Source organism: Coregonus lavaretus (genome assembly GCF_964263955.1).
Source record: "Coregonus lavaretus genome assembly, chromosome: 14".
In the NCBI taxonomy this organism is placed as follows: domain Eukaryota; kingdom Metazoa; phylum Chordata; class Actinopteri; order Salmoniformes; family Salmonidae; genus Coregonus; species Coregonus lavaretus.
This window is the reverse complement of record NC_140001.1, coordinates 22999584-23143762: the sequence shown is the minus strand read 5'-3', so window position 1 is coordinate 23143762 and position 144179 is coordinate 22999584. Positions and strand designations below refer to the sequence as shown.

The following is a 144179-nucleotide window of genomic DNA, read 5'->3' as shown; positions in this document are numbered from 1 at the left end:
TGTGAAGCTCCTGGCACTGATGGAGCGCTGCCGATCAGTTAAGCTGCGCCTTGGCCTGAAGAAGCTGCAATTCAAGCTGAAAGGCGTCCACTTCCATGGCCACATTCTCTTGGCCAAAGGCCTGAAGCCGGACCCAGACAAAGTCAGAGCGATCCTCGTCATGCCAAACCCGTCTGATGCAAAAGGAGTACAGCGTCTCATCGGCTTTGCAAACTATCTTGCAAAGCTCATGCCACACCTATCAGCAGTCTGTGAGCCTCTGCGCCGATTGCTGGACAAAGACACACCATGGCATTGGCTACCCAAACGAGGCTGCAGTGTAGGAAATTAAATCTCTGGCTTCATCCATGCCAGTGTTGCGCTACTACGACGTCACGAAGCCTGCCACAATCCAGAGAGCTCACCCCCACCGAACAAAACTATGCACAAATTGAGAAAGAGTGTCTCAGCATCGTCTTCTACTGCCAGCGCATCCATCACTACTTATATGGTCGAGAGCTGGTCACCACTGAAACTGACCACAAACCACTCATTGTCATATTCAGTAAACCTTTCCTCAACGCGCCCAAGAGGCTTCAAAGCATGCTCTTGACTCTGCAAAACTACAGCCTGAAGGTCGTCTACAAGCCAGGATCAGAGATGTACAGTTGAAGTCGGAAGTTTACATACACCTTAGCCAAATACATTTAAACTCAGTTTTTCACAATTCCTGACATTTAATCCTAGTACAAATCCCCTGTCTTAGGTCAGTTAGGATCACCACTTTATTTTAAGAATGTGAAATGTCAGAATAATAGCAGAGAGAATTATTTATTTCTGCTTTTATTTATTTCATCACATTCCCAGTGGGTCAGAAGTTTACATACACTCAATTAGTATTTGGTAGCATCGCCTTTAAATTGTTTAACTTGGGTCAAACATTTCGGGTAGCCTTCCACAAGCTTCTCACAATAAGTTGGGTGAATTTTGACCCATTCCTCCTGACAGAGCTGATGAAACTGAGTCAGGTTTGTAGGCCTCCTTGCTCGCACATGCTTTTTCAGTTCTGCCCACACATTTTCTATAGGATTGAGGTCAGGGCTTTGTGATGGCCACTCCAATAACTTGACTTTGTTGTCCTTAGCCAATTTGCCACAACTTTGGAAGTATGCTTGGGGTCATTGTCCATTTGGAAGACCCATTTGCGACCAAGCTTTAACATCCTGACTGATGTCTTGAGATGTTGCTTCAATATATCCACATAATTTTCCTTCCTCATGATGCCATCTATTTTGTGAAGTGCACCAGTCCCTCCTGCAGCAAAGCACCTCCACAGCATGATGCTGCCACCCCTGTGCTTCACGGTTGGGATGGTGTTCTTCGGCTTGCAAGCAACCCCCTTTTTCCTCCAAACATAACGATGGTCATTATTCCCAAACAGTTATATTTTTGTTTCATCAGACCAGAGGACATTTCTCCAAAAAGTACGATCTTTGTCCCCATGTGCAGTTGCAAACCGTAGTCTGGCTTTTTTATGGCGATCTTGGAGCAGTGGCTTCTTCCTTGCTGAGTGGCCTTTCAGGTTATATCGATATAGGACTCGTTTTACTGTGGATATGGATACTTTTGTACCTGTTTCCTCCAGCATCTTCACAAGGTCCTTTGCTGTTGTTCTGGGATTGATTTGCACTTTTCGCACCAAAGTACTTTCAACTCTACGAGACAGAACGCGTCTCCTTCCTGAGCGGTATGACGGCTGCGTGGTCCCATGGTGTTTATACTCGCATACTATTGTTTATACAGATGAACGTGGTACCTTCAGGCATTTGGAAATTGCTCCCAAGGATGAACCAGTCTTGTGGAGGTCTACAATTGTTTTTCTGAGGTCTTGGCTAATTTCTTTTGATTTTCCCATGATGTCAAGCAAAGAGGCACTGAGTTTGAAGGTAGGCCTTGAAATACATCCACAGGTACACCTCCAATTAACTCAAATGATGATGTCAATTAGCCTATCAGAAGCTTCGAAAGCCATGACATAATTTTCTGGAATTTTCCAAGCTGTTTAAAGGCACAGTCAACTTAGTGTATGTAAACTTCAGTCCCACTGGAATTGTGATACATTGAAGTGAGTGAAATAATCTGTCTGTAAACAATTGTTGGAAAAATTACTTGTGTCATGCACAAAGTACAGTGGAGAAAATAAGTATTTAGTCAGCCACCAATTGTGCAAGTTCTCCCACTTAGAAATATGAGAGAGGCCTGTAATTTTCATCATAGGTACACGTCAACTCTGACAGGCAAAATCCAGAAAATCCAAAAAAAATCCAGAAAATCACATTGTAGGATTTTTAATGAATTTATTTGCAAATTATGGTGGAAAATAAGTATTTGGTCAATAACAAAAGTTTCTCAATACTTTGTTATATACCCTTGGTTGGCAATGACACAGGTCAAACGTTTTCTGTAAGTCTTCACAAGGTTTTCACACACTGTTGCTGGTATTTTGGCCCATTCCTCCATGCATATCTCCTCTAGAGCAGTGATGTTTTGGGGCTGTCGCTGGGCAACACGGACTTTCAACTCCCTCCAAAGATTTTCTATGGGGTTGAGATCTGGAGACTGGCTAGGCCACTCCAGGACCTTGAAATGCTTCTTACGAAGCCACTCCTTCGTTGCCCGGGCGGTGTGTTTGGGATCATTGTCATGCTGAAAGACCCAGCCACGTTTCATCTTCAATGCCCTTGCTGATGGAAGGAGGTTTTCACTCAAAATCTCACGATATATGGCCCCATTCATTCTTTCCTTTACACGGATCAGTCGTCCTGGTCCCTTTGCAGAAAAACAGCACCAAAGCATGATGTTTCCACCCCCATGCTTCACAGTAGGTATGGTGTTCTTTGGATGCAACTCAGCATTCCTTGTCCTCCAAACACGACGAGTTGAGTTTTTACCAAAAAGTTATATTTTGGTTTCATCTGACCATATGACATTCTCCCAATCCTCTTCTGGATCATCCAAATGCACTCTAGCAAATGTCAGATGGGCCTGGACATGTACTGGCTTAAGCAGGGGGACACGTCTGCCACTGCAGGATTTGAGTCCCTGGCGGCGTAGTGTGTTACTGATGGTAGGCTTTGTTACTTTGGTCCCAGCTCTCTGCAGGTCATTCACTAGGTCCCCCCGTGTGGTTCTGGGATTTTTGCTCACCGTTCTTGTGATCATTTTGACCCCACGGGGTGAGATCTTGCTTGGAGCCCCAGATCGAGGGAGATTATCAGTGGTCTTGTATGTCTTCCATTTCCTAATAATTGCTCCCACAGTTGATTTCTTCAAACCAAGCTGCTTACCTATTGCAGATTCAGGCTTCCCAGCCTGGTGCAGGTCTACAATTTTGTTTCTGGTGTCCTTTGACAGCTCTTTGGTCTTGGCCATAGTGGAGTTTGGAGTGTGACTGTTTGAGGTTGTGGACAGGTGTCTTTTATACTGATAACAAGTTCAAACAGGTGCCATTAATACAGGTAACGAGTGGAGGACAGAGGAGCCTCTTAAAGAAGAAGTTACAGGTCTGTGAGAGCCAGAAATCTTGCTTGTTTGTAGGTGACCAAATACTTATTTTCCACCATAATTTGCAAATAAATTCATTAAAAATCCTACAATGTGATTTTCTGGATTTTTTTCCCTCAATTTGTCTGTCATAGTTGACGTGTACATATGATGAAAATTACAGGCCTCTCTCATCTTTTTAAGTGGGAGAACTTGCACAATTGGTGGCTGACTAAATCCTTTTTTCCCCACTGTAGATGTCCTAACCGACTTGCCAAAATTATAGTTTGTTAACAAGAAATGTGTGGTGGTTGGAAAAACAAGTTTTAATGACTCCAACCTAAGTGTATGTAAACTTCCGTCTTCAACTGTACATCAGCGACACACTGAGCAGGGCATTAGGCAGTGCCTCTGCCTGTACATTGTGCTATCAGCGCCATGCCATCTGTTCGCTACAGCAGGAACAACAAGATGTTCAACAGATCAATCAAGCAGACTCCTTAAACGTCACAGATTACCACCTAGCACAGATCAGGCAACACACTGACAAGGACGAACACCTACAGTCACTGAAGTCCATGGTTCTCACAGGTTGGCCATACCTGAAAGAGAAGACACCTTTCACAGTGAGAGAATACTGGACCTTTCGAGATGAGATCAGCGTGCAAAATGGCATCTTGTTCAGAGGTCAGAAGGTCATTATCCCCAAATCACTACATCCAGAGATGCTTACTCGCATACACTCCAGTCACGTGGGAGGTGACGTATGCTGCCGCCAGGCACGTGAAACATCATACTGGCCAAACATGCAATCAGAAATGAAAGACTTTGTCAGCAGCTGTACCACATGCAACAAGTACACTCATGAACAGCAAAAAGAAACCATGATGTCACACGAACTGCCCACAAGGACCTGGCAAATCGTCAGCATGGACTTATTCAGCCACAGACAAAAGGACCATCTTCTTATTGTTGATCACTACTCTGACTTTTGGGAAATTGAACTGCTCCGTGACTTGTCTGCAGAGACGGTCATAAAGCGCTCCAAGGTGCAGTTTGCAAGGTCATCACGGACAATGGCCCACAATTCACTGCACAGTTCAAGCGTTTCGCCTCAGAATGGGAGTTCGACCACGTGACCTCCTCTCCAAGACACCCAAAGGCAAATGGCAAGGCAGAGTCAGCTGTCAAGATTGCAAAAAACCTGTTAAGCAGGGCATTGCGTGACAGCAACGACCCCTGGAAAGCCATTTTACAGTGGAGGAACACACCCACCAAAAACATGGACAGCAGCTCAGCACAACGCCTTCTGTCCAGATGTCTGAAGACTACCATCCCCGTAGCTAACAAGCTACTTGAGCCCTGCGTCATGGTTGGCATCTTACAGACAAACTGCACCACAGAAAGCAGCTCGCTAAGTGCTTCTACGACCAGACTGCTCGAGACCTACCTGAGCTGGAGGTGGGTGAAACGATTAGGATGAAACCGCTGCTGGGAGACCACACAGGACTTTGGAGGCTGGGCACGTGTCTACAGAGAGTTGCACCACAATCCTACTTGCTCCCTCTATTGTCGCAATCGGGTGGATCTGCTCGTAGCAGAGCAGCCAACAAACCAGAACACGCCATACACTCACCTAGATGAGCTGGATCACAGTCCAGGCCTAAGGGCAAGGGGCGCAGAATTGAGACATGAGCCAACTGAAGGTGAGGCTTCTACCCCACCAAGCTCTCCAGCTCGTGGCCCTAGTCCTACCCCTGTCAGAGCCCATACTTACTCATGGGTGGGTCGGCTGTGCAAGCCACCGGACAGGCTTACTCTGTAAGCAAGGGACTGTGTTAACTTGTCCTCTGTTTATAAAAAAAAAAAGATGACTTGTTATGACTTGACTGTTAAGAACTTAATGTTGTGCCATTATGTTTGCACTTTCTTTTGAAAAGGATGTTGTTACGGAATCTAGTTGATAGGTAATCGACTAGCTGGGCTGTTCCCCGGACTCCATGTGTAGGGACTTGTACAATGCTTGAACAAGGCTATTGAACTTGACATTAGTGTCTGTCTTTATTCTGTTATCCAACATATCATACTGAAACATACAATGGGGAAAAAATGTATTTAGTCAGACACCAATTGTGCAACTTTTCCCACTTAAAAAGATGAGAGAGGCCTGCAATTTTCATCATAGGTACACGTCAAATATGACAGACAAATTGAGAAAAAATAATCCAGAAATTCACATTGTAGGATTTTTTGTGACACTCTGGCTCTAGGACTTGTGTATGTGAGCTAGAGTGTATGTTGTTTTGGTGGTGTTGGGTATGGGTGAGTTTCATTTGTTTGTGTTTTTGGTAATTGGTTAATGACTCCCAATCTGAGGTAACGAGTGTCAGCTGTCGGCTCGTTATCTCTGATTGGGAGCCATATATATTCTGTGTGTTTTTCACCTTGTGTTTGTGGGTTTTTGTTTCCTTGTGCTATGTTCAGTCGGTGTCATAGAGAACTTCACGTATCGTCTTTTGTTGTTTTTTCGTGGTCGCTTTGATAAATAAAGTCATCATGTTCACTCACAACGCTGCGCATTGGTCTCCTCCTTCAGACGATCGTGACAGAAAAACCCACCATAAGAAGACCAAGCAGCGTGTCCAGGAGCAAAGAGACTGGACATGGGTGGAGGCGCCGGGTAAGGAGATCGAGAGGCTGGCGATGGCCCAGGTGGGCAAATCGTGGTCCTGGGAGGACATGCTCGGGGGCAAGGGACCTTGGGGGAAGATCAAGGCCCTGGCGAGAGAGGAGCATCGGCGGCAGCAGGTTTTTCGTCGGAGGGACGAGAGGCAACCCCAAGAAATTTTTTGGGGGGGGCACATGGCTTGGGCGGCTGGGCAGCAGGAGGCTGCCACAGGGAGAAAAGGAGAGAAGGCTAACGGAGTACGGGAGCCATTGGCGAGTAGAGGAAGGGAAGTGTGTGTGGCACGGCGTGAAGGACTGATGTGTGTTGCCAGTCCGGTCCGGCCCGTTCCTGATCCTCGGTTGAGGCCAGTGGTGTGTGTTCCCGGTACGGACCGGCCTGTTCCTACTCCAAGCACCAGGTCCACGGTGTGCTACGCCAGCCCGGTCCGGCCTATTCCGGCCACTCGCACCAGGGATACGGTGCGCGTCGCCAGCTCAGCCCGGCCTGTTCCTACTCCACGCACCAGGGATACGGTGCGCTTCGCCAGCCCGGCCCGGCCTGTTCCGGCCACTCGCACCAGGGATACGGTGCGCGTCGCCAGCCCAGCCCGGCCTGTTCCTACTCCACGCACCAGGGATACGGTGCGCTTCGCCAGCCCGGCCCGGCCTGTTCCGGCCACTCGCACCAGGGATACGGTGCGCGTCGCCAGCCCAGCCCGGCCTGTTCCTACTCCACGCACCAGGGATACGGTGCGCTACGCCAGCCCGGCCCGGCCTGTTCCGGCCACTCGCACCAGGGATACGGTGCGCGTCGCCAGCCCAGCCCGGCCTGTTCCTGCTCTCCGCACTAGGGGTGAGGTGAGTCCCCAGGGTCCAGCATGCCCTGTTCCGGCTCCCCGCACTAGGCGTTATGGGAGTCCCCAGGGTCCAGCATGCCCTGTTCCGACTCCCCGCACTAGCCCGGAGATGCGTGTCCTCAGCCCGGTACCTCCAGTTCCGGCACCACGCATCAGGCCTACGGTGCGTCCCCAGGGCCAAGCATGCCCTGTTGCTGCTTCCCGCACTAGCCCTGAGATGCGTGTCCTCAGCCCGGTACCTCCAGTTCCGGCACCACGCACCAGGCCTACGATGCGCCTCAGACGGCCAGAGTCTGCCGTCTGCCCAACGGGGCCTGAACTGCCCGTCTGCCCAAAGCCTGCAAAGCCGCCCGTCTGCCATGAGCCATCAGAGCCGTCCGCCAGACCGGAGCCGCTAGAGCCTTCCGCCAGACAGGATCAGCCAGAGCCTTCCGCCAGACAGGATCAACCAGAGCCTTCTGCCAGACAGGATCAGCCAGAGCCTTCTGCCAGACAGGATCAGCCAGAGCCTTCTGCCAGACAGGATCAGCCAGAGCCTTCCGCCAGACAGGATCAGCCAGATCCGTCAGTCGGCCATGAGCAGCCAGATCCGTCAGCCAGCCATGAGCAGCCAGATCCGTCAGCCAGCCATGAGCAGCCAGATCCGTCAGCCAGCCATGAGCAGCCAGATCCGTCAGCCAGCCATGAGCAGCCAGATCCGTCAGCCAGCCATGAGCAGCCAGATCCGTCAGCCAGCCATGAGCAGCCAGATCCGTCAGCCAGCCATGAGCCGTCCAGCCAGGATCCGCCAGCCAGCCAGGATCCGCCAGAGCCAGCCAGCCAGGATCCGCCATTTAGTCAGGTGCTGCCCCTTAGCTCGGTGTTGCTCCTTATCCTGGTGCTGTCCCTTAACCTGGTACTGCCCCTTAGTCCGGTACTGCCCCGTAGTCCGGTACTGCCCCGTAGTCCGGTGCTGCCCCTTAGTCCGGTGCCGCCCCTTAAACCAGTGGGGTGTAGTTGGGGGGTGGTAATGTGTAGGAGGCTACTTAAGCAGGTTGTGACTGTGGTGGGGTGGGGATCACGACCGGGGCCAGAACCGCCACCGTGGACAGACGCCCACCCAGACCCTCCCCTAGACTGTGGGCTGGTGCGCCCGGAGTTCGCACCTTTAGGGGGGGGTACTGTGACACTCTGGCTCTAGGACTTGTGTATGTGAGCTAGAGTGTATGTTGTTTTGGTGGTGTTGGGTATGGGTGAGTTTCATTTGTTTGTGTTTTTGGTAATTGGTTAATGACTCCCAATCTGAGGTAACGAGTGTCAGCTGTCGGCTCGTTATCTCTGATTGGGAGCCATATATATTCTGTGTGTTTTTCACCTTGTGTTTGTGGGTTTTTGTTTCCTTGTGCTATGTTCAGTCGGTGTCATAGAGAACTTCACGTATCGTCTTTTGTTGTTTTTTCGTGGTCGCTTTGATAAATAAAGTCATCATGTTCACTCACAACGCTGCGCATTGGTCTCCTCCTTCAGACGATCGTGACATTTTTAATGAATTTATTTGCAAATTATGGTGGAAAATAAGTATTTGGTCACCTACAAACAAGCAAGATTTCTGGCTCTCACAGACCTGTAACTTCTTCTTTAAGAGGCTCCTCTGTCCTCCACTCGTTACCTGTATTAATGGCACCTGTTTGAACTTGTTATCAGTATAAAAGACACCTGTCCACAACCTCAAACAGTCACACTCCAAACTCCACTATGGCCAAGACCAAAGAGCTGTCAAAGGACACCAGAAACAAAATTGTAGACCTGCACCAGGCTGGGAAGCCTGAATCTGCAATAGGTAAGCAGCTTGGTTTGAAGAAATCAACTGTGGGAGCAATTATTAGGAAATGGAAGACATACAAGACCACTGATAATCGCCTCGATCTGGGGCTCCACGCAAGATCTCACCCTGTGGGGTCAAAATGATCACAAGAACGGTGAGCAAAAATTCCAGAACCACACGGGGGGACCTAGTGAATGACTACGCCGCCAGGGACTCAAATCCTGCAGTGCCAGACGTGTCCCCCTGCTTAAGCCAGTACATGTTCAGGCCCGTCTGAAGTTTGTTAGTGTGCATTTGGATGATCCAAAAGAGGATTGGAAGAATGTCATATGGTCAGATGAAACCAAAATATAACTTTTTGGTAAAAACTCAACTCGTCGTGTTTGGAGGAACAGACGCCTCAACTGGCAGCTTAATTAAATAGTACAGCGTTGTACGAGATCTTCAGTTTCTTGGCAATTCCTTGCATGGAATAGCCTTCATTTCTCAGGACAAGAATAGACTGATGAGTTTCAGAAGAAAGTTATTTGTTTCTGGCCATTTTGAGCCTGTAAGCGAACCCACAATTGCTGATGCACCAGATACTCAACTAGTCTCAAGAAGGCCAGTTTTATTGCTTCTTTAATCAGCACAACAGTTTTCAGTTGTGCTAACATGATTGCAAAAGGGTTTTCTAATGATCAATTAGCCTTTTAAAATGATAAACTTGGATTAGCAAACACAACGTGCCATTGGAACACAGGACTGATGGTTGCTGATAATGGACCTCTGTACGCCTATGTTGATATTCCATTACAAATCAGCCGTTTCCAGCTACAATATCCATTTACAACATTAACAATGTCTACACTGTATTTCTGATCAATTTGATGTTATTTTAATGGACAAAAAAAATTGCTTTTCTTTCGAAAACAAGGAAATGTATTAGTGACCCCAAACTTTTGAACAGTAGTGTATATGTTACAAATTTGCAAAATGTAAAATATGTTACGAATTCTAGCTAGGGGCTAACATTAGGGTTACGCTAGGCTAGGGATTAGGGTTAGGGTTAAGGTTAGGGTTAAGTTTAGGAGTTAGGTTAAAGGAATAGGCTTAGGGTTATGGGAAGGGTTAGCTAAAAGGGTTAAGGTTAGAGTTAGGTGAAGGGTTAGCTAAAAGGGTTAGGGGAAGGGTTAGCTAACATGCTAAGTAGTTAGAAAGTAGCTAAAAAGTAGTAAGTAGTTGAAAAGTTGCTAATTAGCTAAAATGCTAAAGTTGTCCGTGATGAGATTAAAACGTGCAACTTTTGGGTTGCTAGACTAAATGGGGTGTCTCTGATTTGCCTACAGAATAATATGAAATGCTCTGAGACCAGGTTGTTAAGAGAGTGAAGTGTTTAATTTCCTCCTAGTGGCAGAATGAGAAATGATTATTTCCTTTCTAACGTCTTCTGACAGATGTACCTGTAAACATCACATTTCATTTCTGTGGACTTGACATTAAGACATAAAAACATAGCTGAGAGATCAAAAGTTGCATTCATCCAGTACCAATGTCTAATGAAACATTTCATTGGTTTTACTCAGCCAACCTGGCAGCTTGTTCCCCTTTGGAACAATAGGGGGTCTGTTGATTTAATTCACAAGTAGGTAGACTTCATAATATAGGCTGCTACTCTGAAGCCAACCAACAGAGTGACTGCTTTTCCAGGCAGGATGTTCCTGAACCCCTGGAGATGTTTAAAGCTGTAATTACCAAAGCTCCCACTCAAAAGCATTATTGTTCTGCACATGGGCAGTGTGCTTCTCTAGTCACACATCTAATCAAAACAAAGCCCTGGGATGTAATTTAATCGCTATATTTAGGCTTCTAATTCAACCATATTAGAAGTAACGCTTAAGGAATGTAAACATTTATTTAATGTGGATTAATATGAAAGTCCTGGAGAATATAATTTTGTACCCATACAGTAACTTAACTCATGATTGCCAATGCATGCTCATGATCGTTCCAGAATTTGTCATCCCCAAAATATTTCCTTCATGAGAATAGTGTGTACTGTACTTATGTCTCATTGCTCTCTTCACCACTTGAAAGTAAAAAGAAAAGCACAGTTACCTAATATTTGTTACTCATACCTTCCATGCGGTGGCAGCCAATGTTTAGCTTCCACGGATATGTCAGCTCTTTCCACTGGCTTTCTCTTGGCAGTGTCCTTAAAACCCCTCTCTCCAAAGGGGAAGAACTCTGCAGATAGAAACACCCTGGCAGTGTACTCTCACTTTCATTCAGTGGCATCAATCGTTTATTTATATTTCTGCTTGTGTGCCTGTTATCCGTCACTTATTACATAATGATTCATGTTCAATCAGGACTTTGCTACTGTTTTATAAGAGAACCCAGTGTGAAGTGGTCCTCACAGTACATGTACTGTAACATTGAACCACTTAGCCCAGAGCCTGCGGTTGCATCGCACAGACTCTCTCTCACACCCTCATAGACGGTCCTTGAGGGTGGAGACGAGAGCGCGGATGGAAAAGCCATCTCCACGAAGGTAGTTGCCGTGGCGTTTACTACCCTCCGGCCCTGTTGCCTCATATGAGGTCATGACAGTGGAATGCTCCTGTGAGTGGTGATAAAGTCAGGGCAAAGCATTTGACCTGTTTGTTTGGAGTTTAGAACATATTACTATGGTTTCCTTTGCTGAGGTAGAAGCTGACCTTGAAAGAAACAGTCAGGTAAAAGAAAGGTTTTCACATTGCCTATAGCCATACTGTTACTCACTCTATATTTACTGGATTTGTCCCCTCCTCACTCTCTCTCCCACACACATTTAGAAATAGAAATATTATTGGGACTGGGATCTTATGTAACAAGCAGTTCTTGTAACTCCTGCCTAGAATAAAGGCCTAAAATACTTTTGTGTAAAGATGATTGGAACATGTCTGCAATGACAGGAACACCACTTTTCATGTTAACAAGATGTATTCATAGCAGGTGAACAGTTCATCTATTGTTAGTTTAAAAGACTGCTGCGGATTTATGAGCCAATGACTTTCAAAACTGTAAATCTTCCATTCCACTCAGTGAGCAAAATATCAAGACCCTTTAAAGTGATCACGGGTCTTTAAAAATCAAGACAAAAAAGCGAATTATGACATCTTGACGACCAGAGCCATATCTCTATGGCTCTGTATATGACGACACAAATTATTTCCATTGGTCCCAATTAATGGTAATTCTCTCTTAAAGCACCTTGAAACCTGCATATCCTGCTTTAGGCCCACAAGAGGGATGCCATTGTGGGACTGTCTCAGCAGACTTGTGAAAGCTGTTTTAAAACAGCTGCCTCCTGTAACACCTGTCTGGTCTCTGCTGTGGGAGGCTCTAATTACCGGCTATCAACACAGTGCCATTTACCCTGAAGAGCACAACTGGCTGTTTGTGGAATCATCCGTCTATTATTGACTCAACCTTGCAATGATCCCTTGAATGGTTTCAAGCATCAGGCTTGATCCATTGAGAATGTACACCACAAGTCCTCTCTCTCATTCCCAAGAGTTATTCTTGTGAATCTGTATCTGACTGACCTTGGTATATTTAGATGAATGGTTATGGCTCTGTCTTCTTAAAATGCCTGTGCTCCACACACCCTGCAAGATAGAGTACTACTGCACAGTGCAAACACCCCAGATGGCATATTGAATACACAGCGGTACAAATCACCTCAAGATAAAAACACAATATTCAATATCAGTAAGTTAGACTAAATATTAGCACTTCACATATTCGAGGGTAATAACATTACATCTGGATAATAACACAAAACAAATTATAAGGCTAGAGAAATGTACTGACAAATATTACAACAACACGCAACACCCTAACTTGACAGAAGATAAACGAGGAGAATCAAGAGAAAACGCGACTCCTTGACTGATACAGATGATTTATGCTTTTCACCACTGGGACTGGTAAGTGTGGAAAGCGACCTGTTGAAATCGATAAATGACAAACTGGGCATACTAGAGGTCAGTAATGATGTAAAAGAGTTGAAGGCGAGTCTTGAAATGAGTGACAGAAAAGCTGCGATAATGGAGAGCGATACAAAAAAACTAAAAGGGACAGTCACTAGGATGGAAACAGACGTTAAGGATCTTAAAAAGGAGAACAACTTTCTGAGAGAAGCCTTACTAGACATACAAACTAGATCGATGAGAGAAAAAGAGGGAGAGGTTACAGAAAAAATTGTGAAGGACTTCTTTCTTACAGCGCTTCAAATCCCACTCGAGGCTGTCGACAAAATCCAACTCGAACGTGTACACCGTTTCGGACAAAGAGGACAGAGATATGAGCGTCCAATCGTTGCCAAATTTGCTTTTTTTAAGGATAAAGTAATGGTTAAAAGCCTAGGTAAAAGACTTGCTGGCACAAAAATAGGCATGAATGATCATTTCCCGAGGGAGATTGCAGAACGGCGCAAAGTTCTGTACCCAATCTTCAAGGAAAATAGATTAAAAGGGAAGCGTGTTGCTCTTGTTGTCGATAAACTGTATATTGACAACCAAATGCTCCGCGACACAAAGACTACTCCATGGCTATTCTGAAAGTTCTAATAGAGGAGTCGAATAATGGAACACCCAATACTAGCCATGGTAGGGATTGTAATAATAAAGCACATTTATAGTATGTATAGTATTTTATAAAAAAGGATAAGACGGTATTACAAGAAAAGATAACAAGCAAAATAATACATCTTCAAATACAACTAAATTAGAACACAAGTACTCAATCAACATAGTGGAGATAAAAACATAGTAAACAGAAGACATAGAAGGCACAGTATGTGGGTGTTATGTGGGCAGCTTGTCTCTCCCTTTTCTGTTTCCCTTCCTCCTTGTTTTGTCCCCTCTTTGTCTGTTGTATCTGTATGTGTGTTTGTCCCCTTTATGTGGGTGTGTCTGGAGTGGATCAGGGGGCGTGCTCAGGATCTGCCTCTCCTGTGCAGCTGCGGGTTGTTTCCAGTGATTCCTGCCTACGCAGCTGCATCCTATTCTCTCATCAACCTGCACTACTTATTCCTGGGCATGGCTCTCCACCGGCGCCAGAACGTTGTTCTTACTAGAGCGGTAACTTGGCTCACCAGTAAAGTTATATTATCTTAGTCTTCAGCCTGGCTTTTTACTCTCCTTAACCTGTCGTTTGTTTTTTCTTCAGTTCAGACATACCTCCCTGCCTGCCTGCCTTCGTGCCTGCCTGCCTGCCTGCCTCAGCCTCTCCTTCCTCCGGAGCCGACTAGCCCACTCTGTTCCTTTTCTTCAGTTGTTTTTTGGACTATGACAAATTGAACTTTTATAAAAAATATTTTTGTTTCCTCCACTCCCTTAGTCGTGTTTGTTTCTCTGAGTGCTGGGTTGAACCATAGCGTAACAGTGGGTATGTGTGGATGAATTGTGATGGAAGGTGTGGTGTGCGTTTTTGTGTTTGAAAAAGTGTGGCGTTAAGTGAGTGAGAAAGGAAATGGTTGTATATCCCAGAACCAACGTGTGTCTGTGAGCAGGGGTTGTGAGAAAGAGCTTTCAATTTTGTGCAGATGAAGGATATACATTTTAAAATATAGTACACATCTAATCTATTTTTTTATTGTCCTATCATGATGGAACGATCCCCAACCCTATACCCTAGACACCCACCTGAGCGAACCATACACCAAAGAGAAGGCCCCATCTGTTTTATGGACCTGCTGTGAGTTGCCTATAGGCAGCCAAAACAGACAAATAAATGCAGTCAGAGACCTACTTGAGAAGCACCGCCCCCTCAAGATTCTGAGCCTGCCTGGCAGGGTTGGTCTTACAAAGCCAGAGCCCCTTGATGGGAGAGCGTAATATACAAGGAAATTCTCAAAGCTGCTAATGAGAACCTTGACGACCTTGTACCTAGCCAGTGGGGATTCCGGTGGGGTACCCCCAACTAGGTAGTGGCAGTGCTGGCAAAACTGGCTGCAGTAACCCATGGGGAGGGGGTCACACTCGGACAATCAGAGAGGGGGCTTATTATTGTGGCCCAGGGGGCACAAAATAATCAAAGGTCTGACTGCACGGAGATGCTTGGGGAAAATGGTTACAACGGGGGACCAGTGTGTTTGTGTCTCAGGTGAAGAGGGTGGATCTGATCTCCATCACCTAGGACTTGACATAGATTAAATAGATTAATCAAATCTCACATTGTTGTCAATTGTTGCTCAATCTTGCATGCTTTCTCAAACAGCTGTAACTGTATAAGCATTCGTAAATCAGGGCCTTTCTTAGCAGATAATAACAAAAGAAGAACAATATTTACATGGCTCAAAGAGAAGGAATATAATATCTATTGTTTACAGGAAACTCATTCAACAATTATAGATGAAATTGTGTGGAAAAAGGAATGGGAGGGGCGAAATATACTTCTCCCATGGGCAAAGAAACTCAAAAGGGGTGATGATATTAATTAACAAGTAATTTCGATCCGAATGTGCAAATTGTCCAAACAGATACGCAAGGTAGATGGATTATTTTAAATATGTTATTGGACCATAAACAGATATGGCTCATTAACCTTTACGGACCAAATAATGATGATCCACTCTTCTTTGACAATATATATAATAAATTATCAACCCTGCAAGCAATTCAAGACTCTATTATTATGGTGGGAGATTATAATACCGTTTTAAATAGCTCAATGGACCGTAAAGGAAACCACACTACAAACAATCACCCTCATGCTCTTAAAGAATTGGTGAATGTCATGGATACATTAGAACTAGTAGATATATGGAGGCTTAAATATCCTGATCTATTGAGATATACAGTGGGGAAAAAAAGTATTTAGTCAGCCACCAATTGTGCAAGTTCTCCCACTTAAAATGATGAGAGAGGCCTGTAATTTTCATCATAGGTACACGTCAACTGTCGATTTTAGTATTATCCCAGTTTACCTATTTGCTTATGGTCTTGCCTACGCCTAGCGAATAGTTTTTTTAATTATATGAGAAAAAAATATTCCATTTTATTTGGAACGGCAAGCCAGACAAAATTAAACGGGCCTATTTATATAATGAATATGAATTCGGAGGACAGAAATGGTTAAATATTAAAGCATTAGACCTATCACTAAAAGCTTAAGTCATACAAAAGTTGTACTTAAATCTGAACTGGTTCTCTAGCAAATTAGTAAGATTGTCTCACCCAATGTTCAAGAATGGCCTTTTTCGCTTTATTCAGATTACAACCTCTCACTTTCAGTTATTTGAAAAGGAAATAATCTCCCAAATATCACTATTTCTAAAACAAGCCATAGAAAGTTGGTTGCAATTTCAATTTAATCCTCCAGAAACTACAGAACAAATAATGCAACAAATATTGTGGTTAAATAATCTTCGTAAATGATATCATCGGTAGGACTGGTGGAGTTATGTCGCACATGCAGCTAACAGAAACATATGGAAATGTCTGCTCTACCTAAAATTACAACCAAATAATTGCAGCATTACTGCAAAAATGGAAGAGGAACGTGGATGGGGGAAAAGTAAGGAACTTGTCTGTCGGCCTTGCATTAAATAACATAAATTGGTTAAAGAAAACTGTGATAAATAAAAAAGTATACCAGTTTCATTTAAGGACCAAAGGATTGACAGCCGTCCCATATAGATTGCAAAATAGTTGGGAAGAGATTTTTGACGTACCTATCCCATGGCATAGTGTTTATGAACTGATACGCAAAACGACGCCGGAATCAAAACTTAGAATTTTTCAATTTAAATTATTATATAAAATTCTTGCTACCAATAGAATGTTATTTATATGGGGGATACAATCTTCTCAGCTCTGCAGATTTTGCTGCGAAGAGACAGAATCATTAGATAATTTGTTTTGGTACTTTCCATTTGTAGCTTGTTTTTGGACACAGGTTCAGGAATATAAAGATCCAGTCCATTTAAACAATTGGAGGCCCCTTCAATGTTGTGATGCAAAAATTAATGTAATGGCTAAAGAACTGCAATATTTACCTGGAGCTAACTTTGCAGATAGCATTACTGGGTGATCTGAAAATTCATAGTCAACCAATCAATAATATCATGTCTCCTGAGTGGCGCAGTGGTCTAAGGCACTGCATCGCAGTGCTCACTGTGCCACTAGAGATCCTGGTTCGAATCCAGGCTCTGTCACAGCCGGCCTCGACCGGGAGACTCATGGGCGGCACACAATTGGCCCAGCGTCGTCCAGGGTAGGGGAGGGAATGGCCGGCAGGGATGTAGCTCAGTTGATAGAGCATGGCGTTTGCAATGCCAGGGTTGTGGGTTCGATTCCCACGGGGGGACAGTATAAAAAAATATATGTAATCACTAACTGTAAGTCGCTCTGGATAAGAGCGTCTGCTAAATGACTAAAATGTAATATAATAATACTTTTAGCAAAAAAAAATATTTTCAATTTACAATCTGTAGAAACAATGAGAATAGAAAGGTTCAGAACTTTTGTAAAACATCACAGTAAAGTTGAAGAATATATGGCAAATAGAAATCCAATATGGTTGGTGTTAAGAGATAGATAGGTGGTGTTGAATGGAGTTGAAGGATGGGACTAATAACAACTAACAACAACTAATAACAACAAGATAACTAACAATGTAAGCATACTGTGTCCATAATAAGTATCTAGGTTATAGGTTGAGAGCTTTTGTGAAAGAGCACAGTTAGAAAGATATGGCATATAGAAGCAAACCGGATGGACATCATGAAAATGATCGGAGAGGTTGAGGGTAGAGGAAGTTCAGGAGTAAAAACAAACAAAATTGAATTATTGTCAAATTGACTGTGTCCATAAAATGTATATAGTATGTATAAGCTGGAAGTAGAGGCCTAAACATTGTTGTTCACTAGTTTACTCCAATTAGGGAAGGGGTGGTGGGGTTGGAAAGTAATAGGGAAATATATATTTTTTAAGGATATGTGTATGTACAGTGAGGGAATTCTTTTTTGGATCCCCTGCTGATTTTGTACGTTTGCCCACTGACAAAGAAATGATCAGTCTATAATTTTAATGGTAGGTTTATTTGAACAGTGAGAGCCAGAATAACAACAACACAAATCCAGAAAAACGAATGTAAAAAATGTTATGAATTGATTTGCATTTTAATGAGGGAAATAAGTATTTGACCCCCTCTCAATCAGAAAGATTTCTACCTCCCAGGTGTCTTTTATACAGGTAACGAGCTGAGATTAGGAGCACACTCTTAAAGGGAGTGCTCCTAATCTCAGTTTGTTACCTGTATGAAAGACACCTGTCCACAGAAGCAATCAATCAATCAGATTCCAAACTCTCCACCATGGCCAAGAACAAAGAGCTCTCCAAGGATGTCAGGGACAAGATTGTACCCCTCACAAGGCTGGAATGGGCTACAAGACCATCGCCAAGCAGCTTGGTGAGAAGGTGACAACAGTTGGTGCGATTATTCGCAAATGGAAGAAACACAAAATAACTGTCAATCTCCCTCGGCCTGGGGCTCCATGCAAGCTCTCACCTCGTGGAGTTGCAATGATCATGAGAACGGTGAGGAATCAGCCCAGAACTACACAGGAGGATCTTGTCAATGATCTTAAGGCAGCTGGGACCATAGTCACCAAGAAAATAATTGGTAACACACTACGCCGTGAAGGACTGAAATCCTGCAGCGTCCGCAAGGTCCCCCTGCTCAAGAAAGCACATATACAGTGGGGAAAAAAAGTATTTAGTCAGCCACCAATTGTGCAAGTTCTCCCACTTAAAAAGATGAGAGAGGCCTGTAATTTTCATCATAGGTACACGTCAACTATGACAGACAAAATGAGAAAAAAAAATCCAGAAAATCACATTGTAGGATTTTTAATGAATTTATTTGCAATATATGGTGGGAAAATAAGTATTTGGTCAATAACAAAAGTTTCTCAATACTTTGTTATATACCCTTTTTTGGCAATGACACAGGTCAAACGTTTTCTGTAAGTCTTCACAAACTGTTGCTGGTATTTTGGCCCATTCCTTCATGCAGATCTCCTCTAGAGCAGTGATGTTTTGGGGCTGTCGCTGGGCAACACGGACTTTCAACTCCCTCCAAAGATGTTCTATGGGGTTGAGATCTGGAGACTGGCTAGGCCACTCCAGGACCTTGAAATGCTTCTTACGAAGCCACTCCTTCGTTGCCCGGGCGGTGTGTTTGGGATCATTGTCATGCTGAAAGACCCAGCCACGTTTCATCTTCAATGCCCTTGCTGATGGAAGGAGGTTTTCACTCAAAATCTCACGATACATGGCCCCATTCATTCTTTCCTTTACACGGATCAGTCGTCCTGGTCCCTTTGCAGAAAAACAGCCCCAAAGCATGATGTTTCCACCCTCATGCTTCACAGCAGGTATGGTGTTCTTTGGATGCAATTCAGCATTCTTTGTCCTCCAAACACGACGAGTTGATTTCTTACCAAAAAGTTCTATTTTGGTTTCATCTGACCATATGACATTCTCCCAATCCTCTTCTGGATCATCCAAATGCACTCTAGCAAACCTCAGACGGGCCTGGACATGTACTTGCTTAAGCAGGGGGACACGTCTCGCACTGCAGGATTTGAGTCCCTGGCGGCGTAGTGTGTTACTGATGGTAGGCTTTGTTACTTTGGTCCCAGCTCTCTGCAGGTCATTCACTAGGTCCCCCCGTGTGGTTCTGGGATTTTTGCTCACCGTTCTTGTGATCATTTTGACCCCACGGGGTGAGATCTTGCGTGGAGCCCCAGATCGAGGGAGATTATCAGTGGTCTTGTATGTCTTCCATTTCCTAATAATTGCTCCCACAGTTGATTTCTTCAAACCAAGCTGCTTACCTATTGCAGATTCAGTCTTCCCAGCCTGGTGCAGGTCTACAATGTTGTTTCTGGTGTCCTTTGACAGCTCTTTGGTCTTGGCCATAGTGGAGTTTGGAGTGTGACTGTTTGAGGTTGTGGACAGGTGTCTTTTATACTGATAACAAGTTCAAACATGTGCCATTAATACAGGTAACGAGTGTAGGACAGAGGAGCCTCTTAAAGAAGAAGTTACAGGTCTGTGAGAGCCAGAAATCTTGCTTGTTTGTAGGTGACCAAATACTTATTTTCCACCATAATTTGCAAATAAATTCATAAAAAATCCTACAATGTGATTTTCTGGAAAAAAATATCTAAATTTGTCTGTCATAGTTGACGTGTACCTATGATGAAAATTACAGGCCTCTTTCATCTTTTTAAGTGGGAGAACTTGCACAATTGGTGGCTGACTAAATCCTTTTTTCCCCACTGTACATGCCCGTCTGAAATTTGCCAATGAACATCTGAATGATTCAGAGGAGAACTGGGTGAAAGTCTTGTGGTCAGATGAGACCAAATTGGAGCTCTTTAGCATCAACTCAACTTGCCGTGTTTGGAGGAGGAGGAATGCTGCCTATGACCCCAAGAACACCATCCCCACCGTCAAACATGGAAATATTATGCTTTGGGAGTGTTTTTCTGCTAAGGGGACAGGACAACTTCACCGCATCAAAGGGACGATGGACGGGGCCATGTACCGTCAAATCTTGGGTGAGAACCTCCTTCCCTCAGCCAGGGCATTGAAAATGGGTCGTGGTTGGGTATTCCAGCATGACAATGATCCAAAACACACGGCCAAGGCAACAAAGGCGTGGCTCAAGAAGAAGCAGATTAAGGTCCTGGAGTGGCCTAGCCAGTCTCCAGACCTTAATCCCATAGAAAATCTGTGGAGGGAGCTGAAGGTTCGAGTTGCCAAACGTCAGCCTCGAAACCTTAATGACTTGGAGAAGATCTGCAAAGAGGAGTGGGACAAAATCCCTCCTGAGATGTGTGCAAACCTGGTGGCCAACTACAAGAAACGTCTGACCTCTGTGATTGCCAACAAGGGTTTTGCCACCAAGTACTAAGTCATGTTTTGCAGAGGGGTCAAATACTTATTTCCCTCATTAAAATGCAAATTTGATATATAACATTTTTGACATGCGTTTTTCTGGATTTTGTTGTTGTTATTCTGTCTCTCACTGTTCAAATAAACCTACCATTAAAATGATACACTGATCATTTATTTGTCAGTGGGCAAACGTACAAAATCAGCAGGGGATCAAATACTTTTTTCCCTCACTGTATATGTATGTGTATGTATGTATGTATGTCTGTGTGTATGTAAGTATATATGTGTGTACGTATGTGTATATATGAATATATATATATATATATGCGAGAAAAAATTAACATATGGGGGATAGGAAGTGATGCAGACAATTACATTGATGGAAGTTACAATCTATCTGCAATATTAAAGCAAATCTACCCCCTAAAATAAAAAATTATAAAATAACCTCACATTTCCCTAATCACCTTTATTAATACACTGTAGTCCACCACAGCTCATAGCAATATATTATACAGTCCATATTGTCATTAGACTATAGCCTGTCTACAGTATACGGTAAGTCCAAAATAGCCACAGTGAAGATGCAGAGCGTTCGTTTGCTACATTTTACAACCATCCACAGCAGTATTTAATGCACCAGTCAGGAGAGGTTTGCAGGACTAATTTGTGTTGTAAAAGTAAAAAAGGGAGAGGCTAAATATAAGTGTGCATTACATTTCAAGCTGCATAAACCTTGAAGTCTGTAAATGTATATGGCTGCAATGGTCAATGGTTTCAGGCAGGCCATGCCAGTGAGAGCACACTCCAGGCTTGCTCCTCAGTCTGTTCCAGGGCACTGGCAGTGATGGATGGTTGTCAGGCCCCCACCACCAGCCCCCTCCCTGGGGTCATGCTGCTGGAGGCACTGACCCTCTGGAGCCCAGCCACCAGCACTCTCATTTCCATGAAGCTCAGCTCTTATCCCATACATCTTAGACACTCGTAAAGTCTCAAATCCCTCAAATGGAGCCAAATACGGGAGAAAATCATAGAGGATTGCTGATTATTACTGAATGACTGCTCTGCCAAGACAAGCAGTCCTTTACTGTGTTATGCTGGCTCTTACTTTTCTCCAAGTTTTTGGTGCATATAAGACATTGGCCTACTTTTAGTTGTGGTAAAGACTTCAATTTATTGGACTCCTTTTTGATGTGCCATTCTACATTGAAACAATACTTAAGTAATAAAACCCAACTCTTTCTATTTTGAGACTAAGTATATTTAATTGAGCCTGACCACATCACTATAAGTATATACTATATTTTTACAATCTCAATGATGATATTGATCAAAGATGGTTTTCACAAACCTTAGCTACATGTGTGTATCCACTTAAATCAAGCTAGAGATCTGCATCGAGGGAAGTCTGGTCAAGTATCCATTTCCTAATTTAAAACGTGTTGTGACTGTGTACGTTGTAGGTGTAAACACTTGCTTGCTATTGTTGACTCTCTACATGGTGCAGTTAGGCTGTCAGGGGTGAGCAGTAGGTCATTCAAGGTCACCCCCCCCCCCCATGCTGATTGGCTGAAAGCTGTGGTATATCAGCCCATATACTACCAGCCTGGTCTCATAGACTAGACGTAACATAGTAAATGTAAATCCGGGACACTCAAATTAGTATGATATGTTACGTTTGGTATGGTTACATAAGACAGATGGTTAATTAAGTAAAAGAAGGGTGGTTGGTTGGGGTGGATGGGTGAGCGCATAACGCGAACGTCTAGCAACCTAAAGGTTGCGAGTTTGAATCTCATCATGGACAACTTTAGATTGTTAGCTACTTTGCAACTACTTAGCATGTTAGCTAACTCTAACTCTAACCTTAACCCTTTTAGCTAACCCTAACCTTAATCCTTTTAGCTAATCCTTCCCCTAACCCTAAACTTAACCCTTTAACCTAACTCCTAAACTTAACCCTAATCTTAAACCTAACTCCTAACGCTAACCCCTAGCTAACGTTAGTCACCTAGCCACCTAGGTAGAATTCGTAACATATCATATGTTTTACAAATTGGTAAAAGATTGTACATTAATTCGTAAAATATTGTACATTTTGCAAATTCGTAACATATAACACAAATGAATACATACCATATGAAACGTAACATATTGTATCATACTAAATGGAGTCCCGGATTTACGTACAGAATAATATGCAATGCTCTGAGACCAGGTTGATACCATGGGTATTACACAAATTACTTGTTTACTGTTCAAATTATGTTGGTAACCAGTTTATAATAGCAATAAGGCACCTTGGGGGTTTGTGGTATATGGCCAATATACCATGGCTAATGGCTGTATCCAGGCACTCCACGTTGCATTGTGCATAAGAACAGCCCTTAGCCGTGGTATATTGGCCATATACCACACCTCCTCTGGCCTTATTGCTTAAATATAGCCTGTCTAGATGTGTACAATGTCATTGAGTCCTTGGCTATTTGGGCCCAGTAGTCTGGCAGAGTATAGAGGAACAGCTGTCCAAACATGAACATTTGGTGAAAAAGTTCATTTACAAGTGTCAGGTTACAGGCGTGGTTAGCATGGCATCTGGTTCAGCAGCAATGGGAAGGAAGAGTGGCTGAGCACTCCTGCTGTTTCTGAGCCTGAAATAACCAAATTCAGTGGGGTTTCTACTTTTATCATCACATTTCTGCTACATATTATGCATATGTTGTGGTAGAATCCACCTGCCACATTCTTTGTATACAAATGCCCACTGGTTAACTGTCGCTCACAACTGGCACTCTGAGGGTTATCATGCAGAGGCCCAGAGTGATCAACTAGACACCACAACATGGTCCTATTTTCACATTATGTGACCTGTGTCATGTGTCTCCCGTGATATTTTAACGTAGACCAAGGTGTTCTCGTTGCTGGTAGACTTAGTCTTGGCGTGAGAAAGCAGACACTGTTCCAGCAGTGAACAGCATGGGGCTTGCCTGATCATAATCACTGGTGCAGGATTGACAATGACCTGCCCAACGGGGCTGTAAATCTCAGCCTACTGATTACTGGACAACTGTGGGACTGGAGAATGGAAACTTAACTCCTGCTAACGGGGCAGAAGGCTGCAGTATAACCCTAAGGGGGTGGTAAAGTTCCACTGATTATCACTACATGCAGGCTGTGTGGCAGTGTGTTGTTGAGGATGTAAGTACGCCTCTTATGCAATATTTTTGCCACACATTACATAAAGAATTGATTAAACAATCTTAATGCTGCTGGGTTAGTAAAGATACCTGAAAGGTTTTGACAATCACTGGAAAAATTACTCATTCTATCTTCTTTGTTCTGTTTCTTTCAACTTGGTGTAATTGTTTTTCCTACTTTTTCATATTTCTCGCTGAGGAGAAAACAGGAATTGCGCACCTCTTTTGAGTGGTTATATATGTTGAGTTAGAGTTTTGTGTAAAACTCTCATGTGTAAGAGGGCAGATTATTTCTCTATCACTTGATTTATTTTGCTGAATTTTGTGATAGCTAAGTCCTGGGTGGAAAATTGATGAGCAACAACATCTGACCTGGCATGGTTACCATCTTTATCAAATGTCTGTGCTATTATAGCAGAAATGAACTAGAATCAGACCCAAAACAGTAGCGGAGCATGGTTTAAATGAAATAAAACGGGATAAATATGGTTCTAATTCCTTGTGGTGTTTTCACCTACTTCTACCATTTTGGGGATTTGTAGTGAGTCGCTTTTTCCCCGAACTGCAGTCCCTGAGTGTAATGTTAGGAAGCAGTGCTGGCTGGATGGGACGAGGGGACAGGATGGATGGGGCTCATGTGGTCTTTTGTACAAAAGAAAGAGAACAGATCCCTTAGTGTGATCCGACCTCACGCGTTTTTAAATGTACATTTCAGAAAATGTTTCTCGGGCAATACTCAATAGCCTTGTTTATACCTGCCGCTTACAACTGGCGTGTCCTTTGTCCTGATCTTGTCCACATTATGATTGTGCCCACATTTTCAGCCAGGTGTAGACAATTAGAAGAACCCTTGTGATCTGATTGAGATCAGATCTTCCTGACCACCTCCGGAGGTAGTCAGTCAGGCACGCATTGTGTCTGGATGGCTTACAAGTGTAGAAGGATCTGGACAGTGAAACGATTTAAATAATTATACCGCCCTCTAAAATTATTGACAGGTGGCAACATTGACTTAGGACATCAATATGTGTCTTAAAATAAATAAATATAATTTGGAAAGAATAGCAGTGAAATCATTAGCATAAAGGGGGGGACCAGGATATCAGAGTGGTATCCTACAAAGCAGGTTCGAGGCCTTAGCGAGGTAACTTTGGTCAACTCGGAGTTCAATTTGGGATAACCGGTCATACGAAAGTGGCTCACCTTTTAGCCAGGTACATTTCTATGGCAAAGAATCCTTCAGAACTAACCTGCTTGGGGCAGGCTAACTCAGGGCTAACTCCACTTACCCTGAATGAAATGACTAAGGCGTGAGTTAAGAACCAATGAAATCAGATTCCATCTCTCTTGCAACGATTGTGTCATAATCCCCTTCATTTTATTAAATATTTTATTAAATAAATGTTTTTTTTGTATATATATTATTTAAATGTTAAAATATATAACATTACACAGTAATACTTTTGTATGACTAAATGTGCATGTACACCCGGGCCCATCTACTGTTGCTAGCCCCAATTCTGACTTGTGCTCTGATATCTGCTTCACTGATTTCTGCTCTCGTAAAAGCCTGGGTTTTCTGCACGTTAACACTAGAAGCTTCCTACCTAAAATGTATCAATTGAAAGTGTGGGTTCACAGCTCCAATCCAGATGTGTTGGTCATTACTGAGACGTGGTTAAGAAAGAGTGTTTTGAACACTGATGTTAACCTTTCTGGTTATAACCTTTTTCGGCAAGACAGATCTTCCAAAGGTGGTGGAGTGGCAATCTTTACCAAGGAACACCTTCAGTGCTCGGTTGTCTCCACCAAGTCTGTCCCCAAACTATTTGATTTGCTGGTTTTAAGCATTAAACTTTCAAATAGCTCTTTGTTGACTGTTGCTGGGTGTTATCATCCACCACCATCAGAAACGGCCTGTACCCTAAATGCCGTAAACTCTCTCCTGGCCCCTTACACTAAGTCTGAATTTGTCCTGCTAGGTGACCTAAACTGGGACATGCTTAAACCAACTGACCAAGTCCTAAAGCAATGGGACTCCCTAAATCTTTCTCAGATTATTACCAATCCCACAAGGTATGACTCCAAACACCCAGAAAAGGCTACTCTCCTTGATGTTATCCTCACAAATAATCCTGATAGGTATCAGTCTGGTGTTTTCAGCCTGTGTTCATAATGGCGGCTCAGTGAAACGACATGTCCTGATTTGTCATAGACGCTTGCTAAAAAACTTTAATGAGCAAGCCTTCCTTCATGACCTGGCCTCTGTAAATTGGTATAGAATCAGCTTGATCCCCTCTGTCGAAGACGCTTGGACCTTCTTTTTTGATATTTTCAGTGGTATTGTTAACAAACACGCCCCCATAAAGAAAATGATAATTAAAAACAGGTTCAGGCCCTGGTTCGACCTGATCTGACAGAGTTACTCCACCTCAAGAATTCCATTTGGCGAAAGGCTCGGCACACGCATACTCAGGCTGGCTGGCTCTCGTTCAGGCAAATGAGAAATAAGTGCACTCAGGCTACCCGGAAGGCCAATGTTAGTTACTTTAAGGAGCAGTTCTCTCTCTGTGGGTCTAACCCCAAGAAGTTCTGGAAAACAGTTAAAGACCTGGAGAATAAACCCTCCTCCTCACAGCTCCCCATGTCCCTTAATGTTGATGATGTGGTTGTTACTGACAAAGAGCACATGGCTGAGCTCTTTAATCACCACTTCATTAAGTCAGGATTCCTATTTGACTCAGCCATGCCTCCTTGCCCACCCCTTCTAATGCGACTAGCCCCGATGCTCCTCCCTCCTTTTCCCCTGCCCCACTATAAAGTTTCTTCCTGCATGCGGTCACTGAGTCTGAGGTGCTAAAGGAGCCCCTTAAACTTGACACCCAAAAAACATCTTAGTCAGAAGGTTTAGACCCGGTCTTCTTTAAGCCTATCTCTGACCTTTTTAACCTGTCTCTCCTCTCTGGGGAGGTTCCCATTGCTTGGAAGGCAGCCACAGTGCGTCCTTTATCTAAAGGGGGAGATCAAGCTGATCCTAACTGTTATAGACCAATTTCTATTTTGCCCTGTTTATCAAAAGTGTTGGAAAAACGTGTCAATAATCAACTGATTGGCTTTCTTGTATGCTCTCTGGTATGCAATCTGGTTTCCGCTCAGGTTATGGATGTTTCACTGCAACCTTAAAGGTCCTAAATGATGTCACCATTGTCCTTGATTCTAAGCAATGTTGTGCTGCTATTTTTATTGACTTGGCCAAAGCTTTTGATACGGTAGACCATTCCATTCTTGTGGGCCGGCTAAGGAGTATTGGTGTCTCTGAGGGACCTTTGGCCTGGTTTGCTAACTACCTCTCTCAAAGAGTGCAGTGTATAAAGTCAGAACATCTGCTGTCTCAGCCACTGCCTGTCCCCAAGGGAGTACCCAAGGCTCAATCCTAGGCCCCACGCTCTTCTCAATTTACATCAATAACATACAGTGTGGGAAAAAAGTATTTGATCCCCTGCTGATTTTGTACGTTTGCCCACTGACAAAGAAATTATCAGTCTATAATTTTAATGGTAGGTTTATTTGAACAGTGAGAGACAGAATAACAACAAAGAAATCCAGAAAAACGCATGTCAAAAATGTTATACATTTATTTGCATTTTAATGAGGGAAATAAGTATTTGACCCCCTCTCAATCAGAAAGATTTCTGCAAACCTGGTGGCCAACTACAAGAAACGTCTGACCTCTGTGATTGCCAACAAGGGTTTTGCCACCAAGTACTAAGTCATGTTTTGCAGAGGGGTCAAATACTTATTTCCCTCATTAAAATGCAAATCAATTTATATAATTTTTGGATTTTTTTGTTGTTATTCTGTCTCTCACTGTTCAAATAAACCTACCATTAAAATTATAGACTGATCATGTCTTTGTCAGTGGGCAAACGTACAAAATCAGCAGGGGATCAAATACTTTTTTCCCTCACTGTAGCTCAGGCAGTATGAAGCTCTCTCATCCATTTATATGCAGATGATACAGTCTTCTAATCAGCTGGCCCCTCCCCAGATTTTGTGTTAAATGCTCTTCAACAAAGCTTTCTTAGTGTCCAACAAGCTTTCTCTGCCCTTATCCTTGTTCTGAACACCTCCAAAACAAAGGTCATGTGGTTTGATAAGAAGAATGCCCCTCTCCCCACCAGTGTGATTACTACCTCTGAGGGTTTAGGTAGTCACCTCAAACAAGTACTTGGAAGTATGGCTAGACGGTACATTGTCCTTCTCTCAGCACATATCAAAGCTGCAGAGGTTAAATCTAGACTTGGTTTCCTCTATCAAATCAAATCAAATGTATTGGTCACATACATATGGTTAGCAGATGTTATTGCGAGTGTAGCAAAATGCTTGTGCTTCTAGTTCTAACAGTGCAGCAATATCTAGCAAGTAATATCTAACAGTTCCACAACAAAAACCTAATACACACAAATCTAAGTAAAGGAATGGAAAAAGAATATATAAATATATGGATGAGCGATGTCATTATCAGAGTGGCATAGTCTAAGATGCAATAGATAGTATAGAATACAGTATATACATATGAGATGGGTAATGCAAGATATGTAAACATTAAAGTGGCATTATTAAAGTGACTAGTGTTCCATTTATTAAAGTGGCCAGTGATTTTCAAGTCTGTATGTAAGCAGCAGCCTCTCTGTGCTAGTGATGGCTGTTTAACAGTCTGATGGCCTTGAGATAGAAGCTGTTTTTCAGTCTCTCGGTCCCAGCTTTGATGCACCTGTACTGTCCTCGCCTTCTGGATGATAGCGGGGTGAACAGGCAGTGGCTCGGGTGGTAGTTGTCCTTGATTATCTTTTTGGCCTTCCTGTGACATCGGGTGTTGTAGGTGTCCTGGAGGGCAGGTAGTTTGCCCCCGGTGATGCGTTGTGCAGACCGCACCACCCTCTGGAGAGCCCTGCGGTTGTGGGTGGTGCAGTTGCCGTATCAGGCGGTGATACAGCCCGACAGGATGCTCTCAATTGTGCATCTGTAAAAGTTTGTGAGGGTTTTAGGTGACAGGCCAAATTTCTTCAGTCTCCCGAGGTTGAAGAGTTGCTGTTGCGCCTTCTTCACCACACTGTCTGTGTGGGTGGACCATTTCAGTTTGTCAGTGATATGTACGCCTCTGCTGTTTCCTGAAGTCCACAATCATCTCCTTAGTTTTTTTACATTGAGTGAGAGGTTATTTTCCTGACACCACACTCCGAGAGCCCTCACCTCCTCCCTGTAGGCTGTCTCATCGTTGTTAGTAATCAAGCCTACTACTGTTGTGTCATCTGTAAATTGATGATTGAGTTGGAGGCGTGCATGGCTGGGCATGGGTGAACAGGGAGTACAGGAGGGGGCTGAGCACACACCCCTGTGGGGCTCCAGTGCTGAGGATCAGCGAAGTGGAGATGTTGTTTCCTACCTTCACCACCTGGGGGTGGCCCGTCAGGAAGTCCAGGACCCAATTGCACAAGGCAGGGTTGAGACCCAGGGCCTCAAGCTTGATGATGAGCTTGGAGGGTACTATGGTGTTGAATGCTGAGCTATAGTCAATGAACAGCATTCTTACATAGGTATTCCTCTTGTCCAGATGGGATAGGGCAGTGTGCAGTGTGATGGCGATTGCATCGTCTGTGGAATTATTGGGGCAGTATTTTATCGATAGGAGTGGGAAAAAAGGTGCTTGTGGTTGTGCATTGATAAGCACACCAAAGTCGGCATTAACGTTAAGTAATAAAATAAAGACGGCACTTCTAAAAGCCTATTTCATACCATAGCTTGCTGAATTTGCAAGATAACTTTTCTTTCATTTTGATTTTGTCACAAATGAAAATGTGGCACTGACTCACCCATGGATTGATGTTTCAGCATTGTCTCAAGAGTTTGGCGTTCAACTAGCCATGTTCGACAATGCACAGGCAGTTACAAGCCTGCTAAAGTTAGCGGCAGGCGTACGAGCAATGTCCACCATCGTAGTACGGATGAAGCCTGAGCTGCAATGTGAAGCTAACCGAGGCTGGTTAGCTTTAGAAAACCCTGAGTAGATCTAGCTTGCTTCGTAGGATACCCCTCTGGACACCATTTGGACATAGTGGACAAAAATTTGAAAATGTAGGGACAATCAGAATGTGGACAAGATCAGAAGACAGGACCCATGTTAGCGCCTGGTATAAACAGGGCTTTTGACATCACCTCTTCTGGTCACCCACACCTCTAAATCCTTGTACGGTGAGTTTTTTAAGGTGATGATGCCAGTAAATAGCTCTATTATGCCAAAAAGTTGAATAATTAATTTCCAATACTTTATAATCTGTCTGTACCAGCAGCAGTGGCGATTTTAGATGCATGCCAGCAAAGGCACTACACAACACTAAACAATACATTAATTGCACTATAACGGTGACAAACTGTTAGGGCCTACACAAAGCTGTCCCAACAGCAGGCCCAACAGCAGTCCCAACACCTTACCACTGCTACACCTGGCTATCAGCGGAGCCTTGTCTGGCAGCGAAACAGTTCATTCAGCCTCATTACTCCCTTTTTAAACAAATGTGGTTTCTACTGACAATTGAGATGTACAAACTATGGCATAAGGGGACGACGAGCGGATAAGAGGCAATCCGTAATTTCGTCTAAGACATTAATGAGCGAGCTAGGACGGACGTAGTCAATATAACTATTTGTTCAGAACTTTTGAAATGTACAGCGACAGAATTCAGAACATGGGCTTACAGTATTCTCCCTGTACACCAAGTCAGAACCATAGGATAAATAAAGGGGCATAAGCAGACAATGAAAGCTCTTACAATATTAAATGATTACATTTCTCTAAAACATGCTATAGGCTACATGTGCACCACCAACTCAGAACAGTAAGCTAAATTATGAGGGGAAAAGGGACCATATTATTAGGGTGAGGCACATGGGCTACTAACAGCTTACTACACAACATACACTTAGTATAACTTTCTTAGCTACAGTATACATATCTCCCTGGCATATTACATCATTTATGCAGCAGCATACAATACATTTTTGGACCTTGTTCAGGAAGGTGGGGCGGCAGTCCTTCTTGAGCACATTTTGTCATTAAACTTTGTCATCAAAGTCTGGCATTCTCTGGATTGATGGTTCTTTCAAGACAACTGAGAACTCTGGAAAAAAAACAAAGTCGAATCATGATGACGTCAGTGATTTCCAGGTCGGAGCACTAGAAAGAGGCCCGAGTTCCCAACTTACAATTCCGAGTTGGATGACCATTTAAAACGTATTTTCCCAGTCAGAGCTAATTTTTTTCAGAGTTCCCAGTTGTCTTGAACTCACTGAAGTCTGAGATTTCCCAGTTCCCAGTTGTTTTGAGCGCGGCAGAAGTCATGCTGGATTGACAGCATGGCCAATGTTGAATGTTTATCCTTTTAAGCTTGGAAAAGAGACCCTTAAACCCAGACTTGGACCACACATCCACTCCACTGAATAGCAGGCTAGGGATTGCTTTGCAATGCTTGCAGTTTTCCACTGATTCCTTCCAAACCAGTCATTGTTGAATTTGTGATTTCCAACTTGTTGTGTAATGTTTGTCCCATGAACAATGAGCACCGATACGTTTTATCTGTAATTTCTCCTCATTATTTCTCTTCATATGACAAGGATTGAAAAGGATTTGCCAGTAAATTGTCAACTTGATTCATGATGTTGACTACTAGCTTGCTAGCTAAGATTTTGAAAGTATGATGTTGACATGATCAGTCCAATCAAAGCTACTGTATATATAACGTGATTTGACGTCATTTTATCTGTGGCCAATGACCTTGAGCCTTCTTGGATGGGCACTTCTAATGTAACTCTATGGCAGCACCCAAGGGGCTTGAATTTTCGAGCTCTACCCGTAGATTTTGCTGTGACATAGTGTCCCCATGAGTGACAGAACACTGAGCCAATCACGGCGCAACTAGAGAACATTACCAACCCCTACGCTCCGTATTTTCCACTGGCTGCCCCACCACAGAAAGCACTGAGCTAGGCTGGAACACCTGCATTTTGGAGCTGCCTTACTCAAGTTAGCAAAAAAGAGACCAAGTTTGTATGCGGCTTTATTAACTCAATTAATTATTCATTTTACATTGTTTGCAAACTGATCTGTGACACGTATTAATGCCAAAATAACATGCAAAACAGGTACACACCTGCCCTGAATGACGGGTCACCATTGACCAGCAGTTGTTGCTCAGCATCCGGGAAGTCTTGTCCCTACAGATAGGTAAAGGGTGAGAGGGATGGTAAGGTGGAAAGTGATGCGCTCTGAAACAGATGGGGATGGAATGGGATGGGGGCAACTTAGATATGGGTGGGATCGGGGGAGTTAATGGGAACATGGTGGGTGGTTTTTAAGCCAAGTTGTGGGCCCCCTCTCAACAGTGGAATATGATGTCATCGGCTACATATTCTATAAGCAGACATATGAAGTCTTAATACAGGCCAATGAAAATAGATGCTGACCTGAAACTCATTTATAATGTACAGTACATACTTCCATATGTTGGAAGGGAACATTGTCTCGCTCTGTCAAGGAAACTGAAATTAAATGATTTACCAGTACCACACAGGGGGCATGTTTGAGTAATGAAGAAGACTATATGCTTTGTTACATAGTAGTTTCAATTAAATGTATTACACAATTACATTTATTTTTATTTTAGTCATTTAGCAGACGCTCTTATCCAGAGCGACTTACAGGAGCAATTAGGGTTAAGTGCCTTGCTCAAGGGCTCAACGACAGATGTAAGAACAATAATATGTTAATCAACACATTCACTAATGTCTTAGTAACTGGGCTGTGGGAAATTATTGTCATTTAGAAATATATGGCTTCATAAATGTGGCTTCTCGTTTGAGCATAACTTTGACAAAACACTTCTAAAAACATGTTTCCAACAGCTTTGCATTTATTCACCCTCTTATATAGTCTGAGAGCATGTTTTACTTTAAGCAGTAGGACAGGAGTCATGGTGCAGGAATGCACTTGGACTGATTAGTGGAAATTACTCAAGATTGTCATAAGCGTCAGTGAATGCGGTGGGCGAAGTCAAACGCAGGACACAGACCTTACTGGAAACGTACTTTACTGAAGAGTAAACTGAGTACATACAATCTCCAAACAGGGAGGAAAATAACCTGTTCACTAACGACTGCCGATGACGAAATACAAATCACACACAACACACAATGAAAGCCAGAGGGTTAAATAGGGAAGACAATACAACATAATGAGAAACAGGTGTAGACAATCAAGACTAAACAAGTCAAACACAGAAATGTAGATCGGTAGCAGATAGTACTCCGGGGACGACGAACGCCGAAGCCTGCCCGAGCAAGGAGGAGGGGCAGCCTCAGCTGAATCCGTGACAGTACCCACCCCTTGACGCGCGGCTCCAGCCGTGCGCCGACCCTGGCCTCGGGGACGGCCAGGAGGACGCGGAGCAGGGCGAGTCGGATGATTCAGATGGAAATCCCTCAACATGGAGGGATCTAGGATGTCCCTCCTAGGGACCCAGCACCGTTCCTCCGGACCGTACCCCTCCCACTCCACGAGATACTGCAGGCACCCCCACCCGACGCCTCAAGTCCAAGATGGAACGGACTGAGTACGCCGGAGCCCCCTCGATGTCCAGTGGGGGCGGAGGAACCTCTCGTACCTCAGACTCCTGGAGTGGACCAGCTATGTCCACCGATAGATGAGACCACGGCCGTTGTGGAACGGGTAGGGGTTGTAATTTCCCTCTGGGCAGGTGTCTAGGCGCCTTACACTGGGCGCACACCGAGCAGGAGGAAACATAAACCCTCACGTCCTTAGCTAAAGTGGGCCACCAGTACTTCCCACTAAGGCAGTGCACTGTCCGACCGATACCGGGATGACCAGAGGAGGGTGACGTGTGAGCCCAATATATCAATCGATCACGAACCTCGAGCGGCACGTACCTCCGACCCTCTGGACACTGGGGGGGGGGGAGTAGGATTGGTACGTAACGCCTGCTCGATGTCCGCATCAACCTCCCACACCACCGGTGCCACCAGACAAGACTCCGGAAGTATGGGAGTGGGCTCAATGGACCTCTCCTCTGTGTCATATCGTCGGGACAAGGCGTCTGCCTTAGCGTTCTGGGAACCTGGTCTGTAGGTGAGCGTAAACACAAATCGAGTGAAAAACATAGCCCACCTTGCTGATCGAATCCCGTCCTGAAGCGGCGGGTGAACTCCGCATAGTTGACAGTAGCGGCGTCTATTCCCCCCCACTCGGCATTGGCCCACTCCAGTGCCTTGCCGGACAGACAGCAGATGAGGGCGGACACGCTCTCGTGTCCCGAGGGGACCGGGTGGATGGTTGCCAGGTAGAGTTCGACCTGGAGCAGGAAACCCTGACACCCGGCAGCTGTGCCATCATAAACCCTCGGGAGTGAGAGCCGAATCCCACTGGACCCCGGAGGTGAAGCGATGGGTATTGATGATGGTGGTGGTGTAATCGGAGGAGGTGTAGGCAGACCCCCTCTCTCCCATCGCTCCATGGTGTTCACTACACGTTCCATGGCGGTGCCGAGAGCCTGGATCATGGCCGCTTGTTGTTGTACGCGTTCTTCCATTGATCCTGCTGGCACCGCTGCTCCTGCTGACTCCATGTCAGTGGTGTGTGATTCTGTCATAAGCGTCAGTGAATGCGGTGGGCGAAGTCAAACGCAGGACACAGAGCTTACTGGAAACGTACTTTACTAAAGAGTAAACTGAGTACATACAACCTCCAAACAGGGAGGAAAATAACCTGCACACTAACGACTGCCGATGACGAAATACAATCACACACAACACACAATGAAAGCCAGAGGGTTAAATAGGGAAGACAATACAACATAATGGGAAACAGGTGTAGACAATCAAGACTAAACAAGTCAAACACAGAAAAGTAGATCGGTAGCAGCTAGTACTCCGGGGACGACGAACGCCGAAGCCTGCCCGAGCAAGGAGGAGGGGCAGCCTCGGCTGAATCCGTGACAAAGATTTACACAGGCACGTCATTGACAAAGTGTGTTTCAAAAATTGTCAAAGACTAATTATTTTAACCTAAAGCATTTAATAAAGACATTTATAGTACAATATTATGGGGAATGGAAATTACAGGGCTACTTACACAGTGATGGAAAGGGATCACAACAGTGATTGAATGAGGGTATGAGGCATGAGTTGAGGTGTTCAGAAGCTTGACCAGTGCAGGACAGGATTTGACTGGGAAGACAAAAAACAATAACACAACACACTACACAGTAAGACAAAAGAGCTAAGAATGAGTTAGTCCAAGCAAGAAGCAAAATCATTGATGTGTAATAATGTGATTGTGTATGTGATTGACTCTACATACAGTAATGAGAGAAAATTGATAGGGGTACTCACAGTGCTTGGAGGGGAAACATTCAATGTGCCAGTGGATGAGCAGGCACATGAGACATGGCTTCAGTTCATGTCAGGAGAAAGTTGACAATGGTAGTGGAGTGGAGTGGTCATCACCTCTTACATCAGGGAACAGGAGGGGACTTGGCTGTAAACACATAGCAGATACATTCCATTACAGCTGCGCCATCGTACGTTTGGACAACGACTTTCTCTATGAAGTTAAACTCAGACATCTCAAAATTCTTAAAGTCAAACACAGACTGCGCATCTCACCCACTTGACACATCAAAGTAGCCCAAGAAACATTCCTGAATAAAGCCCTGATCATCCACATACCTGACGATAACTGACAACTGCAAGCAGACTGGTGGCACCATAGGTCCCAGAGCGGTGGGGCAATTTTCACCCCCTGGGGCCCAGAGTTTTTCTTATATAATAACCTAACTAGGAAAACTCTGGACCCTATAAGGTATGACAGTGATTAATCAGTTGTAAAAAGGTTTTATATGGGCTATGATGGGACCAGTTTTTCCTAATCAGATCACATGGTTTTAAAAAACTCCTGAAAAAAACTCCTGGCCTGGGGGGGTGAAAACCCTGTCAAACTGCAGCTACCTTATATTTGTTCATATAAATTATATTTAGACTAGATTAAGAGGGGGATTTCCTCTACCCACACACATTGACAACAACTGATAGACAATATAACTCACAGGGCTGAGCTTGCTTTATGCATGTTTGCAACTGTAGGCCTTACAAAAAATCTGTCATCACTATTATGTTGATTGATTAATTCCAGTTAATAATTTGGGATTAAAAACATATAGGCTGCCTAGCCAGCCCAATTTTGAATATAAACTAAATGTCATCACATTTTCTCCTGACACACAAATGGACTATAAATACGTAAAGTTACCAATTAGTTGACACTGACCAGATGGACATGACGCATAGGCTGTATGCAGCGGCGCTTATTAGTAGCCGACAGTTGATCAGACTGAAAAATGGTCTCGTTTTCATCCCATACAGCATGTCAGATTTCTAATGTTTAGGTGTAGCCTAGGCTGCTGCAACATTTATGTAATTAGTTTTTGCTTGTGTCTGTCCGGAGTGATTATGTGTTATCATCTTTGCTAAATAAATACCGGAAGAAAGTGGAAAGCCTAAAAGCGCACGCAAAATAAATTGCCGTATCAACCTTTCTCTTTAATCTAACGTTTAATGGATGATGCGACGGAAGCTATCAAATCATTCGGAATTGTTTTCGACATCCCATAAAAGACAGTCGAAAGTTCGGTATGTTCAGCAAGTAAAGCATCGTAACGTGCAATTACCTCTGCAAGCTCCTTGTAGTTGCCCTTGTAGGCGGAACTGTCCCTCTCGTCGTGTCCTCTAAAAGCAAATTATTGCATGCCCAAAAACGCAGTGGTGTTGATAGGCCACTTGAGAACATCTGTTTTATCTTACTTTCTCGTTGTGTTCCGCGGTATTAATCCGCAGACCTTCGTCATAATCGATGCAGCTTTTTCCCAGAAGCATGAATCTGATGTGGGCATTTATATGCTCCCTGCTTTTGTTTAGCTGAACGGTCGATGTTCTTCAGGTCACTGTACCCACCTTTTGACCAAGGCTCAGACTTTCCAAAAAGCAGGCAAGGCCAGAAATACAGGCGGCTTGATGAAAGGCTCCCTGTTAACCAGCTATACTTTTGATACCAATTGGTATTGAACGCCCTCACCTTTTCATCCTTCTTCATGAAACTGATCGCACCTTTTCAGTGTACCTCAGAGAATTAAAGGGGTTCTTCAACAAAAAATCCACAACATTTTCGGCAGTGTTGGCCATTCTACCATTCTGGCGAAGAAATCTGCACACTGCACAAAATTAATTTGATTGAATAATATCCCCAAAAATGCTAAACTATCACTCTTCACTCTTTATCTCTATGCACAATCCAACGCACTAGGTTCATTCTCTGATCCTAATTCTATGATTGGATGGATGACATGTCAGTTTATACTGCAAAAGCTTTGATTGGTTGGAGGACGTACTCCAGAAGTGGTCATAATTACCATGTATGTCTATGGAAGGGGGTGAGGCCTACAAGCCTCCTAGCTGTCCCCCGGCTACACAATGGTGCTACCCCAGACAGTGCTGTTGAAGTTACTGTAGACCTTAATTGCAAAACAGTGTATTTGAATCAATTATTTGGTGACATATGAATATATTTAGTATAGTTTTATCTAAAAAGGATAACTTTTTTAATGTTTCACTATTTTTATTTTTATTAAATTTCACTGAAGAGGATGGTCCTCCCCTTCCTTCTCTGAGGAGCCTCCACTGGTATAGTGGTCATCTCAAACTTTTGAGAAGTGCAGCGTCACATACAGTCAGTATTCTCAATGTGTACAGTAACAGTATTGCTGGGCGATGTATTTAAAAGGATTGCTCATTCTGTGGCTAAAGCACCGACCCTTGGCTGAAGTCTTCTACCACATCATGTCATGATGGTTGAGAGAGTATTACTCAATCTGACCATACCATGAAGGCAAAATACTGATGAGTTATTATGATGGTCTGAAGCAGACGACATTACTCATGCTGCTATTTTTGAGGATTCCAATGACTGAATGTACATGGTTTTGTTATTTCATTTCTGACCTGTGAAAATATGTACATGTGTTGAGTCTCTACAATGGTTGTTAGACTTTTTGTGCCATGATTTAACTAACAGTAGGTGAATTGGGGGAATTGTCTCAGAGTCGATAACTAAATAAAGATATTGTGACCATATGACCCTATAAAGTGATGAAACAGCAAACAGATATACTGTACTTACATCATACATTCTATCAGTTTACAGTGCATTCGGAAAGTATTCAGACCCCTTGACTTTTTCCACATTTTGTTATGTTACAGCCTTATTCTAAAATTGATTAAATTGTTTTTTCCCCTCATCAATCTACACACAATACCCCATAATGACAAAGTGAAAAACAGGTTTTTAGAAATGTTTGCAAATTTATTTAAAATAAATAACAGAAATACCTTATTTACATAAGTATTCAGACCCTTTGCTATGATACTCGAAATTGAGCTCAGGTGCATCCTGTTTCCATTGATCATCCTTGAGATGTTTCTACAACTTGATTGGAGTCCACCTGTGGTAAATTCAATTGATTGGACATGATTTGGAAAGGCACACACCTGTCTACATAAGGTACCACAGTTGACAGTTCTTGTCAGAGCAAAAACCAAGCCATGAGGTCGAAGGAATTGTCCGTAGAGCTCCGAGACAGGATTCTGTCGAGGCACATCTCTGCAGCACTCCACCAATCAGGCCTTTATGGTAGAGTGGCCAGGCAGAAGCCACTCCTCTGTAAAAAGCACATGACAGCCCACTTGGAGTTTGCCAAAAGGCACCTAAAGAACTCTCGGACCATAAGAAACAAGATTCTCTGGTCTGATGAAACCAAGATTGAACTCTTTGGCCTGAATGCCAAGCATCAAGTCTGGAGGAAACCTGGCACCATCCCTATGGTTAAGCATGGTGGCGGCAGCATCATGCTGTGGGGATGTTTTTCAGCAGCAGGGACTAAGAGACTAGCAGGATCGAGGGAAAGATGAAAGGAGCAAAGTACAGAGAGATCCTTTATGAAAACCTGCTCCAGAGCGCTCAGGACCTCAGACTGGGCGACGGTTCACATTCCAACAGGACAATGACCCTAAGCACATAGCCAAGACAATGCAGGATTGGCTTCGCGACAAGTCTCTGAATGTCCTTGAGTGGCCCAGCCAGAGCCCGGACTTGAACCCGATCAAACATCTCTGGAGAGATGCTCCCCATCCAACCTGACAGAGCTTGAGAGGATCTGCAGAGAAGAATGGGAGAAACTCCCCAAATACAGGTGTGCCAAGCTTGTAGCGTCATACCCAAGAAGACTCAAGGCTGTAATCAATGCCAAAAGGTGCTTTAACAAAGTACTGAGTAAAGGGTCTGAATACTTATGTAAATGTGATATTTAAGTTTTCTGTTTTTTATAAATGTGAAAAAAATTATAAAAACCTGTTTTTGCTTTGTCATTATGGGGTATTGTGTATAGATTGATGAGGGGGGGGAAACTATTTAATCCATTTTAGAATAAGGCTGTAATGTAACAAAATGTGGAAAAAGTCAAGGGGTCTGAATACTTTTCGAATGCACTGTATGTTTAATATTTTGATATTTTGATACCGGTATTTGGGATACAGTAGATAAGACCTAGTAGCCTCACTTTGCTCCCAAACCCCTATTTTGCTGGAAGGCTTAAAGTTGTAATGACAATGGTTGCGGTCAGAGTTCCATAGCTTCCACACACTAATTGGGTAAAATGTTGTGCTCATTAGAGTGTAGCCCATAGTGTGGCCATATGTCCTGACATCCTGACTGTTAAAAGCAGTAGGGGAGATGAGGTTAGAAGCCATCCTCAGCAGGAACACACCAACGCTGCTTCAGTTCCACGAATACTCTACTTTTTATAGCACTGTGAAAAAAGACCCCAAGACCGCTGCGAGTGCATGTGTTAGTAGAAATGTGTAAACGTAAAAACTTTATAAGAGGCTCACATTTATTTTATTCAACCCAAATTGAGGTGTAGTCATGCTGCTTTTCCCAGACAATAATGTTGATTTCCCTTTGATGCTACTTTTACTTGATTTGTGTGATTGCCTGTTTCATTCAGACATAGCTGTTTAAGTCCTAATGATGTCACTGCATAATGACTTGGTACTAGGTATACATGTTCTACTTGGTAACTAACTACACATGTTCTATAGGTTTTATAAATGTTTGTCTAGAAGCAGAAGGTGGAATAAGTAAGGCCCTAATGTGTCCTTATCACAGAAGATATACTGTACAACAGTGCTTGGAGATGTTGGACCAACCAGTTGGACCAATCAGTTTGTCCCAGTGGCTGAGATATTGTTTAATCACACCCTAATTTATTGCGTTGGATGAATAGCAACCTGTTTGAAAAGGTTTGATTTACTGTACATTATCTTCTAAAACACAAGAGGGCACTCTTTCTCCAAGTATCACTGGGCAAAAACTGGTTGAATCAACTAGTGTTGTCATGATACTGAAATGTTACTAATGATAAGATACCAGGCCAAGTATCGATACTGAGTTGGATCGTGAAACCAAGGGGGAAAGATTCAGTGGCCTAGTGTCCTGTTTGTCCACCGTCCCCCGTCCCCGTCCCCTGTCCCCCGCCCCCCGTCCCCGTCCCCCGTCCTCCCTCATCTTAAATGTCACCGACCTCCACTGCATAAGATGGTCATGTCTTCTTCCATCCTGACTGTGATGTAAGATACCTGCCTTTTAATCTTCTCTCCCATCTTCTCTACATAATAGAGGTTAGGTTAGTCATATAAATCAGTGGTGCGACTGAGGGGGAGTAGAAATTATTGACCTTGTCTGAAATATTTTCCCTGAGGGGCAAGAAGGTATGGAAACACGGAGGAGGAGAAGGACATAATGTTATGTGCCCATTGATTATTGACGAATATAACTATAAATGCCTCATGAGCTTAGTTCAACTGTTGTACCCCAACAGAACCCAAAATATAAGCTTTTTTTTACCCCAATGTTTGTAAACAAAGTAAATGTAAACAAACACCGTATATTGATATCATGGATGGTCAGTCCTTGCATCCATAGCTCTGTCTATGAATTTGAGAGTGATTACATTTTTCCAGCCCCAACCCTCAGCTTTTTACCGTAACTGTGTGGGTTTCTCGGCCCGCCTCTCTAGGCCCTCATCACGCCGGAACCTGTCCGTCACTCCTGGATCCCTGACCTCCTATTGGACAGCAGCCTGCTGTTTGTGTTCCTGCTCTTCCTCTACCTGCTGGTGGCGCTGTTCGTTCAATACATCAACACCTAAAGGACCGTGTGGCAGTCATCCTGCCGCCTCCATGTCACTGGTAAGTTGTAGTACAGACACACACACACAGTACATTAATACAGTGAGGGGAAAAAAGTATTTGATCCCCTGCTGATTTTGTACGTTTGCCCACTGACAAAGAAATGATCAGTCTATAATTTTAATGGTAGGTTTATTTGAACAGTGAGAGACAGAATAACAACAACAAAATCAGGAAAAAAGCATGTCAAAAATGTTATAAATTGATTTGCATTTTAATGAGGGAAATAAGTATTTGACCCCCTCTCAATCAGAAAGATTTCTGGCTCCCAGGTGTCTTTTATACAGGTAACGAGCTGAGATTAGGAGCACACTCTTAAAGGGAGTGCTCCTAATCTCAGCTTGTTACCTGTATAAAAGACACCTGTCCACAGAAGCAATCAATCAATCAGATTCCAAACTCTCCACCATGGCCAAGAACAAAGAGCTCTCCAAGGATGTCAGGGACAAGATTGTAGACCTACACAAGGCTGGAATGGGCTACAAGACCATCGCCAAGCAGCTTGGTGAGAAGGTGACAACAGTTGGTGCGATTATTCGCAAATGGAAGAAACACAAAAGAACTGTCAATCTCCCTCGGCCTGGGGCTCCATGCAAGATCTCACCTTGTGGAGTTGCAATGATCATGAGAACGGTGAGGAATCAGCCCAGAACTACACAGGAGGATCTTGTCAATGATCTCAAGGCAGCTGGGACCATAGTCACCAAGAAAACAATTGGTAACACACTACGCTGTGAAGGACTGAAATCCTGCAGCGCCCGCAAGGTCCCCCTGCTCAAGAAAGCACATATACAGGCCCATCTGAAGTTTGCCAATGAACATCTGAATGATTCAGAGGAGAACTGGGTGAAAGTGTTGTGGTCAGATGAGAACAAAATCGAGCTCTTTAGCATCAACTCAACTCGCCGTGTTTGGAGGAGGAGGAATGCTGCCTATGACCCCAAGAACACCATCCCATTAAAACATTATGCTTTGGGGGTGTTTTTCTGCTAAGGGGACAGGACAACATCACCGCATCAAAGGGACGATGGACGGGGCCATGTACCGTCAAATCTTGGGTGAGAACCTCCTTCCCTCAGCCAGGGCATTAAAAATGGGTCGTGGATGGGTATTCCAGCATGACAATGACCCAAAACACACGGCCAAGGCAACAAAGGAATGGCTCAAGAAGAAGCACATTAAGGCCCTGGAGTTGGCTAGCCAGTCTCCAGACCTTATTCCCATAGAAAATCTGTGGAGGGAGCTGAAGGTTTGAGTTGCCAAACGTCAGCCTCGAAACCTTAATGACTTGGAGAAGATCTGCAAAGAGGAGTGGGACAAAATCCCTCCTGAGATGTGTGCAAACCTGGTGGCCAACTACAAGAAACGTCTGACCTCTGTGATTGCCAACAAGGGTTTTGCCACCAAGTACTAAGTAATGTTTTGCAGAGGGGTCAAATACTTATTTACCTCATTAAAATGCAAAACAATTTATAACATTTTTGACATGCGTTTTTCTGGATTTTTTTGTTGTTATTCTGTCTCTCACTGTTCAAATAAACCTACCATTAAAATTATAGACTGATCATTTCTTTGTCAGTGGGCAAACGTACAAAATCAGCAGGGGATCAAATACTTTTTTTCCTCACTGTATCTACAGGACCGTGTGGTGGTAACCCTATAGTCATCCAGCAGCCTCAACATCTCTGGTTAGTAGTATTACAGACACACACACCAGCACACAGTCACACACACACACACACACACACACACACACACACACACACACACACACACACACACACACACACACACACACACACACACACAGCCACCTGCTGCCTCTAACTCTCTGGTGAGCAAACACTCACACACACTCAATTCTTCAGTCTGTTTATGTTGTCTCATCTCTGCAGAACTTCCATCTGATGCACTATCACCTGGCTATCTTCATCACTGATGCTGGCCAGGAAACTGGTGCGGACAATAGTTTCAGAGGTACTACACCATCTATCTGTCTCTATCACTCTCTCTCTCATTCTCTATCTATCGCTATGGGCAAGGAGGCTGGTTATTACATTAGAAATTACAAAAAAGCTATTACATTATTGGCAGTTATTATTGTCAGTCTGCCGACAGACCCTTCTCTGCTGCGCATAATGAGTGACGTGTTTTCCGTCAGTGAGGAGGCGGTGCCACAGCTCTAACAGCGGTATGATACTTGGCTAGCGGAGATAGCTAGCTGACAGACATGGCAGATGTGAGGGGCAAACGACAGCAGCTACTCCTCCATCTAAGCCAAAGAAACAGAGACCTTTGGAAAGCAGACAGGCGAAAAGGGAAAGCGATAGAGCCCGGGCCAAGACGAGGGTAAACCTTAGATCCCTTTCAGTCAGTCAACTTCGGTACAACATACTATGGGGAGTCGCAGTCTTGCGACTTTGGTTGAAGGATCTATAATCACGCCTGACAAGGCCAATGAAATCCGTGCCCGCCCTGGAAGCCCCGCCTTCAAGTGATAAGCGTGAAGCTCGGATTCATTTCTTCAATTATTCCGCTCTTCAGCTCGGTGTGAAGAGGAACGATTCATGCTACTTAAAAAAACAATTGGAAAACAAGACTATCTTATGTTGCGCCAACTAAACTGTCCTATAGTGGTGGAGAGTGCTCACCCCCTGGATGTTGTGTGCTTAAGTTTGTACTTTGTTCTCATAACTAGTTATTCCTCAATTTGCTAGCGCAATGAGTAAGATGCCTAAGAATGCAACCCGAGATGACAATGGCTAAGTCGAGATCATGCCCGCAGTCATGCAGGCATACTATTTCTCTGAAAGATACTCATGATTTATGTATAGTTTGTCTCGGCTTGGAACACGCTCAGGCGGCCCTCGCTCGAACAAGTCTGTGTGTGCATTGCCACGTACTGTGTGCAAACTCCCTGGGAGGCGTGTAACATTGTTGAGGAAGCTTGGAGTTACTGATGGCGACTTTCCTTTCCCGGATGCCGGTACCTCGGCTGGGACCGAGGGGCAGCAAGCGGAGAGGGACGTGGGGCTTTGGTCGGAACATGTGGAACTAGCACCCCAACAGGAGATAGTGAGATGGCTGGTTACATACAGGGCCCAGGTTCTGATGACGACTTGGTGTCTCTGGACGGCTCCGGGGGTTTCTCGGGTGACGAAGAATACTTAGTTCTGGGACATCCACCTCTTCACGCTATGGGAGTAGCAGGGGAATCACTGGTATCCAATGCATCGTTCATAGAACTGTGCCGTAGGGTGGCAATGTGTTTGGAGGTGAGGTGGCCGTGTTCACCCCCAAGGTAGTCATTAAGGTTTGGTGGAATGTACCTGCCCCCTGTTTCCGGATTTCGTCAACGAATTGACAACAACCTGGTCCAACCCGCATTCAACTAAACTGATGCTACATGGGTGTGCCCCCTTCATGGATCTGGAGTGGATGGAGGGGGCAGGGCTGGTGCACACACCTCTGGTGGATGGCAAGCTAGCTGGCTACCTAGCCTCGTTGGCTAACAACGCCGTGGAAAATGCGAATCCTAAGAAGCAATGTTGCTTTTCGGCTGCTCAGCTGGAGATGGTGCATTGTGCAGAGGGGCTGGCTGCCGATCCCTGTCGTCTGTCACTATGCCGAGTTGCTTGAGGAGCTGGGCACGGCTTTGGCCGCAGGAGAGCCCCACGCAGAGCCCCTGGATAAAGATCAGTTTTACGGCCGACTTCATTCTGCGCAAGTCCCAGTGCACTGTTCTGGCGCTTGGGAAGAGCATGGGAGCTACTGTGTTGGCACAGCATCATCTTTGGCTGATGCTTTCGAAGGTGCCGGAGAGGGACAGACAGATGTACCTCGATGAGCCGATATCTCCCATGGGGTTGTTCAGTTCGGCCCTCGAGGCTATGCAGGCTTGGTTCGAGGCCAAAAAGAGGCAAGAAGAGGCACTGCGTGCTTTTCTCTCTAGAAGGTCCTTTGGGGATGCCAAGGGGTGCACCTTCCAAAAGGCCGACAGGCGGAGCTACGCCGGCTAAGCGGGCTGTCCTGGGCAGGCCCAGCACCAGGTGACAACAGTACCCCCAAGTGTCACAGCCAATCGGGGTATGTCACGGATGGCCGAAGCCCCCAAACCCAGAGTGGACCGGGCTTCAGGAAAATGTTTGCATCTAAACACATTGTTTCAACCCAATTGTTTTTCAGATTTCAAGAGTGTTGTGTATTCCACATGTGAGTTCAATAAAATACAGTGCATTTGGAAAGTATTCTGACCCCTTCCCTTTGTCCACATTTTGTGACATTACAGCCTTATTCTAAAATGGATTAAATAAATAAAAATCCTCATCAATCTACACACAGTACCCCATAATGACAAAGCGAAAACAGGTTTTTAGAAATGTTTGCAAATGTATTAAATATAAAAACAGAAATACATTATTTACATAAGTATTCAGACCCTTTGATATGAGGGGGAGAAGGGCCTTGATCAGGGAGGTGACCAAGAACTTGATGGCCACTCTGACAGAGCTCCAGAGTTCCTCTGTGGAGATGGGAGAAACTTCCAGAAGGACAACCATCTCTGCAGCACTCCACCAATCAGGCCTTTGTGGAAGAGTGGCCAGACGGAAGCCACTCCTCAGTAGAAGACACATGACAGCCCGCTTGGAGTTTGCCAAATGGCACCTAAAGCACTCTCAGATCATGAGAAACAAGATTCTCTGGTCTGATGAAACTAAGATTGAACTCTTTGGCCTGAATGCCAAGTGTCACATCTGGAGGAAACCTGGCACCATCCCTACAGTGAAGCAAGGTGGTGGCAGCATCATGCTGTGGGGATGTTTTTTAGCGGAAGGGACTGGGAGACTAGTCAGGATCGAGGGAACAATGAACGGAGTAAAGTACTGCGAGATCCTTGACGAAAACCTGCTCCAGAGCACTCGGGACCTCAGACTGGAGAATGCGTCCTCAGATTATCCTTTACAGAAAACTCGACGCCTGTTCCGACCAATGGTGCACATGCGCAGTGCCGCCCTGGGTAATGCGAACAGTGACGTTGGGGTACAGGCTACAATTCATTGTATGCCCCCCATGTTTTTGCGGCATCATCCTGTCGACTGTTCCCCTGGCCTCAGCGCCAGTACTACAGGAGGAAATATCCTCCCTTTTCCAGAAACAGGCAGTACGAGTGGTTCCTATGGCTGAAGCCCAGGACGGCTGGTGCAGTCGGTATTTCCTGGTTCCAAAAAGGTACGGGGGTTTACACCACATTCTAGACATGCGTACCCTGAACAAACATCTTAGAGTTCGCAAGTTCAAGATGCTCACAAACCAGCGGCTGTTACGGTCCGTGCGTCCCGGCGATTGGTTCACCACTATCATGTACCCCAGTCACAGAAAGTTCCAGAGATTCCATTACGAGGTGGTAGCCTACAAGTTTTTGGTACTCCCGTTCGGTTTGTCCCTCTCGCCTCACGTCTTTTCAAATGTGGTGGAGGTGACACTGGCACCCATGAGGGGAGTCAAGGGAACAACTAGTGTTACACACATCCAGGCTGGTATCCAATGTTCAGTTTGGACACACCTACTCTTTCAAGGGTTTTTCTTTATTTTTAATATTTTCTACATTGTAGAATAATAGTGAAGACATCAAAACTATGAAATAACACATATGGAATGATGTAGTAACCAAAAAATGTTAAACAAATCAAAATATATTTTAGATGTTAGATTCTTCAAAGTAGCCACCCTTTGCCTTAATGACAGCTTTGCACACTCTTGGCATTCTCTCAACCAGCTTCATCTGGAATGCTTTTCCAACAGTCTTGAAGGAGTTCCCACATATGCTGAGCACTTGTTGGCTGCTTTTCCTTCACTCTGCGGTCCAACTCATCCCAAATCATCTCAATTGGGTTGAGGTCGTGTGATAGTGGTGGCCAGGTCATCTGATGCAGCACTCCATCAGTCTCCTTCTTGGTCAAATGGCCCTTACACATCCTGGAGGAGTGTTTTGGGTCATTGTCCTGTTGGAAAACAAATGATAGTCCCACTAAACCCAAACCAGATGGGATGGCGTATCGCTGCAGAATGCTGTGGTAGCCATGCTGGTTAAGTGTGCCTTGAATTCTAAATAAATCACAGACAGTTACATTTTAGTCATTTAGCAGATGCTCTTATCCAGAGCAACTTACAGTTAGTGAATACATTTTTTTTTATACTGGCCCCCCGTGGGAATCGAACCCACAACCCTGGCGTTGCAAACACCATGCTCTATCAACTGAGCTACATCCTGGCCGGCCATTCCCTCCCCTACCCTGGACAACGCTGGGCCAATTGTGCGCCGCCCATGAGTCTCCCGGTCGCGGCCGGCTGCGACAGAGCCTGGATTCAAACCAGGATCTCTAGTGGCACAGTTAGCAGCAGTGCCTTAGACCACTGCGCCACTCAGGAGCTTGTGTCACCAGCAAAGAACCCCCACACCATCACACTTCCTCCTCCATTCTTCACGGTGGGAACCACACATGCGGAGATCATTTGTTCACCTACTCTGCGTCTCACAAAGACACAGCAGTTGGAACCAAAAATCTCAAATTTGGACTCATCAGACCAACGGACAGATTTCAACCGGTCTAATGTCCTTTGCTCGTGTTTCTTGGCCCAAGCAAGTCTCTTCTTATTGGTGTCCTTTAGCAGTGGTTTCTTTGCAGCAATTCGACCATGAAGGCCTGATTCACGCAGTCTCCTCTGAACAGTTAATATTGAGATGTGTCTGTTACTTGAACTCTGTGAGGTGCAATCTGAGGTGCAGTTAATTGCCTATTTCTGAGGCTGGTATCTCTAATGAACTTATCCTCTGCAGCAGAGGTAACTCTGGGTCTTCCTTTCCTGTGGCGGTCCTCATGAGAGCCAGTTTCATCATAGCGCTTGATGGTTTTTGCGACTGCACTTGAAGAAACTCAAAGTTCTTGAAATGTTCTGGATTGACTGATCTTCATGTCTTAAAGTAATGATGGACTGTCGTTTCTCTTTGCTTATTTGAGCTGTTCTTGCCATTATATGGACTTGGTCTTCTACCAAATAGGGCTATATTCTGTATACCAACCCTACTTTGTCACAACACAACTGATTGGCTCAAACGCATTAAGAAGGAAAAAAATTCCACAAATTAACTTTTAACAAGGCACACCTGTTAGTTGAAATGCATCCGAGGTGACTACCTCATGAAGCTGGTTGAGAGAATGCCAAAAGTGTGCAAAGCTGTCATCAAGGCAAAGGGTGGCTACTTTGAAGAATCTTAAATATAAAATATATTTTGATTTGTTTAACACTTTTTTGGTTACTACATCATTCCATATGTGTTATTTCATAGTTTTGATGTCACTATTATTCTACAATGTAGAAAATAGTAAAAATAAAGAAAAACCCTTGAATAAGTAGTTGTGTCCAAACCTTTGACTGGTACTGTATGTAAATTGTAAAGTATTTTGTCTGTAATGTCTTTTTTGTTATGCGTCAGACCCCAGTAAGACTAGCTGTCGACATTGGCGTCGGCTAATGAGGATCCTAATAAATAAAATAAAATAAAATAAAACGAATTGCATTCTAAATTGAAGATCATGATTAGTTGATTATTGGAGTCGTGTGTTAACTGGGTCTTGGGCAAATGTCTGTCACCAATCAGGCCCCCGAGGACTGGAATAGACCAAGCCTGATCTAGGTATACTGTACATCTGAGCTGGAGTCCTTCCAGAATCACATACTCATGTACGCGGTCTGCTTTCCCTCCTCCCTCCAGTCTATAGCCTTATTCGCACGGGACTAGTATTACTATAGAACGTCTGCTATGTAATTATTACCCCAGACTAGTTTTACCAAACTGCCCCTATAATTATTTTGTTTCGTCATTCAAAATTGACCGTTATGACGGAAGCCTGGGGGCTCTTCTAGGTGTGAAGATATTTCAAATGTCTTTGAATGTTTTTGTACCTGTAACAAAATGAAACAAAAAGTTGGTCAACAAAAAAATATTGTTTTATTAGGGAGATAAACAAGAATACAAGTTAGGCTTTGTAACCTTCTAAAAATATTAAAAACAAAGTGTAAGGGAAACATTCTGATAAAGTACTGAACTGGTAAATTACTGAACTGATATCACCACGACCAAGGTAAAATTCACAAAAAAACTTTTTCTTTACTGGGATCTAAATGAAGAATAAACTACAGTGTATTTGTTAATAGTGTTCACCTGTTATGTAAACATACTTGGTAATAAATAAATGGGTAACACTTTACTTGACACCCATGTCATAATGTCATAACATCTGACATAACTTGTCATAACCTGTCATAATATGGTCATAACACTGGCATGACACATATATTTGTGTCATGCCAGTGACCTATTGTAAACAAATATTGCATTATTTTATGGCTGGTTATGACACCTACATAAGAGTTTCAAAACCCACAAAATCTATCACACAAGGCAAAACATTCCACTACACCATAGCCCACTTGTCAAAAGTATGTCTATGTAATATAACATTTTCTGAAATTGACCATATTAAATTAGCATTGTAATTTAGCATAAATTGATGTCAGATGCACCTACCCTAATGCTCTGCATCATGCTGATGACTGGGATGAATGCAGGGGCAGATTTCAGGGCCAGGACAAGACACCCTCTTTTTGACTGATGACTGACATAAGGGCATGTATGTGATATGCCTATCTGGCTTATATGATTATGATGGTCATAATGCTTCTTGACAGTGTCATAAATTGTATTTTCTTAGTCCAAGTAAAGTGCCATAGGATGGTCATAATGCTTCATGACAGTGTCATAAAGTATATTTTCTGCAAATTATTTACAATATGATTTTTTTTTAAAACATGACTGTAAAGAATTCATTACTGTCACGGATTCTGCCGAGGCTGCCCCTCCTCCTTGCTTGGACAGGCTTCGGCGTTCGTCGTCACCGGAGTACTAGCTGCTACCGATCCATGTACAGTGGGGAAAAAAAGTATTTAGTCAGCCACCAATTGTGCAAGTTCTCCCACTTAAAAAGATGAGAGAGGCCTGTAATTTTCATCATAGGTACACGTCAACTATGACAGACAAAATGAGAAAAAAAAATCCAGAAAATCACATTGTAGGATTTTTAATGAATTTATTTGCAAATTATGGTGGAAAATAAGTATTTGGTCAATATCAAAAGTTTCTCAATACTTTCTTATATACCCTTTGTTGGCAATGACACAGGTCAAACGTTTTCTGTAAGTCTTCACAAGGTTTTCACACACTGTTGCTGGTATTTTGGCCCATTCCTCCATGCAGATCTCCTCTAGAGCAGTGATGTTTTGGGGCTGTCGCTGGGCAACACGGACTTTCAACTCCCTCCAAAGATTTTCTATGGGGTTGAGATCTGGAGACTCCAGGACCTTGAAATGCTTCTTACGAAGCCACTCCTTCGTTGCCCGGGCGGTGTGTTTGGGATCATTGTCATGCTGAAAGACCCAGCCACGTTTCATCTTCAATGCCCTTGCTGATGGAAGGAGGTTTTCACTCAAAATCTCACGATACATGGCCCCATTCATTTTTCCTTTACACGGATCAGTCGTCCTGGTCCCTTTGCAGAAAAACAGCCCCAAAGGATGATGTTTTCACTCCCATGCTTCACAGTAGGTATGGTGTTCTTTGGATGCAACTCAGCATTCTTTGTCCTCCAAACACGACAAGTTGAGTTTTTGCCAAAAAGTTATATTTTGGTTTCATCTGACCATATGACTTTCTCCCAATCCTCTTCTGGATCCACTCTAGCAAACTTCAGACGGGCCTGGACATGTACTGGCTTAAGCAGGGGGACACGTCTACCACTGCAGGATTTGAGTCCCTGGTGGCGTAGTGTGTTACTGATGGTAGGCTTTGTTACTTTGGTCCCAGCTCTCTGCAGGTCATTCACTAGGTCCCCCCGTGTGGTTCTGGGATTTTTGCTCACTGTTCTTGTGATCATTTTGACCCCACGGGGTGAGATCTTGCGTGGAGCCCCAGATCGAGGGAGATTATCAGTGGTCTTGTATGTCTTCCATTTCCTAATAATTGCTCCCACAGTTGATTTCTTCAAACCAAGCTGCTTACCTGTTGCAGATTCAGTCTTCCCAGCCTGGTGCAGGTCTACAATTTTGTTTCTGGTGTCCTTTGACAGCTCTTTGGTCTTGGCCATAGTGGAGTTTGGAGTGTGACTGTTTGAGGTTGTGGACAGGTGTCTTTTATACTGATAACAAGTTCAAACAGGTGCCATTAATACAGGTAACGAGTGGAGGACAGAGGAGCCTCTTAAAGAAGAAGTTACTGGTCTGTGAGAGCCAAAAATCTTGCTTGTTTGTAGGTGACCAAATACTTATTTTCCACCATAATTTGCAAATAAATTCATTAAAAATCCTACAATGTGATTTTCTGGATTTTCTTTTCTCAATTTGTCTGTCATAGTTGACGTGTACCTATGATGAAAATGACAGGCCTCTCTCATCTTTTTAAGTGGGAGAACGTGCACAATTGGTGGCTGACTAAATTCTTTTTTTCCCCACTGTATCTATGTTCGACTTGTTTTGTCTTAATTGGTCACACCTGTTTGCCATCATGTAGTTTGTCTTCCCTATTTAACCCTCTGTCTCACACTGTGTGTTGTGCGTGTTTGTTCATGTTTTGGTTGTCGTTAGTGTGTGGGTTTGTTCCCTCCCTGCGTGGAGGTTGTTGTTCATTCTTTTACCTTCGAGTAAAGTACGCCTTTTGATTAGCTCTGTGTCCTGCGCCTGACTTCGCCTACCGCATTACACTGACGCCTTGACAATTACAACAACAAAGGACTTAATAAGTGAACTTTCAAACGAAAGGAAACTTCTTGGCAGGGAAAAAACACATTTGAATAAATGTGTGTTTTTACACTCTTATGTAGGTGTCATAACCAGCCATAAAATAACGCAATATATGTAACAACAAGTGTAAATATATGGTTAAAGACAGTGTTATGACCATATTATGACAGGTTATGACAAGTTATGCCAGCTCTTATGACATATTATGACATGGTTATGACCAAGTAAAGTGTTACCAATAAATGTAATATTGCAGTGGTGAAATGGCAGCAGTTGTGTGTTGTAAGGTGCAGGAGTCTCCCTGCAATTCAGGCAGGTGCACCAGCGAGGTTGTCCGTGGTCTGGGGCCATCCCATTAATGTTATTAGCTAGCTAGCTAGTATAGGAGTCAGAAGGGCAAAGGACTGAATGCATGCCAAAGGCAAGTTTTTTTTCCATGAATGCAGCGCTACGATAGTCAAAATTCATTATTTGACACTGCTTTTTTATGCAAGTGTGATAGCTAATGTACTAAGTTAGTTTGCTAGTACATTTTTAGTACTTGTTTTGAAGACATTGTTGCAAAAATGGAATCGAGTTATCTTCAATCTTGTCCCATAACTGTTATTGTATCTGCATCCATAGTCTAAAATTTCCAGACTCTGTTGCTCTGGGTTTCCACTAGATAAAACTGCCACTACAGTGTTGCCAACTCCTCAGTAAGGAAAGTAGCTATTAGCTGTCCTAAAAGTCGCTAAATGACGTAATCACCTAATTTGCATAATTGGCCATGTGCATGTAATTGTGATGGACGCTGTAGGAGAGAGGAATAACATTGTGGGAGAGACAAAAAGTGAGTAAAAAACACCCTAAATATGTTAAGAACTACAAATGAACTTTCTTCTGTCGATTCTTGTTTTTTTTTTGTCACAATTTATGTCACAAAGAGACACTTTGGCGGAGTGACTTATTTTTTATTTATTTATTTTTTATTTAATTTTTTCTTAAGTTTGGTTTGGTTTTTAACCTTATGGTCCACTTAGGAGCCTACAACAAGTCACAGTAAAACCAAACCAACCATAACATAACATAAAACATTTTTTGTATACAGTCGTGGTCAAAGGTTTTGTGAATGATACAAGTATTGGTCTTCACAAAGTTTGCTGCTTCAGTGTTTTTAGATATTTTTGTCAGATGTTACTATGGTATACTGAAGTATAATTACAAGCATTCCATAAGTGTCAAAGGCTTTTATTGACAATTACATTAAGTTTATGCAAAGAGTCAATATTTGCAGTGTTGACCCTTCTTTTTCAAGACATCTGCAATCCGTCCTGGCATGATCTCATTCCGTCAGTAGAGGATGCCTGGTTGTTCTTTAAAAGTGCCTTCCTCTCAATCTTAAATAAGCATGCCCCATTCAAAAAATTCAGAACTAAGAACAGATATAGCCCCTGGTTCTCCTCAGACTTGACTGCCCTTGACCAGCACAAAAACATCCTGTGGCGTACTGCATTAGCATCGAATAGCCCCCGCGATATGCAACTTTTCAGGAAAGTTAGGAACCAATATACACAAGCAGTTAGGAAAGCAAAGGCTAGCTTTTTCAAACAGAAATTTGCATCCTGTAGCATTAACTCCAAAAAGTTTTGGGACACTGTAAAGTCCATGGAGAATAAGAGCACCTCCTCCCAGCTGCCCACTGCACTGAGGCTAGGAAACACTATCACCACCAATAAATCTACAATAATCGAGAATTTCAATAAGCATTTTGCCACGGCTGGCCATGCTTTCCACCTGGCTACCACGACCCCGGTTACCAGCTCTGCACCCTCCGCTGCAACTTGCCCTTGCCCCCACCAGTGTTAGTTCACTATAGGGTAGAGGGCATACTGGGGCTTTGGTTTTTCACCAAAGCCCCATATACTACCCACCACTGTGACCTGTACGCTCTTGTTGGCTGGTCCTCACTACATATTCGTCGCCAAATCCACTGGCTCCAGGTCATCTATAAATCACTTCTAGGCAAATCCCCGCCTTATCTTAGCTCATTGGTCACCATAGCAACACCCACCCGTAGTATGCGCTCCAGCAGGTATATCTCACTGGTCATCCCCAAAGCCAACACCTCCTTTGGCCGCCATTCCTTCCAGTTCTCTGCTGCCAATGACTGGAACGAACTGCAAAAATCTCTGAAGCTGGAGACTCTTATCTCCCTCACTAACTTTAAGCATCAGTTGTCAGAGCACCTTACCGATCACTGCACCTGTACACAGCCCATCTGAAATTAGCCCACCCAACTACCTCATCCCCATATTGTTATTTATTTTGCTCATTTGCACCCCAGTATCTCTATTTGCACATCATCTCTTGCACATCTATCATTCCAGTGTTAATACTAATTGTAATTATTTTGCACTATGGCCTTTTTATTGCCTTACCTCCATAACTTACTACATTTGCACACACTGTATATATATTTTCTGTTGTATTTTTGACTTTATGTTTTGTTTACCCCATATGTAACTCTGTGTTGTTGTTTTTATCACACTGCTTTGCTTTATCTTGGCCAGGTCGCAGTTGTAAATGAGAACTTGTTCTCAACTGGCTTACCTGGTTAAATAAAGGTTAAATAAAAAATAAAAAAAGTAGAATGGCCGATTGACCAGTTCCTCAACCCTTCCCAAGGCTGGAGGTTTGAGGAGGACAAAGGGGATCTCCACTACTGTGGGCAGCTGACCACTCTGAATGAATGCATCGATAGATACATGTACCAGTTGATGTATGTACTTCTTCATGACATTGATGAGATCGTCATGCCTTACCAACATGCCAATCTGCAGCTACTGATGGAGGACCTTCAGCACCAGCACCCCAGAGTAGGAGTCTTCCTCATCGAGAACCACATCTTCCCCAAAAACCAACACGAAAACAGTGGCAAGTTCAAACTACCACAATGGAGGGAAATTCCAGGGATCAATATCCTGGAGCATATTTACAGAGAACCCTCGAGAGAAGCTGTTATCAACCCTACCAAGCTGATTGTCAACCCTAGACGTGTAGTACAGACGTCTGTTCACTCTGTGCTGAAGACATTAGGGGAGACCTTCTGGGTACCTCCTGATGTGTGTCGGCTAGTGCACGTCAGAGTTCCCCTACAAGGGAGCCTCACTAAAGATCAACTGCTTGTGGACAAAAAGCTGTGGGAATTTGAAAAGGACCTGGTTCAAAATGTTGACAACACTTTAAGAAAATCAGGACTATTGATTTGATGATGGAAATCTGATTTTGACATTCTTTTGTAATTTTTGTTTCTTGGCCTATTTCATATGAACAACCGTCTGTTTTCCCCTAGCCAAGTCCACATCCCAACTCAGAACAAAATTACTGTGTGGTAAAATTGAATGGAGTTTTTCTACATAGAATATCATACACAATTATTGTATTATGATCGTCCCTGATGTTTTCCTGAGCTTTCCAATACCTCACTGATGCATTTCAGACACTTCATACCATGTTTCCTTCTGAATTATTTTTGTCCTCTCTTTTTTTTGCCATGTATTTGGTGTGTTATTCAGTGTGTTTCTATGGGCTAATAGCAGTAAAGACAAATTCAATGTTACATCAAAACAAAATTAAATATTTGTTTCTGATATCCCCAGGGGTCTTAAAATACTACATGGTCCATGTTATAACTATCTTAAAACAATTACATATGTAGTAAATACAAAAGTGGCTTAGACCCTATGTTTTTAAAGGATGTAAAGTTTTCTGCCAATTATTCAGCAATTATCAATTTACTGAACATTAATTTCCATTTGACATTCATGTGTACGATTACTGTTTGTGAATGTGTATCATTATTTAGATTACATATTAGTTCCAGGTCCTGTGGGTGTTGTAGATGGTGCAATCAACTTTCCGGGCACAATCCCGGACACAATCGCTGACACAATCGCAGAATACTATATTAATATAATGAGTAATCCAGGAATGTCACGAGTTAAGAAGTTTCTTCTCAATGTCCCCTCCCCTGCGTGACATCTTGACCATTTCTATTCTAATGTATCTCAGAGAACTAATAGGATGTCCAGCTTGTACAAAATTAACAGCAACCAGGATTTTTGTCTCACCTGTCCGTATATTGCTGCGGTGCTCACTGATCCGGGTCTTAAGGCTTCTACAGGTTTTCGATATGTAAGACAGACCACAGGGACATTTCAACATGTTAACAACATTGGTGGACATGCAGGTAATCAGGCCTTTTATCTTAAATCTTTGTCCTGTGCTGGGGTGGATAAATGAGTCACAATTGTACGTGAAACTGTATGTAGAAATGGTCAATAGTCAAAATGATTGTATGAACCGTGTAGGAATTACAATCATTTGTATACATAGCACCTCAATTTTAGGGTCTCAACAGTAATTGGACAAACTAACATAATCATAAATTAAATTGTGAGTTTATTTTTATTTTTTTAATACTTGGTTGCAAATCCTTTGCAGTCAATGACTGCCTGAAGTCTGGAACCCATAGACATCACCAGATGCTGGGTTTCTTCCCTGGTGATGCTCTGCCAGGCCTTTACTGCAGCTGTCTTCAGTCCCTGCTTGTTCTTTGGGGCATTTTGCCTTCAGTTTTGCCTTCAGCAAATGAAATGCATGCTCAATTGGATTCAGGTCAGGTGATTGACTTGGCCATTGCAGAACATTCCACTTCTTTGCCTTAAAAAAGTATTGGGTTGCTTTCGCAGTATGGGCAGCCATACATGCCCATGCCATAACACTACCTCCACCATGCTTCACAGATGAGGTTGTATGCTTTGGATCATGAGCAGTTCCTTCCCTTCTCCATACTCTTCTCTTCCCATCATTCTGGTACAAGTTGAGCTTTGTCTCATCTGTCCATAGGATGATGTTCCAGAACTGTACAGGCTTTTTTAAATGTTTTTTGGCAAACTCTAATCTGGTCTTCCAGTTTTTGAGGCTTACCAATGGTTTATATCTTGTGGTAAATCCTCTGTATTTACTCTGGTGAAGTCTTCTCTTTATTGTTGACCTTGACACAGATACTGTGTAAGTAACCTCCCGAGTGGCGCAGTGGTCTAAGGCAGTGCTAGCTATGCCACTAGAGATCCTGGTTCGAATCCAGGCTCTGCTGTAGCCGGCTGCAACCGGGAGACCAATGGGGCGGCGCACAATTGGCCCAGGGTAGGGGAGGGAATGGCCGGCAGGGAGGTAGCTTAGTTGGTAGAGCATGGCGTTTGCAACGCCAGGGTTGTGGGTTCGATTCCCACGGGGGGCCAGTATGAAAAGAAAAAAGAATAATGTATGCACTAACTGTATGTCGCTCTGGATAAGAGCGTCTGCTAAAATGACATAAATGTAAAAAAATACGCCTTTCTTCACCAGGGAAATAATTATTCTGTCATCCACCACAGTTTTTTTCCGTGGTCTTCCGGGCCTTTTGGTCTTCCTGAGCTCACCAGTGCATTCTTTCTTTTTAAGAATGTACCAAATAGTTGATTTGGCCACACCTAATGTTTTTGCTATCTCTCTGATGGGTTTGTTTTGATTTTTCAGCCTAATGATGGCTTGCATCACTGGCAATGACAGCTCTTTGGACTTCATATTGAGGGTAAACAGCAACAGATTCCAAATGCAAATGCCACACTTGAAATCAACTCTAGACCTTTTATCTGCTTACTTGTAAATGAACTAATAATGGAATAACACACACCTGGCCATGGAACAGCTGAGCAGCCAACTGTCCAATTACTTTTGGTCCCTTAAAAGTGCTATAATTCCTACACCGTTCACCTGATTTGGATGTAAATACCCTCAAATTAAAGCTTTCAGCTCATATTCATTATTTCATTTCAACTCCAATATGCGGTGGTAGACAGCTAAAATAATAATAACTTGTTCAATGTCCAAATATTTATGGACCTGACTGTATAGGACCTTCCATCCCCACCTAGGATATGGATGCCTGAGGGTGGAAACGTTGTTATAAATACAATCACCTGGGAGCATGAGCAGCAGTGTGCGGTATTTCCCTTTTTATTTTTAAATGAATTCACCTACAACTCCAGCACCTGCGGAAAGTACCTGGATGTGGGTAGGTTCTTCAGCTTTTGTACATCAATTAAAGAAAGCCATGTAAATACACGCATATTTGTCTAATTTTCAGCACCAATTGGTAGAGTTTAAAATACTCTGATCTTGTATATTATTTAGGGTTAGGAAAGAACTTATGAATAATAATAAAAAAAACAGTTTTGGAGAGCCTTTATGCACAAAAGATATTGGTAAATCAAAAATACAGTGGTTTGAGTCATCCTTAAAGTTGCCATATTCAATATTTCAATCCATGAAATATTGAAAGGTGAAGTGTACATTAGGGGTTGAACAGTAGTCCTATAAATCTACCCTAATAATCCTCACTAATCATGGAACTGCGATGGCAACGGTCCAGTTGTCGTGAACCGTGTGCCAGGCTCCAGGTTTAAACTGCTAAATATGGTCTGCGTTCCATAATGATTCAAATAGGCTACATGTTCCAAATTATTGCACAACCTGTCCAGGAAGCCTGACCATGTGATATCCTGTGCGCAAAGACAAACAGAATTATGTTGATATACAGTACATATTGTACAAGACAAATTAGTCTTCCAGTTCAACTGAACTAAAAATGGGTTTATTTTTACTAATTTTGCAATGTAAATATTCAAGTTTATGAATATAGAGAATACTGTAATGTTGTAAGTTGTCAAGTATCTTTCAATTGCACACTTTCAAATGAAAGGGTTTGAATTTGAGGGGAACTGAAGGACTTACAAATTAAAAACCCTGAAAATATGTCTGCTTAATCTATTCCAAGAGATTGTGCACTTTTATCCTGTGAACTTTAGTACTTACATTGGCATATGGGATATACTGTAACATACATTTCCATTGTATATAATGTCAATACAGTGTATTTTCTGTCCAGAATTATGCAAAAGTTATCAGAAAAATAACTATGTAGATGATACCCCTGCCCTCTACAAGTATTTCAGTACATTCTAATCTTTTAACAAAGGAGCCTGAGTTGATAATGCCTTTGTCGATGTGTATGTAAATACATGTCACGCCCTGGCTCTGGGGACTCTTAAATGTTGAGCCAGGGTGTGGATTTGCTATGTTTAGTTTTTCTATGTTTTTGTTCTAGATCGTTTGATCTATGTTGGCCAGGGTGGTTCCCAATCAGAGGCAGCTGTAGCTCGTTGTCTCTGATCGGGGACAATACTTAGGCAGCCTGTTTTGCACTAGTCTTTGTGGGATCTTGATCCGTAAAGGTTTGTTGTGTTATAACCTCAGGACTTCACGTATCGTTTGTTTGTTGTTTTTGTCGTTAAGTACGTTAAATAAAAGTATGTACGCTTATCACACTGCGCCTTGGTCCGTGTCTTCAGTCAACGAGCGTGACAGAAGATCCCACCATAAGAGGACCAAGCAGCGTGCCCAGGAGGAGAAGATGGCGATGTCGCAGGTGGGCAAATGGTGGTCTTGGGAGGAGATATTCGCGGGGAAAGGGCCATGGGCAAAGGTGAATGCCCAGGCAGGAGAGGAGACTGTGGAGGCGCGCTACAGAGAGGAGCAGCGGCAACGCAGAGGGTACCGGCCGGGGAGGAAGCCCGAGAGACAGCCCCAATAAAAAATGTTGGGGGGGCTAAAAGGGTGGTTGGCGGAGCCACGTACTGTGCCGCGAGTGTTCCGGCACAGTCCTGTACGTCCTGTGCTAGCACCACGCACGTGTCGTGCTAAGGTGGGCATGCAGCCAGGACGGGGTGTGCCGGCTCAATGCTCGTGGCCTCCAGTACCCCTCCTCCGTCCCGTATATCCTGCGCCAGTGCCACGTGCTGTAGCGCCAGTACGAGTGCACAGCCCTGTACGTCCTGTGCTGATGCCTCACACATATTGTGTGGAAATAGGCATTCAGCCAGGACGGGTTGTGTCAGCTCTCCGCTCCAGACCTCCAGTAAGCCTCCACAGTCCGGCCCGGCCCGTTCCGGCTACCCGCACCAAGCCAATGGTGTGTGTTCCCAGTCCAGCCCGGCCTGTTCCTGCTCCCCGCACCAAGCCAATGGTGCGTGTTCCCAGTCCAGCCCGGCCTGTTCCTGCTCCCCGCACCAAGCCAGTGGTGCGTGTCGTCAGCCCGGTCCGGCCTGTTCCTGCTCCCCGCACCAAGCCAGTGGTGCGCGTCGTCAGCCCGGTCCGGCCCGTTCCTGCTCCCCGCACCAAGCCAGTGGTGCGCGTCGTCAGCCCGGTCCGGCCTGTTCCTGCTCCCCGCACCAAGCCAATGGTGCGCGTCATCAGCCCGGTCCGGCCCGTTCCTGCTCCCCGCACCAAGCCAGTGGTGCGCGTCGTCAGCCCGGTCCGGCCCGTTCCTGCTCCCCACACCAAGCCAGTGGTGCGTGTGTCCAGTCCGGCACGGCCCGTGCCTGTTCCACCGGTGCCTGGTCCGGCAACGGTCAGCTGCTCCACTCCGGAACCAGAGCAATCCGCTCCACCGGGGTCCGGTCCAACTCCAGTCAGCGGATCCACTCCGGAGCCAGAGCAATCCGCTCCACCGGTGTCCAGTCCAGCTCCGGCCAGCGGGGCCAGACCAGATCAGGGGCGCAACGGGGGGGTGGAGAGAGAGTGGTGGTCACGCCCGGAGCCGGAACCGCCTCCGAGGCGGAATGCCCACCCAGCCCCTACCCTCTTGTGTTTGTGTGGCGCGGTCGCAGTCCGCGCCTTTGGTGGGGGGGGGGGGGGGGGGGTACTGTCACGCCCTGGCTCTGGGGACTCTTAAATGTTGAGCCAGGGTGTGGATTTGCTATGTTTAGTTTTTCTATGTTTTTGTTCTAGATCGTTTGATCTATGTTGGCCAGGGTGGTTCCCAATCAGAGGCAGCTGTAGCTCGTTGTCTCTGATTGTGGACCATACTTAGGCAGCCTGTTTTGCACTAGTCTTTGTGGGATCTTGATCCGTAAAGGTTTGTTGTGTTATAACCTCAGGACTTCACGTATCGTTTGTTTGTTGTTTTTGTCGTTAAGTACGTTAAATAAAAGTATGTACGCTTATCACGCTGCGCCTTGGTCCGTGTCTTCAGTCAACGAGCGTGACAATACATTTGAATGGATTAAAATCACACATTTCCATCGAAATATTAAAATCAACATATGCCAGAGGCTGGTCTTTGCCATCAGGTAATGCTGCCTCCTTCAGCACATAATGTATCATCCACAGAGTGCATCCCAGCCCCATCAATACTCTCTATCACTACTTCTCTCTGTCTGCCCACTCATTTCAACCATATCTCTGTCTGATGTTTTAAAAAATCATATTAAAATCAACATGATTCAAGTCAACATAATAATTTAATAGTTTTATGAACTTTCTGCTTTCAAAATAAAATTGTTTGAAGTCGAACCCAAGAGGTAGTCACATATGGGCTTTTTAGGTGAGCGCTGATGCCGCCCTGTGATAAGCAGTGCCCCCTTTGTCAAAGGCAGGGGCCTCTCCAGGATGCTGTTGGAGAGAGCTGCGGCGCTCCACCAACATTCCGTCAAAAAAATAATCTAACATAAATCATGTAGCAGATATAGGATATGGTAGAAAGGGTATGTGGACTTTTCTTAAGCCAACAGGCTGGATATAAAATGTATGACAATGTAATGAGATTGACACTTTTTACACCATGCAGGTTTCTCCAATCAAATAGCCTAACGTAAATGTCGCTCAATCAAATAAAAAAAGGTTCGGACCCTGTTTTTCAATTTTCGCCTAAAATGACATATGTAAATCGAACTGCCTATAGCTCAGGACCTGAAGCAAGGATATGCATTTTCTTGATACCATTTGAAAGGAAACACTTTGAAGTTTGTGGAAATGTGAAATGAATGTCATACATGATGGATCATTAGCTTATACACTAACTTTCACACATCTAGATGGCTGGGCGGGGTGGGTGTGGAGCCAGAGACAGCAGGGGTTCAAACTGTAGAACTCAGTTGCAAATAGGCTCACGATAACTCCTGATAAAGTTCGGTAGCTGATATTCAGAGCTTAAATAGCCAAATTGATTAGTCACAGGAATCTGGACTAATAAAGCCAATGCAACGGCCTGTTTTACAAACCGTGGGCCTACAACAGGCCGACATGGCAGGCTACACCCCAGTAAGCACGAGCCAACGTCTTTTGGACATATTTTTTTTGTGTTTTACAAAACGGTAGGCTTACCACAGATGGGCATTCATAAAATTGCATTTGTAAGCACGGACCGATGCCGATGCCTTTTGGACGTCTTTTTTTGGTGCAGTATGGTCCGGCCTTGATTTCCACTGACATTGGTTTTTGGTCCAAATAAGTAATTTATAGACGGCTATGTTTGGTTCCGATTTTGTCCGGTCTGGATCAGCCTTGATTTGGCCCAAACATAGACGTCTATAAATTACTTATTTTCAACTTTCATTCAGAACCAAAAATGAGGCTGATTTCAACATCCGGAAAATACATATTTTCAATGTCTGGAAAATATGTATTTTCAACATCCGGAAAATAAGTATTTTCTACTTTCATTCAGAACCGAAAATTAACCTTATTTCAATGTCTGGAAAATACGTATTTTTCAACATCCGGAAAAGACGCCTTTTCAATGTCCTGGAAAATATGTATTTTAAACATATGGAAAATACAATTTCAGCTTTCATTCAGAACCTAAATTGAACCGAAGTTCAACCTCTGGAAAATACGTGAGGGGTGGGGGGCATTTTTTGGTCTCGACTAGGACGGCAGAATGACAAGGACCGGCCCTGGAGGTAGTGCTGCAGGTAACTGAAACAGTCCAAATATAATTGTGGCAGAAATTGCATACTTTAATTTCATTTTCTCATTGGTTGACTTACAGTTAAAACACATTTAACGTACATTACCACCAATGACCAAAGCGGACAGTAATACAAAATTGCAATAACACAAATGTTTTGATGAATTTGATGGCATTACATGTGTATACAGTGACACTGAAATGTTGGTTAATTCATCATACAGCTAATAGAAGGGAGGGAGCAGTCGAAATTCAAAATAAATGTACTGTGCACTATTGCAGCCATGATTTTGCTGTATTTGAATTTGTTCAGCATGTTTATTAATTAATTTTCTATTAATATTCGTCTGCTTCCTCTTTTCCTGTTTCACAAACACCCACTGAATGTGGTTGTTCACATTTTGGGGTGTTTGCATGCATACTACTCACTGAGTATACTTTTGGTTCAACAATAAATAGTTGTTGTTCAGCACAATGTCTTTGTTGCTTCCCTCCCTCCATAGTTTTTAACCATTCAACTTTGAAACACATTTAGAAAGATGGATGGCTAAATCAGAATACTACAGCCTATGGACTAAACATGATTAAGCAGAAAGGGACATTTTCTCTGATGTCCATGTTGTGGCCCTGCTAGTGGAGGCCAACTCCATTCAGCACAGAGTCCAATAAGAGCAATCAAACTCAAACTGTCTTCTACTTCCTGCTTAAGATGGTTTAGTCCAGGCCGGGGGAGGAAATGCTTTCTCATCTGTTTGTTCTTGCAACACAAACGCCATATGGCTCACTGCTTCGATGAAGCTAAGGCCATGAAGTTAAACACACTCAAGTACATTCAGAATAGCACCTTATAGCTGGTTCATGTGACAACAATTACTTAAAAGGATAGAAAAACACTTGAGATAAAATAATATTGGCATACGTGTAGCATTTTCACTATATAAATACCTGCACGCCATTATAATGCTATAGGACCATCTTTGGCGTGTTCATTGTAATAAATCCAACAAAACAGAACAGATTTTGACAAAACCATGTCCCTACAGTTTAAGATCCATTTCAATACAGTTTAGTTTGTACCACAGATAAGGGTCAAAATATCCATGAAATCCTTAGTGATAATATTGTTTGCCTTGTCTCATGATTAGTGCTTTCTTGGCTTGGCTGGCACGCTCATTCTCCCAGGCCTCCAGGCTGGGGGCCTGATTCTACAGAGGTTGAGGGAGGGGACAGTGGCCTCTTAGGGGAAAACACAGTCAGTTCCAGCCTCCAGCTGGGGGGGCTCAGCTCAGTAGGGGTATCTAGAGATGGAGATGTATATGATGAAGATGCTCTGGTATGTGATGCGGCCCTGTGTGGAGAGGGTGGTGGCCTGCACCCTCAGATGCACCAGTCCTGGCCTCTGCAGGGACCGTAGGGTGAAGATGATGCCCCTGCCTGCCTCATCCCTGATGCCAAACATCTGGCCCCCTGCCCCCACCCCTGCCCCCCCCTCACTGCCCTGTTCCAGGATGGTGAAGGATGTTCTCTCCTGCAACACCCCCGCCTCAGAGAAGGCAGACAGGCGCACCACGTTGTGATTGGCTGGGATGCCGAGGGGGAGGGTCAGCAGCTTGTACTGCAGTAGCAGAGGGGAACCTCCTGAGGCACAGTCCCAAGAGCAGGGTCTGTAGCACGTCCTGCCATGGAGAGAGAAGAGTCAACTGTTACACTTTCAGAGGTACTGATACTGTCGGTTATCAGCTGGCTCTAAAGTTCAGTGACACATACAATACATAACTACTGTACAGAGCAACCACTTCATGGTTTTGTGGCACCAATGGTCAGTGACTTATTACATACATAGCTAACTACACAAAAATGACCTTATGGTGGTGTGATAAGTAACTACGGTAACTACAATATTTAAAAAATACCCAGGAAACAATCTGTCTAACTAACCACATATTGCAACACACAGTGGTGTTGATTGAGGCTCCTTACCCTGGGCTCCCTCCTTTCTGATAGGATGCAGGGCAGGGCGTGTCCAGACACTGATGTCCTCCACGAGTGTTGAAGCACATCTGGTTGTGTCCACACTGGATGCCTTGTACTGTACACTCATCAATGTCTGCAAGCATCAGAAAGGAAACTCAGTACCTGTGTATGTTCTTGGCAATGCAAACCTAGTCGTGATGGGTGGTTATGTGTATTGTATGTTTTCTCCATACCTTTGCAGCTCCTGCCGTTGGGTAAGAGCTGGTAGCCTGTAGGACAGAGGCACTGGAAACTGCCTATTGTGTTTCGGCACTCATGTTGGCATGGCTTCCTCAGCAAGCACTCATCCACATCTGTACAGAGATCAATGACATGATGAGGTAGGCACCAGTGGTACCAGACTAAACTCCCTTGCTTGCGACCTTTGCTTACAGACATTCAAGGAAAATGAGAAGCTTCTTCTCCATCTTGTCCACAAACACAGATGCCAATTAGATGACAGAACCAAAGTACCCTTGGTGGTTGGGATTATTTAATAACAACATCTTTATATTGGGAAATACTTCCAAAGGGAATTCTACTTTAGGGGGAGGGACACTCACCGACACATGTGCCATCTCGGTTGGTGTAGCCTATGGGGCAGCTCTGTCTGGTAATGCGGGAAACCCCATGATGCCGTGAGAGGATGGGCCTACCGAGCGATGACACCAGCTGTGGGCGCAGTCTTTCCCTGATGCGGGTACCGTTGGAGAAGGCCTGTCCTCTCTCTAGACCAGCACAGGAGCGCCCATCCCCCAGTAACACAGTGCCTGGTGGGCAGAGGCACCGGAAGCTGCCTGGCACGTTACGGCACTTGTGGGCACAGGGGCTCGGCGTCTGTAGGCACTCATCAATGTCTAAAAGGCAAAACAAGACTCAGACACTACTTATAACGATTTTATTGAACAGTAGCATATTGTTTTGTGTAGTAAAACATGTCTATGCTAAAATGAAGCATCTTACCCAGGCATGGACGGCCCACCCCCTGGGACTGGTAACCTCTGGGGCAAACACAGCCGTACCCCCCAATGCTGTTCTGACAGATCTGGCTGTAGCGGCACATGTGGCTCCCATCCTGGCACTCGTCCACATCTGTGACACACAACGTTGGTAAACACAGGGCTTAATGGTAGGATCATCATTATCATGCCACAAAGGTGTACCTGCATGCAACAACAGTCAGAGTAATAGAGGCATGAATTATTACCCACGCAGGCCCCATTCTCTCCCATTCTCATGCCAGCTGGGCAGCTGTCAAAACACTGGTAGCCTCCCTCTGTGTTGCGGCACTGCTGGTGAGCTGGGCACACATTCCTGCTGCACTCGTTGATGTCTGTTTACAAACAAGCATAAAGGGTTAGAGATTGCATAAGTTAACGTACTGCTTCCATATGATGCTGGTGTGAAACATTTGATTCTGTTGAAAATATCATCAGTGAGCTGCAGGGGCCACTGACCCAGACAGCGGTGGCCAGAGAGCTGGTAGCCAGGGTTGCAGGCACAGCGGAAGGAGCCCAGGATGTTCAGACACTGCTGCTGGCACGGGGAGAGAGACGACTCCTGGCACTCATCCACATCTGAAACACACACCACAGCTCTAACTCTGTTACTAATACGCCTTATAGTCAGCACCCTTTTATAGGATGGACTAGCATGTATTCCATTCAATTGATGAGTGGCTGAAAGAATATCCAAAATAAACTTTTCATTTGTTGTGAATAGACTTGCCTTCACAGCTGGTTCCCATGGTGCTGGGCTTGAACCCTGGTCCACATTTAGCCTGGCATCGGTATGTGCCAACCGTGTTCACACACTGCTGGTTGTAGTGGCACATGTGGGAAGCCTGGGCACATTCATCAATATCTGCAGAGAGGTACCACAAATGTGAAGTGAAACACAAGAACACTGTCTACAACAGTGTTTATACATTCACAGCGATAATATCAGTTCAGATAATCTTGGAACCCAGAACCAGATATTGTGTGCGCTAGCTAGCTGACTATTTAAATGAATGTAAATATTTATGTTTTTCTAACTGTCACAATAGATTGCCTTCTAGATAAAGCATACAAATCAACATGATACCAGAGCCATATACAGACAGATCACCTAATGTAATGACATATCTAAATAGGAGATATAAAATGGTGTGATAAAGTGTACAGCATTCAGTGAGAGTGTTTCCTGGGGCTGACCTTGGCATGTGTTGGTCTTTGGGGAGATGGTGAAGCCGGAGGGACAGGCACAGGAGAAGCCACCCATCACATTGTTGCAGGAATGAGAGCAGGGCGACTCTGCAGCACATTCATCCTCATCTAACGATCCAACAGTTACCGATTATTAAGATTTTCTGCAAGAGTTCATTTTACCGTAATCCATTGTAATAGTATTGTTGTAATACATTATAATACACTGCAATACAAAATAATATTGGTAAATCCAAAAAGGGTATTTTGATTATTTTCATATTAATGATTTGCTCCGGTATACATTGCTTTTTTTTAGCTTTTTTATTTTATTTTAAAATCACAGAAGGCAAAAGTATACAAAAACATACCAGCACAGTAAGAGGCTGTATCCAGAACAAAACCTTTCGGGCACGTTTCTCCATCACCATCTAAACATTCAGAGCACCACCTTTAGTCCATGAACCAATTAAATCCCAACTTACATTTAAACAACTACAATGACTAAAATGTAACATGTTTGCTACAGTACATCATTTTAAAGTCAAGTGTCTGCCTGTCTGTTTTGTGTAAGTCTGTCTTATGTTAGCACTGACCTGGTAGGAGTAGTGAGGCTGTGATCTGGAAGTCCAGACTGAGAGTGAACATGCTGTAGATGCCACTCATCTGGGACACCTTGAGCAGCTGCAACAGGGGCCCTTGGCGCTCATCTCGGCCCTCATAGATGATGGAGTGGTTACAGCGCAGCACCATGGGACTGCCTGCTCTCTGGAAGGCCTGGGACGACCATGAGTACAGCTGCCCTGGTCCCGTCTGCACGTACGACTCATCAAACTCCTGCAGGACACAAAGCAATTATCATATTAGAGATATTTTATATATTTTATATATTTAATTAAGAGATAGCCTGTCATGGTTAGTCACGGTCAGGGACTTGAGCTGGCCTTAGGATGACAGTGTTGGTCATTACACACCTGCAGATTGAGATGGGAGGTTGATAATGTTGGAGGGACAAAGCCGTTGATAACGATGTCCATTAGGAGAACCCCCTCTGAGTCCAGACCTCTGGCTACATGGGTCAACCGAAGGCTCTCTCCTGGTTACACACACAAACACAACGTTCAGAAACAGCTGGGATTCATAAAATAAAAAATACAAAAACGTGTTGAACATTAACTTTCCACACCCAATATATTAACTTCTCATTATTTACACCCACTTCCTGGAGCACTAACAGAAAATACATGCCACTAGGTCAAAGTACAGAGTAGAAAATCCAGTCAAGCGTTTTCATAACGTCAGTCTACACAGTATCCCGTACAGAAATGTATCTTGGCAATCACACCCTTTTCGCTCTCAGACTCATTTACCAAACTAAGAGAATATCATTAATAGGACCACCAATGAGTACTATCAATTAATTTACCCAAAATATGTTATACCGTATACGGTAACACTTTACTTGAAACCCAGTGTCATAACACGTTATGACACGGTCATAACGTGTCATAACAGCTGACATAACCCAAATATTTACACCTGTTATGATATATATATTGCATTATTTTATGGCTGGTTATGACACCTACATAAGAGTGTTAAAACCCACATTTATTCAATTTAGTTTTTTCCCTGCCAAGAAGTTTCCTTTCGTTTGAAAGTTTGTTTCTTAAATCCTTTGTTTTTGTTGTAATTAATTCTTTACAGTCATTACATTTTAGTCATTTAGCAGATGCTCTTATCCAGAGCGACTTACAGTTAGTGAATACATATTTTTTTTATACTGGCCCCCCGTGGGAATTGAACCCACAACCCTGGCGTTGCAAACGCCATGCTCTATCAACTGAGCTACATCCCTGCCGGCCATTCCCTCCCCTACCCTGGACGACGCTGGGCCAATTGTGCGCCTCCCATGAGTCTCCCGGTCGCGGCCGGCTGCGACAGAGCCTGGATTCGAACCAGGATCTCTAGTGGCACAGTTAGCACTGCGATGCAGTGCCTTAGACCACTGCGCCACTCAGGAGTTTTTTTTCATCATATTTTAAATAACTTCTAGAAAATACACTTTATGACATTGTCAAGAAGCATTATGACCATCCTGTGTCACTTTACTTGGACTAACAAAATATACTTTATGACACTGTCAAGAAGCATTATGACCATCATAATCATATAAACCAGATAGGCCTATCTCGTACATGCCCTTCTATCAGTCATCAGTCAAAAAGAGGGCGTCTTGTCCTGCTCCGGAAATCTCCTCCTGCATTCATCCCAGTCATCAGCAACAGAGCATTGGGGTAGGTGCATATCTGACATCAATGTGTGCGCAATGACAATGATAATTTAACATGGTCCCAAAAAAAAAAAAAAAATACTTTTGACTGGTACTATATATACTACCTTTCAAAAGTTTGGTGTCACTTAGAAATTTCCTTGTTTTCAAAAGAAAAGCTATTTTTTGTCCATAAAAATAAAATCACATTGATCAGAAATACAGTGTAGACATTGTTAATGTTGTAAATGGCTATTGTAGCTGGAAACAGCTGATTTTTAATGGAATATCTACATAGGCGTACAGAGGCCCATTATTAGCAACCATCAGTCCTGTGTTCCAATGGCACGTTGTGTTTGCTAATCCAAGTTTATCATTTTAAAAGGCTAATTGATCATTAGAAAACCCTTTTTGTAATTATGTTAGCACAGCTGAAAACTGTTGTGCTGATTAAAGAAGCAATAAAACTGGCCTTCTTGAAACTAGTTGAGTATCTGGAGCATCAGCAATTGTGGGTTCGATTACAGGCTCAAAATGGCCAGAAACAAATAACTTTCCTCTGAAACTCGTCAGTCTATTCTTGTTCTGAGAAATGAAGGCTATTCCATGCGAGAAATTGCCAAGAAACTGAAGATCTCGTACAACGCTGTGTACTACTCCCTTCACAGAACAGCGTAAACTGTCTCTAACCAGAATAGAAAGAGGAGTGGGAGGGCCCTGGTGCACAACTGAGCAAGAGGACAAATACATTAGAGTGTATAGTTTGAGAAACAGACGCCTCACAGGTCCTCAACTGGCAGCTTCTTTAAATAGTACCCGCAAAACACCAGTCTAAACGTCAAATGTGGTCCTCTGTAGCTCAATTGGTAGAGCATGGCGCTTGTAATGCCAGGGTAGTGGGTTCGATCCCTGGGACCACCCATACGTAAAAATGTATGCACACATGACTGTAAGTCGCTTTGGATAAAAGCGTCTGCTAAATGGCATATTATTATTAATAGTGAAGAGGCGACTCCGGGATGCTGACCTTCTAGGCAGAGTTGCAAAGAAAAAGCCATATCTCAGACTGGCCAATAAAAAGAAAAGATTAAGATGGGCAAAAGAACACAGACACTGGACTTTTTCTTTGCATCTCTGCCTAGGTCAGCATCCCGGAGTCGCCTCTTCACTGTTGACGTTGAGACTGGTGTTTTGCGGGTACTATTTAATGAAGCTGCCAGTTTAGGACCTGTGAGGCGTCTGTTTGCATTTCTACTCTCTGTGTGCATTTCTCTTTGAAAAATCCTCCTCCACCTCTACTACATTTGACCTTTAACTAGTACACACTCAGGCTCTTGTAAGATACCCACTGTCCTCTTCTGTCTGCTTTTCACCCTGCTCTGATTTCCCACTCCTGATATGTAGTATATACTTCTACCCACTTGATAAACTTTAAGTGTGCCTTGTCCTACATGTATGGACATTTTTTACAAGCTTATCACCTTTTTGTACCACGCAAACCATTGATTCTTACAACTAATTCTTGATTTTTGGATTACTTAGTGAGACTTATCTACTGTACTGTCTGCCAATTGACTTGCTAGCTCGGATATTTCTACTACTGGGACAGTTCTGTCTAACTGAACAGGGACTGGTAAGGATAGCCTTGTAAATGCATCATGACAATTAAGGTACAATGAATGTAATACCTGTGAATTACAACATGAGGTATTTGCAGCATTTACACTATGATGTAGCACTTTGTGTAGGCCACTATAGTCTGCCCTGCAAGCTCTACGTTCTAGTCCAGTGAATATATGATATAAATAATAACACTTTTCATGATATGGAAGGAGCTCCACCAGGATAATACATTATATTTTACAATAAGCAATTTGTAAAAAAAAAAGTTCATTATACTGAACAGGTTCAGCATGAATACTTTTTCCTGTTGCTCTGTGTAACTCCAGTGATCAATTCTATAGATGGGATTAACGAGATGAAAAAGGCACTTGCTATATGCAATTTAATTTGTCTAAACCCACACAGTCCATTGTACCACCAGAACGTCAAATAAGCAGGAAGCAGCAAAATCCAAGATGCCAGTGAGTCTCGTACTCACAAAAGATGACAGTAGTTTTCACTACAATTTCTCAAGAGATCACAGAGAGATATGTACTGTATAAACTGAAATGAGAGCAATTCACAACACTGTTCAGTGAAGGCTGCTGAGGGGAGGATGGCTTATAATAATGGCTGGAACTGAGTAAATGGAATGGCATCAAACACATGGAAACCATGTATTTGATACCATTCCACTAATTCTGCTCTAGCCATTACCACAAGTCTGTCCTCCCCAATTAAGTTGCCACCAAATCAAATCAAATTATATTTGCCACACGCGCCGAATACAACAGGTGTAGACATTACAGTGAAATGCTTACTTACAAGCCCTTAACCAACAACGCAGTGTTAAGTAAAAATAGATAAGTAAAAAATAAGAAAAGAGCAGAAGTAAAATAAGATAACAGTAGGAAGGCTATATACAGGGGGTACCGGTACAGAGTCAATGTGCGGGGGCACCGGTTAGTCGAGGTAATTGAGGTAATATGTACATGTAGGTAGTGTTAAAGTGACTATGCATAAATAATAAACAGAGTAGCAGCAGCGTAAAAGAGGGGGATGGGGTGGGGTGGGGGGGACAATGCAAATAGTCCGGGTAGCCATGATTAGCTGTTCAGGAGTCTTATGGCTTGGGGGTAGAAGCTGTTAAGAAGCCTTTTGGACCTAGACTTGCCGTGATGTAGCAGAGAGAACAGTCTGACTAGGGTGGCTGGAGTCTTTGATAATTTTTAGGGCCTTCCTCTGACACCGCCTGGTATAGAGGTCCTGGATGGCAGGAAGCTTGGCCCCAGTGATGTACTGGGCCGTACGCACTACCCTCTGTAGTGCCTTGCGGTCGGAGGCTGAGCAGTTGCCATACCAGGTGGTGATGCAACCAGTCAGGATGCTCTCGATGGTGCAGCTGTAGAACTTTTTGAGATCTGAGGACCCATACCAAATCTATTCAGTCTCCTGAGGGGGAAAAGGCTTTGTCGTGCCCTCTTCACAAATGTTTTGGTGTGTTTGGACCATGATAGTTTGTTGGTGATGTGGACACCAAGGAACTTGAAGCTCTCAACCTGTTCCACTACAGCCCCGTCAATGAGAATGGGGGCGTGCTCAGTCCTCTTTTTTTTCCTGTAGTCCACAATCATCTCCTTTATCTTGATCACGTTGAGGGAGAGGTTGTTATCCTAGCACCACACGGCTCGGTCTCTGACCTCCTCCCTATAGGCTGTCTCATCGTTGTCTGTGATCAGGCCTACCACTGTTGTGTCGTCGGCACAACTGTAATCCATGGCTTCTGGTTGGGGTATGTACGTACGGTCACTGTGGGGACGACATCATCGATGCACTTATTGATGAAGCCAGTGACTGATGTGGTGTACTCCTCAATGCTATCGGAAAAATCCCGGAACATATTCCAGTCTGTGCTAGCAAAACAGTCCTGTAGCTTAGCATCTGCATCATCTGACCACTTCCTTATTAACCGTGACACTGTTATACATACAGTATGTATGAAGATTAATTATATGGTAATGAACTTGATAAGGCGTCTGTCATCTCAGATTCAGCATATCTAACAGCTTACAAAGTAGGTCAAATTACATAAACTAGCTAAGTCACTCGTAAATGAAAGATAGTCAAGCGTTTCAAATGATCAACTCATTCCCAGACGAAACAAAACAATCAGAACACAGGTGAAACGAAATACCATAATTTGTCACTTTTAAAGCCAGTTGTCTTTTTTTATTTATTTATCATCATCATTCTAGGAAAAAAACAGTACAACAAATCATTGTAAATTATGTCTAAAAACCGTCTTTGGTGAAGGGGAACCCACGGCAGTAGTGAAGCACGATGCCGCTGTTACCTCCTCCATATTTCATTTTGCCTCATGAAGTGAATATTGTTGGCACTGTCAGAGAACTCCAGGTACTGCTCCACGGAGAGGATGAAGTAGCCGTCACACCTGTCCAGTGGAGAGCAGCTGCTGCCTCTCTGATTCAGAGAGTTCAGAGGTTGGGTTAAATGCAGAAGAAATTTCAGTTGAATGCATTCAGTTGTGCAACTGACTAGGTATCCCCTTTCCCTTTCTGTCCAGAGCCTGGAGCCCTCCTCTCCTTCCTCCTCTGCTCTATGACCCATGCCTGCTTCACCGCCCTGTGCCGTTCCACCTCCAGCACATGTTCCCTCTCCTCCTCCTCTGTGGCACAGTTGCGGATGTTGAAGCACAGAGTCCTGTGCTGTATCTGGATGTCAGTGAAGCACCCACCACTGTCGTCATCTGGGACAAGGTCATGTAGGCGCCGTTGTCCAGGACGCAACCAGCTCCGGTGTGGCCGACCACACCCAGGTCCCCCTCCATCAGACCAGGCTTGATGAAGTAGTGAGTGTCCAGACCGCCCACCGTGAAGTGCAGGCCTGACAGGTAGATCACGTGGTTTAGGACTGCTGCCACACGCTGGCCTCGCTCGCAACCCCAATAATTTCGGTGATGACGACATTATCTCTGATGGCAAACTTGACGCCCTTACCAAAGATGGAGGAGATGGCAGAGAAGCGGGGCCTCTAGCCATGCCACACCCCCAGCTGACCACTCACCTTACTCATAGGCAGCAGGTCCAGAGAGATGAAGTTCTTCAGGTGTTTCTGCAACTCACACTGGATACCCAACATAACCTTACAAGGGTCCCAGTCTTGTGTCGAGCCCTCATCATTGCGTAGGTTTGCTCCATGCTCTCCACCTCCGGCTTGGGATAACCAGGGACAACATTGTGGAGCTGGAACCCAAACAGTTGCAACCAACTGCTAATATCGGTAGTGAACTTGGTGACATCCTGTAACTCTCCAACAGGGTAGCTGTTTTTGAAGGAGTAGAGGTTGAAAGGCTTGGGGTTGATGCTGAGCTCCATCCACATGTTATGGTTGGGAGTAGTCTACCTCCCAGCCACCACATCATACATAGTCCCTCCTCCCCAGGTGGACCAGCTTGGTTAGCGGGTCATAGAGACCGCCCTGGAACCCGGTGATCAGCTAAAAGGAGGGGTTTGAGTCTTGGTAATTGTCACTGTAAGGGGTGTAGAGCATCTCCTTGACAATATGTCCTCAGCTACTGAAGATGGCCAGTGGCGTACCAGAGTTATCACAGGCTACATAGCTTTCCTCCCCGCTGCTCAGCTCCATGGTGATGAGGTGTCCCTGCAGGTCATAGCAGAGGGAGGTGATCTCAAAGCTGGAGTGGTTGAACATGTGGGTCACCCTGGTCGGTTTGGTCAGGCCAGCATAGAAGAACTGGAGCTGTGGGCCGTCACGGGTCCTGCCCAGGCCGTCATAGTGGTAGTGAACACTCCGCTCCGACACTGTCAGTTGGAGTTGTAATCAAACATGACATTGCCCCGCAGGCGAAGAAAGCCATCTTCATCCATTTTGTACTGAATTGTTATGCGGTCTTGTAAGTCGTAGCACAATGGCATTAGTCTGGCACTGTTGCCATGACTCAGTATTTTAATATTGCCATTGAGGTCGTAACTATAAGCGGACTATCAGCATCATACTTGTATGAGTAGCGTGTGATGTTGTTATTCACACTGATCCTGGGTTGTGGGTTTGTTTCCCATGGGGGGGGGGCAGTATGAAAAAAGTGTATGCACTCACTAACTGTAAGTCGCTCTGGATAAGAGCGTCTGCTAAATGACTAAAATGTAAAATGTAATGAGCTATTGGAGGACGGGCTTATTGTAATGGCTGAAATTGAATAAATGGAACGGAGTCAAACGTGGTTTCCATATGTTTGATACGTTCCATTTATTCTATTTCAACCATTACAATGAGCCCGTCCTCCTATAGCTCCTCCCACCAGCCTCCACTGATTTCACAGATAATGATGCGACCCATGTTGTCATACTGCACTAGACTTCAGGATCTCATACTGGACCTCGATCACTTGTCCGTTGGCATTAAATATCTTCTTGTGCTTCATGATGTGTGTAGTGATCACTTGATTGAGGTCATAGTTTATGAAACTGAATTTCCCAAACTGTTCAATCCTTCCAGACACATCAACATAACGGTAAAGGTCAATGGGAAGAGAAGATTGATTGATCATGGCCTGCATGCTGGTGACCCGGTAGTTATTATAGCTGTAGTCAAATCTGCCATTCACTAGACCCTCCACACTAAACCTATAGATCTGTCTCCCAACCAGAGGGCCTGTCCGTCTGTAGGGGATGGTCCACATGAAGCCCTGGTTCATGAGGTGGTAGTCTTCACCCCCCTCCCCGCCGGATGCCCCTTGACTTTTTCCACATTTTGTTGTGTTACAGCCTGAATTTAAAATTGATTAAATTGAGATTGTTTGGGTCACAGGCCTACACACAATACCCCATAATGTCAAAGTGGAATTATGTTTTTCAAAATGTTTACAAATGTATTAAAAATTAAAAGCTGAAATGTCTTGAGTCAATAAGTATTCAACCCCTTTGTTATGGCAAGGCTTAATACGTTCAGAGGTAAAACTTTGCTTAACAAGTCCCGTGTAGCTCAGTTGGTTCGTTTCCCACGGGGGAGCAGTATTGAAAAAAAAATGTATGCACTCACTAACTGTAAGTCGCTCTGGATAAGAGCGTCTGCTAAATGACTAAAATGTCAATAATACGTTTTATGGACTCACTCTGTGTGCAATAATAGTGTTTAACATTATTTTTGATTGATTACCTCATCTCTGTACCCCACACATACAATTATCTGTAAGGTCCCTCAGTCAAGCAGTGAATTTCAAACACAGATTCAACCACAAAGACGAGGGAGGTTTTCCAATGCCTCGCAAAGTAGGGCACCTATTGGTAGGTGGGTAAAAAAATAATAAATAGACATTGAATATCCCTTTGCACATTGTGAAGTTATTCATTACACTTTGGATGGTGTATCAATACACCCAGTCACTGGAAAGATACAGGTGTCCTTCCTAACCCAGTTGTCGGAGAGGAAGGAAACCACTCAGGGATTTCACCATGAGGCCAATGGTGACTTTAACACAGTTACAGAGTTAAATGGCTGTGATAAGAGAAAACTGAGGATGGATCAACAACATTGTAGTTACTCCATAATACTAACCTAATTGACAGAGTGAAAAGAAGGAAGCCTGTACAGAATAAAAATATTCTAAAACATGCATCCTGTTTGCAACATGGCACTAAAGTAATACTGCAAATAATGTGGCAAAGTAATGAACTTTTTGTCCTGAATACAAAGTGTTATGTTTGAGGCAAATCCAATACAACCCATTACTTATTACCACTCTCCATAGTGGTGGCTGCATCATGTTATGGATATGCTTGTAATAGTTAAGGACTGGGGAGTTTTTCAGGATAAAAAATAAACTGAATGGAGCTAAGCACAGTTAAAATCCAAGAGGAAAACCTGGTTCAGTCTGCTTTCCACCAGACACTGGGAGATGAATTCACCTTTCAGCAGGTCAATAACCTAAAACACAAGGTCAAATCTACACTGGAGTTGCTTACCATGAAGACAGTGAATGTTCCTGAGTGGCCGAGTTACAGTTTTGACTTAAATCTACTTGAAAATCTGTGGCAAGACCTGAAAATGGTTGTCTAGCAATGAAAAACAACCAATTTGACAGAGCTTGAAGAATTTAGAAAATAATAAAATGGGCAAATGTTGCACAATCCAAGTGTGGAAAGCTCTTAGAAACGAACCCAGAAAGACTCACAGCTGTAATCACTGCCAAAGGTGATTCTACAAAGTATTGACTCTGGGGTGTGAATACTTATGTAAATTAGATATTTCTGTATTTCATTTTCAATAATTTTGCAAATATTTCTAAAAACATGTCGCTTTGTCATTATGGGGTATTGTGTGTAGATTGGTGAGAGAAAAAAATCTGTACGTTTCTTGAATTCAGGCTGTAACAACTAAATGTGGAATAAGTCAAGGGGTATGAATACTTTCTGAAGGCACTGTATGTTTTTGTGAGAACCTGTTGTTGTGTTTCACTGTTCTTGTGTATTAATGGGACAAATTTGTGGACAATAAAGGACTTTGAATCTGAATTCTCAAGTCAGCAAAAATGAAATGCAGTCATGGAGAAATATGCCCTCTGCTGGTTCTCTTACAACGTACAGATATAGGATCTTAATTTGACCACTTTCTAATGGCAAGAAAATAATCCTTCAGCAAGAGGAAATTTGAATTATTGTGTTGATTATAATTAATGGACATTTATGTAGGGGTTGATCCATTTTTAGTTTGGGCAAATTAACGGTCTATGCCCTGTCTAAGAAAGGGTTCTACTAAGATATATGGAATTGTTTTAAGAAGGTCATACAAGGGATCATTTTGCTACTTGATTTGGAATTTTAAGACCCCTTGAAGTATCAAACGCATTGAATAACAGATTTACTACATGGAACAACAGATAGATTATTTATTATGCTAATTCGATATCCGCGAGGGCACGGACTTTAGGGGGTTAAAGTGGAAATTATAAACTTGAGAAGCCTGTTTAAACCTTGAATACACTACAAGTTTGCATTTCCTGCGGTGCAGGACATTTCTTGCAACAGGGTGATCCAATTAAGATCCTACACCTGTACAGATTTTAAATGAAAATTCAGTTCAGTAGTGACAAACACTGTTGTAGGACTACATTTAAAGTAGAATAAAACAATTCAGGTTATTTTGCAGGATGTAATTGTATCTGTTCTTCAGTACTGACCTGTGTCAAACTCCAGCTGGGACTCCTGTCTGAACAGGCCCTGGGTCAGTGAGTAGCCGTTCCTGGCTGCTCCAGTCTGCAGCACTGTGGTCCAGTAGATGGGAGCAAACACAGACACGAGCGCTCGCAGCAATGGACCTGCAAAACATCAGTAGTAAGACCACAGCTTCTATGGAAATACCTCTAAGAAGAGTATGATAGGTCAGGGTACAGACATTCTCAAATGACAGTGACTGAGGGATATACACACAATGTCTACACAACTTGGCTAGGTTACTGACTTGATTGGTATTTCTAACAGAATCCTACTGGTTATTGTAAGACATATCTCCCACTCCCATACTAACCCACACTAGGGGGGATGTTGTCCAGGTGGGCCTGCAGGGTGCTGGTTCCCTCCTCTAGGTTCTCTGTGATGTTAGCCTCCAGGAACGACACCCCAAACTCCCTATCATTCACCATCCCTATCAGGCTTCCCCTGGCCTTACGAGGGGCCTCCCCTTCAGTAACCAAATATAGAGAGAGATGGGGGGGAGAACGAGAGAGGGTGAGAGAGAGAGAAAGAGAGAGAGGGGACTAAGTACACATTAATTTAACTATAGTACTACATTTTTTATTTACATAATATCATTCCATTGTTAAATTCAGCAGCATTTGTTTGGAGTGACAGGAGACCAGTTCAATCAGCCGTACCTGGACAGAGTCCAGTCTGACATCTTCTGGAGTCCATACTGGGACCGTCACATGATCGCCCCCCATTGACCGGCTCTGGATTGTTGCATAACCTGATTCGCTCCTGAACACCTCGTCCACACGTGGTGCTGCATGGGCCCCACTCCTCCCAGTTAGAGTACCCTCCCTTAACTGTGGCAGGAGAGAGAGAGAGAGAGAGAGAGAGAGAGAGAGAGAGAGAGAGAGAGAGAGAGAGAGAGAGAGAGAGAGAGAGAGAGAGAGAGAGAGAGAGAGAGAGAGAGAGAGAGAGAGAGAGAGAGAGAGAGATAGAGAGAGAGAGAGAGCAAGAATCCATTTAGAGAATGAAATAAACAATCCATTGCTTTTCTTGACCAGAGTTGAACGCGACAGAAGGTTTAATTTTCTTGTGTGGCCTTGTGTGTAATTTTAAGAATACTCCTATTTAATATTTTCACAACAGTAGAAGGATGTTGGTGTGACTGTGTTCATGGTCCACACATCACTTACTCTGTACTTTGAGAGAGACGGTTCTCTCAGCAACTCCAGCCTCACTCTCAGCCACACACTGGTACTCCCCTGCATCTCCTCTCTGACACCGATGGGGACAGATAGACATATTATGGCATAAACACATTTAACACAAACACATTATTATTGTTCGATAAGCTGTTGGGGACCCTCATCTTTTCACTCTTCCAAATAACATCATAGAATGTAGTGACATTACCCCAGTGGTAATGAAGGGTTCAGCTAAATGTGAGTGTGTAGTGTGCGTGAAGATTGTGAATTTATATACTAACAATGACCTGTATTAATTGGGCAATTATTAACTATGACATTTATAAATCAAGCTGATGTCTTAAAACATCTTTGTTTAATCCTCTGTATCAACTTTGTGTATGTCTAAAATAAAAGAAAACAGATGATCTTGACTTCCAAACTGATCATCATTACCGGTTAGCATTATATCCTTCAATGAACTAACAATCTGGTATGAGGACCGAGGGATGAGCCTTTTAGGGCCAGCCCTGTTTCAAAGTTTCTAAAAGGGTGTGTCAGCTTACTGACTGGTCAGAAATACGTTTCCATATGCTGATGTATGGTGTACTGATGAATGCTGCTGAATAAAGTATTGCCGTCCTAAGAAGCCCTGTTTGAGTATTCTTTGAGTCCGTCAGTCAACTCTACAGTAAACATATTTGTTCCATAGACTGCTTTAACTTTTTTTTCTGTTGCATATTTCTGATTTTTTAATGGAACTTACATCCCTCATTAACATATTTAACAGCTGACATTTTCTAAAAAGTAAAGCATAAGGTTTTTCCATTAGCTTGTTTGCAATAACTGTCATTATGACACCAGAAAGAGAGGAAGTATCACATTAGAGCTCTCTGTGAGAAGAAGAACCATTTGTCTTTGAGAAAGTGTCAGCTGCAGGGTGTACTATTACAGCATCAATTATAAAGGTAACAAAGTTAACGTTACAGCCGGCAGAACAGGGAGAGAGCCTGGGAACATCCATATCTGAGCTCCCTCTCACTCCCTCTCTAGCTAATACTGTTAGGCTCTGACTGAACTCACGCCAATCTGATTAAGGCCAGACTGGCACACTGCAGTTAGGTCACACAACGTTCCATGACTCAGGACTGCAGATGGAGTGCAGATTGACTGCAGTCAGTGGTCCATCCTCTCACTCTTAAGCTGACTTCAAAAATGTTCATAATTTCTTGTACAGACATTTTTTACTCAAGATATGAACTCTCAAATTCAACTAACACTGGATAAAAATATTTCTGAGGGAGGCAGATGGGACAGGTGGGGCAGGTGCAGGGCTGTGTTTACCGTGATGCTGTAGATGGCCAGGGAGCCATTATGGAGGGGTTGCAGGCGAAGGGAGCGGAGAAGGGGTCTGCCGTCATGGAGCCAGCGGAGGACAGGACTGGGGTTTCCATGGACAGGACAGTCCAGCATGGCTGTGCCACCCTGGGCCACAGTCTGAGAGGTGCGGGCCTCTCCCTTCAAAACTGGAGGTTCTAAGGAGACATGACCATAACACATCCCTTACATACAGTGTACCCCTATAAACAAATAGAACAATAGTAATACAAATAGAAACAGTCTAAACTCTGGTCATGTCTTCAAAGTGCTCACCTCTGATGCGGACAAATGAGAGCGCTCTAATGGTGCCCACACTGTTCTCTGCTAGGCACACATAGGTTCCCGCATCACTCATGGTCACATTCTCTTTGACCAAGGAGCTTCTGCCTGCCTCATCCACACTGGAACCTGAGAGAGAGAGAGAGAGACACGTTTGCAACAATCAAGATCATTATTACTACAGTGCATTCGGAAAGTATTCAGACCCCTCGACTTTTTCCACATTTTGTTGCGTTACAGCCTCATTCTAAAATGATTTTTTTTTAAGATACCCTCATCAATCTACACACAATAGCCCATAATGACAGGTAAAAAAAGAAATACCTTATTTACGTAAGTATTCAGACCCTTATCTATGATACATGAAATTGAGCTCAGGTGCATCCTGTTTCCATTGGTCATCCTTGAGATGTTTCTACAACTTGATTGGAGTCCACCTGTGGTAAATTCAATTGATGGGAAGGTCCCACAGTTGACCGTGCATGTCAGAGCAAAAACCAAGCCATGAGGTCGAAGGAATTGTCGAGGCACAGATCTGGGGAGAGGGTACCAAAAATGTCTGCAGCATTGAAGGTCCCCAAGAACACAGTGGCCCTCTATCATTCTTAAATGGAAGAAGTTTGGAACCACCAAGACTCTTCCTAGAGCTGGCCACCCAGCCAAACTGAGCAATCTGGGGAGAAGGGCCTTGGTCAGGGAGGTGACCAAGAACCCGATAGTCACTCTGACTGAGCTCCAGAGATCCTCTGTGGAGATGGGAGAACCTTCCAGACGGACAACCATCTCTGTAGCACTCCACCAATCCAACCTTTATGGTAGAGTGTCCAGACGGAAGCCACTCCTCAGTAAAAGGCACATGACAGCCCACTTGGAGTTGGCACCTAAAGGACTCTCTAAAAGGCACCTAAAGGACTCTCAGACCATGGGAAACAAGATTCTCTGGTCTGATGAAACCAAGATTGGTTTCTCAAATGACTGCCTCGCCTGGATCACCAACTACTTCTCAGATAGAGTTCAATGTGTCAAATCGGAGGGCCTGTTGTCTGGACCTCTGGCAGTCTCTATGGGGGTGCCACAGGGTTCAATTCTCGGGCCGACTCTATTCTCTGTGTATATCAATGATGTCGCTCTTGCTGCTGGTGACTCTCAGATCCACCTCTATGCAGATGACACCATTTTGTATACATCTGGCCCTTCATTGGACACTGTGTTAACAAACCTCCAAACGAGCTTCAATGCCATACAACACTCCTTCCGTGGCCTCCAACTTCTCTTAAACGCTAGTAAAACTAAATGCATGCTCTTCAATCGAACGCTGCTTGCACCCGCCCGCCTGACTAGAATCACTACTCTCGGCGGGTCTGACTTAGAATATGTGGACAACTACAAATACCTAGGTGTCTGGTTAGAGCGTAAACTCTCCTTCCAGACTCACATTAAGCATCTCCAAACCAAAGTTAAATAAAAAATTGGCTTCCTATTTCGCAACAAAGTGTCACGGTTTCGGCCGAGGCTGCTCCTCCTCCTTGTTCGGGCAGGCTTCGGCGGTCGTCGTCTCCGGAGTACTAGCTGCCACCGTTCTTTGTTTTCTATGTTTGATTGGTTTGGTCTGTTTAGTACACCTGTTCATGTTTAGTGTTGATTATGTGTCCTATAAGTTCTTGTGGTTTCTGTCTTGTGTTGTGTGTAATTGTTTTCCTGTCGCTTGGTGCAGTGCTGTTTGCTAGACTCTCTTTGTTTTACCGTCGCACTATTGTTCGTGCCCAGTTCGGTTTGGGAGTACTTTACGCACTGTGGCGTATGTTTCGCCTCCGGGTTGTTTGACCCGTGTTATCATTTTGGATTTTCTAGTAAAGTCTGGATTAATCTGAGCTCCTGTGTCCTGCTATTGATTCGCACCACATCCGCATCAGAGTTCATGACACAAAGCCTCCTTCACTCATGCTGCTAAACATGCCCTCGTAAAACTGACTATCCTACCGATCCTTGACTTCGGCGATGTCATTTAAAAATAGCTTCCAACTAAATTGGATGTAGTCTATCACAGTGCCATCCGTTTTGTCACCAAAACCCCATATACTACCCACCATTGTGACCTGTACGCTCTCGTTGGCTGGTCCTCACTACATATTCGTCGCCAAACCCACTGGCTCCAGGTCATCTATAAATCACTTCTAGGCAAATCCCCGCCTTATCTTAGATCATTGGTCACCATAGCAACACCCACCTTAAGTATGCGTTCCAGCAGGTATATCTCACTGGTCATCCCCAAAGCCAACACCTCCTTTGGCTACCATTCCTTCCAGTTCTCTGCTGCAAATGACTGGAACAAACTGCAAAAATCTGAAGCTGGAGACACTTATCTCCCTCACTAACTTTAAGCATCAGTTGTCAGAGCAGCTTACCGATCACTGCACCTGTACACAGCCCATCTGTAATTAGCCCAACAACTACCTCATCCCCATATTGTTATTTACATTGTTATTTATTTTGCTCATTTGCACCCCAGTATCTCTATTTGCACATCATCTTCTGCACATCTATCACTCCAGTGTTAATACTAAATTGTAATTATTTTGCACTATGGCCTATTTATTGCCTTACCTCCATAACTTACTACATTTGCACACACTGTATATATATTTTCTATTGTGTTATTGACTGTACGTTTTGTTTTTGTTTATTCCATATGTAATTCTGTGTTGTTGTTTTTTATCGCACTGCTTTGCTTTATAAAATAAAAAATAAAAATATTGAACTCTTTGGCCTGAATGCCAAGCGTCACGTCTGGAGGAAACCTAGCACCATCCCTACGGTGAAGCATGGTGGCAGCATCATGCTGTGGGGATGTTTTTCAGCAGCAGGGACTGGGAGACTAGTCAGGATCGAGGGGAAGATGAACAGAGAGATCCTTGATGATCCTACTCCAGAGCGCTCAGGACCTCAGACTGGAGCGAAGAACCCCAAATACAGGTCTCCCAAGCTTGTAGCGTCATACCCAAGAAGACTCGAGGCTGTAATCGCTGCCAATGGTGCTTCAACAAAGTACTGAGTAAAGGGTCTGAATACTTATGTAAATGTGATATTTTAGTTTTTTTTTTAAATACATTTGCAAATATTTCAAAAAAACAGTTTCTGCTTTGTCATTATGGGGTATTGTGTGTAGATTGCTGAGGGGAATTAGGCTGTAACGTAACAAAATGTGGAAAAAGTCAAGGGGTCTGAATACTTTCCGAATGCACTGTATATACCTATGACTACATAATATCAATCATAACAGAACATGGAGCCTGTGGAGGGCAGTGGTGTACCTGGATAGGGGCTGTTGTTAGCGGTCCAGGAGATGACAGGGATAGGGGTGCCCTGGGCGTGGCAAGACAAGCTGAGACTTTGGCCTTTGTTCAGGGTCACGTCACCAGGTAACTCTTTGAAGGCGGGCCTCATGTTGACGGACAGGCGGGTGTCCTGTCTCACTGTGCCTGCTGTATTGGTGGCCACACAGGTGAACACACCACCATCACCTGGCTACAAGGGCCAAAACATTGATCAGAACCTTCACCTAAATCACCTTGATTATACATTGTAAAGTAGAAATGTATCTCTGACCTCTGCCCTCTCAATGATCAGCTCTCCTGATCGCAGAACAGTAAATTTGCCAGGCAGGTTGGGCACGGTGTTATCGTCCTTCTCCCATGACACCCTTGGCTCTGGCGAACCCTGAGCCGCACACGGCAACAAGGCCTGGAAGCCCTGGATGACAGACAGCTCTGGCTGACCAGCAGGAATCATGGGCGGGACTAGAAGAAAGAGAGACTCAGTTTATTACCGGCAAATCAGTTACGCCATTCTATGAGACACTGTTATTCCTAATGTCAGGTTAAATTACGGTTAAATCTGTCTCATGCCCTCAGTTCCTATCCACTCACTCATTATGACAAGCCTCATGTCATGGCTGGCCCTGCCAGCGAGGTTTTTGGCAGAGCAGGTGTACAGGCCAGCATCACTGCGTTGTGAGGCCGCGATCCTCAGGGTGCCGTTGGCAAAGAGCTGTATGTGTGCCCCCTCTGTGACGGGCCTGCGTTCCCTGTGCCAGGACACCTCTGGCTGGGGCTGCCCGTCTGCCACACACTCCAGGCTCACTGGCTGGCCCAGCACGGCCGTGTACTCCACACGTGGAACACTCAGTACTGGAGGAACTGGAGCAACACCATCACACATAGTTGAACCTTTCACTATTGAGATATGCATTTCTTAATTTCTATGGGGCCCACAAGCATTCAACTAAGTATCAACAAGTGCCTCCATGCTTTTTGGACAAAATGTCTATGCTCTGTAGAGGTGTAGTGTGTTACCTTGCAGCACTAGCCGTGTCCTTCCCATTGCTGTGCCAGCTTCATTCTGTGCCAGGCACTGGTAAGTGCCCGCATCACCCAGTGTGACCCGAGAGAACTTCAGAGCTCCATTTGAGAGGAGAGCCAGTCTGTGACCTGTAGAGCCATAGAAAGAAGACATCACTATTCTGAAGCAGCAGAGTATGTGTCCATTGTGTTATATAATGGCTTGAATCCTGATTATTTTTTAAATTTAAAATGTTAGTCTTTTAGCATTTGTCCAGAGCAACTTACAGTAGTGAGTGCATACATTTTAATTTGTACTGGTCCCCCGTGGGAATCGAACCCACAACCCTGGCATTGCAAGAGCCATGCTCTACCAACTGAGCCACACAGGATCAAGCATTTAAAAGAGGACATTCTCACCAGTTAATATGGGAACACCCTCTCGTTGCCAGGTGATGGAGGGTCGAGGGAAACCTTGCACCTCGCAAGGCAGAACCGTCCCATGATGCAACACTACTTGTACTTCCTCTGTCATGGGCCTGATCTCAGGGGGCTCTGTGGGAGAGGGCAAATCCATTGACATGGTTTATCACATACAGACTAACCATTGTTAAATGGTAAAATAAAGACACTAGAGAGTTACAAAGCAAAAACATGAACCACTACTGTATAACCTCAACAACAATCCACCAGAGGACCCACCTTGCACTGTGAGAGTTATGTGTTTGTGGGCCACTCCTGCAGGGTTCCGGGCAGAGCAGGTGTACCTTCCTGCATGACTGAGGGTAGCAGCTGTAATCTCCAGCACCCCTGGGTCCAAACAGTACAGTACCACAACTATGAAGACCAAAGTACTAACATGACAGAATCACTGATGGCCACAACACAATGTTACACTCTGAGCAGCAGTTGGACCTACCTGTGGGCAGGACCCGATAACTCCCCCCTCGGGAGCCCAGCTTGGCTCCACTCTTGGTCCAGCTGACACTGGGCTCTGGGCGGCCCTGGGCATGGCATGGCAGCACCACAGGGGCCATTTTGATAGCAGTGACTGTTGTGATGTCATCTTCAATGGTGGGGGGGACTAAAGGGAAAGAGAGAAGACATCTCAGTCTGTTTTTATCTTAGATGAAATGGCTTTCTACAAATGTCGGAGTAGGAACTAAAAGCAACAATACCTTGTAGGATGACCTCAATGACACTGCGCTCCTCTCCAACCTCATTGGCTGCTGTGCATTCAAAGTATCCCTCATCCTGATTGGATGGAGAGGAAATGACCAGAGATCCAGAGGAGAGTAACCTTGAAACAAAACAAAGTTACACACAATACTTCAAAATGAATCCTTTGTATTTACGTCCATTGTGTTATAATTCACAGAGGACAGGTCATTCTGCTTCACGTACCTGTATGTGCCAGGCTGCTGGTTGAGGACTATGGGAGTGCCGTTCCTCTTCCAGGTGACTTTAGGTGCAGGCATACCTGTGGCCTCACAGCTCAGCACGGCTCTCACCCCTGTGGTCACCGTCACGTTGAAGGGACCAGGGTTGATCGAGGGACCAACTACAGGGACCCAACATGAGAAAGACAGAGAGATATGTATGGCATACAAACCAATCTGACTCTAATGCATTGGCTGAACACCTGTTCCAAAATGTTAATGTAAAAAAGTAAATCTACTGTATTATGGTGTGATTCTGTTTTTCTTTGAGTTGTATTTATTTACCAAACACGTGTAAGTCCATCCCAAGGTGATCTGATCCGGCCTGATTGGACACGGTGCAGTAGTAGCGGCCAGCATCACTCAGTTGAACAGCCTTTACATGCAGAGAGCCTTCAGACAGCATGGTGTACCTGGGACACACGACACACACAATCAGTCAGCTCACCTGACAATCTACAGTCATACAGAAGATGGCACATTCTGCTTTATGTGTAAAGACAGTATCCCAATAACCTCTATCAGCTAAGTTAGTGGAACAAAAAAGCAGGAAGCCCTTACTTGTTGTTGTCAGGACCTATAGGGATGCCATCTTTCCTCCACAGGATCGTAGGCGAGGCCTCCCCCTCTACTTCACAGGGCAAGACTGCATCCTGACTGATATGAGCAGTTACCACAGAGCTGCTCTCTCTGATGACTGGTGGCACTGGGGGGGGAAAGAGACATGAAAAGATACATTATAATTGATTGAGGTTTATACTGAAGATCTATTCCATATCACTGAATGCATGATCTCAATCTTCTGTCTAACTCATCATGTTACCAACTCACAGAGGATCTCCACAGTGAAGAAGAGGTTGGTGCTTCCAGCCATGTTGGTGACCACACAGCTGTACTGGCCACTGTCCTGAGGCCTAACGTCCTGGATCTCCAGGTACTGACCCCCGGCCAGCCTCTGGATACGACCCCCCAGCTGGGACCAGGAGAGAAAGGGAGAAAGAGGGAAACAGAAAGAGCGAGCCAATAACGTTATGTACTATATTGTGTGATTCCTGCCACCCTCTGTTTCCATGACGTCCAGTCTGACCTGTAGTTTTACGTCGTCCTTGTACCACTCTATGTCAGGTGGAGGGTCACTGTCAGCCTGGCACTCCAGAGTCAGATGTCCTTTGGCTGGGACTGACAACGTTCTGACATCATCAGAGCCAAGAAGAGTTGGGGGAACTGGAGCAGGGAGACAAGCGTTGATGATCAGGATTTGATTTATAAGTACCTTGTTATCTATTGGCAGGGTTGACAAAATATGGCTAGGAAACACATGTAACACCTTGAACACGGACCCAGTGGTTCGTTCCATCCTCGCCTGCTGCGCTGCTAGCCAGACAGGTGTAGAGACCTGCATCCTCCACCTAACAACAGAGATATATCTGGTATTATCTGGTGTTCACCATAATACAGCAGTGAGTTCTGAATATCAACTAAATGCGGTGTCATTACGTTTGTGACTTACTTTCACTTTGGTAATCCTGAGGAAGTGTCCGTCCTCCTGTACTATCTCACTATCTCCCTGTAGGGGGCGCCCATCCTTGAGCCAGCTGAGGGTAGGAGTGGGGACGCCCTCTGCAGTACACTCCAGCTCCAGAGCAGTGTTCACAGCCACCATTAACTCCTCTGGAGAGCTGATGTAGATCTTTGGAGGCTCTGTACAATAATATAAAATGACACCATTGTTAAGCAACACATATTAACATGACATCCCTTTCCTGTTGCTTCAGTGGAGCTTTAACTTTTCATCTGTGTGTAGGTGCTGTTTGGGTGAATGGAGAATGTTTGTTCTGTCTGCTCACCCAACACAGTGAGGTTGAAGCTCTTGGTGCTGCTGCCAGCCTGGTTGCTGGCCACACAGCTGTAGAGGCCTCTGTCGGAGAGCCCCACGTCAGGCAGCTGCAGCCGCGTCTCCTGGCCGTCAAGCAGGAGGTTGCGATGCAGGGACAGGGGCTGGCCGTCCTTTAGCCATTTCAGGGAGGGAGGGGGGACACCTTGCGCCTCACAGGTCAGCGTCACCAGGGACCCCCGCACCACTGTGACCGGCTTTACAGGCTCCACACGGTCCACACCTGGAGGAACTGAGATAGGCAGGCAGGCAGGCAGACAGACAGACAGACAGACAGACAGACAGACATCAGTTTACAGATATAGCACTTAGAGCTCAGTGGTGTATTCATCAAAAGGAGGTGGGGAGTATAGGTTAGTACCTTGGACCTGTACATCAAAGTTAAGCTCGGCGAGGCCAGCACGACTGCGTGCCACACACGTATAGACCCCAGAGTCTGACAGCTGCACTGGAGAGATCCTATACACACACAGAGGGCACACACATTCACTTTCACTTCACCTGAAACTCAGGCACAATTACTAAAACAATATCCTGTTTAGTCCTTCATTAAGTCAGTTTTGTGAGAGAGCAACCAAACTAGACATTTGCCATGTATATAATCTTACCTGAGTACGGTGTCTGCGGAGAGGAGGCGGGTACGGGGAGAGAGGAGCAGGGGGCGTCCATTCCTGAGCCAGCTCATCTGAGGTGGAGGGTTACCCGCTGCCTGGCACTCCAGGGTCACCACACTGTCCTGGGTGGTCTGCACCTCTCTGGGGGCACTGGTCTCACCCGAGATAGAGGGGGGCACTATGGGGAATTACACAATAATTATTACCAAGAGTCCAGATAGCCTCTGGGAAGCTCAGTAGTCATTTAGTTAGGACATATGTTGTTTAACAGGTAGATAAAAGACAACTGACCCAGTACAAGGAGGGTGTAGATCTTGCTCTCTTGGCCAGCAGGGCTGACAGCCAGACAGGTGTAAGTCCCAGAGTCCTCAGGCCTCAGACTTCGCAGGGTTAGAGTGCTCCCATCAGGGGATATGCTGTAAGACAGGACACAAACATTGGTGATTACTAAGCAGGGCTCGACATTCAGGTAAATTTGCCAGTGGCACACAGGTCCAGTGCCAACTGAAAGCTACTGGGCCGGGTAAAAAAACAACAACAAATAAACTATTTTTTATTGTCACATTCACCAGATAGGTGCAGTGAAATGTGTAGTTTTAAAGGGGTCAGCCATAGTAGTACAGCGCCCATGGAGCATATTAGAATTATTAACCCTATTCAAGGTCACATCGACAGATTTTTCACTTTGTCGGCTTGGAGATACGTTCTAGCAACCTTTCGTTTACTGGCCCAATACGCTAACCGCCCTGCAGCCCTGTCAACATCTGACAGGAAAGCAAATTTCAGCATTATTTCAATAGCAGGTGATTTTCTGATAGATGAATTTGTATTTTTAAGGTAATGACTAAAGGATTTCACCCCAATACTGTGTAAATGTGTAAACTGTGTTAGAGTTATAAGAAAATAGAACCACTAACAGGGAAGATGTTAGAAACTGTTGGGGACGAGCATTCCATAGTAAGGGAACCTGGCCTCTGATAGTAGTAAGACCTGGCCTCTGATATTGGGGGTTCATTACAGGCCGGTGGCAAACTGGTGGATGACAGAAATGGTGACGAGATCACCAAAATTGAGATTGATATCCCAGCTGCAAGGATAAGGTCAGTACTTTTTATTCATGGATTTGGGGAATTGATATCTTGAAACTGCAGTAGGAAAAAATTAACAGTTTAAATCTGCTGTAGTGAGGGTAGTAATCCGTCGATAATCCATCCGGTATAACCGTTTTTTGACGTTTATCTAGAGAAAACCATGCGCCAGTATTCTAGATAGATATAAAACGGGGGGACAGGGTGTAGATAAAAAGGAAGGAAGTGGGTACACGATTGACTCAAGGTAATAGGCTAATACCAAAATAAACTAGTTAATATTGAGATTGTACAAGATACAGTCTTTACAATATAAACAGGAAGGGAGATAATTATCATTGTGTGAGATAGATACATTAAACAAGTCAAAAGTCATAAACAACTGTACATTTGCCATAACTCTATCCGTTTCATGAAACTGGAGCCTTACAAACTCCGGGTTACAGATAGTGTTAACTAATAATCATAAGGTTGTATACGTGTGAGACCTAATGATCCATCGAAAATCGCGATAATTAATTATTTCAAGGAAGGAATATACGATAAAACGTATAAGACATTAAAGTCATCAACTAATTTGACACCTAATAATTCATTAAAAGTCGTAAAATCATTTGACACCTAATAAGTAATTAAAAGTGATAAAATAATTATTCAAGATTCTAAGTATAAGTTATCTAATTTGAATACGTGTGAGACCTAGTAATTTGTTAATAGGCATAAAATATTGTACAAAATACTCAGTAGAGAATAGCAGAGGAGTTTAGCTACCATGGGAAGCAAATCCCAAAGGAGGTCCTGGAGTTAACCGGGGATGAGAGGTATATGGAGTTCCGCAAATGGAGAAAGGGCAAGCCCAATCTTGCATTAGGAGGAGGAGAATTAATAGTACAGTGGGGGAAAAAAGTATTTAGTCAGCCACCAATTGTGCAAGTTCTCCCACTTAAAAAGATGAGAGAGGCCTGTAATTTTCATCATAGGTACACGTCAACTATGACAGACAAAATGAAAAAAGAATCCAGAAAATCACATTGTAGGATTTTTTATTAATTTATTTGCAAATGATGGTGGAAAATAAGTATTTGGTCAATAACAAAAGTTTCTCAATACTTTGTTATATACCCTTTGTTGGCAATGACACAGGTCAAAGTCTTCACAAGGTTTTCACACACTGTTGCTGGTATTTTGGCCCATTCCTCCATGCAGATCTCCTCTAGAGCAGTGATGTTTTGGGGCTGTCGCTGGGCAACACAGACTTTCAACTCCCTCCAAAGATTTTCTATGGGGTTGAGATCTGGAGACTGGCTAGGCCACTCCAGGACCTTGAAATGCTTCTTACGAAGCCACTCCTTCGTTGCCCGGGCGGTGTGTTTGGGATCATTGTCATGCTGAAAGACCCAGCCACATTTCATCTTCAATGCCCTTGCTGATGGAAGGAGGTTTTCACTCAAAATCTCATGATACATGGCCCCATTCATTCTTTCCTTTACACGGATCAGTCGTCCTGGTCCCTTTGCAGAAAAACATGCTTCACAGTAGGTATGGTGTTCTTTGGATGCAACTCAGCATTCTTTGTCCTCCAAACACGACGAGTTGAGTTTTTACCAAAAAGTTCTATTTTGGTTTCATCTGACCATATGACATTCTCCCAATCCTCTTCTGGATCATCCAAATGCACTCTAGCAAACTTCAGATGGGCCTGGACATGTACTGGCTTAAGCAGGGGGACACATCTTGCACTGCAGGATTTGAGTCCCTGGCGGCGTAGTGTGTTACTGATGGTAGGCTTTGTTACTTTGGTCCCAGCTCTCTGTAGGTCATTCACTAGGTCCCCCCGTGTGGTTCTGGGATTTTTGCTCACCGTTCTTGTGATCATTTTGACCCCACGGGGTGAGATCTTGCGTGGAGCCCCAGATCGAGGGAGATTATCAGTGGTCTTGTATGTTTTCCATTTCCTAATAATTGCTCCCACAGTTGATTTCTTCAAACCAAGCTGCTTACCTATTGCAGATTCAGTCTTCCCAGCCTGGTGCAGGTCTACAATTTTGTTTCTGGTGTCCTTTGACAGCTCTTTGGTCTTGGCCATAGTGGAGTTTGGAGTGTGACTGTTTGAGGTTGTGGACAAGTGTCTTTTATACTGATAACAAGTTCAAACAGGTGCCATTAATACAGAGGAGGACAGAGGAGCCTCTTAAAGAAGAAGTTACAGGTCTGTGAGAGCCAGAAATCTTGCTTGTTTGTAGGTGACCAAATACTTATTTTCCACCATAATTTGCAAATAAATTCATCAAAAATCCTACAATGTGATTTTCTGGATTTTTTTTCTCAATTTGTCTGTCATAGTTGACGTGTACCTATGATGAAAAGTACAGGCCTCTCTCATCTTTTTAAGTGGGAGAACTTGCACAATTGGTGGCTGACTAAATACTTTTTTTCCCCACTGTATGTGGACATTCATTTACTAACGGAGTCGTTATCAGGAGGGGTATGAGAAATCCTGTTAAAGGAACAGGTCACGTGTACGGGGGTAATCATATGACGTCAACACATTGTATTTCGGACAAGCTCTTAGGGATTATTACATTTGGGAAATTTAGAAGTAATATAGGATTATGGTAAAATTGACCATAGTGAGATATCAAACGTGCTAGGGTGAACATTCCAAAGCTGGGTACTTTAATAGAAGAAAATATTCCTGTAGGTTATTCGAATATTGATTGTGTGTTGGGAAATAGTGTGATATGTGATATGTAATGTGATATGAGAGTCGTGTGAAAATGAGAAAGAGGTTATCTGAAGTTTGGAGAATAAGCTGTTGACCAGTCTATAGGATTCTATGACTGAGGGGAGGGGTATAGGTAGTAAAGTGATAAGTGCTGGCTTGCGCGCCCAAACACGTAGACGTACGGAGGGGGGGGGGCGGACAGCACATAGAAATAGGATTAAGCATTATAAAAACAATCTATCATTTCGGAGCAGAGGTAATAAAGTAAGGGAATTTTAGTAACGACTCACTTATTCAACAAGAATAGTGGGGGGAGTAAAATTGAGTTGATAGTTTAAAAACTACTGAGAAAAGAGTTGTAATGTGGACAATTGAATTGAATATGGATATGAATTAAATGTATGCTTGTCAACTATAGCAAGTATTTATTTATTAATTAGAGCCTAATCAGAAAAGATAGTTACATAAATGTAATAGCGGAGAGCGCTGTAAGGGATACAATAATCAATGGTTGCTGTGGAGAAGGAAGTCATAGGGGGTTGAATGTTTGGTATGAAAGGGCTAGCTAGTTAGTGTTGCGAACTAGTGATGTTTAGAGTGGTGAATTAACTTGCTATGCAACATGGAAGTAGTTGTTTACCTTGCTTTGCAAGGATCGTGGATTTTGTGGAGCAACGAGTAACGGTGTTTCGATGGTGAATGTTGTGGATGTGAATAGATGTTTTGTTTGTTTTGACTATAATTTTAAAATAATTTGTAATCTGTTAAAGTACCGTTATATGGAAAGTTAGCGATAGAGAATAATAGATTTTGTAAGAGGGTGAAAGAAAGTAGTGATGGTTGGGCTATATTGAGATATGTAGGACGTATTGGGATAATGTGAAGCACATATCTAGAGGGTTGAATATGGAACGTTCTTTGATAATTGTATTATTATTATTATTAAATTCTATAGTTTGTTTAAACAACAATGAGTTATGCAGACAGTTCATTACTTCTAATAACGATAATCTGTTTATGATACATTGAACAATGGGAGATAGTTGTTACTATTAGGCTGATGGATTAAGTACAATTTTTTGTAAGTTCTGGATTTATTAAACAATAGGTTTATATTTTAAAACATCAATGCAACAGGTTGTGATGATTAAATTACTAGAAAGGGGTTATAGGTTTATAGTAGAAGGTGTAGTGAACTTAATGAAACGTAGTATTATCTAGTATCTTCTGAGTGGGAGTTTTCTTTTTTCCAGGATTGATGGAAGTCTCCTATAGTACTATGTTAAGGGGTGAGTAGGAGACAAAGTCTCAAACAAATGTTTTTAATAGATGCATGGGATAACATAGCAAGGCTTACTTGTGCGGAGTAAGTGATTATATTGGCTAATGAATGAAATATGACATTTAAAGAGGTGACATGAACAATAGAAGGGGAAACAGATATTTCCTATGTTGTTGATCAAGTAAACAATCATTTGTTTTCGTTACTTTGACCAGTGGAGTGTAGGTTGTTTTAAATATTATGCTGATGGGATAGCACCAACTTTATGTAGGTTCTAGATTTGTTAAACAACAAGTTGGTATTTGAAACTAAATTAATGCAATGGGCTGCAGTAATAACATTATCAGAAAAAGGCACAATCTAATGTGAAACAGCTATTACCTATGTCATTGATTCAGTAATGAGACCAGGATGATAGTAATAATAGAAATCTAGGTAGGAGAATTTAGTATAGGGACTAGCTGTCCAGATATAGACAAAAAAGGATGAGTTAAGGAATAAATGCCGAGACGAAATATAGAACGATACGTGTGAGGTTTTGGAATTGGCAACAATTGAAATAGCGCTGCAGAAACCATACCTCACCTTAACAGTATTGGGGGAAAAATTAAATGATTGTGTGACACAGGGGCATGTCGCACAGCGATCTGTGCAGCCGACAGGCCCGAGGGGATTATGATTAATGGGGGAAAATCCTGGTACGCTGGGCCTCAGGCCATCAATTTATAGAGCAATTATCAGCTCCTGTGACTTTAAAACATGAAAATTCAGGAGGAAAAGCATGCATACCCGTACTAATATCAAGCCTATGTCCAGTTAATCTGCTAGGAAGAGACGCTATGACTCAGTTGAACGTAGCTGAAACACCGACTGAGAGGGGTATGTGGTACGGGATAACATGATGGTGAGCGGGGAGGTAGAGCCAGACTATAACCAGGAATTTGGGAAAGTTTGAACCTCAGGAAGGAAGCCAAATGTTAATTTATGTAGATGATATTCTATTGGCTAATCCCACTCAAGAGGGATGTAAGAAAGATACACTCCAATTGTTGACCTTTCTGGCAGAACAGGGACACAAAGTAAGCAAAAGGAAACCAACTCTGGCAGGGCGAGGTGATTTACTTAGGACATACCATAACTCAGGAGGGGCGAACGTTAAACTCATCCAGGAGAACTGCTATACTTGAAGCACCAAAACCGTTAAACAAGAAACAAATGATGAGCTTTTTGGGAATGATAAACTACTGTAGAGCTTGGGTACCACATTATGCACTGCATACTGGTAAATTAAGTGATCTTATCTATGGGAAGGCAATGGCAGCCCATGATAAAATCATTTGGAACTCCAAGGCGGAGGAACAATTTATGGAGATAAAAAAGTTGCTCACTTGCCAAACAGTCATAGCTTTTCCTAGATATGATAGGCCTTTTACCCAAATGGTGGACTGTAGGGAGGGATATATGACATTGGTCTTGACTCAGAAACATTGCGATAAAAACAAACCCTTTGCATATTATTTATCTAGGTTAGACGAGGTAACACAAGCAATGCCTCTATGTTTACAATCTGTGGTAGCTGCAGCTCAGGCAGTGCAGGATTCGGCATCAATAGTTTTGTACCATTATTTAACCCTAAGAGTTCCACATGCAGTATCCATACTATTATTGGAGCATAAAATGGCCTACATGTCACCCGCTAGACATTTATCTTGTATGATAATGTTAAATATGCCTAATCTGACCATAGAACGATGTACAACTCTGAACCCCTCCACTCTGGTTCTTATTGCAATAGATGGCAGCCCACATGATTGTATAACTGAAACTGAGAAACGTGTGTTGCCAAGACCTGACTTGACAGACCTAGCCTTAGTAGATGGGGAAGTGACTATGTTTGTTGATGGCTCATCTAGAAAAAACCCTGATGGTACGAATGCTACAGGATATGCAGTTGTAACAGAGACAGACGTCTTGGAAGCTGAATCTTTACCTATAAATTATTCTGCACAACAGGCTGAGATAGAAGCTCTCACTCGCGCATGTCATTTGGGAAAGGGAAAAAGGTTACTATTTACACCGATAGTGCCTATGCATTTAATACAGTACACGTATTTGCTGCACAATGGAGAAACAGGGGAATGGTAACCACTTCTGGAAAAAACGATACACATGCCCAGTTAATTTTGAATCTTTTAGATGATGTACTCCTACCAGAGAAGTTAGCTATTTGTAAATGTGAGGCTCATACTAAAGGTACAGATAGCATAAGCAACAGCAACAGAAAGGCAGATGAGGAAGCAAAAAATGCAGGCCTCAAACTACAAGCACCCACAGGCTTACATCTAAAAGAAGAAGTGAACATTGATAAAACATTACTAATAGAGAGCCAGTTGAGAGCACCAGTGAAGGAAGTGACCAAATGGGAGAAAATAGGAGCAGTCAAGAAGGAGGGAATTTGGCATCAGGGTAATTTACCTATATTACCGAAATCTCTGTTTAGATATGCAGCCATTTTGATACATGGCCAAGCCATGTATCAACAAGGGGGATGGTGAAAATAATTAGAAAGCACTTTGTAGCGTACGGAATAACAAATTCCTTAAACATTTTTTGTTCAAGGTGTGTTATATTTGCACAAAGTAATCATCAAGGAAAGCAGAAAGCACCAAAAGGGGAATATCCCCAGGCCAGATATCCATTCCAACAGTTGGAAATTGACTTTATAGAACTTACAAGAAGTGAAGGAAAGAAATGGTGCTTGACTATAATAGACAAATATACCAAATGGGTAGAAGCATTTCCAACCTCCTCCGCTGATGCATTAACAGTAGCTAAAGCTTTATGTCAGGAAATAATCACTAGATTTGGATTGCCAGAAACTATCTACTCCGACAATGGATCTCACTTCGCCAATCAGCTGATAGATAATATTGGACAGAAGTTACATATTAACATGAAGAAACATTGTTCATTTCATCCGCAATCGTCAGGTTTGATTGAATGCACGAACTCTACGATTAATTCACGTTTGAGAAAGACACACATGAGTACAGGGAGAAATTGGGTACAATGGCTACCGATAGTATTAATGACGATTAGGATAACTCCAGATAAAGAAGGGTTATCCCCCTTTGAAAAAGTTTTTGGGAGACCATATAATATAACATGCCAATTAGCAGACGCTTTTATCCAAAGCGACTTACAGTCATGCGTGCATACATTTTTATGTATGGGTGGTCCCGGGGATCGAACCCACTACTCTGGCGTTACAAGCGCTGTGCTCTACCAGCTGAGCTACAGAGGACCACACATAGAATGCCCGAGTTAGGCAGACTAGAAGAGGCAGACATAGAAGTAGAAGACACGTTAGCAGAACATATGAGGAGACTGTTCATTAATCAAACACGTATGTCAAAGGTTTTGTGCCACACAGGAGAACTAAAGGAGAGGGTAACCCACTCTATCCAACCAGGTGACTGGGTGTGGATACAATCCCTAAAGAAGAAAGACTGGAAGCAGCCCCATTGGGAAGGCCCCTATCAGGTTCTATTGGTCACCGCCTTTGCCATTAGAATAGCAGAAAGAGCAACCTGGGTCCACGTTACCCACTGAAAAAAGGTAAGAACACATACAAGCACCCCTGAACACACGCAGAGTTAGAGAGCAGAACTGGACCACTAGGGTCCGCGGATCACCTCTGTTAATGAAGATCTCTTACCCCGACCTATCATCACTGTAGTGTATTCGTAGGGAGTGAGTATGGAGTGGTACCAAACAGAAAGACTAAGGGCAGGAGAGGGTTGGCGGTTTTGGGGAATATGGGTAACCCTGAGCTGCATCATAGTCTCGGCAATGGAGAAGAGCAGAAGTAAAATAAAATAACAGTAGGGAGGCTATATATATATATATACAGGGGGGTACCGGTTCAGAGTCAATGTGCGGGGGCACCGGCTAGTTGAGGTAGTTGAAGTAATATGTACATGTGAGTAGAGTTAAAGTGACTATGCATAAATAATTAACAGAGTAGCAGCAGCGTAAAAAGATGGGTTGGGGGGGCAGTGCAAATAGTCCGGGTAGCCATGATTAGCTGTTCAGGAGTCTTATGGCTTGGGGGTAGAAGCTGTTGAGAAGTATTTTGGACCTAGACCTGGCACTCCGGTACCGCTTGCCGTGCGGTAGCAGAGAGAACAGTCTATGACTAGGGTGGCTGGAGTCTTTGACAATTTTGAGGGCCTTCCTCTGACACCGCCTGGTATAGAGGTCCTGGATGGCAGGAAGCTTGGCCCCAGTGATGTACTGGGCCATACGCACTACCCTCTGTAGTGCCTTGCGGTCGGAGGCCAAGCAGTTGCCATACCAGGCGGTGATGCAACCAGTCAGGATGCTCTCAATGGTGCAGCTGTAGAATTTTTTGAGGATCTGAGGACCCATGCCAAATCTTTTCAGTCTCCTGAGGAGGAATAGGCTTTGTCGTGCCCTCTTCACGACTGTCTTGGTGTGTTTGAACCATGATAGTTCGTTGGTGATGTGGACACCAAGGAACTTGAAGCTCTCAACCTGTTCCACTACAGCCCCGTCGATGAGAATGGGGGCGTGCTCAGTCCTCTTTTTTTTCCTGTAGTCCACAATCATCTCCTTTGTCTTGGTCACGTTGAGGGAGAGGTTGTTATCCAGGCACCACACGGCCAGGTCTCTGACCTCCTCCCTATAGGCTGTCTCATCATTGTCGGTGATCAGGCCTACCATTGTTGTGTCGTCTGCAAACTTAATGATGGTGTTGGAGTCGTGCCTGGCCATGCAGTCATGGGTGAACAGGGAGTACAGGAGGGGACTGAGCACGCACCCCTGAAGGCCCCCGTGTTGAGGATCAGTGTGGCAGATGTGTTGTTACCTACCCTTACCACCTGGGGGCGGCCAGTCAGGAAGTCCAGTATTCAGTTGCAGAGAGAGGTGTTTAGTCCCAGGATTCTTAGCTTAGTGATGAGTTTTGAGGGCACTATGGTGTTGAATGCTGAGCTGTAGTCAATGAATAGCATTCTCACGTAGGTGTTCCTCTTGTCCAGGTGGGAAAGGGCAGTGTGGAGTGCAATAGAGATTGCATCATCTGTGGATCTGTTGGGGCGGTATGCAAATTGGAGTGGGTCTAGGGTTTCTGGGATAATGTTGTTGATGTGAGCCATGACCAGCCTTTCAAAGCACTTCATGGCTACAGACATCAGTGCTGCGGGTCGGTAGTCATTTAGGCAGGTTATCTTAGAGTCCTTGGGCATGGGGACTAGGGTGGTCTGCTTGAAACATGTTGGTATTACAGACTCAGTCAGGGAAAATGTCAGTGAAGACACTTGCCAGTTGGTCAGCACATGCTCGGAGTACACGTCCTGGTAATCAGTCTGGCCCTGCGGCCTTGTGAATGTTGACCTGCTTAAAAGTCTTACTCACATCAGCTACGGAGAGCGTGATCACATAGTCATCCGGAACAGCTGGTGCTCTCATGCATGCTTCAGTGTTGCTTGCCTCGAAGCGAGCATTGAAGTGGTTTAGCTCGTCTGGAAGTCTTGTGTCACTGGGCAGCTCGCGGCTGTGCTTCCCTTTGTAGTCTGTAATAGTTTTCAAGCCCCGCCACATCCGACGAGCGTCAGAGCCGGTGTAGTACGATTCAATCTTAGTCTTGTATTGACTCTTTGCCTGTTTGATGGTTCATCGGAGGGCATTACAGGATATCTTATAAGCATCCGGGTTAGAGTCCCGCTCCTTGAAAGCGGCAGCTCTACCCTTTAGCTCAGTGCGGATGTTTCCTGTAATCCATGGTTCTGGTTGGGGTATGTACATACGGTCACTGTGGGGACGACATCATCGATGCACTTATTGATGAAGCCAGTGACTGATGTGGTGTACTCCTCAATGCTATCTGAAGAATCCCGGAACATGTTCCAGTCTGTGCTAGCAAAACAGTCCTGTAGCTCAGCATCTGCATCATCGGACCACTTTTTTATTAACCGAGTCACTGGTGCTTCCTGCTTTAGTTTTTGCTTATAAGCAGGAATCAGGAGGATAGAGTTATGGTCAGATTTGCCAAATGGAGGGCGAGGGAGAGCTTTGTATGTGTCTCTGTGTGTGGAGTAAAGGTGGTCTAGAGTTTTTTTTCCTCTGGTTGCACATTTAACATGCTGGTAGAAATGAGGTAGAACGGATTTAAGTTTCCCTGCATTAAAGTCCCCGGCCACTAGGAGCGCTGCCTCTGGATGAACGTTTTCCTGTTGACTTATGGCCTTATACAGCTCATTCAGTGCAATCTTAATGCCAGCATTGGTTTGTGGTGGTAAATAGACAGCTATGAAAAATATAGATGAAAATTCTCTTGGTAAATAGTGTGGTCTACAGCTTATCATAAAATACTCTACCTCAGGCGAGCAAAACCTCAAGACTTCCTTAGTATTTGATTTTGTGCACCAGCTGTTGTTTACAAATATACACAGACCGCCACCCCTTGTCTTACCGGAGTCAGCCGTTCTATCCTGCTGATGTAGCGTATAGCCCTCTAGCTGTATGTTGTCCATGTCGTCGTTCAGCCACGACTCGGTGAAACATAAGATATTACAGTTTTTAATGTCCCGTTGGTAGGATAACCGTAATCTTAGGTCATCCAATTTATTCTCAAATGATTGAAGATTGGTTAATAGGATTAATGGGAGCTGCAGTTTACTCGCTCGCTGTCAGATCCTTACAAGGCACCCCAACCTATGTCCAAGATATCTCCGTCTCTTCCTCATGCGAATGACGGGGATTTGGGCCTTGTCGGGTGTCTGTAGGATATCTGTAGGAAAAAATCTTCGTCCAATATGAGGTGAGTAATCGCTGTCCTGATATCCAGAAGCTCTTTTTGGTTATAAGAGACGATGAGAGAAACATTATGTACAAAATAAATTACAAATAACGCGGAAAAACACACATAATAGTACAATTGGTTAGAGGGCTGTAAAACGGCAGCCATCTTCTCCGGCGCCACCCCGCACCAATTACGCTATGTACTTACCATTGTTAAGAAGTAAAAGAGAAGCGACCCGACATACTGACCGTCAAGGACAAGTGACCTACAAAATAGGAGTCAGAGAAGGGTAAGTCGCTCTGGATAAGAGCGTCTGCTAAATGACCAATTATTATTAATTATTAAGGGTGGACGGCAAGATTCGAAATTAAGATTAGGGATCTTATCGGCGCGGGTAAGCAAGCAATTTGGGATTATAAAATCCCATTATATTTATGTTCAGCTCCCTCTGTGGATTGTCCCTGGCCTCAGGTGTTTAGACACACTTGGGGACGGGGATATGAGACCGGGCGGGACGTCCAGATGGGGGATAATAAGGTATAAAGACATCCCCACGGAGATGGTAGTGACAATAGCAAAGGTCACTGAAGAGGACATGAAAATAACTTACTGGGCTTGCACGGATGAGTACGAACGGGATACCTGTCTGCGATTACAATCGGTAGAGAAGTCCCCAGGTCCTGTCATTAATCCATTAATAGCACCAAACCGAGTAGATCAGTCAAGGGAGGACGGAATCAATTCGACTAACCCGACCACTATGAAAGATGTTGTCCTCCAAGAAAGGATCCAAGGGGAGGTAGAGGGTATCCCTGATGAAAATCTCTGGTTAAAGTGGATGAAGTACACCGCCAGGGCCTTGTGGCAGACCAATTGTTATGCATGTTCCATTGGGCGACCGACAATGTTGACCGCCCCAATGCCACAGGCAATGTTTCCCTGTGTATTAGACCTGGGGTCTAATCAAAAAGAACCCGATTGTACAGGGATTGGGCTAGCAAAGTTGATTTACTCGGCCAACCCACCTAGGTTCACTTTAACTCCTGGCAAGTACCAGTGTTACAGACATAGAAATGGATGTAAGGAGATAATTAATGTGACTGATTTAGATAGGGAAGTACAGGAGAAAGTTATGAACCGTACCATCCCTCTGACTGATGTGTGGTGGGCCTGTACTAACAAAGGGAGCATTCGACAGACATTACCAAAAGGGTGGGGAGGTACTTGTGCCCCAGTATTGTTGGTCCAACCTGTAAGAATTAGTCATCAGGGACCAATTACAGGAGGAATAGTCAGGAGGAGAAGAAATATAGATCAAGAAGGAAATAGCCCAATTTGGATGTATGGTATAGGCGTCCCCAGGGGTGTTCCAGACGAATACAAAGCTATGAATCAAATAGGGGAGGGCTTTACCACAACGTTCTTCTGGTGGGTGACCATAAACAAAAATGTGGATTGGATTAATTATATCTATTACAACCAACAACGATTTATTAACCAGACTAGGGATGCAGTAAAGGGGATCTCTGAATAGTTATCCGCCACCTCACTCATGACTTGGGAACATAGGTTAGCTCTAGATATGTTGCTGGCAGAAAAGGGCGGTGTCTGTAGAATGGTGGGGGGCCATTGTTGCACATTTATTCCTAACAACACCGCACCGGATGGGACGGTCACCAGAGCTCTTGCAGGATTGACTGCTCTAAGTGAAGAATGGGCTGAGAACTCAGGAGTTAATACATCTTTGATAGGGTGGTTTGATTAAATGTTTGGAAAATGGAAAACCATAGCAGCCACCATCTTGGGGGCTGCTATCGCTTGTATGGGTATTCTTGTATTATGTGGTTGTTGTCTTATTCCCTGTGTCCGAGGGTTGGTGAGTAAGGAGGTGGAGAATGCAGTGTCTCAACAGATGGTGAGATATGGACGGACTCCGGACTCTGACCAGTGGAATGTGAAATACGATCCTCCAGGCTTGGTGGAGAACGAGGACCTTGACCCTAATTGGATGAAACGTTTATTGGTTCTGACGTATGAAGGTCATAGGGAAAATCTCAAAAAGAAGACCTATGATTGAAAAGTAGTTAATAGAACTATTCTCTGAGGTTAATCATGCTTGTAAATACATTTATCCTGAGTGTGAAAAATGTAGTCAAAGGGTGGATTGATAGATGAATTTGTATTTTTAAGGTAATGACTAAAGGATTTCACCCCAATACTGTATACATGTGTAAACTATGTTAGAGTTATAAGAAAATAGAACCACTAACAGGGAAGTTGTTAGAAACTATTGGAGACGAGCATTCCATAGTAAGGGGACCTAGAAACTGCTGAACTAAAACATTCCATACTGTGGAAAGTCACAGGCCGCCTAAAGGTGGGCAGAGCAAAGTTCCTTTGTGTGAAGGCATATAAAAAGCCTGTGTGTGTTTTTAGCGCCAGAGCGCTCTCTGAATAAAATAGCTGATCCATTGCAGACTGGAGAATTTTTTTTAATTCTTAATTAACTAGAGCCTTACAACCTCTGGGAATTATTCAAAGCTTAAGTATTAGAGATTCTCGTGACATTTTCTCTTTCATTTGCGAGCTAAGCAAGTAGCCTATACAGGGTTCATACATTCATTGGCAAGTCAAATTCAAGGTCATTCAATTACCTTTTTATGCACTTAATTGTAATTTTCAAGGACCGACATTTTATATTTCACTGTTGTAATAGCCTATAGAAAAAAAGTATGCAAACAAAGTATGCATTACCACTTTAAGCATAATGCATTTTTTACATTCCAAAATATGTCAGAATAATGTGGCCATTGCCTGACTAAATAGACATAATGCTTCCGACACAAACGCACAAATTAAGTCTTGTCACACCCTGGCTCTGGGACTCTATATGTTGAGCCAGGGTGTGTTCATTCTGTTGTGATTATTTCTATGTTGGCTAGAGTGACTCCCAATCAGAGGCAACGAGTGTCAGCTGTCGTTGGTTGTCTCTGATTGGGAGCCATATTTAAATTGTCTGTTTTCCCTTTGTGTTTGTGGGTTCTTGTTCCGTGTTGGTCATTGTTACCGTGGACTTCACGAGTCGTTTCTTGTTTTGTTTATTGTTGTTTCTATTATCACTAAAGATAATAAAGTTAACCATGTTCGTTCATCACGCTGCGCCTTGGTCTATTCAATACGACGATCGTGACAGAAGAACCCACCAAGTAAGGACCAAGCAGTGTGTCCCGGGGCAGAACTTGGACTGGACATGGGAGGAAGCGCCGGGAAAGGCCCTGGCGAAAGAGGAGCAGCGGCGTCAGCAGTGTCAACGTCGGACAGGCGAGAGGCAACCCCAGAAAATGTTTAGGGGGGGGCACACGGCATGGACGACGGGGCTGACGGAGGCAGAAAAGGGGCGGATTCAGAAGGCCACCAGGTTACGGGGGCCACTGGTCAAAGCAGGGAAGGAAGGTGTAGAGGCACGGCGAGAGGTACTGGGGTGTGTTACCAGTCCGGTCCGGCCCGTTCCAGATCCCGAGGTAGAGCCAGTGGTGTGTGTCCCCAGTACGGTCCGGCCTGTTCCGGCCCCTCGCACCAAGTGTACGGTGCGCGTCGCCAGCCCGGTCCGGCCTGTCCCTGCTCCACGCACCAAGCCTACGGTGTGCGTCGCCAGCCCAGTCCGGCCTGTCCCTGCTCCACGCACCAAACCTACGGTGTGCGTCGCCAGCCCGGTCCGGCCTGTCCCTGCTCCACGCACCAAACCTACGGTGTGCGTCGCCAGCCCGGTCCGGCCTGTCCCTGCTCCACGCACCAAGCCTACGGTGTGCGTCGCCAGCCCGGTCCGGCCTGTCCCTGCTCCACGCACCAAGCCTACGGTGTGCGTCGCCAGCCCAGCCCGGCCTGTCCCTGCTCTACGCACCAAGCCTACGGGGTGCGTCGCCAGCCCAGTCCGGCCTGTCCCTGCTCCACGCACCAAACCTACGGTGTGCGTCGCCAGCCCAGTCCGGCCTGTCCCTGCTCCACGCACCAAGCCTACGGTGTGCGTCGCCAGCCCGGTCCGGCCTGTCCCTGCTCCACGCACCAAGCCTACGGTGTGCGTCGCCAGCCCAGCCCGGCCTGTCCCTGCTCTACGCACCAAGCCTACGGGGTGCGTCGCCAGCCCAGTCCGGCCTGTCCCTGCTCCACGCACCAAACCTACGGTGTGCGTCGCCAGCCCGGTCCGGCCTGTCCCTGCTCCATGCACCAAACCTACGGTGTGCATCGCCAGCCTGGTCCGGCCTGTCCCTGCTCCACGCACCAAGCCTACGGTGTGCGTCGCCAGCCCAGCCCGGCCTGTTCCTGCTCCATGCACCAAGCCTACGGGGTGCGTCGCCAGCCCAGCCCGGCCTGTCCCTGCTCCACGCACCAAGCCTACGGTGTGCGTCATCAGCCTGGTAAGGCCCGTTCCTCCTCCACGCACCAAGCCAGGGGTGCGAGTCGTCAGCCTGGTAAGGCCCGTTCCTCCTCCACGCACCAAGCCAGGGGTGCGCGTCGTCAGCCTGGTAAGGCCCGTTCCTCCTCCACGCACCAAGCCAGGGGTGCGCGTCGTCAGTCCAGCACAACCCGTGCCTGGGTCACCGGTGCCTGGTAAGGTACCGGTCAACTGCTCCACTACGGAGCTGAAGCTAACCGCTCCTGCTAAGTCCAGTTCAGCTCCAGCCAGCGGGGCCAGACTGGACCAGGGGCGCTATGGGGGGTTTATTGGAGGGTGGTGGGCAAGGCCGGAGCCAGAACCGCCGCCGAGGAGGTATGCCCACCCAGCCCTCCCCTGTTTTGTTCAAGTTGAGGCGCGGTCGCAGTCCGCGCCTTTAGGGGGGGGTACTGTCACACCCTGGCTCTGGGACTCTATATGTTGAGCCAGGGTGTGTTCATTCTGTTGTGATTATTTCTATGTTGGCTAGAGTGACTCCCAATCAGAGGCAACGAGTGTCAGCTGTCGTTGGTTGTCTCTGATTGGGAGCCATATTTAAATTGTCTGTTTTCCCTTTGTGTTTGTGGGTTCTTGTTCCGTGTTGGTCATTGTTACCGTGGACTTCACGAGTCGTTTCTTGTTTTGTTTATTGTTGTTTCTATTATCACTAAAGATAATAAAGAACCATGTTCGTTCATCACGCTGCGCCTTGGTCTATTCAATACGACGATCGTGACAAGTCTATCCATGTGGTCGCTAGTCAGTCTTGCTATTTGAGTCGTTGAAGAGTTATTGGGGGTTTACTGTATCGTGTTTTAAAATAAGAAGGCGACCAAAAATCGCTTTCCATTTGTAATGGAACGCTTTTTATGGAAAACCAAGTTCAAGCCAACATTCGATGTTGTCTTGCTCATAATAACTTCACATAGTTTTACCGCAACACCCTTCAGTTGAAACAGCGGGAAACAAACGAAAGCTGATCAGAAATGTAATAATTATGTTGGAGCAATGTAACCTCTAAATCGGCTACCATAACTTCAGTGACTTTTCAAGGACCAAATACCCTAGACGAAATATCTGATTTCAAGGTAGGCTATTCCATGATGACTTAATTGCACATCGCAAATATTCAACCAAGACTTTGAACTTTTTAAATAACTGGTTTGCATACCTATTCTTGCCTTAGCATTTACTGGTAGATATCATAACTTGGAACATCTTTCCTACCCCTACAGCGGTAGGTCTTCGGTGAGCTGCTCCACGCAACAACAAGCTGTTTTTCGAGCTACACGCTCTCTCTGCCGGACAGATTATCGATGCAAGATGTGTGCCGCACGAATGTGATAAATAGTGGCGACCCGTCATTCAGGGCAGGTTCGACCCAACCTGTTTGGCTTTCTTTTTTTGTGTGCCTGTTTTGCATGTTATTTTAGCATTAATACGTGTCACATATCAGTTTGCAAACAATGGAGAAAAAATAAAAAATAATCTTTGAGTTAATAAAGCCACATACAAACATGGTCTCTTTTTTGCTTTCTTGAGTAAGGCAGCTCCAAAATGCAGGTGTTTCAGCCTAGCTCAGTGCTTTCTGTGGTGGTGGGGCAGCGAGCAGAAAATAATAATATGCCATTTAGCAGACACTTTTATCCAAAGCAACTTACAGTCATGTGTGCATACATTTTTACATATGGGTGGTCCCAGGGATCGAACCCACTACCCTGGCGTTACAAGCGCCATGCTCTACCAATTGAGCTACAGAGGACCATACAGAACATAGGGGTTGGTAATGTTCCTAGTTGCGCTGTGATTGGCTCAGTGTTCTGTCACTCATGGGGACACTATGTCACTGCAAAATCTACAGGGAGAGCTAAAAAATTCAAGCCCCTTGGGTGCTGCCATAGAGTTACATTAGAAGTGACCATCCAAGAAGGCTCAAGGTCATTGGCCACAGATAAAATGACTTCAAATCATGTTATATCTACCGTAGCTTTGATTGGACTGATCATGTCAACATCATACTTTCAAAATCTTAGCTAAAAAGCTAGCAGTCATCATCATGAATCAAGTCGACAATCTACTGGCAAATCCTTTTCCATCCTTGTCATATGAAGAGAAATTATGAAGAGAAATTATAGATAAAACTGATCGGTGCTCATCGGCCATTGGATATAAACATTACACAACAAGTTGGAAATCGCAAATTCAGCAATGAGTGGTTTGGAAGGAATCAGTGGAAAACTGCAAGCATTGCAAAGCAATCACTAGCCTGCTAGTGGAGTGGGTGTGTGGGTTTAAGGGTCTCTTTTCCAAGCTTAAAAAGGATAAACATTCAACATTGGCCATACTGTCAATCCAGCATGACTTCTGCCGCATTCAAAACAACTGGAAACTCGGAACTGGGAAATCTAAGACTTCAGTGAGTTCAAGACAACTGGGAACTCTGAAAAAAACGAGCTCCAACTGGGAAAATACGTTTTGAACGGTCATCCAACTCGGAATTCCAAGTCGGGAAGTCGGGCCTCTTTCTAGAGCTCCGACCTGAAGAGCACTGACGTCATGATTCGACGTTGCTTTTTTCAGAGTTCAAAGTTGTCTTGAAAGCATCATAAATCCAGAGAATGCCAGACTTTGATGACAAAGTTCGATGACAAAATTTGCCCACGAAGGACTGCCACGCCACCTTTCTGCACAAGTGAGCACAGCACAACAAGGTGAGTCCAAAAATGTCTTGTATGCTGCTGCATATTTTATTTTTTATTTTTGTATTTAACCTTTATTTAACCTTTATTTAACATAAATGATGTAATATGCCAGGGAGATATGTATACTGTAGTTAAGAAAGTAATACTAAGTGTATGTTGTGTAGTAAGCTGTTAGTAGCCCATGTGCCTCACTCTAATAATTTAGTCCCTTTGCCCTCATAATTTAGCCTACTTGGTGGTGCACATGTAGCCTATAGCCTGTTTTAGAGAAATGTAATCATAGAATATTGTAAGAGCTTTCATTGTCTGCTTATATGCCCCCTTTATTTATCCTACGGTTCTGACTTGGTGTACAGGGAGAATACTGTAAGAACGGCCCATGTTCTGAATTTTTTCACTGTACATTTCAAAGTGCTGAACAAATAGTTATATTGACTACGTCCATCCTAGCTTGCTCATTAATGTCTTAATCCAAATTACGGATTGCCTCTTATCCGCTCGTCGTCCCCTTATGCCATAGTTTGTACATCTCAATTGTCAGTAGAAACCACATTTGTTTTAGCAAGTCAGCCGTATCAGCGATGTTTTTTTTAAGGCAGTAAATGAGGCTAAATGAACTGTTTCGCTGCCAGACAAGGCTCCGATGACAGCCAGGTGTAGCAGTGGTAAGGATTCACTCTGTGGTGCTGAAAATAAATCTCTGCTGTTGGGACAGCTTTATGTAGGCCCTAACAGTTTGTGGGTACTGTTTGTCACCGTTATAGTGCAATTAATGTATTGTTTAGTGTTGTGTTGTGTAGTGGCTTTGCTGGCATGTATCTAAAATACTTTTGGGGAGTTTGCCCCACCAAGATTTCCATGCTAAAATCACCACTGGTGATAAATAATCGACATAAGGAACAAACAGCTAAGGGAATCCATATGTTTGTTTGTTTTTAATCAATGATATAGCCTAGTTAAAAAATATAATTATTACTATATTTATTTCACTGGCCCAAGCGGGCCACTGATGGGGATGCTCGACTGGGCCGGAGGGTTTCCAAAACCTCCCCGGGCCAGCAGGCAGCCCTGTATGTCGAACCCTGTTAAGAGAATAACACTGATACACATACCTAGGCTGGCAATTGTAAGTGAGATGGACTCACTCTATCTGTTGGGTGTCTGAGCCCTCCAGAGTGGCTCCACTCTTCAGCCAGCTGAGGTGGGGTGTGGGTGTCCCTGTCACTCTGCACTCCAGAGTCAGCTCATCGCCCACTGGGGCACTCAGGTCAGATGGATGGCCAGAGTCCAGGATTGTGGGCGACACTGAAACAAAAGATCAGCACTATGACTCACAACACTGACTCATAGTAGAAAAGAGGCCATGCAAAAGGTCTGTGATTCTCTTCACAAAATGTTATTCTCTTGGGTGTAATCTAAGTTACAGTGTGTGGGACAGTGGAGGCTCCTCGGAGGAGGAAGGGGAGGACCATCCTCCTCAGTGAATAAAAATAAAAATAGTGAAACATTAAAGTTATCCTTTTAGATAAAACTATACTAAATATATTCACGTCACCAAATAATTGATTAAAACACACTGTTTTGCACTGATGGTCTACAGTAGCCTCAACAGCACTCTGTAGGGTAGCACCATGGTGTAGCCGGAGGACAGCTAGCTTCCGTCCTCCTCTGGGTACATTGACTTCAATACAAAACCAAGAAGGCTCATGGTTCTCACCCGCGTCTATAGACTTACACAGCAATTATGACAACCTCCAACCTATCAGAGCTCTTGCAGCATGGACTGACATGTTCTCCACACAATCAAAGGATCAGAGAATGACTCTAGTACTGAATGCATAAGCTACAGCTAGCTAGCACTGCAGTGCATAAAATGTGGTGAGTAGTTGACTCAAAGAGAGAGAAAGACAATAGTTGAACAGTTTTGAACAAATTAAGCTCTTAATAAAATGGAGGTGCGAGAGAGAGAAAGAGAGAGAGAGAGAGAGAGAATGAGAGAGAGAGAGAGAGAGAGAGAGAGAGAGAGAGAGAGAGAGAGAGAGAGAGAGAGAGAGAGAGAGAGAGAGAGAGAGAGAGAGAGAGAGAGAGAGAGAGAGAGAGAGAGAGAGAGAGAGAGAGAGAGCTTGCTACAGTTGAATTCGGAAGTTTACATACACTTAGGTTGGAGTCATTAAAACTCGTTCTTCAACCACTCCACAAATGTCTTGTTAACAAACTATAGTTTTGGCAAGTCGGTTAGGACATCTACTTTGTGCATGACAAAAGTAATTTTTCCAACAATTGTTTACAGACAGATTATTTCACTTATAATTCACCGTATCACAATTCTAGTGGGTCAGAAGTTTACATACACTCAATTGACTGTGCCTTTAAACAGCTTGGAAAATTCCAGAAAATTATGTCATGGCTTTAGAAGCTTCTGATAGGCTAATTGACATCATTTGAGTCAATTGGAGGTGTACCTGTGGATGTATTTCAAGGCCTACCTTCAAACTCAGTGCCTCTTTGCTTGACATCATGGGAAAATCAAAAGAAATCAGCCAAGACCTCAGAATGTGTAGACCTCCACAAGTCTGGTTCATCCTTGGGAGCAATTTCCAAATGCCTGAAGGTACCACGTTCATCTGTACAAACAATAGTACGCAAGTATATACACCATGGGACCACGCAGCCGTCATACCGCTCAGGAAGGAGACGCGTTCTGTCTCCTAGAGATTAACGTACCTTGGTGCGAAAAGTGCAAATCAATCCTAGAACAACAGCAAAGGACCTTGTGAAGATGCTGTAGGAAACAGGTACAAAAGTATCTATATCCACAGTAAAGCGAGTCCTATATCAACATAACCTGAAAAGCCGCTCAGCAATGAAGAAGCCACTGCTCCAAAACCGCCATAAAACAGCCAGACTACGGTTTGCAACTGCACATGGGGACAAAGATCGTACTTTTTGGAGAAATGTCCTCTGGCTGTTGAAACAAAAATAGAACTGTTTGGCCATAATGACCATTGTTATGTTTGGAGGAAAAAAGGGTTGACTTGCAAGCCGAAGAACACCATCCCAACTGTGAAGCACGGGGGTGGCAGCATCATGCTGTGGGGGTGCTTTGCTGCAGGAGGGACTGGTGCACTTCACAAAATAGATGGCATCATGAGGAAGGAAGATTATGTGGATATATTGAAACAACATCTCAAGACATCAGTCAGGAAGTTAAAGCTTGGTCGCAAATGGGTCTTCCAAATGGACAATGACCCCAAGCATACTTCCAAAGTTGTGGCAAAATGGCTTAAGGACAACAAAGTCAAGGTATTGGAGTGGCCATCACAAAGCCCTGACCTCAATCCTAAAGAAAATTTGATGGCAGAACTGAAAAAGCATTTTCGAGCAAGGAGGCCTACAAACCTGACTCAGTTACACCAGCTCTGTCAGGAGGAATGGGCCAAAATTCACCCAACTTATTGTGGGAAGCTTGTGGAAGGCTACCCGAAACGTTTGACCCAAGTTAAACAATTTAAAGGCAATGCTACCAAATACTAATTGAGTGTATGTCAACTTCTGACCCACTGGGAATGTGATGAAAGAAATAAAAGCTGAAATAAATCATTCTCTCTACTATTATTCTGACATTTCACATTCTTAAAATAAAGTAGTGATCCTAACTGACCTAAAACAGGGAATTTTTACTAGGATTAAATGTCAGGAATTGTGAAAAACTGAGTTTAAATGTATTTGGCTAAGGTGTATGTAAACTTCCGACTTCAACTGTATATTTCTACATAAAAAAAAAAAAAAAACTTTCACTTTCATTTACTTAGGTAGCAAATGCAGCTAGCTAGTTTAGCCTACTCAAACACCCGGCTCAAACAGAGAGGCATACTATGTTAGCTAGCTGGCTATGTCTATCCAACACTGGAACTCTTCCAAGTCAAGGTAAGCTTTTGGTTTTACTAATTTATTGCCACCGGGGCACGCCCGTGTAACTTCTAATTGCTTACTGACTGTACTGCATGATTGTAGTGGGTTTACTAATGCGTTAGTTCTATTAGCTACAGTGGGGAAAAATAAATACTTATTTTCCACCATAATTTGCAAATAAATTCATCAAAAATCCTACAATGTGATTTTCTGGATTTTTTTTCCTCATTTTGTCTGTCATAGTTGATGTGTACCTATGATGAAAATTACAGGCCTCTCTCATCTTTTTAAGTGGGAGAACTTGCACAATTGGTGGCTGACTAAATACTTTTTTTCCCCACTGTATGTTGACTATGACGTTACTTTAGCTAATATGGTGACAACAATGTAGGCTGTGTGTATCTGTTATGATATAAAGGTTTGGCTTGAAAAGGTTTTTTCGCCTGGTCACAGACAGCTGATGTGTTGTGCATTGAAGTCTACAAGCGAAGGGAAAAGGTGAGATGAGTAGAGCGCGTAGATATGAGAAGGAATACAACAAGTTGTTTGTGTCTGGCTATGAAAGTGAACTGTCTGCGTGTCATCAGTGGTGTATTCATTCCGCCGATTCTGTTGAAAAATGTTTCTTAAACGGAAGCAAACGGAATGAAACGGGGATAAACATACCTGAATTTGTCCAATAGTAACTCTCGTTTGCAACTGTTGGACTAATGATTACAACTTAGATCAGCTAGATGCGGGCAGGAGTGTGCAAGGCATTATTGAATGTGTTACTGTCTGTCCATGTGTCACTGTCTGTCACCTCAAATCTTTCTCTCGACCTGTGTGCACCTACATTGTAAACTTTCATTCATAGGCTAGTGTCACGCCCTGACTCAGGGGACGGTTATTTGTTGAGTCAGGGTGTGTATACTTCGTGTTGTGTTTATTTCTATGTTTAGTTTCTAGATCGTTTAGATCTATGTTGGCCAGGGTGGTTCCCAATTAGAGGCAGTTGTAGCTCGTTGTCTCTGATTGGGGACCATACTTAGGCAGCCGTTTGGCACCAGTCAGTTGTGGGATCTTGTTCCGTAAAGGTATGTTATTTGTCTACCTTGGACTTCACGTTTCGTTTGTTATTTTGTCGTGTGTTCAGTACGGAAATAAATATGAATGCATATCACGCTGCGCCTTGGTCCTTCTCGTTAATGAACGATCGTGACAGCTAGGTTGTAGCAACCTCATGATGGGTATAGGGAAACTTAGAGTATCATGTTGTAGCCTAAATCTATCGATGTTACATTGAACTGGGTGAATGGAATATGAATGACAGTCATCCAATATGCTGTAATAGAAATAAGGCCATGCTCATAAATAAAAATCTACCTCCCTCATCTTAAACGGCACCGACTGCCACTGTTGTGGGAGATTCTGTAGTCTACCTTGCACTGTGAGAGCGTAGTCCTTCTGAGTCTGTCCCTCCCTGTTCTTGGCCACACAGGTATAGGTCCCAGCGTGAGAGAGGGTCAGAGGACCCAACTCCAGCGTGTTGCCTCGTACTGACCACTGCCACTGCAGACTGCTCTCTGGGAAAGAAATAACAACACAGGTCAGGCTAAACCAGCAGCTGGAGGTCTCATTCATTAAAATGCATTAATACAAGTGTCAAAATGTGATCTTGTCAAAACTGAATTTGTCACAGTTCATTTATAAAACTTCAGCCTCGTACCAATAGGGGTGCCATCCTTCAGCCAGGTAATACTGGGTACTGGGACCCCTGTAGCCTCACATAGCAAGGTGACATGGGAGCCCAGGTTTTGGGTGAGGGACTCATGAAGAGGTCCATCCAGGACAGGGGGCACTAAGGAGGAGAACAGAATAGAAAGAATGAGATGTATTATACTGTGACATCTGATATGCCAGTATAACCATATGTAAGAAACAACAAATCTATTGGCGGTTACATGGGAGGCAAGTCTCACCATGAACAGTCAAGCGGAAGGTCCTGTCCACCTGTCCAGCCACATTGGACACCTTGCAGATGTACATTCCTCCATCAGCCACCTATGGACCATGAACCATAGTCAGCATGAAACAGAACAACACTCTATAAGCACTTTGATGCTTAAAACAGGGTTAATCTCATGCCCTCAGTTATTTATCCAGAGCGACTTACAAAAAAAGTTATCAGTGCTAACGCTTCTAAAACAGTTAGGATAGCAACAACTGAAGGTGATGACAGTGTGTTTACCTGCACTCCCATGATCTCTAGCTGATGCTGCTCCACCTTCAGTCCAGTCCTAGCTGCCAGCTGCAGCCCGTTCCTGTACCATGTGACCTCAGGCGCCGGAATGCCCCGAGCTTCACAGCGTAGAGTGACAGATGACCCCACCTGAGGGGTCAGGACCTCTGACTCAGAGTCAAGGCGGGGGTTCAGCATGGGCAGGACTGTAAACCCAAGGCAGGAATAAAATAGCCAATATTTAAGTGCTAATCCAGATATTGTAGCAGGTGAAGTGTGACACTGATGAGGGCAGCACAGTACTATAATGTTTCTCACCGTAGACACTGAGCAGGATGCTCTTCTGGTCCTGGCCTGCTGAGTTGGTGGCAGTGCACACGTACTGTCCTGCATCCTCTAGTCTGGCCCGGGGCAGCTGCAGCATCTGACCTCCTACAGTACAGACAACAATACATAGTTCAGAATGCATAGTTTATGTTCAGTGAATTCATCAGAATGACAGTACAGTAAACCAGATGGCAGGTATCAGAGGAAGTCAGCAGAGAACAGCAGAAAGACAGTAGACAGTAGGCAAATCACAGACAAAATGCATTGTGAATTGCTATGTGTTTATTGTGTATGGTTGGATTGAGTACACAGTGAGTTATGGAGTGTGTTATGGGCTCTGGGCAGTGTGTTCAGGAGCCAGCTCTGACCTGGCAGGATGTGGATGCCTGTGCTGAACTGGAGGACCTGTCCGTCTCTGGTCCATGTGATCTCTGGAGGAGGGTACGCCTGGACGTCACACAGCAGGGACACCATGTGACCCTCGATCACACTCACCTCCTCCTCCCTGCCAGCTACCATCCTTGGGGGAACTGGAGAGGAACAGGAATATATCAGCTCACACTCAGCTAACACTTACACACATTCACAGGATATCTCTGTCCTTCCTGTGTGAATTGAAGGAACCTGCTTGATGTGGTATTTTAATAGATGTTTGTACTTGTGGGCTCCATCTCACCTTGCACAGTCAGACTGAAAAGCTTTTCCACTGCTCCAACCTTGTTCTCAGCCACACAAACATAGCCGGCCATGTCTGACACCTGCACACTGAGGATCTGAAAGACAGAATAATTAATAACATAACATTATAGACCTGCACCCTGAGACAGAGAGCTGTATATTGATCACATTAGTGACACCAGCGCAGGACAGGGGCCATTCTATTCCAAGTGAAGCCCTGATACTGTAATAGGCAGTGCAGTGCTTTGGTCTATGGGATTCTGACCTGTAGTTGTCTCCCGTCCTCACTGATGATGTGGTGTTGTCCGGAGGGCAGCGGTGTGCCGTCCCTCAGCCAGGAGATGGCTGGTGCTGGGTGACCTGTCACGTCACAGTGGAGAGCTACGGTACTGTTCACCACCGCTCCTATCTCCTCCATGAACTCATCCAACTGGCCCGTTATCACTGGGGGGACTGGGCAAACAGGACGCCAACAGAGAAAAACATTAGGAAATGACAACAACGTTTTCCAGGTTTAGGCATTAAGGCTTTTGACAGTATGAGGACCATAATTGAATAATAAGAATGACAGAATGACAGGGAGTAGTAACAAAGCGTGCCTACCCAGCACCTCCAGGTCAAAGTGCATGCGGTCCTCCCCTGCCTCGTTCACCGCCTGACACGTATATTTCCCAGCATCCTCCTGCTGGACCCGTGGAATCTGGAGTACCTGCCCACCTAGAGGACAACATAACAGAGCATCCTATTGGATCACAGTGGAGCTGATGCTGCAGTAATGCCATACTGGTAGTTGTACCGGTTGGATATCGTAGACCTAGACCTAGAGGGCATGGACCCCCTCTCACCTGGCAGCAGTACCACTCCATCAGCGGTGGAGAGCTTGCGTCCCTCTCTGTACCAGCTGAGACGGGGCGGGGGGATGGCGTTACTCTCACAGGACAGGCTGATGGAATGCCCCAGGACCACCTCCCTTCTCTCTGTCATCTCATCATCTCTGTCCCCTCCCTCTTCCTCCTCTCCTCCCAGACCCCAGGCTGCTGCACCGTTACTCACCCGATGGAAGATGGGAGGAACTGGAGAGAGAGAGAGAGAACGAATGTTCAGTTAGTATCACAAGAGTGCAGTGAGATTAGGTTGCATAGTGTGAATGAACTAATTTTGCCAAAGGCAGACAGTTTGAATCCCATACGTGGACACTCACCCTGAATAGTGACGTGGAAGTCTCTCTTGTCCTCTCCTGCAGTGTTGATGACCACACAGGTGTATTGTCCCTCATGGGAGAGCATGGCATTGTCTATGTGAAGAAGGCGACCACTCTCACGGATACCAGTGTGAGAGTTCCTAGTCAACAACTAGAAACAGCAACAACAACAAAAATATATATTCTAATAAGCAGAAATAGACATCTATGACGCTAAATGAACTTATGTGAAATACAGTAGCTAGATAGAAACACAAACCAACCTGTCCATCTTTGAACCACTCGGTCTTGGGTTCAGGGAAGCCTTTAGCCAGACAGGACAGGGTTAATGAGCCGTTGATCCGGACTTTCTCATCTTGGCCGCCGAAACTCAGAGATGTAGAGTCCCCTTCAATCTGCGGTGGAACTGATCAAATCAAACAGGCAGTCAAAATCCTCTCCTGTATTTACATTGAATTATAATGATGTTAGACTACTGTTAATTACATACACCAGAATCAACCCTCTCCTTGTCTGGTTCCCTTACCCAGCACACTGAGTGAGTAGTGTTTAAGAGTGGTGCCTGCAGGGTTTGAGGCTCGGCAGGTGTAGAGACCGGCACTGTCTCCCTGTGCTGCCCCCAGCCGCAGCGCCTGCCCACCCCGGGTGTAGGTGAGCTGCGCACTGGACACGATGGGCTGGTTGTCCTTCAGCCAGGTGATACTGGGCATGGGAGAACCTTCTACATCACAGGGCAGAACTGTGGGGAAACCCAACACCACAGACACCTCTGAGGTCTCACTGGGGCCCCTGATGGTGGGAGGAGCTGGAAAAACAGGAGGAGAGAGGATGAGAGTGAGAAGAGAGAAAGGTGACTTTCTCAAGTTATTCTGTAGTATAGAAGGTGAATCTGCTTCATTGATAAACATTGTGATTATTTCTGAGATGCAGAAGGAAGTTTGTGTTGTTAGTATGAGGACATTGAGAAGGAAACATGAGAGAGGGAACAGTACCTTGCACAGTGAGTCTGAACTGGCGCATCTGTGTCCCAGCGCTGTTACTGGCCAGACACTGGTACAAGCCCTGGTCCCTCAGTCTGACTGCCTTCACCTTCATCACCTGGCCTTGCTCATGGAATTCCACATGGGGGTCCCCATCCTTGGACAGCACCCTGGAGAGGAGGGAAAGGGATCAGTACTCCAAAGCCTGACAGTGTATTGACTAGGCTAATCCATAGACAAAAAGTTATATCTGACACATGATGTATGTACAGATGTAGGATCTTAATTTGAGCGACTTTGCTACAGCAGGAAAATAATCCTGCAGCAACAGGAAATGTGAATTATTATGTGGATTATAATTAATGGGCATTTTTGTTGGGTCTGATACATTTTTATTTTGGGCAAATCAAGTCTGACATTTCAAAGTGGAAATTACAAACTTTAGAAGCCTTTTAAAAACTGAAATACACTACAAGTTTGCATTTCCTCCATGCAGGAAAATTATCAGCAACAAAAGAGTGATCATATTGACATCCTACATCTGTATATGAGTGTGAATAAACAATTGAATGAGATGGGTAGTAGCTATATGGACAAGTGTCAATGTTAGGGAAGACTCACTCTCCATCCCGGCTCCATTCCACTTTGGGGGCTGGGTGCCCACTGACCCGACACTGGAACTCCACCTCCTGTCCTGACACCACTGACAGGTCCTGCACCCTGGACATCCCCGCGATCACTGGTGGGGCTGACTCACGCACACACACACACACACACACACACACACACACACAAACACACACACACATAGAGAAGTTAGGCCATGATAGGATGCAACTCAAACTTAGACCTGGAATTGCTAACATATACTTAAGTATCAAAAGTAAAAGTATAAATCATTTCAAGTTCCTTATATTAAGTAAACCAGACAGCACCATTTTATTGTTTTTAAAATTGACGGATAGCCAGAGGCACACTCCAACACTCAGACATAATTTACAAGTGAAGCATGTGTGTTTAGTGAGTCCGCCAGATCAGAGGCAGTAGGGATGACCAGGGATGTTCTCTTGATAAGTGCGTGAATTTGGCAATTTTTTTGTCCTGCTAAGCATTCAAAATGTACTTTTGGGTGTCAGGGAAAATGTATGGAGTAAAAACTACATTATTTTCTTTAGGAATGTAGTGAAGTAAAAGGAAAAGTTGTCAAAAATATACATAGTAAAGTAGAGTACAGATATAAAGAAAAACGACTTAAGTAGTACTTTAAAGTATTTTTACTTAAGTACTTTACACAACTGACTTTAAATGTAAAATCAATGGGACAGGTAGGACCCCAACTTGATTTTAAGCACTATGAAGGCTCACCTTGTACAACAATGTTGTAGTCCTTTCGGGCCTGCCCGGCTGTGTTACTAGCTGTGCAGCTGAACTGGCCACCGTGCTCTGTCTGGACCCGGTAGATTCTAAGAAGTCTCTTCCCATTCTGTAGATACACTCCAGGGGAGTCCACCACCTATACGCAGCCAGACATACATTGTAAGTGCTTGTTACTGTATGATCAATATTGGACTGTGATAATCTAAATGACCACTTGGTGACACTGTGTTGCTAGATACAAATAACATGGTTGTCATCGACAGGTATCAGTAGAAGTATGGTCACCCATACAACCTAAACGTAAAAAAAATAAAAATAAAATATAATTGTAAGACGTGTATTTGAATGTCTGGTAGGTGACTCACATTCTGCCCGTCTTTAGTCCAGGTGATTGTGGGGGAGGGGATACCAATGACATCACAGCCCAGAGTGAGGGGCTGCTTCAGGGTGACAGTCAGGTTCAGGGGCTGTCCATCATCCTGGATCTCAGGGGGAACTGGAGGAGTACGGGAGACAGACATCATCTAGAAGTCCCCTTGTTAAGACATTTTATTGTTATCTGAACTGACATCAGTTCTGGATAAAGATGGAGTTGATAAGGTCTCACCATGCACTTTCAGCCGGGTCTTCCGCTCAACAGAGCCTGCATCATTGCTGGCCACACATGTGAAGTCCCCGCTGTGACTGGCAGATGCTGAACCAATCACAAGAGAGCCGTCGTGTGCCACAGAGAGCTCTGATTGGTCAGGGTGTATCTCCAGGCCGTTCTTGAACCAGCGTACCTTGGGAGGAGGTGAGCCTGCCGGTGTAAAGATAACAGAGAGGGTGGTGACAGAAATAAAAGTTACTTCTGTCTGCGCCCCCCTACAGGAGGGCTGAATGGGAAAGTGTCCCAGACTGGAAAAAGCAGGCCCTACATTTATCTGTTGGACAGCAGGACAGATAGAGATTGACAGCCCTATCGGTGGGCTGGGATACTTCAAGGTTAGAAAGTAGCACATAAACGGCAAACACAATATATTGGTAGATGCCTGATTTAAAGTGTTAGTGTCGTGATTTACTACCAGAATCATAGCTTGAGGACCCTGGACAGTAAGAATAGTGGTTGGGCCAGAAGTTCTAAGCCTTGATGTGAAGTATAGGCATCTGAAACAGATGTGTTTGGAGCTTTACAATGGGGAAAAGGGCCGGGAGCAGGGGAAGGAGTCTGGGATGGAGTTAGAGGTGGAGCAAGGGACGGAGTGGGGTTAGGAGGGCGCACCTGTACCCGATATAACCCAGTCTGAGGTCTCTCTTAGTAAATAGGACAGGACATACATCGCAGTGTGGACATCCAGTCCAGCTTTTTGTATTAAGAGCAGAGAAGGAAGTAAATCCCTGTCCCATCTCTATTTACAGAACATATCCAAACACCAGAGAGAGAGAAGGCTGTACTGGAAACTAAACACATATTTCATCCCCCGTCCAAATACTAAGGGGACAGAGAGGAACCACAGAGAGGAACCAAAGGTAATGTTATCACCTGGTCCCACGCGGAGCACATGTTTACACGTTAGAGCACTGACTCAAATGTATAATCTCATTGCTGGGAAGAAATGCATACAGATGTTCTGTTTAGATGTAAAAATATCTAATTAAAACCTGTTTCTTGTATTTATCTGCATGAGTTAACTACGCTTCCTTCGATTATCTCTTTCATGTGTTTTTTAAACAAGTACTTCCACTATTACGGGGCATTAAGTGTTCCTGTTGGTAAAACATAATAATTTCCTGATGGCAGAATCTCCTTTCATCTTGCCATCCAACATTCACACAGACAGACACATTTCTATGATACAATGGGGGATGAAAAAGCTATTGTTTCCTAGTTTCCTTGGCCAGACTCCTAGTGCTGCTGCCTGGAGCTGTGGCTGCCAGTGAGCATCGCTGTGAGGGCCCTGTAACAGTGACAGTGTGGGCTCTACAGGGAGGCCCAGTGGAGCCAGCCTCCTCAGTGGAAGAGCACCCCAGACATCTCTGTCCATTATCTGGCAGCAGCAGCCTGTAATTAGGATTCCTCTCCCAGCAGGCCCCCTCGCAGAGTGGAGAGGAAAGCAGATGTGGCCCGCTGAGGCAGCAGGCAGAATGATGTTCCAGCTGTTGTTGTGTCCGCATTAGCCTACTCCTCACCTTCTCAAACATGCCCCGTTACCATGGCACGGCTCCATACAAACAACACCTATTTAAATGCCCTGTCAACAAGAAGCTCAATGGGCCCACGCATAAGAAAGAATGCACACACACACACACACACACACACACACACACATACACCCTTTCTCAGCCATTTTGTGTGCTACCTCCCCCTTTGCCAAGATGCTAAAATAGAGACAGAAACAGTATACAAATTAATCAAAGCACACCATTAGGATAGCAGGGGTATTTATTTTTATTTTATTATTATTTATTTTTGGTCATTTAGCAGACGCTCTTATCCAGAGCGACTTACAGGAGCAATTAGGGTTAAGTGCCTTGCTCAAGGGCACATCGACAGATATTTCACCTAGTCGGCTCGGGGATTAGAACCAGCGACCTTTCGGTTACTGGCACAACGCTCTTACCCACTAAGCTACCTGCCGCCCTGCGGTATATATTACCCACTAAGCTACCTGCCGGTATTGAAACACACATTTGTTTCCACCGACAAATGAAAGCCTCTGGAGATAGCAGAGCAATGCTTTGAAGGTAACTAGATAAGTCCACACCTTTGTCCTACATTTCATATGGAGCTAGCTTTGGGAATGATGAAACAAAACGGTTTCATCTAAACATACGTGAAAAAAGATTCACCGGATCTGTTTGCTTTGGTCAGGCTTTGTTTATTGTGTGTTTTGTCTGACACCAGACTTACACTGTATTTTTCCCTCTATCACGTATCTGTTTCCCGGAAAACTGACATACTATACATCATAAATCTTATCCTACCTTCAGCAGGGCAGGGAATGGTGACCTTGCTGTTAGCCACTTTGTCCATGATGGCATCTCCAGCCTCTGCGAAGGACGGGGCCTCTGTGGAACCGATAAAGGATATAGCATTATGACAGCACAGGGAATAAGATACACTATATGACCAAAGGTATGTGGACACCTGCTAGTCGAACATCTCATTCCAAAATCATGGGCATTAATATGGAGTTGGTGCCCCCTTTGCTGCTATAACAGCCTCCACTCTTCTGGGAAGGCTTTCCACTAGATGTTGGAACATTGCTGCGGGGACTTGCTTCCATTCAGCCGCAAGAGCATTAGTGAGGTCGAGCACTGATGTTGGGCGATTAGGACTTGCTCGCAGTCAGGGTTCCAATTCATCCCAAAGGTGTTCGATGGGGTTGAGATCAGGGCTCTGTGCAGGCCAGTCAAGTTCTTCCACACCAATCTTGACAAACCATTGCTGTATGGACCTCGCTTTGTGCACAGGGGCATTGTCATGCTGAAACAGGAAAGGGCCTTCCCCAAACTGTTGCCACAAAGTTGGAAGCACAGAATCGTCTAGAATGTAATTGGATGTTGTAGCGTTAAGATTTCCCTTCACTGGAACTAAGGGGCCTGAACCATGAAAAACAGCCCCAGACCATTATTCCTCCTCCACCAAACTTTACAGTTGGCACTATGCATTGGGGCAGGTAGCATTCTCCTGGCATCCGGCAAACCCAGATTCAAACACGTTTCCACTGCTCCAGAGTCCAATGGCGGCGAGCTTTACACCACTCCAGCCAACTCTTGGCATTGCACATGGTGATCTTAGGCTTGTGTGCGGCTGCTCGGCCATGGAAACCCATTTCATGAAGCTCCCGACGAACAGTTATTGTGCTGACATTGCTTCCAGAGGCAGTTTGGAATTTGGTAGTGAGTGTTGCAACCGAGGACAGATTATTTTTACGCGCTACGCGCTTCAGCACTCGCCGGTCCCGTTCTGTGAGCTTGTGTGGCCTACCACTTTGCAGCTGAGCCGTTGTTGCTCCTAGACGTTTCCTTTTCACAATAACAGCACTTACAGTTGACTGGGGAAGCTCTAGCAGGGCAGAAATATGAAGAACTGACTTATTGGAAAGGTGGCATCCTATGACGGTGCCACATTGAAAGTCACTGAGTTCTTCAGTTAGGCCATTCTACTGCCAAAGTTTGTCTATGGAGATTGCATGGCTGTGTGCTAGATTTTATACACCTGTCACCAACGGGTGTGGCTGAAATAGCCGAATCCACTAATTTGAAGGGTGTCCATATACTTTTGTATATATAGTGTAAAGTGTTTATTTAGCATCATGAGTTATGTAAATTCTACTGTAAATCATAAGTGTAAAAGTTAGGTTGAGATCTTTACAAGATTTAGGCTTAGTTTTCGTTTGAAGGTTCCGCTAGAGTAGCATTAGGGTAAGACACTGTGAGGGTTAATCCTAGGTGTGGGGTGAAGATGTTGTGCTATTGGCCTGTGACAATGTGGGTCATGTCTCCTATACCCTCTACTCACTCGTTAACCTCCAGTTCTGGCTTCCTCTAATCCTTCCCTCAGCTAACTTTGACCTCTAAGGTCAAAGAGCACCTCAATCAACCCCCTAACACTAACAGACTGATCCATGCACTGGTCAACTAGAATGGGGTTTATAGGGCTGCTTGCAATCTGACCATATGGTGCTGCTTCCAGAGAAAGCACCTCTAAAGACTACTGTCCTTGTCTATTCTGTCTTTAAACTGGGACAGAGTTTGCTCTCATGTAGTGCTGAGCGATTAGTGCTTTTTGAGGTCGATTCGGTTTCGGTTCCATTATATTTTCGATTTCGGTTTTGATATATTTTTTAAACATTAAGCAGTATGCATTATGTTGGTTGAATGCTGTAACAACACAGAACAAAACAATTAATACAAGTCCATGATGTTAGGTACTGCTTACCACTTAGACCTATTAACCATCATTTATTCACATTACATTACTTTACTTTATTTCAATTGTTGTGTATATTACGTTTGTTTTATTTGATGACTTTATTATTTCATTCAAAGTAATCATCTCTCTATAGAGCTGCTGTCTATACTGTCTGACAAAATCACTATTTTAGTAGTTCTTCAAAGTAAATAAGTCATACTTTTATGACTGCTGAATACCATCTATCAATCACTTAGATCATGTATTTCCAGGTAGAGATACGTCGCAAAGCAACTGTTCTCTATCTCTCTCGATCGTGCATTCTACTGTCTCTTTCTTTTATGTAGCAGGCATAAAAGAAACACAGACCTGACAAGTAGGTGCGCAATGGATTTTGGTCATTGTAGTTAATTACCACGTTTTCTGCGCTAAATTATCTAGAATATTGGCCTGTTGGAAACTACAACTCCCTACTACATCACACAGTTCGGGCTTTATTTGATTTATCTCTAGAGAAACTGTGCAATGTGTGCATTGAGCTCACAGAAAAAAAAATGTAATTCAAATAATTGAACCGAAGTCAGTCAATTAGTTGTTTAAATGTTGGTTAACATCAGTATGAAAATGTATGCACTCACTAACTGTAAGTCACTCTGGATAAGAGCGTCTGCTAAATGACTAAAATGTAAAAATGTTAATCGCTCAGCACTACTCTCACGTAAACCTTGAGGTATCTGCTCTACGTATACTATTACAGTTCTTGCTGTGTGAACTTCTTTCACCATGTAATGGTTTGGCTCAGTTAGTTTTCAGTGCTAATGGTAAGGGGTGTTATCAGTTGACGAAAGGATACATGGTTGTAAAGTATTGGGAAAGAGAAAAGCTGCATCACATTGATTAATCAGATCCCTCAAGTTAGAGACTCACCTAGCACCTCCAGTTTGACCTCCATGGTGTCCTGTCCAGCAGTGTTCTTGGCCACACAGCTGTAGGTGCCCTGGTCTGTGAGGCTGGCCCTGTGGATCCTGAGGGCTGCAGTGTCCCTGGCCCCGACAGGACGTCCGTTGTGGAACCAGCTGATCTCAGGGCTGGGCTCTCCCTGAACCACACATGGCAGAACCACTGTCTGGCCTATCAGAGCCTTCAGCAGGGACGGAGCTGTCTGGATCTTGGGCTTAGCTGGGAAACGAACAAACAAGGTTTGTTTCTCATGATATCTATTTGCCTGTTTAGCATATTGGGTCTTAGATGCATGACAGCATCTTGAACAGTGAAGTGAAACAGGTTCTCAGATTTTAAGTTCACGTAGTACCTACAAAGTGACTATCCATAAGGAGGTACCTTGTATGTGTAAATTGTAGTTGATGGACACGTTGCCTGCTGGGTTTTTTGCCGAGCATGTGTAAAGTTTACTATCAACCAGTTGGACATCAGTGATCTTCAGAGAGCCAGAAGGCAGCACGGTGAACCTGGACATGGAAAGAGGTCAGAGGTCAGGCTGGGGATAACACTGTCAGGAGTCACACTGAATATCTGCAACCCTGTTTGTGTTTTTGTGAATATATGCGAGTGTGTGTGTGTGTACACGTGTGCGTGCATGCCTGTGTAGTTCTGGCTGTTATAATACCATTGATATTGCATAATAGTAACTAAACTTCTCAACTGAACTGAAATCCCCAGCAGAATGTCATAACTATATTTGCTTTAACCTACCCAGCTGCAGAAATTGATAATATGCACAAATGTAAACAGTGCTGTGAGATTTATCTGGGATAAGTGTGTCTGCTAAGCAACTAAAATGTAGTTCGCTTAAGTGGAAAGGATCTGGAACCACAAAGACTCCTCTTCAACACTGCACATGTTGCCGTAACGCTCTGCCCCCCTACTGCTTCAAATCCAACCAGTAGCATACATCATTGAAACGGAATGACTGGCTCAGCAGTCAGTCTCTAAGTCACCTTAGCAGAGAGCAGGGAGCCGAGCACACACTGGAGACATGGACCCAACACACAGCCCCATCCATCTCCCCACATCACTCCCCACTGTGGTGTACACTCATCTGTGTCCACAGGCTGACTGGAACAAATTGGGCTAGAGAGGTCTGAGTGCAGCTCCCCAGCCTCCCTAACTGACACAGTGTGGGCTAGTGCTCCTCTCCTCTCCAGCTGTGCTAGCTCTCTCTGTCTGCAGTGTTGGGGCCTGTGGTGGAGGAGGTGGAAGAGAACAGGGCAACGGCAGCAGACACTCAGAACACCCACTGACTGAGTTATTCCAACAATCAGCTCCCCCATGCTCATACCGGCTGGGCCAGGGGATGGGGGGTAAATAGACTCCCTGATGGAGAGAATGCATCTGTCTGCTCCAGTAGCTGAAGGCAAAGGGGGTTGTTGGTGGACGTGTGTTATTCTCATCAGACAGCCAGGGCTGGTAGAGAGTAAAGAGTCAACATGCTCTTTTATGGCAAGAGATCCACAGGGGAACCAAATATCAAACAGGCTTTATTTCTGTCTCTTCTTCCGTCAGTGTTCCTCCCTTCTTCCTGTCAGCACACCCCTCCGCCTCTCCTCCCCCTCTCCTCCCTCCCTCCTTCCTGGCCCCACATGAATCATCCTCATTCTACCACAACCACAGCTTTCAACACTGTCGCTCAGTTCCTCCAGAAACATAGGGACTGGTCATTGCCAGTAAGTCTCCAGTCTGTGCCCTACAGACAGACACCACCAGACAGTGAAGTCTGTACCGAGCGACCATAGACCCAGGCATGTGTGGAACCAGATGTTATTCCTCAGAGAAGTTGTTATGCCTCAACCGTTAATGGCTGCTTTGGATAGCAGCCGGCTTCAATCAACATCCCTTGTAAAAGGAGTTGGTTAGTTAAGTCAGAGGTAAGGTAATCGCCTTGGTATGGTGAGAAACTTGCCCTTTATTGCCTATTTACCATTTTCACTGCTACATTCTTATGTGATCAGTACTTGGAGATGGGACTTCCTCTTACCAGGCAGTGACTGGAGGGATGGGCTGGCCGTTCCTGCTCCATGTGACCAGGGGAGAGGGCCTGCCCTGGACCTCACAGGGGAGGATGACCTCAGAGCCCACCTCGGCAGCCATCTTAACTGTGTTCTCCTGACTGCTCACACCTACGATCTTAGGCTTGGCTGGGGAAAAAGTAAACATTATATATTTTACACTGTACTTCCTCTATCAATGAAACACTTTGAAGAGAGACCATTAACACTGGACAGCCTTTGCAGAAAGTACATTTGCAGTTCTTACTGTTGACACTAAGCTGGATCTCACGGCTGGCGTAGCCCACTGCACTGGTGGCTGTGCAGATATATATGCCTGCATCCTCTGCAGTGGGGTTGAGGATGTGGAGGTAACCATCAGTGTCTGACTGGGCAGAGGACATGTCCCTGGGCAGGGGCTCCCTTCCCTGGGGGCAGAGCAGGCAGAGTGAGGCCCGGGCCCAGATACACACTCAACTGCACTGGGACACATATCTAGGCCAAAGGTTCAAAGCCCAACTTGCTATAATTACAGAGCCGAGCCCCCTTCCCAAACTAAACCAAATGGATGCTCTCTCTGTCTCGCTCTCTCTCTCTCTCTCTCTCTCTCACACACACACACACACACACACTTCCCTTTTGAACACAAGATGGCTTTTGCAGACTCACTTTCATCTGACAAGAATATATATTTGGTTGACTCTAGTGCACTAATCTGAGAATGTATGGAACGAGGCTGTGAAAAAACGTTCCATGACACAGGCAGCCGTATAATATATAAACAAGTGTTACATTAGTTTAAAGGTTATTAACATGATGTTAGTGGCCATTCATCTTAAGACGGATGGGCTGTGATTATAATCCCCACTAGATTCCCTTGTGCTAAATTATGCGATTTGTCACGGGCCATTTGTCATATGTGTTTCGAGAGATGGAGCCAAAACCATCATTAGAGAAAAAGTAGCTTCCGAGCAGAAAGCATAACATCCTACCTTGGACCAGACAATAGTTGGCTTGGGAACTCCACTGGATTCACATGACAGGGTGATGGCCACACCCTCATTGGCTATGTAGTGGTATGGACCAGCGCTGATCTCTGGGGGCACTGGGAAAGTAGGTCACAGCTGTCTACTGAGCATGGACAACCATGGAGGCAGAATTATCACTGGATTTAGCTCACAGCATCAGCCTTCAAGGAATTTCTTCATTACAACTTGTTGATGAACCCTAATCTGTGTGTCTGTCATTATTGTCTATGGACAAAATGACTGTTCATCAATGTATGCAGTTGATGAATCACTCTTAACTATAACACTGCAGGGTGATCAAGTTACTCAGAGGTTTTTTCCCATACTAATAGTCAGCATGTTCTTAAGATCATTAAATGACCCCATGACTATAACAGATTGGCATTTATTGGGATGACTCATGTACTGGAGGCAGCTCTGCAGAGTGGTCACTAACTGGCACAGCCACAAAGTCATGAATTTTAAACCTAACCCTAACCTTAACCCTAACCTTAACCACACTGCTAAGCCTAATGCCTAACTCTAACCTTAAATTAAGACAATTTTGACTTTGCAGCTGGCCCATCTAGCTCAGTTCTGCCTCCAGGCCAAGACTTATAACAATAAACGTCAACCTGCATGACACTAGAGGATCTGCTATAGCCCTGTATTGACCATTCTGTAAATCTTATCTCCTCTCACCATGGACTTCCAGGCTGACAGATATGTTGACCGACCCCGCTACGTTCACCGCAGTGCAAACATACATCCCAGCATCCTCTGGGAGTGCCCTCTCTATGTACAGGCTACCATCGCTCCTCAGGAACGTCCTGCCACTCAACCGCAGCTAGGGAACAGCAATGGATTCAATTAGACAATGATAAACACACATTGTAAGAGGTAGTAAGATTGTAAGATTATTTGGGACAGGTCATCCTCACTTGGTTTCCATTGTGGGTCCAGTGTCTCTCTGGCAGGGGTATTCCATCCAATAGCATGCAAGGAATGCTCAGAGACTGACCAATCCCAGTGGTGATGACTGGGGCACCATGTGCCAAAAAAGGGGGCTCTGTTGGACAGAGTGGGGGGATATCGTTACATGAGCAGACAGACAGAGATGCAAAGCAGCAGCTGAAAAAATAATGTAGGATCAAACTGAAACTATTATGGGGAGAGGCAGCAATGGATACTGGTGTTATCTATCAGTCGAGAAAGGTAAGACTGAACAAAAAAACTAGTTCATACCCAGTCCACTGACACTGACTCTGGCCTCAGTCCTGATGGTTCCAAACTGGTTCTTGGCCTCACAGACATACACGCCTTCATCATCCAACCAGACACCTGTGGACCAATGTAAAGCGGGGGGAGAATACTGTTATCATGACCAAAGATATATACAGATTTCACTCTATAGGATGGAAATATATCTCCATGCAAACCTCAGTATGAGAAAGGTAACATGTGGAAGTGCTGTATTTAGAGTTGATAAGTGCATACTAACAAGAAATAATTTTCATCAACTTTGTTTCAACCGTCTACTGGCATTGTCTTGGTTTAATTATAATGTCATTAGGGTTAATTGAAAACTGATAAATACAATTAGGTGCAAAGTAGTACAGCTGCCTATACAACATGTCTTACACAGTATATTCTACTTAGACGACATGATGACAGATGAAAACATGATTCAAATGCCAGTGTCTACATGGCTGATGTTAACCCATGTGAAGAGTAAACAGTGAAAGTGATGTGGTTCATGCATGTACAATATTTAGCCTACATGCAGTATCTGACCCATTCATTAATAGGACACTGGACTCTCTTACTATAAACAACGCCAGGTAAAGACAGAAGCATCTGCTGCCGTTTAAGCAAATCAGGTCAGTATGTAGACAGATGGGGCGAGTGATGGAAGTCCACTTCTCCATTCAAATACTACTGTTTCTCCCTCCCCAATAAAAAAGAACAGCCTATAAATATTGAGGATCTAAGCTGTGGATATATCAATCTCTCTCTCCCTCTTTCCCCCCCTTCCTTCCTGGCCAAGGCTAAAGTCATGGTCAAAAAGATATTATAACCACAGCATACAGTTAAACTCGACTCAACCCTGATTTAACATGGAAATCTCTGTCAGTTCTCTAAGGCCCTCAAAGTGCCTCAGTTCCCCTCACTGGGGGAGAAAGGGGAGACACTCTGTTCATTCAGCAGTGCCAGCTGTATCCTGTTACGCTCACTCTCTTAAGAAAACGTTTACTGAATCTGATCTGAGGGGCTTCACCTCTTCTATATTTATGAACCCAAAGAATGTCAGCCATGCCAGTCACACACTTGGCGCCAATGGAGGTTGTGGTCTCTTTGGTGCCTGCTGCTTTGGTATGGAATTCAATAGCGGGGTAGTGAAATATTGTAAAGAACAATAGTGGGAAAGGGACATAAGACTCACTCTGGATCAGCAGATGCCCTTTTTCTAGTTGCACCTGGCTACCGCTGCTGTCTGCTTTAGTGAGAATCGGTCTCCCATCCTCTCGATGCCAGGTGACTTTGGGCAACGGGAAACCATGGGCGACACAGTGCAGCGTGACATTCTCCCCCACATCCGCCATCATGTCAACGGGGGTTTCTGAGAACAGAGGGGCCGCTGTGGGAGAAAGAGTAGGGAGATCAGTATGAAGTTCTCTATATTCAAATAGAGTGTATGAAAAGGATAGAGAACTACTCTACATAAAATACATAAATAGTCTGTATTACAACTACTTGGTTTATATTAAGGGTGCAATGCCTTACCGTTATTACTGGTTACCTGAAAGTGGCATTAATTCAGTAAGGCTAAAATGTCTGCCCTCACCTCCGACCTCCAGAATAACGGTAGCAGAAGAGGTTCCAGCAGGGTTTCTGGCCACACAGCTGTACTCCCCGGCATCCTTCTCCTGCACCCCTCGGATCTGCAGCGTCCCACGATGCACGTCCTGCTCAGCAAAAGGAACTAAGCCCACCTGCAGATCACCTGAGAAAAAACAAGAAAATGACACACAGACACAGTGACTTATTAATGAATGCAAATATCAACCTAACAAGTATCACAACGAATCACTCAGTGTCAGTATTTACCTTTGGACCATTTGACCAGAGGAGGGGGGACACCTGTTGCCCGGCACGCCAGAGTTGCATCACCTCCAACTGCCACCATCACAACCTGTTTCACCACCCAGATACTGGGTTCCTCTGTAGGGAGGGAGGGGGAACCAAGATAGAGCTTAAATAATAAACATGATCAAAACATGTTTATTATCTACCAAATCGGCAAACAAGTTTACAATGTTATACATGATCAGAATAGCAAAGTCATGTGAAATTAATTTTGTAAATTGACTGGGCAGCGGCCCAGGCAGGAGGTAAAAATAGAAGTATCGCTGCCTGACATTTCACATGCCTTGTACGTCAGCGGAGACGTGACAGAGACAGACGCTACAGTAGTCGAGAGAGAGAGAGACAGCTGAAAGGATGAGACGATGCATCCAGCCAGAGCCAGCATGATGGTGTCTTGACAGATCAGTGTTGTTAAAAATGACACTCCCAGACAAAACTGAGCATAATACAAGTACACACCAGAGAGAAGCTGCCATGGTCCATCAGCGCTGTGCCCTCTGTCAAGCACTCACTGACAGCAATGCTAAAAATACATCCTGATGACTGTTAACTCTGCCCACACAGGGAAGTTTTAACCCGCTGAGCAAGACAGGGGGAAATATGCCACTGTCAATCTGAGCTCTACTCACAGCTAGACAACATAGCCCAAACACCATGGATCAGGTAGAAATTCATTCAAACAGCACTCAACAAAGTTTTCTAACACATAAACCATACAAAAGTGACCGAACTCTGAACTCTGAAAATGTATGCCTGGGGAACAGAAGATAGAATAATCTTGAGTTGAACTAGTCTAGAGAGCACCTGTCATAGCCTTTATAGAGCTGTCTCACTCAACCTATGATAGGACTGGGACTGTATAGACATCTCTACCCACCTGTATAATTGAGAGACACAGTCTGTTTAGCAGTTCCAGCCTCATTTGTCGCAAGACATGTGTAGTTCCCAGCATCCTCAGGGAGGGCATCTCTGATTGTTAGGCCGCCATGTTTGGATATATTCATCCTGTATCATGTAAGACAGTCATCAGTCATGGGAATTCATGTTTGTTGATTTAGATGATTACAAATACAGATGTCTCGATGAAATTCATCACTAGCTGTCCAAAGAACAGTTTGGATCGTTTGAGGCATATCTCTTTTGAAAATGTATTTATTGGCAGCCATATAATGTAAATGTACAAACAATCTGGAATAATATCATTTTGTGGTTAGATGTAACTATAAAATGAAGCAAACGAGATGTGACATTTGTATATTCATAGTAGGCTTTTAAAATAGAATCAAACAAGTCTCTGCAGCTGCTGTCGTGTAGGTGTTGAGTGGGCTGAGAGTTCCTTTACCTTGGCTGATTAGTGAGGAAGATGTTTCCATGACTCCAGAAGAGCTGTGGAGTGGGGGAGCCAGACACTGTGCAGATGAGGCGGACCTCAGACCCCCTGGAGAAGGCTTGGCTCTGGGGGCTGACTACCACAGAAGGGGCCTCTACAGAGACAGAGAAGATCCATAGGAAAGAGCTGATGACTCATGTCCCAGTCATGGCTTTATGATAAGTCATTTATTACAGGCAGCGGTGATCATGGCTAAACTGTGGTAAACCTCTGCTAGTCTGGGGGCAGAGCAGGATTAACAGGGAGGGCCTGACGTCATGATCACAGCGGATCACAGTCAGAGACATGTTTCAAAATTTGTTTGGTCGTTTTCAGACGTATTACAAGAGTCTGAGGCCATGCCCATGATAGAAGCCGCAATTTTCAACTTGCATCAATTGGGCTGATTTGAAACATGTTCTGACTGGGAGCGTTTCTGGAGAAGTGGATAAGTCCTTCTACTAAGGCAGTAATGAAAAGCAGATGCCAGAGGCCTGGAAGAGGTATGGAGGAGGCCCTGGTGTGTTAAGTGTTTAAGCAGATAACCGGTGCGTTGCAATTGGGGTGCGGTGAGCTACAGTACCTGGGACGAGCAGCCACACTGTGACTCGACTGTCTCCATGGGCGTTGGTGGCCACACACTGGTACTGGCCGGCGTCCTGGGGCCGCACCCCACTGATCTCCAGGAAGGAGTTGGGCAAGACCCTTACCCTCCCGGAGCGGGCCAGGATAGTGAGGCCTGCCCGCTGCCAGGTCAGGTTGTGGCGCATGGAGCCCTCCACCTGGCAGGCCAGCACAGCAACGGCCCCCACAGTAGAGCTCACGTTCACTGGGGCCTTCAGCACTGGAGGAGGCTCTGTCTCATGGGAAACACAGAATCAACACAGTGAGACAAACAACACACTATCAGCAGGGACTAAACAGTACAGACATAGTATACTGTCAATGTAAACATTTTGAATTACATGTTTTATATCAGTGGAATTTATATAAGCAATATATAAATATGATAAGTATTTTGGAATGGTTTTCAAAGCTTTGACTAGCTAAGTGGTGTGTGTTTGTTCTTCTGACATACCTCTCACAGTCAGCTGTGTGAGGGCTCGTCCCAGTCCTGCGCTGCTCTGAGCGATGCACTCGTACGGACCCTCATCCTCACCTGAGGCATGCGGAATCTCCCATGATGCTTTGCCAGAGAACCTGAGACACATGAACAGTTAGCTGGCAGGTGAGTGATGATGGGAACACGATACTATCTTACAGCCTCTCTGGCACAGAGACACAGTGAATACCTCTCACCAGAGGTCGGCATTATTTCATGTATGTAATTCAAAACAGTGTCAGAACACTGTAGTCCCATGTAGCACAGTTGGTAGAGCATGGCGCTTGCAACGCCAGGGTTGTGGGTTCGATTCCCACGGGGGACCAGTATGAAAATGTATGCACTCACTAACTGTAAGTCGCTCTGGATAAGAGCGTCTGCTAAAAATGTAAACAGAGAGAGATAATAATGCTTTGTTAACTTTCCAAGATGACACAATTGAATGCGTAATGTACACAAAATCTACTGTGTATACCCGTCTCCTGATTGATGCACCAATGAAAGGCAACAGAGTCGATCGGCACTAATGTCTTGCAGAGCTGGTAACTGCTAACAGTGCACTGTGTCATACCCCATGACCTAATCAGCTGTTTCACAGGGTATTGCGTGCATTTGGCAGTATCACCCAAAAGGAGGGCAAGTCAAGTGTCATATAGTGTGTTCAACGAACAGAAGGGACAGACACTCACTGGAACAACTTTTCCTCTCCAAGAGACACTCCACTCCGGGTGAACCTCAGTCTATAGGGAACATCGCTCTCTACCGAACAGCCAATCATAGCGGGCTGCATATAAAAGCTGTTAACCACATTGGGCATGCTCACCGCTGGGGGATCTGTTTCAAGACAAAAAGGAGAGCAGGGAAGAGGTCACACAAAGGACTGGGGCTGTCTGTGAGACACTAGGATGGAGACTGAGGAGAGGGGTCTCTTACCTGGGATGATGTTTGTGTAGGAGACACTGGACAACCTTTGGAAGCGGTTACCTTCCTCATCCTTCCCTGTCACCTTGAGGAAGAAGCTTTGGGAAGGAGTGCGAAATTCTGGGACACTCCAGAGTCCTCGGCTGCCCCTGTCAGAGGGCAGAGGCACAGGGAGGGTGCGTAGGGAGCGTCCTGAACCTGACACTAACTCCATGTGACTCAGCTGACCTGGGGGCTTCAGTCCTGTACACTTCAGCAACACATGGGCTGGAACTCCTATGGAAGGGGGGGAAAGCCAAATGTTATTCAAAGCAATCACATATACATACAAAGATGTAAAATTGCTTGTACACATTACCTTTGATGGGTCTCTCCCTGGTATAGTTGAACTCAGACACTGGTATACTGGAGAACCCAGCCCGGAAGTCCAGATTGCTGACCCCTGTAACTCTCAGAGTGTGGCGGCCACCGCAGCCCACCTGGACATAGAAAGGGGACATTCAGTTGTTGTTTTGTGCATCAGAGGCGACTAAAGCAGTTATCTCATTCTCACTGCAGGATGATCACAACCATGTCAGCAGGATCTACAGTACAGTACCTTCAGAGTCCAGGCTCCAGGTCGGGGGAACTTCAGGTTGACAACACGGGCTGAGTTTGGGATATTCAGTAGCTCTGTGAGGCCCTGCTCTACTCCAACAATGCGACCTAAGCAATTGAAACACATAACAATGTAATTTCAAAATGTGAAATAGCATTTGATGTTCAGCTAAATGGATATATAGTATTATTCTCAAGTAGTGACAACGTTATTTGATATCTATACAGCGAGAATACATAATGAAAGCATAATGTACCAAGGGGATCCCTGAGCTTAATCTGAGGGGCTGGCCCACTAAGTGACACAGTGACCTCCTTCAGGCTGGGGTCAAAGGGCACCTCCCACTGGTTCTCCTGAGCGCTGTCATGGTTGGAGGAGAGCAGGTGGACCTTCAGGGCCTGTACTGTTTCTTCCACCCACTTCAAGACCTGGCAGGAGAGAAGACATCATCTCAGCAAGATAGCAGCACACCTCACACAGCACACAGCTAGAGGACAAACTAGACAGGTGTGGTCTGGAACCTGTTACACTAGACTAGACTATATAGACATTCTGGCAAAGACCTCTACTGGAAACCCAATCAGAGAGAAAGGACAGGAAGGATGTGCATGTGGCCTCATGACCCATCTCTGATTCTGAAATTGTCTGCTTTAACACTGCAAGCTGGTCTTTGTCTTTGGACCATTCTTCCATTGCCAAAGTATGTCTCAAAGGGATCTTCCATAAACAAAAGGAAAGTGAAACAGCTCAACTGTCAAAAAGATAACATACAGTTTTCTGCAATTAAGGCTAGAAATGGCTAAACCTTTTTACTCTGTGTTATCTGTCAAATTGGTTGGGCTTTAAATAGCAGATGTGGCCTGAGAGGACTTGTCTGGTCTGGAGTTGATGGGATTGTGGCGGCTTCACTCTAAAATGAGGGCTATTATCTTTATTATCTGCTAAATGACTAAAATGTAAATGTAATTATCTTTAAAGATGACCCAATGTATGGCTTCTGCTGAGACTGAAATAACCCTGGGTGGCTTGATTGTTTTCAATTCCAGTAGTAAACATCACTGAGTATACTTTTCCCCCATGACTATTACTGTAGAATATTTACAGCTAGAATTTTTATGTTTAGGTTTTCAACCCTGTGGGTGAAATCATGCTGATGGTTAAGATTCCGAAGAAAAACAACCTGTGTCCTTTCTCCTTTACAGGAAAAGAAGAGCATAACCTGTTGTGTAACTGTGTCTCATTCATTTCACTGACTGGACCATCCTTTTTTCCATCTTTTAAGTGCTTAACAAGCAACTGTGGTCTTGTATTTGTTTTGACCCCACAATCGTGAGGGCAGACATTATGGTTGCATTGTGTCTATAATAAAACAAACTGAAAAGATTGCTTCAGTGGCCCCTCTGAGAAAAGGGGCTTATTCAACACATCTTCATATATTTAGGAATAATGGAGAAGATTGGAGTGAGCAAAGCCTTTGATCATTTAATTAGCAGGCCTCCCCTCTCGGTGTACCGGCCCACTGGGTGCTCTCAGCTGCTGGTTCCTCTCAGAGTTTACAACTGGAAACAGCTGTACGGTCTGCCACATGTGCAGCCATCCCCAGCAGAGCAGGAAACTGCTGTAGAGTGACCTACATCTTCCACAAACCGGTGTCTATTTCATCTCCAGCACCCAGGGAGGACACAGAGTAGACATTCATCTCCCCACAGCCTTAGACAAAAGGACATGGAGACTTTTAGACATTCATCTCCCCACAGCCTTAGATAAAGGGACATGGAGAATCAGAGACATTCATCTCCCCACAGCCTTAGATAAAGGGACATGGAGAATCAGAGACATTCATCTCCCCACAGCCTTAGATAAAGGGACATGGAGAATCAGAGACATTCATCTCCCCACAGCCTTAGACAAAGGGACATGGAGACTCAGAGACACATTGACAGACCTGCTGCTGTCTGGTCTGGCCAAGGTGTGTCTCAAGGAAAATGCTGTGTTCTGATGCTGCTGCTACAGCTGCTCCCTGCCTGGGCCATGGAGAATCTACAGGTCTTTGAAACCTCATCCACTGTGTCTTGGCTAAACAGGCACATGCCGGTGTGTCAGGAAGAAGCATCTCCGCTATTCTAGGAATTGAGACAGGAGGGTGGGCAGAGGAAGGTCAGCTAATGCTGAGGAGATGCACTATACTTTTCTTCCTCCAGCTTGGTGGTTGTCTACAGGGATTCCTCCTCCTCACACCCCTTTGAACCCTCCCAGTAGACCGCCTGACTGATGGTTTCTCCCATCGTGGTTGGGGAACCTACAGACTACAGCCCTCCTTGCAGACAGGGGTCACCAAGCTCCTGCTCTGGGGTTAAGACACCACCACCATTGCGGTGAGGGAAGAGACGGGGTGCCAGGAACCAGGCTATTAGGCCAGATCAGTCCCAGATGGACCCCCGTTCTCCTATTGGATGGGAATGTCAAAACACCTGCCTTGCCTTTCCCCCAGACAACAGTTTAGCACATCTGTCTTCCTGTCTCTGAGAGCAGGTCTAGACCACAGAGAATGGTTTTGTTCACTAACCTCAGGAACATGACAGAGGATACAGGTTAACTGGATTTCATTTATATTTTCACAAACACTCCTGTCCCTTTAACTCACTACTGGGCCCACCTGATAAGGAAATAATTAGGCCAATATTACCAGTGGTTATTTTATGGAAGGAAGTCCTGCTATTTCAGTGAGGAGTGCGTGTGGATCACAGGAGGTTGGTGGCACCTTCATTGGGGAGAACGGGCTTGTGGTAATGGCTGGAACGGAATGGTTCCCATGTGTTTGATGCCATTCCATTCGCTCCATTCCAGACATTATTATAAGCCATCCTCCCCTCAGCAGCCTCCACTGGTGTGGATTTGAAACACAGAGACACAAACATGCATTGGCCAGGCTACTGCCAAGGTGATCATAGACAGTCTACAGTAGATTATAGAGGGACAGCAATAACACATGAGCTCATGGCCTGTCCTGTCTCTTTATCATCCTTATTGAGTCTAGGCTGAGGCAACAGAACAGACATCCTCCATACGTATGGATCAGTGCAAGGATGAAACCTTCCAGAGCCTAGAATGATTTCTCTTGGCCAGGTTCTCAGCCCTCTCACATCCTTCACACACTGAGAACTGAGGATGGCCTCCGTGACCATTAGGACCAGAATCAAAGCTTTAGACAACGCATTAGTGTTCTTTTTCTGCCCAAGCTCGGGATTGTTTGGCAGATTGCTCCAGTGATCACAACAAGTTAAGTCTTAAGAGTTGAAGGAGTGTCACACACAAGGTTTCACAATAAGTTGTTGTGTGTGGACTTGGAGTCAGCTCCAGTGGGCAGCTGTGTTGGAGAGGGAGAGGGAAGCCATGACAGATCATATCCTGGGATTAGAGAGTAAAATATAAGCAGTCTGTTTTTCTCCACATCTCCCCCCGATACCACAAAAGACTGTGTATATTTGATTTGGCAGCAGTTTATTAAACTCATATTAAGGGGGACGATGTTAGTTAGATTTGAGGTACTCATGCGGTTTCTAAGGATTAAAGGATTTACATTAATTTAGTAATAACATGCCACCTAGGAGTTACAATCCCACTGGTTGTAAACGCATCTGAAATATGGTAGTAGTTCTCCATGTGGATCCATGCTAAATGAGTGGAGAGAAGAGCATGATATATTAAAGATATAATGGGTCACATTAAAACATAAAGGCACTCCAGCCACTATCCACACTCGGGCCCAGGTTGAGAGGACTGTTTTCTGTTGGGGGTGTGAATGTGGTGCCTCAGCTCCTCACTGTTGACTCAGCATGCTTGAAAATAATATAAATTAGTTTGATGACTCTCCGCTTCTGATTCTCACCTCATTGACCTGCTGCTTGTTCAGGTGAAAGATCTGTCCAGAGCTGGTGGCAGCGATCTCCTCATAGGCTCTGTACCCAGGCTGAGAGCGGTCTCCACAGTCCCCAGTCAGCACAAACACAACCTGGGTGCACACAGAGGACAGGAGTGGAAGGTTATTATTACTTAACTTATACTGAGATTATTGTAATCATACATTGCAATCAATCATTACCTGTGACTGTCGGAGCTGCACCAGCTGCAGCACGTCCCGTTTGAGGTGGTAGTCCTTGGCCCTGGCGTCAGTGAACACGTAGATAAAGGAGCTTGGTAGAGACACCTCCAGGGCCTTCTTTATGGCTCCTATACTCATCTCTGGACAGTCTCCACCTCCCTGAGAGAAGACAACACACAGACCATTGATCCAAAGCCATCACTGAGGGCCTCAATAGGAACAGGCAATACATCACTATGCATAGACCTGTGCTGTGCTATGTAGCCTAACCATCATCTTATTGAAACTATGGGCTTCAAATTCTAAGTAGTCTGCATTTCTATTGTACAGATCCTACATAGCCTACCTCTTTTCTGGTCTACAGATTGATATCAAGCATGTACAGCCTATCCTATGGAGTCTGACAGATGTTCTGGCGGAGATGGTATAGCTCTAACGTTGTAACAGGCTTTGGTTCTGGTACACACCTGGACAAACAGCTCCTGCAGATCCTGCTGGAACTTCTTTGGGTCAGTGGTGATGGACACAGGGCCAATCTCTAGGAGAACACATCATGTGGATGCTATTAACATTATACATGACGAATGGCTGGATAATCAAAGGCCAATCAATAAAAGCCGAATATGAAAGATAAAAAGATAGGTCAGTTGCACTGAATAATTATAGGGTGCTGGATGATCGTCCATGGTTAAATGGTAGTCCATGCTGCTCCCTCATAAAGAATGCCTGTAGTACCCTAATTTATTAGTGGTGGACAATTAAATATCACATACATGCTAGATTATATAATAATATAGCATGTCTGTGGTGGTATTATAATAATAATAAGTCATTTAGCAGACGCTCTTATCCAGAGCGACTTACAGGAGCAATTAGGGTTAAGTGCCTTGCTCAAGGGCACATCCACAGATCTTTCACCTAGTCGGCTCGGGGATTAGAACCAGCGACCTTTCGGTTACTGGCACAATGCTCTTAACCACTAAGCTACCTGCCACCCGTTATTATTATTGTGCCATCTCTGGGTCAAAAAGCCCATGATGACTGAGTAATCATTAGTTGTGTTTAGTGCTGAAGTTAAAGGGCCAGTGCAGTCAAACAACACACCACCCTGCATCCCACTGCTGGCTTGCCACTGAAGCTAAGCAGGGTTGGTCCTGGATGGGAGACCAGATGCTGCTGGAAGTGGTGTTGGAGGGCCAGTAGGAGGCACTCTTTCCTCTGGTCAAAAAAATAGATTCCAATGCCCCAGGGAAGTGATTGGGGACATTGCCCTGTGTAGGGTGCCATCTTTCGGACGTTAAATGGGTGTCCTGACTTTCTGTGGTCACTAAAAGATCCCATGGCACTTATTAATCATCCCCAGCTTCCAATTGGCTAATTCCTATCCCCTGTAACTATTCCCCAGGTGGTTGCTGTAAATGAGCATGTGTTCTCAGTCAACTTACCTGGATAAATGAAAGTCAAAAACGTGAGGCTGGAATAATACTGTGAAAATTATGATAATGCCCTTTTAGTGTTGGAGCTGTTTGAAAAGACCGCCTGAAATTTCAGTCTGTTTTGGTGGGATGGAGTTTTGGCCTGCCTGATGACATCACCAGGCAGTAAATTAGTTAATTAGTTAGTAGACCAATAAGAAAGAGAGTTTCAAACCTCTCTGCCAATAACAGCTAGTTTTTAGTTTTCCCCTCCCCACTCAGACAAGTCCCAGACAGTCCTAGCTAAATTCTTGCTTGAGAAATTGCTCTTTGCTAAGAAGATATTTTTGTTTATTTTTTACCATTTTAATTTAAAACAATCACAGTACTGATTTGATATTGAGATAAAAACACCTGCATTGGACCTTTAATACTCTCTGTTGGGTGACCTGGTCCCCTATCATGATGCAGTGTACCCCAGGATGACAAATAACAGCCTGCTAAGATCTGACACTTATTTGGACTCCTTCAAGGGCTGATCGATGTAGCAGTAAACATTAACCGACAAACAGAGAATATATTGTTTGTGATAGAGAATAGGTTGCCATATAGAACAGTCTTTCACTCTAGTGTGAGGGATGGGCCTGGTAGTTTGGGGTGGGGCCAATGTGTGTGTGTGTGTGTGTGTCTGTCTGTTTGTGTGTGTGTGTGTGTGTGCGTGCATGCGGCATGTCTGCTTCAAGCTTTGCCATCAAATTGCAAGCCTTGCTTACTAAATATAACTATTACAATAGACATTGATAATACATGGACGTGTCAGACTGCCTGGTGATTATTTCTTGATCACTCTCTCGCTCTCCCACTGTCTTTTTCTTGTCAGGCTTTTAAAATCTTTGTCCCCACTTCACTCATAAGAGTCCATAAAACATGGACACTGTCACGCCTCTTTGTCAATCACCCAGTTTATTTGCAATCTCAGGAGGTTTACAAGGTCCTCAAAGACAGAATGTGTGGCGTTAGTGTAGCTAGCCGAGCACAACATCCCCCCTCCCAACTTCCAGCCCTTAGACCCAGGCTTGGTTACTGGGGCTGGTAGGCTTTCCGGAGGGGTTGATGGGGGGTGATTGGGGTAATTACGCACAAGCAAGCAGCATATGCTTCTCATCAGGGCTCAAACACCCTCCCCCATTAGGGCACTCTCTATTTTCAAACTCCAGCTTTCCCATAGAGGGAGAGTGGAAGAGGGACGCTTGGGGAATGAAGCTTACCTGTTGCCACATCCCCGTTAGCGCAGTTATCCTGTCCTCTGTGTGAGTCATGTTTAAGCACACTAACTGTAACCTAACTCAAATGTAGTTGGGTTGTTCCACCAAGTCGTGCCTTTTGAGATGTGTAACTTGGTGATTTTGTTGTTGTTGATTTCACCTCATTCTAACATTCTGTCATAGGGAGCACATGTTCAACTTAATACAAAACCTGCTTTACCATCTCAAGGGGTTAAATAAAGTGCCAAATAAAAGTGCCAAATAAAGTGACAGGGTTGACCATAACAGGGTTGACGATTTAATCTTTAATCAGCCATAAATCCCCTTGTGACAGGGGAAATTGAAGCTTGTTGTGTGCAACAGGGAGGGGCAATTGAATGTAAGCGTCACAAAAAAAAAAATGCATCATTAAAATACATCTAGCTTGTTTATCTATGGGTAACAGGATTGACATGTTATGCTCGACCCACTCGATTTTCCACCACAAAACACCAGAAAATTGCCAAAAAGAGTAGAACCAGCTCACTTGCTTTTACATTATGATTTGACTATTAGATGTTCAATGTTTCTTTTGAAAAATAGATTTTAAAAGGAATAGTTTCAAAATATTAAAACAAGAGTTCAGTTCACAGAACAGGGTTGACCTTAAAATGAGGGACAGGTTTTTTTTTTTGTTAAAATGAATCACTACTCACATTTTAAAAAAACAATCTCCAGAAATGACTTTGTCAAAGCAACAAAATGACTAGGACTTTACAATGATGGCGAAAACTTGGTTAATTGGGTCAAAATCGTTGTGGTATTTTGGCACTTTGCCAAGTCTTTATTCATATACAAATCTGATTTATTGAATTCTCCATGTGGTCTATATTAAAGGGAACTTCATTGAATATAGCAGGCTTTAAAATATATATATATATATCTTGGTGCACAATTTATAATTAAAATATCAAAGGGATGCAAAAGGTACTCATTTCGTGGAAGGACCCAATTAGTGTCTTATTTTTCTAATGTGTTTATCTTGAAACAGAGCCATAAACATCTGTAATTTGTAGTTTGCTTCCAGTTAAATACGAAAACCAACCTCAGATTGGCTAGTAAATATTAAGATAATTAATGTATTGAGTGAAATGCAGGATACTGAAATCAATTGTTTAATGTCAATTGTTTAATGGAAATAATATAGGCCTATTGTCATTTGTCTTTAAAAAATGCTAAATGTATTACTCTTGTAAGAAATAATTAGGGTTCTGCAACTTTTCATCTTCTATTTTTTTTTACCTGGGTCGTGAAACGGGACGAGGACAAAGTTTTTGATGGGTCTGGTCCTCCGGTTGAGGGTCTTTTCCAGGATCCGAGAAGCGCCCTCTATTACCTGTTTGAGGTCGTCGTACATTGAGCCGGTAACATCGAACACAAAGGCCAGGGTTGAAGCGCTGTCACTGTCCATGGAATCAAAGTCCTCCTGGACCCCCTCAACTCGTAGGTCTGCCAGTACTTTGTACCCGCAAATAAAGAGCGCCAAGGAAAGACATTTCAACATAATACCGGTCATTATCAATTCACTGTATCTGTATTTGCTTTCAGAAATGTAACAAACCAGTTAAAACACTAACATAAATCTTTTGGCGGAAAAAAAATCGCCTATAAAAATAAATGTATTGCCAAAAACAACTCAAACGCAAAAATAATTGGAAATGTTGTTTCAATTGAAATGCAGGCCGATCTAGACTAGATGATGTAGCACGTTATTTCCTCCGAGTTACATCCTTGTGCAAAAGTTTGGAGGGACTGAAACGAGCTGCTCCCCTGGAGAACTGGAACGCTGAGCGCTCGGAACGGGGGTGGAGATGGGTGTTAAACGGGTCCTGAGTAGGAACAAGCTGATTTTTTTTGTGTGTAACTTGACCCGGCTATGACTTCCAGCCCCAACCCTATATCCCACATTCTCCTGGCTGGCTACACTTTATCTATCAGCATTGTATCCAGCCAACCTAGCCTGATGCAACGAAATTGTGCACAACTTTTACGCACTTTTACAGTGGAGAATAATTTTGGTCATGACTCAAGAGCATTGTC

General features: G+C 44.3%; 1 protein-coding gene and 1 long non-coding RNA gene across 2 annotated transcripts; both read right to left on the bottom strand.

The window, feature by feature from the left end:
- Positions 1–32196: 32196 nt before the first annotated feature.
- Positions 32197–37016, bottom strand: LOC311140904. The gene is made up of 4 exons (XR_014614189.1): positions 36781–37016; positions 35447–35591; positions 35187–35281; positions 32197–32257 (listed from the first exon to the last, which is right to left on the bottom strand). It is a non-coding gene; the product is annotated as an uncharacterized lncRNA (long non-coding RNA).
- Positions 37017–63124: 26108 nt separating this feature from the next.
- On the bottom strand, positions 63125–143655 carry LOC311140973 (hemicentin-1-like; the record flags this gene model as incomplete). The annotated part of the gene is made up of 81 exons (XM_084176235.1): positions 63125–64774; positions 65079–65205; positions 65306–65425; positions 65675–65968; positions 66075–66203; positions 66319–66444; positions 66569–66688; positions 66840–66974; positions 67307–67426; positions 67669–67728; positions 67894–68134; positions 68272–68393; positions 78388–78525; positions 78735–78887; positions 79081–79251; positions 79588–79669; positions 80923–81113; positions 81232–81366; positions 84549–84762; positions 84844–85034; positions 85164–85433; positions 85590–85724; positions 85995–86129; positions 86277–86384; positions 86494–86658; positions 86753–86874; positions 86979–87135; positions 87299–87426; positions 87575–87719; positions 87845–87986; positions 88101–88237; positions 88341–88422; positions 88524–88714; positions 88861–89139; positions 89269–89366; positions 89516–89699; positions 89813–89937; positions 109722–109881; positions 113910–114053; positions 114197–114328; positions 114450–114531; positions 114719–114915; positions 115028–115141; positions 115405–115566; positions 115713–115809; positions 115980–116167; positions 116318–116431; positions 116560–116787; positions 116916–117066; positions 117179–117321; positions 117442–117720; positions 117908–118065; positions 118517–118643; positions 119261–119408; positions 119638–119768; positions 119880–120071; positions 122237–122320; positions 125097–125348; positions 125511–125638; positions 127165–127324; positions 127443–127602; positions 128167–128279; positions 128884–129028; positions 129123–129250; positions 129427–129522; positions 130625–130819; positions 131027–131185; positions 131290–131403; positions 132206–132333; positions 132671–132812; positions 133281–133553; positions 133776–133897; positions 134489–134633; positions 134733–134996; positions 135079–135199; positions 135319–135425; positions 135575–135746; positions 139208–139330; positions 139421–139579; positions 139888–139958; positions 143382–143655. The coding sequence occupies 81 exons, from the start codon at positions 143653–143655 to the stop codon at positions 64384–64386; spliced, it is 12645 nt and encodes a 4214-aa protein (XP_084032361.1). The 3' UTR covers positions 63125–64383.
- Between the last annotated feature and the right edge of the window lie 524 nt (positions 143656–144179).